General features: G+C 44.0%; 1 protein-coding gene across 1 annotated transcript; it reads left to right on the forward strand.

The window, feature by feature from the left end:
* The first annotated feature begins 39,956 nt into the window (after nt 1-39,956).
* On the forward strand, nt 39,957-80,971 carry LOC125961208 (OTU domain-containing protein 5-like). Its single transcript, XM_049697696.1, has 3 exons — nt 39,957-40,361; nt 43,726-43,802; nt 80,815-80,971. The coding sequence occupies exons 1-3, from the start codon at nt 39,957-39,959 to the stop codon at nt 80,819-80,821; spliced, it is 489 nt and encodes a 162-aa protein (XP_049553653.1). The 3' UTR covers nt 80,822-80,971.
* Nucleotides 80,972-144,179: the final 63,208 nt, after the last annotated feature.

The following is a 144,179-nucleotide window of genomic DNA, read 5'->3' on the forward strand; positions in this document are numbered from 1 at the left end:
GATGGACATATACACACTACTATATATAAAATAGATAACTAACAAGGGCCTACTGTATAGCACAGGGAACTCTACTCAATACTCTGTAATGACCTATATGTGGAAAGAATCTAAAAAAGAGTGGGTATATTTATATGTATAACTGATGCACTTTGCTGTACACCTGAAACTAACATAACATTGTAAATCAAATATACTCCAATACAAAAATTTTAAAAACCCACACAAAAAAACAAAAAACCACAAAAAAAAACCCAAATTGAACTGAGAGTCCTGTATTTTTATTTACTAAACCTGACAACCCCCCCAGTGCCAGCAATTCATCACCCCCTGCCTCAGCCTCCTCAGGGCAGGACTTCATTTTAATACAAGAAGAAACAGCAAATACACATCAGGCAGATGCTGTGTCCAAGGCCTTTCACTCCTGTTGGCTTAGAGTTCTCTTTGTGTGAGGGATGATCAAAAATGGCTACAGAAGCATTTTTTTTAATTAATTTATTTATTTTTGTCCACTTGGGTCTTTGCTGCTGCGCACGGGCTTTCTCTAGTTGTGGTGAGCTGGGGCTACTCTTCGTTGCTGTGTGCGGGCTTCTCATTGCGGTGGCTTCTCTTGTTGCAGAGCACGGGGTCAGTAGTTGTGGCACACAGGCTTCAGTAGTTGTGGCTCGCGGGCTCTAGAGCACAGGCTCAGTAGTTGTGGCGCACAGGCTTAGTTGCTCCACGGCGTGTGGGATCTTCCCGGACCAGGGCTCAAACCCACATTCCCTGCATTGGCAGGTGGATTCTTAACCACTGTGCCACCAGGGAAGCCCTTCCAGAAGCATTTTAAAGCTTCTAAGTCTGACATGTATGGATGGAAGAGTGCAGATCCTAAACTTTTATGTTTGGAGGGATTCATGATTTGACTTTTAACGCAGAGAATCACTGTAGAGTAATTAAGAATATAGCTGAAAGAAGTGGTACATATATACAATGGAATATACTCAGCCATAAAAACTGAAATAATGCCATTTGCAGCAACATGAATGGACCTAGAGATTATCTGACTAAGTGAAGTAAGTCAGACGGAGAAATACAAATACCATAAGGTACCATTTATACGTGGAATCTAAAATATGACACAAATGAACTTATCTACGAAAGAGAAACAGACTCACAGACACAGAGAACAGACTTGTGGTTGCCAAGAGGGAGGGGATTGGGGGAGGGAAGGATTGGGAGTTTGGGGTTAGAAGACACAAACTATTATATATAAAATGGATAAACAACAAGGTCCTGCTGTATAAGACAGGGAACTATATTCAATATCCTGTGATAAACCATAATGGAAAGAATATGAATAAGATTTATATATATAAAGAATATAGCTGAATATGATATTTGATGTGATTATGTGTGTGTGTATGTCTATGTGTGTTGAATACGTGTATGAGCGTGTGTGTATGTTGTGTTGAATTTGGGTATATTTGTGTGCGTTTGTGCATGTGGACATGTGTGTATGTTAAGCACATCGCGCACGTGCATATGAGTGTGTACACGCTTTTGTGTAGAGTGTGTGCATGTTTCTATAGATGTGTGTGCATATGTGTGTGCATATTTGTGTGTGTGTATGTGTGAGACACTGTAACTTAGGGGTCATGAGTGAGGGTCAAAGCCAGCCTGCCCTGGGGGGAGATCTCACTCCTTCCCCAGTCACCTGTATGAACCACATCAGCCCCTTCAAATGCACATGCTTGGGTGGCCTCACGTGTTGAAGTGAATAACAGAATCTATATCATGAAGGGATTGAAACTATTTAATAAGCAAACATACCTAATACAGATAAAGTGGTTAGAATGATGTCTGTTATATAATAAACCCTCAGTAAATGTTGGTTATCATTATTTCTGTTGTTATCATCGGTAAGGTCGAATGCACAGGAAATTTTTCCCCCGGGAAATCAGTTACACTCTTTGTGCCTTTGATTCTTCATCTGTACATTGTGGATAATAATAGTTCCTACCTCACAGGGTTGTTGGGAGGGTTAAATGATTAATTCACATCACTTGCTTGGGGGGCAGGGGAAGTCCTTGGTTGAGAATGGGGAATCTGGAGCAGACGGCCTAAGGGTGAGTCCCAACTTCACCAACTATTGGCTGTGTGATCTTGGACAATCAACCTCTCTGAGCTGCAGCCTTCTCATCTTTGAGATGGGGGTAGTCCGAGAACCCATTTCCTGGGGTCACTGTGAGGGTGAAATGTAACCATGTAAAGTTCTAAGAATAGCACATAGTGCCATGTAATTGGTGAAGGGACTTGAAAGCGTTCCTTTCCACTCTCCCTCCCCTGGGTCACGGCCCCCCCTGCTCCACTGCTAAGCCATGTACGTAGCCATGAGTTTTTCTGAGCATAAACCAGCTCATCTGTCTCCAGGCAAGGACAGGAAACTGCTGTCCCCTTTAAAAGAGAGAAGATTTGCAGTGACGCGGTTATACGTTGAAGGAAGAGGTTTACTGTCATGAAAGATCACGATTAGGTGTTGCCTTGAAAATAATCCCTCATCATGGTTGATACACTCCATCCTGGTCCAGGCAGGACAGAACGTTATTCAATGAAAACACAGGTTCCAGAGACAGATGGTCTGGGTTCAAACCCTGCCTCCGTTGTTTACCAGCTGTGCTCTTTGTGTGTATTTCTTTACTTCCTGAATCCTGTTCTTTGCATTCAAAACGCAGATATTAAACTAACTGTATACACCTCAAACAACTTTAAAAAATGTTTTCATTTTTATGCAAATTAAAGGTTACTTTCCATTTACAGCTATTACAAAATTATTGACTATATTCCCCATGTGGTACAGTACATCCTTGAGCCTATTTTATACTAAATGGTTTATTTGCCCCCACCCCTATATTGCCCCTTCCCCCTCCCTGCAGCCTCATATACATATATTCAGAGTCCCCAAAGGAAAGTGGGGGCAGAAAAATAGTTTAAAAAACAATGGCCAGGACCTCCCTGGTGGTGCAGTGGTTAAGAATCTGCCTGCCAATGCAAGGGACACAGGTTCAAGCCCTGGTCCAGGAAGATCCCACATGCCACGGAGCAACTAAGCCCATGTGCCACAACTACTGAAGCCTGCGTTCTAGAGCCTGTGAGCCACAACTACTGAGTCCGTGCGCCACAACTACTGAACCCACATGCCGCAACTACTGAACCCGCATGCCACAACTACTGAAGCTTGCACGCCTAGAGCCCGTTCTCCGCAACAAAAGAAGCCACCACAATGAGAAGCCCTCGCACCGCAATGAAGAGTAGCCCCCGCTCGCCACAACTAGAGAAAGGCCGCGTGCAGCAACAAAGACCCAATGCAGCCAAAAATAAATAAATATAAATAAATAAATTTATTTAAAAAACCTATAACTCTACTTATACTTCAGCATATTCTAAAACACCATATAATTGATGTAATTAATTTAGTTACACATATATACAGCCAAATGATTAATAGAATAAATGAAATTCATACATACACATGCATATGTGTACACAAATACCGGGTACTTGTTTAAGTTAAAATGTCCTATAAGGGACTTCCCTGGCGGTCCAGTGGTTAGGACTCCATGCTTCCACTGCAGGGGACATGGGTTTGATCCCTGGTCAGGGAAACTAAGATCCCACATGCTGTGGCACAACTAAAAAAAGAAAAAAAAGTGAAAAAAAAAATTAAATGTCCTATTATTTTTTTCCTTTTGAATCAGTTTTTCTTTGAATAAATTTAACTCATTGCCTTTCACAAACTCAATTTATTTCAATTAACCATAAACCGTTACTATGAGTATTTTGTTTTTTAATGCTCAAGATTTTCACAACTGGGCCAGCATGAGCCTTTCATTACAGATCTCTTCCCTTTTAGAATTCCTTCCCATGTTTTAAAAATATTCTTGCTTTCTGACAACAACAGCAAGTTGCTGACCTCATTTTTGCCCCAGGGCTTAGAATCAGCCACTTTCCAATAAGTGCTGGATTCCTTTGGCTGAGTTAGTGTTGGAGACCAGAATCTAGGGTCTAGTGGGCACTGGTGCTCGGCAAATGGGCTGATGTCTTGGTATCTTGCCTATTCTTATGGTTCTTCCAACTACCATCTCTATGATGATGACTGCCAAATAGGTACCCCCAGGCTGAAATTTTCCTCTGAGATTCAGGCGTACATCACCAGTTATAGAGTAGACCTGGAATTTTAAAATAAGGCTTTCAACAAGTAGAGATGTTTTGCTTCATGTAGGCAAAATATTGGCCTGAAAGAACTCTTTTTAATTCAAATTGTAGTATTCCCAAAAAAGAAATGGAACAAGAAGGAAGATCTATGAAGATCAAAATTCAGCCTAGCTTTGAAGAATAACCTGTTTCATGGATGCTTAAACAGAGAGAAGAAGAAATAAAGAAAAACAGAAACAGTAAAGGGAGGAAGGAAAGAGGGAAGGAAGGAGGGGAGGGAGGAAGGGAGGGAGGGAGAAAAATAGGAAGATCAGAAGGAAAAGATGAAGAGAAGAGGGAGAAAAAACCCAGAAAATCCTAGCAAATGAGCTAGGATTTTTCCTTTGCACAGCAATGGAAACTATAAACAAGACGAAAAGACAACCCTCAGAATGGGAGAAAATAATTGCAAACGAATCAACAGACAAAGGATTAATCTCCAAAATATATAAACAGCTCATGCAGCTCAATATTAAAAAAACAAACAATCCAATCCAAAAATGGGCAGAAGACCTAAATAGACATTTCTCCAAAGAAGACATACAGATGGCCAAGAAGCACATGAAAGAATGCTCAACATCATTAATCATTAGAGAAATGCAAATCAAAACTACAATGAGGTATCACCTCACACCAGTCAGAATGGCCATCATCAAAAAATCTACAAACAATAAATGCTGGAGAGGGTGTGGAGAAAAGGGAACCCTCTTGCACTGTTGATGGGAATGTAAATTGATAAAGCCACTATAGAGAACAGTATGGAGGTTCCTTAGAAAACTAAAAATAGAATTAACATATGACCCAGCAATCCCACTACTGGGCATATACCCAGAGAAAACCATAACTCAAAAAGACACATGCAGACCAATGTTCATTGCAGCACTATTTACAATAGCCAGGACATAGAAGCAACCTAAATGCCCATTGACAGACGAATGGATAAAGAAGATGTGGTACATATATACAATGGAGTATTACTCAGCCGTAAAAAGGAATGAAACTGAGTCATTTGTAGAGATGTGGATGGACCTAGAGACTGTCATACAGAGTGAAGTAAGGCAGAAAGAGAAAAACAAATATCGTATATTAACGCATATACGTGGAATCTGGAAAAATGGTACAGATGATCCAGTTTGCAAGGCAGAAATAGAGACACAGATGTAGAGAACAAATGTATGGACACCAAGGGGGGAAAACGGGGTGGGAGGGAATTGTGGTGGTGTGATGAATTGGGAGATTGGGATTGACATATATGCACTAATATGTATAAAATAGATAACTAAAAGAACCTGCTGTATAAAAATAAATTAATTAAATTAAAAAAGAAAAAAATATTTGGGAGACAGACTCCACAAAAAAATAGTAAATAAAATAAAATAAAATAAAATTATGGGAGTCGAGTGGCAAAGGAAGCCACAGATCAAGATTCAGGTTTATGCTGGAAGTTTTCTTGGGCAAATTACTTCAACTCTTATAATTTTTAGTTTTTTCTTCTCTAAAATGATGATTCAAAACATATGCAAACTTAAAAACAAATATAAGTGAACCTAACCAAACACCTGGCTATTTAGCACGAAATTCACCTCTATCAAAATACCCAGATAATGAGTGAATCGATGACATACACCTGGGAAGTGGATGCTAAGGTCCTAGACTATGTGCGTTACCATTGGACGCTGCTCTGCCTGGTTCCATGCCTTCAACAGCTGTGAAGAAAGATTGGTGATGAGATGTCATTAAATGTGAATTGCACTTTTGTTAGTTCATACCGTTTATGATTCACTCACAATAGTATATTTAACCTGAGTGTACCTTAGCCCCTTAGATGTTACAAAAGGAAAATTATTTTTTATGTGTGCCAACAAGGCTAAATATTGTTAAATGGTTTTAAAAAAACAGTGTTGAACCACAGAATTAAATACTTTCCATCTGTCCTTCATGGCCACCTAAATTATAGTTTGGGTACTAATAGCTGATTGAAATTAGAATTAGAACAGTCCCTTGATTAGACCCTTTGATCTTTCCTCCATCTTCCCTCCACCCTTTTAAAGGGTATAATTTAACGACCAATAATGGGACAAGGTAATTTTTCCAGTGGCTAGTGAGTATAAGGAACTCACTGTCTTTAAAGTCTGTGCCACTGAGGTTTGAAATTGGCAAACGAGGGATTTCAGTAAATGAATGAGGGTGTGCAAGAAAATGGCTTCAAGTGTATTTCAGAAAGACTTGTATAAGAAGTTTTATAAGTCCACAGCCCAAATCTACAGGCAACCCACAGGGGACACTGTCCTCAATCAGGGTGGAAAGTGAGAGAAGATGCCCAATGGGAGCGTAAGTGCGGGGTCTGTGCCTTGGGCGAGACACCAGGCAGGGTGGACCGCAACAACGGAGAGCAACCTCACCTGCCAATGGGACCCATCAGCTGTAATCTCATCATGATTAAGTATTTTTTCCTTTCAGTCCTGTTTTGCTTACAATTCATGTTGTACCAATCCCCCCTTCCCCATGATGAAGCGGGAAACACACTTAGGCTTTGGTCTGTCTCCTTCATCCCCTACTTCCCCAATTCTCCAACTCCAAAACTAGAAAAAAAAAAAAACCCAACTTAACCCACCAACCTAACTTTTAAAGTCCTCTTCTAAAGGTTGCCATCCTGCAGCTTCCAGCATAGAGAGGGTACCCGGGTTAGCTACTTGCAGATTAAATAATGGGCGCATTTGGAATCTCAGTCTTTCCCAGGAGTAAGGCTGAAGTCTGCTTATCTCTACTTAGCGTCTCTTGTTTGCCTACCTCTTGAGTTTCTAGCACAATCTCTGTGGAGGGTTGACGTACTGAAGGGACCACAGTTTAATAGCTAGATAATCCAGTCACAATGACAGGCGGACTTTCGGAAAGGCAAAAATCTCCTAGCACTAGGATTTAGCTCTGTAAAGCTTTTCAAAGACCGGCTGGCTACACAAAGAAAGCAGCCTCTGCGCTGATAAGGGGGAGAGTTCCAGTCAGTGCCCCTGATAATTAAATAGCCTTGTCAGAAGGCTGAGATACACACTGATGCATTGGGGAATATTTCATTTTGAAAAGATATAAACACCTAAAGGAGAATAAAAAAAGGATTTTAAAGAATTGTCTTTGACTCTTTTGATGTCAATCAAACTTAAAATGTGTTGCTACCAAAAGACATCCAATTCTTTACTTTGAGGTTCTTTTAGGAAAATGCGGGGCTTGATGAAAGCTTAAAACGTGCTTGTGTACACTTGTTAACTTTTATATATGTGCATCGTTGAATTTTTATCATGTAAATCTGGCTTGGGTAAGGACGCAGCCTGCTTCTTTAGCAAATGTAAACAAGGGACATTTTAGGCAATTAGAATAGAAAGAACATTTGGCCAAGGTAGATCCAGGCTGATGGTGGAAATTGCTTTGCCGCTGGAACACACTTGGGCAGCCACATGGAAGGTTAAACGCGCCACCTTCTTCAAAACGAGTGATCCTTATGAAGTCTGCCATTACCTGATTAATTTATTGCAAGCAAGAGGGATCTTGTCAACAGCTCTTATTGCTGTACATACCGATTTATAAACAGAAAACAATAGTTCTACATTATTCTGGAGGGTTTGTTGGAAACTGAGTAGCTGTCATGGTAGATGATGTTTAATCTACGCCGGTTTTGCGTTGTGAAGCATTGCGGCTTTGTGAAACCCTGCAGCCGGGGGTCGAGAGGGACTTAGGAGCCTGTGTTCAAATCCTGGCCCTGCCACTTCTTAGCTGTGCACACCTGGATGACGTCATCAACCTCCATGGCCTCATTTTTCTGTTCTGTGACACAGGGATGATGTTAAAGCTACTGCCCATGTTAATAAGTTAATGAATGTGAAGAGCTTAGTCTGGTGTCCAGCACCTTGTGCTCTGTATGTGCGAACCGTCATCATCCCCTAAGGACCAGCCATGTAGACACCTAGTGCCTCTCTGGCTTCTGTTTTCCACTCGCCTCATACCTTCCAAAAGGCAATGAACAGAGGGCTGCCTCTGGTGAACAGCAAAGGGGAGAAAAAAGAGAAACTCCGAGGAGAAGATTGTTACAAAATGGTAACATTGCAGAATGTTATTTTAGCCACAAAATAATGTGAGAAAATGCCAAGGGAATTTTCATTCTCTGTGCTTATGCTCTGGTGCCTTAAATGAAATTTTATGTGAAAAATTACTTATGTGGCTTGATTTTTTCATATGTGAAAAGAGGCAAAGAAATCTGTGCATTGACTACTTGGAGTGTCCAGAGGCTATGGGCGACTGAAGATTCCTTTTCTCCCCCGCCTCCTTCTTTCCATCCTTTCTTCCTTCTTCTCCCTCTCTCTCTCTTCTCTTTCTCCTCTTCCTTCATTCCACTATTATTACTTGATATTCCCCAAGAGCCAGTAGTGCTGTTTTGACCGTACAAAAATAGATTCCTCCAAATGGCTTTGTCTCCCCTAAGAGATGATAGGTTGCTTTTTCCTCTCGGTACAAACCAGAAATTGAAACAGATGACCTGTCTTCAGCAGTGTCAGGCAAAGGGATCTGGCTCATGGAGAGTCCGTCTCTGGACACATTTGGAAAACAGTAAGAGAAGGAAGTGATATTGGTCCACAACTGGATGTGGAGATGAGGGTCCACCCTCTCCAGGGCTCTCTTCTAATGGCATCCTCACTGTACTATATGCCTTTCTATTGTTTTTGCACAATCTTCTCAAAATAACAACAGTTTGACTGTTCAGGGTATCAAAAAACAAAAGAGTAAATTTTAAGGTCTAATTGGCTTTATTAAATGATTCATGAATTGGGCAACATCTCACCTAGCAAACGGCATGGGGATAGCACAACATGGAAGGCTTTTATAGTAAGAAGGGTGGGACAAGGAAAGGAAGTCATCAGCGAGGAAAAAAATGAAAGTTCATTGGAGGAAAGTAGAAGTTCAGGTGACCACAGCTTCTCATTGGCTGAGCTGCGGCATTTCCCATTGGCTGGGAAGGAAGAAAGTCTTCCTCCTGTTGGGGTAGTGAGTAGTTGGACTTCCTGTTTAGGAGTGCCGGTGTCTCTTCCTGATGGTGTCAGTAACTCATGTCTTCCTGCTTGGGGTAATTGCTGACGGGTGCTGGAATTTGAGAGTTCTCTATACAGGCCTTCCAACCACAATTTTAGTTGACGTCTTCTTTTATGCATTTTCACAAGCAGTAAATAAATCATTTCAGTGGATTTAGGGAATTTATTATCATTACTCACAGTACTCTCAGGGTCATTCAGGGGTATATTCAGAGCAGCAAAAAATCTAAGTCGCCAATGTGCAGGGTCCCAGGTAAGGTCGAATAAGGTGACACTCTGCCTTCTGTCTCAGCTCTCTTACTGTATACAAGCATCCTTTTCATGATCTATGTGTTGCTACTGGTTTTTGTTTTTTGCATTTTTGTTGATGATTTCTGGTTTAAAATGGACCCTAAATAGTGCTTAGAGCTGAAGTACTGCCATGTGCCTTAAAGAGAATCATCAATAGATAAGGATGAGTTTTGGTGCTAGTTCTCACACCGAGAATTCAATGTTAATGAATTAACAATATATATTAAATAAGTTGTCTTTAAACATAAACACACATTTTAAAACGTTATGGGACTTCCCTGGTGGCGCAGTGGTTAGGAATCTGCCTATCAGTGCAGAGGACACGGGTTCGAGCCCTGTTCAGGGAAGATCCCACATGCCATGGAACAACTAAGCCCGTGTGCCACAACTACTGAGCCTGAGCTCTAGAGCCCGCGAGTCACAGCTACTGAGCCCACGTGCCTAGAGCCTGTGCTCCACAACAAGAGAAGCCTCCGCAACGAGAAGCCCGAGCACCGCAACAAACAGTAGCCCTTGCTCTCCGCAACTAGAGAAATGACAAGAGCCGCCCAGGAATCCGTATCTGTATTTCCTCTAGAATCACTAGCTCTGTATTCGCTAATTCAATGTTCACGATGACTGTATACAACACAACCACCACGGACAACAAGAATTGACTTCTATTTGGGGAAACAGTGAACTCGGTTATTCCTGCTTCTCCGTCTTTGCAGATTTTTTGATTCAAAGAAATAGAAAGTCAGTTCAGGGTTAACATGTGCCCCACCATCTATGGGGGCTCCATTCTTTTCAATTCATTGACTTTTCTTTCAGAGCTGGCTTAATTAAAACTGCAACAAGAAAGTTATGAAAGGGAACGGTGTTTCCAGGCTTGTGCATATGGTAACCGGCCGTGTTCTTAGCTGCTTGTGATATTTACTGTTCTTGGTCTGTTGGCGTCTTTATGATGCTGTGACTCAAATTTTATAGCTGTTTGACCAGGCTAATTTTCCATGTTGCATTTTGTCAGCCCATCCCAGACACCCAACTAGTTCACTCTGAATCACTTGTGCTGTGAACTGCATCACTCGCGTCGTCCAGAAAGCCTCTGGCACATCTGGCTTCTCTCCAGCAGCTTGGAAACAGAGGTCAGGGAGGAGAAAAATGCAACCTAAAAAGTTCCCCCCAACCTTTTCTCATATAATTACTAGGAGATGATAATTCCTAGTAATTCCCATGAAGATTTCTAACTGTTGTGACAGCTGTAAAGAGTACCTACAAGATGAATGGGATAAATGTTGAATTACGCAGCCGGTCTCCACCGTAATAGTTAACATGGCTGAGTTAATATTCTCCCCTCCTCTGATAAAGATCCTTTGTGAAATCTCATCGTGATGTGGCTCAGATCAAGGAGGATTTTGTTTTCAGTTCCAGAAACAGCAAAAGGACCGTGACATTTTGTTTCAAAACATGACACTTGATTTGAAGACCAGGGACCCCATCTTCTTCAGTGCCCCCAACCATAATGAACTCATATATATTTTTTAATCGAAGTATAGTTGATTTACAATGTGTTAATTTCTGCTGTACAGCAAAGTGATTCAATTATACGTGTATATACATTCTTTATCTATAAGTTTCCATTATGATTTATCACAGGATATTGAACACAGTTCCGTGTGCTCTACAGTAGGACCTTGTTATTTATACATTCTATATGTAGTAGTTTGCATCTGCTAACCCCCAACTCCCAATCCACCCCTCCCCTTCTCCCCTCCCCCTTGGCAACCACAAGTCTGTTCTTTATGTCTGTATGAACTCATGTGTTTTAAATCCACACTCTGATCTGACTTTGACTATGTGCAGATAAACCGGGTTGGGCTCCTTCCTTTGAGCAGCTCCAATTCCGTTCTCGTGGTCTGCACATCCTCCAGGTAGAGAACTGCATGCGGTGGACATTAGCTCTTTGTGTCTGAATATGAGAAAGCCAAACAAAAAATATTCTAAACCCAGGGGGGCGACCCCTGCAGTATGGTTGAGACTGGGTTTTTTCCCCATGACAAGGGGCTTTTGGTGCTTAAACTGGGAAAGTCCCAGAAAAACTAAGAGGAGTTGGATCCTTAATGCAATTAGGTATCTTGCAAATCAGTCGTGCTCTGCCTTCTTTTGGGTGTCTCCATAAGAGAACTTTAATTAATCAATTAGATAGATTATATCTATCTATTTGGCTGTGCCTGAAATTAGTTGCAGCATGTGGGATCTATTTCCCTGACCAGGGATGGAACCCGGACCCCCTGCATTGGGAGCACGGAGTCCTAACTACTGGACCACCAGGGAAGTCCCCATAACAGAAGTTTAAAAAGGAATTCCAGAACATAGCCAGAAGGCCACAGAGGAATACTGAAGTGTGGGCCCTTTTGTTTGTGAACTTACTCTGGACGATGCCTCAAGAAAGCCCTAGATATCACCCAGTGTTCATCTCCTTGGACACAGTGTCTGAGAGCAGGAAGGGACGTTAAGGGGTCACCCCCTCATCCAATACTGAAGTTCCTTCAATTTTGAGGCTTCACATAGACTTGAAAGAAATAAGAAATACAAAATGAGGTTAAAATTCGAATCTATGTTCTCATTTTGTTTTAGTTTTTTTAAAATTACTTTCATTTAGTGTATGTGCATTTAAAAGAGCCAAGGAGGAATTTAAGTCTCTGAGCTGGGGTCTGTCCTCACTGGTCCCAGGACTCTCCGGGCTCTAGCCACACTGTCGTAGAAGAGAAGCTCTGGTCTGGAGTTTCCGGCCAAGGACTTATTAATTCAAGGCTCAACACTTCTGAAGCCTGTTTCCATTAGTGGCCACATTTGAAAAGACCCAGATCGGCACACTCATTAATATTCTTACCAACGTACTTTGGTTCTAAATAATAGACGATCTTGAACATTTCCCAGGTAGTTTTATTTTGTATCATATATTTTATTCAAACTTCTTTGAATTATTTAGTTAGAATTTTAAAAGGCAGTAATCATGCCATTTACCTCTTCTGATTTTCCCACTCAGCAGGATCTTAAATTATTTCAATATTTTGCATCACCAACAGAAATAAATAGTCCTATATAAAATTTAGGTCACGTCAAGATTTTCTGACCCAATAAAAATGTCAGTTGTCTGAGAAATACTTCCAGCCAATTATAAATATGTCAAAATGTGTAAAAGCATGGCATTTGAGATTGAGTCGAGAGTAAGCATTTAAAAGGGGTTGTAGGGCTTCCCTGGTGGTGCAGTGGTTGAGAGTCTGCCTGCCGATGCAGGGGACACGGGTTCGTGCCCCGGTCCGGGAAGATCCCACATGCCGCGGAGTGGCTGGGCCCGTGAGCCATGGCCGCTGAGCCTGCCTGTCCAGAGCCTGTGCTCCGCAACGGGAGAGGCCACAACAGTGAGAGGCCTGCGTACCACAAAAAAAAAAAAAAAGTGGTTGTAAACGATTATATTTACAATTAAATATATGCTTAAATATACACACCCCTGTGTACTCTTGAGAGCTGGCATAACCAAAACCCAGTTTTGAGATGAGAGTCACAGTTGGCTAAGCAAGGTTTTGAAGGTGATCGGAAAATTTAAAACAATCATAATAATATTGATAATATGAGTTCAATTGGGTTGCAGGAGAAGATGGGGAAGGGTGAACATCTTTCTGTTCCCAGATCTTGAGATTATAGGATTTGTCAGCCCAGCCTGTGAAGCATTGGAATTTTTTAAAATATATTTTTAAAATTAATTAATTAATTTTATTTTTGGCTGCATTGAGTCTTTGCTGCTGTGCGTGGGCTTCCTCTAGCTGCAGTGAGCGGGGGCTACTCTGTTGCGGTGCGTGGGCTTCTCATTGGGTGGCTTCTCTTGTTGCAGAGCACTGGCTCTAGGTGCGTGGGCTTCAGTAGTTGTGCCACTCGAGCTCAGTAGTTGCAGCACGCAGGCTTAGTTGCTCCGCGGCATGTGGGATCTTTCCGGAGCAGGGCTCGAACCCCCTGTCCCCTGCATTGGCACGCAGATTCTTAACCACTGTGCCACCAGGGAAGCCCCAAGCATTGGGTTTTATATTTAATATTTATGGAGGTCAGAAGAACTACTATGTATAAAATAAGTAAGCTACAAGGATATATTATACAACACACAGAAGATAGCCAATATTTTACATTAACTACAAATGTAGTATAACTTTAAAAAATTGTGAATCAGTCTGTTGTACGTCTGAAACATATAATAATTGTACATCAACTATACCTCAATAAAAAACATAAAAAGGAGAATTGGAGCACCTAAAACGGGATGAATTGAGAAATTTTCACCGTCAGTAAATTTCAGCCTGTAGGATACCTTTTGTTTTACATGAGCTGTATTTCTATGACTTTCGTGGGTCAGTAGTTGAGACTTTAAGGGTCATAGTTTATGGACACAGATGTCCACTTGTGTCTGTTTATTGAACTTCTTACAACCACAACTGAAATAAAACAAAACCTTTTCTCCACTGCCCCCTGACAAATGGGTTTTAGCCCTATTGATGACCAGGTCACGTGTCATAAATTCTTATTGAATTGACCAGGGGTGGGGTCCAGACATGGGAGAATTTTTCAAGTTCCGTAGATAATTCTAACATATACTCAGGGCTGAGAACCATTTCCAAACGATGGAAGATGTATATTTATCCCCCTTTCAAGAACAAAGCTTACACTGTAGGTTTCTCTCCTAGAAATCTACATTTCCCTTGTGTCAGGGAATAGAGAAGAAGGTTTGGATTTCAAAAGTCTGAGTTCTCGCTGGTGGCTAGCTGAATCTTCCCTAGAAAAGAGGGTTCTAGGTGTTCCACCAGAGGGGGTGTAGCCTATTTAGAGGGTTACCAAGGCAAGTGATGCAATTTGTAGGAGGAAGAGCTGTAATTTAGGGGACCAGCTGTCCTGGTTTACGCAGGATTGATGGGTTCCTGGGAAGTGAGACTTGCTGACTTTCTGTGCTAAAATGAAAGAGTCCTGGGCAAACTGGGCTGGTTGGTCACTCGATCTTGTAACTCAAGGACAGCATCCTAAGGGGCAGCAAGTGGGGACCTTCCCAGGCAGGGCGGACGCAACTTCTCTGGCCCCAGCATGGCTTAAAGGGAGGGAGCTGATGTCTCTGAGCAGATGCTGTGAACCTAGGTTGGAGGCACCAAGGAGCAGCAGCCACGAAGGATGGAAGGCCAGAGGGTTTCCTTAATTTCTGCAAGCTCCAGGAATCTAGAAAGTTCCATGACAGATGGGGTAAAGAGTCCCCTGAAAATTACCAGGATTGATTTCTCGCCAAACCAGACGGATGGAGCAGAGCCAGAACTGGGTGGCGCTAAGAAAAATAATAAATGTGATACGTGTTGCACGTTAGCACACGATGCATTCAGTTTCTTAAACTCCTGCATTGGCGGAAATGAAGAAAGCAGAAAGACCACTTAAAGAAGCAATGGGAGGGAATACGCCCCAACCTTGCTGATTCCTTCTCCCTGTGTTACACAGTCCTGGGGAAAGCGCAAATGGCTTAGATGCTTGTTCCTGTGAACCAGCTAACAGCTTACTTATCAAGACTTGCTTCAAGCCTGCCCTCCGCTGCGCCCACCAATGCAAGACCATTGTGGCAAAGCAGCAGAGGGCTCTATGCGACTCCCTCTGGGAGCCATTATGTGCCTGAGCGTGATTCTTAGTGGGGCCCTAGCTGGAGTCCGCGATGAGCCTGCTTGCCACTGAAAAGCTTCCAAATGCCTCCACATAACCAGGCCTGGAACACAGGGCTTCTTCTGTTCTGGATTGAGCATCACAAGCGTTCTGGAGAGTTCCACGACTAGCCTGAATTCCCATCAAACCAAGAACTCAAATCCAACACTTCTGCTCCCAGATGAAGAGGAAACATTTTATCTCGAAGACGGAGGGACCAAACAAAACCCATTTGCCCACAACCTGTTTCTAACAACTAAATCTCTGATATCATTTGTGATAAGTGATGGTCAGACAGCTGTTCAGAAACCCAACATCACGGTGACAGGTGCCCAGATCTGGGAGCAGAAGCTAGGCACAAGAACCCTCCTGAGGGTCCCAGAGAAGTAGCAGGGACCCCTGGCCCCTGTAACAACAGAAATGTTACAAGCAAAGATTTTCACATCTGGCCGTGACGAGACGCCACTCAGCCACAATCTAAGCTGCAGTATTAACGCAGCAGGCCAGCGTGTTGGGTCCAGAGGGAACAAGCCTGTTGGATTATGACAACCGCCTTCTGCCAGGGATCCAGGGATTTTGCCCGGCCTGCCACCTGCTAAGCTGAGAGACAGCTGCTGGACCGGGAGGAAAAGTAGTGCGTGGTGAGGATGGATGCATAGCATAGGAGGTGATGCTGGGCCGGAATGCACACGGAGGGAGGGTCCGTGATTTGCGGAGCTGGAAAGGAGGAAGGACGTAAGGTGCAGATCCGATGAGCTCCAGAGCCCCTCTTGAGCATCTGAACTATGTGCACCGTTCCAGGGTGTGTCGGGATCACTGAGACAGAGAATTGATTTCCCCAGGCAAAACGCCAAGGGATGTCCCCGGAGACCCTGTGTCCCTGTCAAGCAGGACCACCTAAAGGACCCATGATGCACAGACTGCGGGACTCGGGAAGAGCAGGACACGATGCCGCTTATCATCATACACTGACGCTGTGCTGTGCTGTGCTGTGCTGTGGACACCCGATCTGGTCCAAAGTGGCCCTTCCCCTTAGCAGCACCAGAATGGCCTCGAGGCTCTGCGGTTGTTCTGTGTGAGCAAAAGGTAAAGCAAACTTTCCTCCAAAAGCACAGCCAGGACAGTGAAACCTGGCGGGTGAAGCCGTGCGATGGGCTGCCTCTTGTTTCTACGGCTCAGTATTGAGTCGGGCTGATGTTGCCTAGGCTTCCGGCCAAGGGACACAGGGCGGTGAGAGCGTGTGTGCACTGGGTCAGGTCCCACCAGCTTGCCGCCTCACAGGACCTGCCACAGCAGATCACCCATCCCTGGCTCTAACCCTCTGAAGACTCTGCCCTGCTCTCCTGTTTGTAAACTGCACCATCGAGATGACGTTCTCCTGACGGTGAGTCCAAAATACTTAGCTGTGCTTGACCAACACATTCTTCTGTGTGTCCTTCTGATGTTGATAAACAAGGAAATCCTTCTCTACTTAAAAGTCTTTAAATGCTAGAGATGACACAGATGCCAGCCCAGAAAGACTTTGAAAGGGCACAGACAACACTTATCCTAGGGAAGGAGGGGGAGGGTCGACTGGCATCTTTGATGTCTCGATATCCATAACCATGAATGTGGGAGTCTGTGACTCCAGGTGAAAGGGGTCCAACCAAATGATGAGAAATGATCATCATACAAGTTCTTTTCATTTGGCTGAAATTTGGGGAAAAAAAGAAGAATCCCATTGGGTTCCACTGTGTCATGCAGTTGGAAACCCTTGTTTCATTTTTGTTTCCAAAGAAGTTCCAGAAATTAACCTCCATTTTAAAATAAAAGGACAAGGACATTTGTTTGTTTATTTATTTATTTATTTATTTTTGGCTGCATTGGGTCTTCGTTGCTGTGCACGGCCTTTTCTCTAGTTGTGGCGAGCAGGGGCTACTCGTCGTTGCGCCGCACAGGCTTCTCATTGCGGTGGTTTCTCTTGTTGCGGAGCACAGGCTCTAGGCACGTGGGCTTCAGTAGTTGTGGCACTCTGGCTCAGTAGTTTTGGCTCGCGGGCTCTAGAGCGCAGGCTCAGTAGTTGTGGCACACAGGCTCAGTTGCCCTGCAGCATGCGGGATCTTCGCGGGCCACAGCTCGAACCTGTGTCCCCTGCATTGGCAGACGGATTCTTAACCACTGCGCCACCAGGGAAGCCCAAGGACAGGACATTTGTAAGAGCGAATTTCCAGGGAATGATATAAAAATGTAGAAATTATTTTTCTTCTTGTAGTCAGGATCCGAGTTATTTTCTATTTATATGCAAATGTAAGATTCCTGAGCCTTTTTTTTTTTTTTACAATGCTGACATAGTATTTATTTCCTACAAGTTTAGATGAGGAGTGTCTTGATATGATAGTGAAACCATTCTGATACGAGGTTAAGAAAATGCATTCCTGACTCCAAATGGGCATAGAGCTGACATTGCTTATTTACATATTCAGATGTGAGAAATTATTCTATTTTTTCCCAAGAGTATAATGATGTATTGATTTTTAAAATCAATGTTGAATTTTATAAAGAAGGATTTGCCTCTTAGTAGTAAAGCTGATGGGCAGACACACCAACTTTGTCTCTTAATTATCCGCAACCTTCTACCTGTATACAGTAATAACTTTTGGGTGAGACCTTTCTTAGTTATTTTGTATTTGCCTGGTAATCCCTGTGTCTGACTGCTTCCATTTTAACTGTATTTTAAGTCCTTACTGGGAGAGCAGCTTATATTCAAAATGATTGCTAGTTACAGGTTGTTAATTAGTGGCTGCCTAATGAGAAACTACAAAACAATTTGGTCCCTGCAGGGAGATGAGTGACCAGAGAACAACTGCTATTTAGGGACAGTGTGTTTTTCGTTCAACTTCCTTCCTGCAGACAAGAGTTCCAATGATGATAGCCTGTTTGGAACGTGGCAGAGTACAAGTAGGAGAGAAAACAAGGCAGAGGGGTGTCCTAGTCTTTCACATTCAGAAAAGGCCAGAAAAATCAAAGAGAGGTCTGAGACTTAAGACCAACCCCAATCCAGTGTGACCAGTCATGAGCATCTAGGAATTCTTCAGAACGACAGCCTCCATGGACACCCAGGGATGGTGTCTACAACCCAAGCCTCCATGGAAAGGTCACATTGAAAGGCAATTCTTTGACCCTATTGGTCTTCAGGGCTGTTGGCAACATTGCAAAAACATCTGCTTTGTTCTCCTTCGCTTTCTCCTTGCCATCCAGACTAGTCCTCAAGAGCCAGGATCCTTCTTACCAGATGATAAATGAGAAGAGAATTCATTAGAATTGAATGAACATTATCAGGACATGTGGGCTTAGTGACTTGCCTGCAAATGTCATGTCTGTGTGTGTGAGGCATTCATTCTAGCACTTGTTTTAATTTAGTCTGCTCAAGGCAAGGATTCACTCCTTACATACACAAGCAGGAGGAAATACCAGCTGAAAATGACAGCGCCTCTGAGATCAACATGGCACATGATCCCCCAGAGGTTGCTACCTTCTTTGAACTTGCCTACAGATGCTTCTGGAAAGGAGCAACCCATAACATGCTTTCTAGCATGCTGTTATGTTAATGGTTCACTTATGAAGATATTACAGGTCAATGGTCATCAACATAAGAACCACCTGGAAGGCTTGTGAAAGCAGAGACCCCAGGGTTTCTGTTGCGGTTGCTCTAGGACCTGAGAATTTGTACCTCAGGCAGGATGCCGCTTGTCCAGAGACTACTCTGAAAACCATTGCTATAGGTTAGGAAGGGCATTTCAGGAAACTGCACATTTCATTGGAAGATATGGGAAGTTCAAGTTAAAAAAATTGTTTTCCCTGTTGCTCTCACCGCGGTCCTGATATAAAAGGGCTCTTTGCAGCCCCAGTGAATATAGTCTGTTTGCATGGGATATAAGCACGGGGAGAGAAAGGGTAGCAAGCCTGCTGCTTCTCATAAGAACTTAAATTTAGAAACGGCAGTGGCACTGGAGGAGAAGAGACTGAAGCCAACAGAAGAGAAGAGACTAAGGGGCACTTAATTATGGAAATCATACTCACTCCTGTGATAAAGGGTTTGAAAAATCAACAGGCAGAATGTAGGAGCACATCAGCCCAGCCTTTGCGGTCACGTCGTCTCAGGATCCTGGCTCCATGACTCAGCTGGCCCTGTGAACTTGGTGCGGGTCCTTAAACAAAGTAAGCCCTAGTTCTTTCTCTATAAAATGAAAATAGCAGTACTGCCTGTGTTGCAGAGGTATTGTGGAAATCGAATGGACCACTTAGCTTAGCTTATAGTGAGAGCTCAATAAGTGTTAGGTACCGTCATCACCATCATCATCACCATCATCGTCGTCATCTTCAAGCTATCAGGAGGAAAATATAGGTGAGTAGAAAATTTATTTTTTGAATAAGATTTTACTTAGTGGTGAAATAAGCTATTTATGTATTTATTTGACAATTCTTTACTAATCAAATAATCATGCCAATGAGTGAATAAGTATAAAAAGAGATGTGTTTCCTGGGAAAAAAAAAAGAAATGAGGTTGTTTGTGCAGTTAAAACATGGGGAAAATTGGCCCACACAGAGGGCTGGATTTTCTAGAGACAAAGTACAAAGGAGATGAGATTCTAGGCGTGGCATTGAAGAGAAGCCCCAACATTCGATGGCAAAGTACAGGAGGGTGAACCTACAATTGACACTGATACTTCATGACCCCCAACTTAGTTCATGAAATCCAGGAGAGCAAAAAATAAGTCACCTCTGCATTATTCAAGGCTCCCTGTGTATGATCTTCAACCTCCCTTGTCCCACCACGCACTTCTAACTCACCTGGCTTAAAAAAAAAAATTGTTCACCAGAATATTCTGACCTCTGCACCTTATTTTGTTCCAAACCTTCCTCCTATGTTGAATATCCTTTACTATCCCTCAATCTGCTCACCTGTAAAATTCAGATAATAATACCGTCCCGTAAGATTGGTGAATAAAGTATTTAGACGTACCTGGTTTGCAGTAAACGTGGTATAAATGCTTGCCGCTATTATTATTATTATTATTACCTTCTCCATCATTTATTTCAAATGTCAACATGAAGCTGGCAGCCGCAGCCGTGGGGTCATTTCCTCCCTGGATATGACAGAGAGTATTGACCGGAAGGTCAACCTATCAGACTGAAGCTGAGAAAGTATATTGTTATATAGAATGAGCCTATAAAGGAGGTTTGGTTATTATTTTTGCAAAACTGTAGCTCTATAGAAGGTATTTTGACTTTCCTTTTAAACTGAGGAGCGTCACATAAGGGAATGCAGAAGAAAACTACGTATCATCCGGGAAGACATTGGAAGAATCTGCGGCAGAAAACAGAGGGGCTGGAATTCGTATATTACCTCAACTCTCAGAGCAGAGAGTCTGCAGTGAGACACATCCCGAAGCATCACACCGGGTTGCCCTGGCAACAGGCATCTCCTGTTCTCACAGTGAAGATGTTATAATGAGAAAAAGGTATATTCCGAAGAAGTGACCGTGATGGGAGGGGCACAGCAGCACGTGGTCTGTCAGCTCCTTTTTAGGGACAGTTGGAGAGGGAGTTTCAGAGAAGTTGTCAGAGGCAATGAAAATTAAAGGGTCTGATGAACAACGAAATTGCTTGCTGGCATCCCTGGGCTGCCACCTGCGCATCAGTTCTCTAGAACACCGAAGGTGATCCCACACTGCTCCCCGCGCCCTGTCTGCATCTGTATGAGCAGATGCCTTTGGCTCCAAGTAATGATGTAACATAACGGAAAACTTTTTCATTATTCCACTGATTGCTTAGTTGTTTAATTCTTTGGCTTCCTAATGGAGCCGGTGTAGAGTTTTATTGCCTGCACTTCTGTATTAGAAAATAAAGGGAGAGAAGCATTTGAGGACTACATTAGATTAAGTTAAAACAGATTGATTTCTCCATATATATTAGCTCCTGTTAATGAAAGATAGGAAGTCTACCCTCAACAGGGGATGGTTGGTCCACAGCTGAGCTGCAGGAGCTCAGAATATGCTTGTGTGGATTCGGCCGCTGGTCAGTACACTGTGATCTGAAGGCCCTGTCCAATCTTCCACCCATATCTGCATGACCCATGAACTAAGAATGATTTTTACCTTACGAAATGGCTGAAATTAAATCAAAAGAAGATAGTATTTTGTGACATTTGAAAGTAATGTGACATTGACATTTCCGGTTTTATAAATAAAGTTTTATTGGGACACAGCCAGGCACCATCATTTATGGATGGTCTATGGCTACTTTTGTGCTGTAACAGCGGGGCTGTACCACAGAAACCTAAGCTGTTTACTATATGGCTCTTTATAGAAAAAGTTTGCCAACTTCTAGATTAGGGAAAAGGTTTCTGAAATCTCACTTCCTTTCACTTTGAGCAATAATTTCCCCCTTCGTTTCATGTGTCGATTGATTCATTCAACAAAAAGTGAAGGGTCCCTGATTTGTTCCTGCCACTGAGCTCAATTCTGTGGCTTCAGGAAGAGACAGTGTGAGCCCTGATGATGAGAGTTATGGTCGAGGACTGGGGGAATGTGCACACAGGCTTCGCTGTGTCCTCACTGTCGTTCAAATGCTCCTCTCAGCTGACACGCACAGCCAAGCAGCCGTGCCTCCTGTGTTAGCCGTAACTGTTCCCCCTCATGAACTTAGAACTTTTGGGACACTTGGAGAGTATAGAAAGGGAGGAAGACAGTCCCTTCCCACGTGGAACTTGTAGTCACCTGGACAGTCCAGTGTTGCAAAATTGAGATGAGGGAGCACAAGAGCATTGGCTTATCAGGGGTTTAATCAGGTCGTCATAAAGAGTATGAAGGTCTTTAAACTGGGCCTGAGCCATTCTGTGTTCACAACAATAAAGAATCATTAAGGGGTTGGGAAATGCTCGTGGTCTCCTGAAGGTGTTCTGATTTTTGTTACCTGTTCCTGGACTAGAGATCCTCATGTCTTTGCTTGGACCATTTCTGCTCATTACTGGCATCATTTACCCTGAGAGTTGCCCCCTGACCAACACAGTCTGCATTAAGACCCCCTCCTTTGGGCTCTCACAGTTCTTCGGCCATTTCTCTAAGAGACGGCCATCACTGTTGGAATCGACCCTTGGCTACACCTTTTCTGTGACTGATTCTGCGCTCTTTGAGGAAGGGGTTGAGTTCTCTTCATCTGCATTTCCAGGGCTTGGTACAGTAACCCTGGGACATAATAGGTGGTTAGATACTGTTGATGAATGAACATGGGAAGGGGTCACGCAACCAGAGGTTTTCAGGGACCAGGCGTGACGCATAGTTAGCAGTCTAGGTGAAAGAGACAAGAGGGAGTGGTGGCGAGTTGAGTGGGAGCCCCATTTAAAGGAGCAGCTGCTCTTCCACTCTACCTGTGTAAGCGAGTAGGACCCTATGGGGCTGTCCTAAGACAGACCCTCTCCCCTACATCCTCTGCTTTAGCTCCTCTCTGAAGTACCTAGATAACAGTATCTCATGCACATTTCCTGAGTTGCTTTCCAGATGCTAAAACCCCGATCAAGTGGAAGAAATTAACTACTTGATTGCCACAAGCACGTAGCCCCCAGACTTACCGGTGCCTGCGGATTGATAATATGAACCCCTGTAACACCACCCTGTTACCACGCCATCAACCAATCAGAGAATTGTACACGAGCTGATCACACACCCTGGGATGCCCCTCCCTCACCTGGCCTTTAAAAATGCTTTGCTGAGGGCTTCCCTGGTGGCTCAGTGGTTGAGAGTCCGCCTGCCGATGCAGGGCACACGGGTTCGTGCCCCGGTCCGGGAAGATCCCACGTGCCGCGGAGCGGGTGGGCCCGTGAGCCATGGCCGCTGAGCCTGCGCGTCTGGAGCCTGTGCTCCGCGCCGGGAGAGGCCACAACAGTGAGAGGCCCGCGTATCGCTACAAAAAAAGAGTCTTGGCTGCTGGATGCAGAACCCTGGGTCTTATCATCTCCAGGCTCCGTGTGGACAAACAGTCACCATCGTGTCCTCTAGAAAGTTCCAGGAGTGGGTGCAGTGTGGGGTCACACGCTGATCCCTGGAAGGGAAGTGAAACAGGAGCAGAGAAAGACAGCTTCTCCGGTCCAGCGGCTGAAGGTTAAGTGTGAACGACCTGAACGTGACATTTAAGTCCTCAACGTATCCACTAAGTGGATTTCAGGAAGTTAAAGTGTACAACGAGAGAGAAAATGATCATTGCGCTAACGACTCATAAGTAAGCCAAACATGACCTTGCACCTTTTCAGCTATTTTCATAGAAAATGCTCTTCGTTGTGGTCAGAGGGGAAGAAGTTCCAAAACGGAAAAAGGAAGAGGCGCGCGTGCACGCACGCGCACAAGAATTGCACTGGCTCCGAAGCCTTGGAGATTACGCTGTTTGCTCAAAGACAGAAGAGGGGTATCATGATATAAGGACATCTCTGCCATGAATACCGATCGTTCCGTGAGATTAATGTCGTTAAGTACAGTGGACTTGATTTGAACGTGCCCCCTGCCTTCTTTCTGGGCAAAGAGAATTATCAGGGAACTGGGCAGGGGAAGAATATTAGTGTTAATAAAACAGTTTTTTCCATTGCCCTCCGCTGGCTTCAAAAAAGGGAGTTGTCTAATGACAATTACTTCCCTCAACTGAACGGAGAAGGAATTTCCAAGGAATAAGAACCATTGGTCGTGGCTTCCTGCTTTCTTGTCAAAACACTCTTTTCAGCCCATTGGGCCGTATTTTCAGCAGAAAGGTGGGCTGGCGTGGCTGATATCTCTTCTCCACGCCTGCTCGGTACCATTCACCCATCCTCTACCCACGTTTCCCCCCACCCCAGGTTCCCCAACAGGAGAGGCAGGGACTGCAATGAGGAAGAGAATGTGTCCCACCCAAGGGGGACAGCTGTTATTCTGTGGGCATGAGGTCCCAGTGGTACCACAGCCCTGATTTTCCAAAGGAGAGGTCCTGAAATTGAAGCCAACACATAGGAGAACAGAGAAAGAGAGACTCCAATCCTTAACTGAGTCCTTTGACCAAGCAGTGCCTAAACCGATACTCAAAACGATTCATTTAGAGACCCAGGTCATAGCCCCATTCTTTTTCTTTTTGACTAAGGCGGTTTGAGTTGGGTTTCTGTTTCCAGCAACACAAAGGGGATGGAGGTCAACCATGACATCAGTGTTCCAAGAGGCCAAGTGTTAGGTAAGTTGAAGACTGAGACACCCCTGGACCCGTGTCAATCAAGGATGGGAAGTCTTCATGGAAGAGGTGGCATTTGGCCTGGATGGGGCTCAAGCGTAGAAGAGGGACATCCAAGGAGAGTGACCAGTAAGAGATCAAGCAGGGGAAAAGGCTGCTTAGCAGGATGTCCCTACATCTGTTTTGCCCCGGCAGTGCTGACACATGCCTGCTGTCCTAAGATGGTGTTCATAGCGCCCCCTCCCATGGCTTAGAGAACCTGAAAGTACCCAGGTTCCCGACGCCCTAATTCCCAACTGTCCCATATTTAGTGTTCAGCTTTCAGCGTCACTGTGCTGTGATCTTGAGCTCCGTCCAGGAAATCCAGAGAGAGAGAGAGAGAGAGAGAGAGATCCTTAAAGTGGGCCAGGGATGAGCTCATTCTGGAACTAGATGAGGGAAATTTGCCTTCCTGAAAATAGCAATGCTCGGAGGGCGGCTCCACAGCGAAGATGACTCACTTGTGAGTTGCATGCTTGCCATAAGTCTGTCTCTGAACTAATTATTGTCTGCCGATAAATGACAGGCATTAAAACAATAAAAGTAAACTCAGTTCAAGGACACACACCAAAAAGGAGCAATTAACATTCTGAAAGGGCCTTTAGTGCAGGAGGCTTAGGATACATCTTTTCTTGTCAACTCTTCATCACTTTTGGCATTTCAGAGCCAGGGTTATGAGTCTTGTGTTGGCTAATAGCTAAACAGTACTTACACAGTGTGTCCCAAAGACCAGGGTCAGAGCTTTAGAATAAGTGTCTGGGTTTGCAAAATATATGCTTTCTCAAGCTGCGTGTGTGTGTGTGTGTATGAGAGAGAGAGAGAGAGAGAGAGAACCACTATTTGACTTTGTGTGTGAACATACGTCATTCTGTGCATGTGCGGTTTCCCTCCTAAAGGAATATTGTACTCTACAGGGTAAATGTGTAAAAATTATTTTTAATCTAATGATGCATACTATTACATTGTACTCCAGTGTGTATTAAAAACATCCAGAAACTAGGTTCTAAGGATTGGGAAGTGCTTCCGAGAATTCAGAAATATTTGCAAGTACCCTACACTCCTGTGTAACTGAAACAAATGATTCTTTTCTTCCTTGGATTTCAATCCCCTGATTCTTGAAATAGCTTCCTGATTTTCCATGGTCGAGACCACCCCCATCACACAGGGGCTCCAGATGCCCTCCAGGGTAGGACTGCAACCCAGGAAAAGCCAATCCAAGCAGTCCATCAAATTGGCAACTGTGACTGGCTCAGTGTGGTCGTGTGACCCATCAGAGTCCCACTTGCTGTGGGACCACCTGCCAAGGGGTGAAGGTACATGGGAAGTAAAGCATCCCTGCACACCCAGAGGCATTGCAGGAGCCCTCTGCCGTATGGAATGTCAGCCTGCCTCCGACATTTGCCACAATCCAACCATCTTGGGCTTAGCCTGCCTTGGGCTCGTCCGATTTAGGCCAGAAGACAGTTCCTGTGGCCATAGGCCTTGTTCTCTCACGAAGGCTTAATTACTGCACCACCACTTCTAGCCTTGATTTTTCCTATGTAGCTTCAGTTTGCGGATTAGCAATTCCTTTCCAGGCACAGCTTGGAAGGCAGTGTCTTGAGCAGCCACATCATAGGATCAAGCAGTTCACTCCAGCCCTTTCCGGTCTAAGGTGGCGTCCACCAGGTGTTCCTGCGGGAGGGATGCTCATTAAATCTGGAAGAGGGGAGATGTGGAGTCTCTCTGGGGAAAGCCTCAGGTTGGGTTCTCTCTGAGATTGGAGACCAGCCCAGTGGCCTGAGGCCGCTGGCAGCCCTCCCAATGACCCTGAATGGGACGTCCTGATCCAGGGAGAGCCCGAGCCTATTTCCGCCTTAGGACAAGGCAAAAAGCTTCTCGCACCTCACTTCAGCCAGACCAGAGCCATCGACCCTTCCTTGGCCACCCTGCGGCAGGAAATGGCTTCTGCCCACGGGAAGGCCACAGCTCGGAGAGATTTCATGGGCTGACTGGAAAAATCAGACACAAATAAAATGAGTGCTCCAAAATCGACGTTTGCACCACTGTGGTGCCCTCCCATCTGGGCAGGCTTAGAGAGCCCAGGACAGTGGTAACTCAGAAAATGGGCAAGGAGAAAATGGTTAGAGCTAGAATGTGTCTAGATTACAGAACGTTCATTTGCAGGTACCACCTCAGTGGACATTCTATTTCCTAGACCTAAACCATGGGTCAACTCTTAATGAGCTCCGACATTAATTTAAGAGACTTCTATCATATTTTAAGTGCATAGAATAGAATTTTAAAAAATCAGAGTATATTCTTGGAACAAAGGTACATATTCTTTCAAATAAATTTTTCATTTAAATTGTGTGTGTGTGTGTGTGTGTGTGTGTGTGTGTGGTGAGTCCCAATATAAAATGCATTTCTCCTTGTGGATTATGATAAAGAAACTGAAAAGCACAAGCTGACCAGCTGTTCCTGACCTTGGTCATCCTTCAAGACCTAGATAGTGTCATCATTTCCAACAGGCTCCCTTTCTACTCCAGCTTGGATTGCCTCCTTCCATCTCTGAATGTTCTGAACCAGCCAATTTAAAGCCCAATTTTACACGTCCCCGTCTGGATCTTTATTATTCAGCATAAATCTTCCATCAATCATTCAGTCAGCAAGTGTTTCCTCTCCCACATGACTGTTCCTCCTTCGAGCAGGTCCTCTGATATAACATAGAGCCCTATAGCAGGTGCCCAAGCAGAAATAACCTCAGGCCAGCCTGGGAAGTCAGTGAGAGTAGCAGAATAGACCCCTTGTGGCACAGACACGATTTGCCTACGAGACGTGAAGGAAGAGTGGTCATTGCCGCAAAGAAGGCTCCCTTCCTTTCTGCCGGAAACACACGGGCCACTCCAGTTTTAAAATTTCTCACTCGGATAGGGACATTGACACATGAAATATTTCATGCTTCTCTCAGCTCTCCTGTAAGAAAATAACAGCTCAGCTGCAATGATACATGGCACTGATGCTCAGTTTCTACGACAGGGAACAACAGGGAGAGATGGGGACTGTAGTCAGGTGGAGAATGCATGACAATTGCTGCTCGGTGGGCGTGTAGGACCAGTGGTACCGCAGCATCAGTTTTCCCAAGGAAAACCCCCAACCATCTGTCTGTGGACCACCGGGATCTCATCCGTGCCTTAAGGGAACAGACTCCTGCTGGGGATATGCACGATGGATACTGATTGATGGGACAGGGCTGTGCTCAGCGACAGCCCTGGGGTGACGGCAACCTCTAGGTTTTTGCCTGGGTTGAAGTTTCACGTTAAAGGAACGCGCATGTGTGAAGGTGCACTAACGCATGTTTTGTATACGATCTGTTGCTTCTTAAAGGAAATCACACAAGCAAAGCAGACTTCTACTGCCCGGGGACTGTATGAACCCTCGTTAGCATGTTTATCTGGAACAGATAATTATCTGCATATCTATTCTCATCATGGACACTGCTTACCGTACACCGTCAGGTGCCGTTTCTCAGTCTCCTTCCTCCCCAGATAAGTGAGCTCCTTTTAAGGTTAAAAGAACAATTATTTCCCCCTCTTGCCCAGCTCTATTTTAAGCAAGTTCTGAAGGTACTTCAGCTCCCTTACAGGGTTACAGAGGCTTGAATCCCACCCAGCACCCTCCCTGCAGTGTTGGACGTTGGTAAATTCAGCCACTTATATCCAGCTACAAAGAGTGGCTTTGTAGTTGCCACAAGGTACTCAAAGACGGTCCATCTAACTCCCTTTAGGGGCGGGGGCATTTCCCAGAGGAAAGTGAAGCTTTGGGATGGAAAAGTGGCCATCCTACATGGTGTGTTGCACTGGGCTCTCCAATCCCTCCTCTGATGCCCAGTGTGTAGGGGTGTAACAGAGAAGAGCAAACTGGACTCTATGTTGGATCTATTCCTTTAGCTCTAACCCTTGTGTCCTGTTGCCTGTGCTGAGTCATGCTGGCTCTGCACCTTTTGTAAAAGAATGTTGCCTAGAGCCTGAAATATACAGGAGAGCTCTTTCCCAAGGCTCTGACCTTTAAAGGTGTAACACTTTTCCATTCATATAGATAAAAAATTGCGAAACAGAAAATGACAATAGTCTTGTGGAGGTTTATAGGAACATGGTGACCTGACCTACATGCACAGCTGAAAGAACAAAGGATCCCTGCACCAAGAAGTTTGCAAAAAACAGCCACACCCCTCCCCTCTCAGCACAAAAGAAACCTGAAATCTAACTCGCGTAAGATACTTCTTTGGGACGCTACTCCACTATCTTCCCAGTCTGCTAGCTTTCCAAATAAAGTCGCTATTCATTGCCCCTGCACCTCGTCTCTCCATTTATTGGCCTGTCGTGTGAGCAGTAGAGATCCGACTTGGTAACAGGGGCATCCTTCTTCCCAGAGGCTGCCTTTGTTTCCCACCCCCGGTGGCCTCTGTCATTACACCCCAAGCCCTGGAGTGTAACATAAGCCAGAGGTGAGACACTGTTTTCTGGGCAAAATTACAGAGAAAGAACTATCACTTTGGTGAGGGTCCTCTAAGCTCATTGGGGCCTCCCCTTGGAAAAGGAATCTGAGTGCCTAAGCTCCTCCTCGGATGCCAGCTAGCAGAAACACTTATGGGGGAGGCCGATTGGGGTCATAATTGTAAAGTATGGCCCGAGAGAAGGGAAGCTATGAGACCGTGATCAGATGCTGAAACCAGATGCGGCTGGTCTTCCGTATCAGAACAGGCCCCGGACATACGTTACCCAAGAAGCAATGATGCAGTTTGTCCCATTTTTCTTACTCTTACCTGTTCTTGGGGGTTATGGTATTAATCCAGGCTTGGGATTTGAAGAATGAAAATCACTTCAGGGCCAAAGCTGGTGGCCTGAGGATTAATATCCCATCTGTTTATGGCTCACTCGTCACTTAGTTTGGCGGCGTCTTCTTTTATTATTTCAATGGATATTATTTTTTAAATTATAAAATCACATACATTCATTGGGAAAAGATAAAACTAAAAAATATACGGGACAATAGACTACTTAAAGATAGCCGACTCATGTTTTAATGAACCACATCTCATCCTCTTTCTTCGCAAGTGGAGGCACACACACACACATACGCGCGCACACACACACACACATACGCGCACGCACACACATCAGCTAAAGCCAATCTGACCTTTGATATTTAGCTAATTAGCTAACCCTCCTTTTCCACATCTTTAGGAGAGTTCGTTATCTTCACTCTGAATTTCCATGCGTGCTAAGGGAATTAAATTTCATTTTGTTTATTCACTCCATAATGTCTTTTGGGTGCCAGGTTCCCTGTAGCATACACAGTAGGCAGATGAGCCCCTGCATCATGGGTCTTTCACCGCAGAGGATTTTCCGGTGATTTCCAACTCTGTGCCTAACTAGATTCTTGGTTTCTCTTCTAACTTCGACTCTTGTTTCCTGCTCCACTGAGGCTTTCACGGGATACAGCCACTTGGACTTCATTTCTGCCTCCCAGCCATAAATTCACCCTTTTTGCTTGGCCTATGCGATGCTTAATGTTAGGTGTCAACATGAATGCGCTAACGGATGCCCAGAGGGCTGGCAAAGCATTATTTCTGTGTGTCTGTCTGTGAGGGTATTTCTGGAAGAGATCAGCATCTGATTCAGGACACTAAGAAGATCACTGTCACCAATGTGGGTGGTTATCCCCCTCTGCTCTGAGGGCCCAAATAGAACAGAAGTCAAAGGAAGGGCAAGTTCTCTCCTCTGGAACTGGGACATCCACCTTCCCCTGCCCTCGGTCATTGGAACTCCGGGTTCTCAGGCCTTCGGACTTGGGTTGAATTACACCACCAGCTTTCCTGGTTCTCCGGCCTGCAGATGGTAGATGGTGGGACTTCTAGGCCTCTGGAACCAGGTGAGCTCACTCCTGTATAAATCTCCTCTTCTGTACATCTCTCTGTATATCCAATTGGTTCTGTGTCTCTGGAGAACCCTGTATAGTACAGTCTGCAAAAATGAATCTGGGCCCTTATTTTTTTTCCCCTTTACCAGCTGACACTGAAGCTTTGTCTGTAGAGGGCGGTGGAGAGGCATGTGTGTTGCTCCTAGGTTCCAGAATGAGAGGAAGGCACTGGAGGATAGGGGTGGGGGGAATGCTTGGAGCGAGGGCTGTCAGTCAGGATCACGAAAGACTTCTGAGAAGTTTTTAGATGGGGGACAATGCAGTAACGTAGGGGCATAGAGCAATCGCAATTGACCGTTACTGTTTCCTTCTGCAAAATGAAAATAAAAGTTCCCAAGTTGTCTAAATTCAGTGTAATTAGCTCTCTGGGGTGATGTGTTAGATGATTAAATACTTTAAAAACGTTGCCTCCTGGATCATCCAGAAATAGGCCAGTGTTACCGTTCATTATTCCACTGTCTACCTGGACAGCGCTCTCATTGGCCTGGGTCACAAAAAAAGGGAGGGGGTGGATTTTGTTGAGTCTTTTTATCCTGGTTGAATTGACCAGAGCTGGATCTGTGAGATCAGAGTCAGCAGTTTAATTATCCTAAGTTCTTGAGTAAAATCAATGCCTTTGGCAAACTAATTTATATCATTAAAGTCATCTGTTTGTTTTCCAAACATTGTCTACCAAATATAGCTGTCAGTAACAGCACTCACAGGTTCATGGTTAAAAATCAACAGTCCTGGGCTTCCCTGGTGGCACAGTGGTTGAGAGTCCACCTGCCGATTCAGGGGACACGGGTTCATGCCCCGGTCCGGGAAGATCCCACATGCCACAGAGTGGCTGGGCCCGTGAGCCATGGCCGCTGGGCCTGCGCGTCCAGAGCCTGTGCTCCGCAATGGGAGAGGTCACAACAGTGAGAGGCCCGCGTACCGGAAAAAAAAAAAAAAATCAACAGTCCTTTTAATCATTAAATACATAAACATATATCAATATTACAAGAACATCATTTGCCTTTTTTTAGAAACAAACTCAAATTTATGATGACATGATACAGAATAAGAATAAATCTGATTTAAATGTTAAGATAAAGGTGGAATGTAAATGTTGGCTAGCTTTTCCTTTTATTTATGTAAATATTCATGTCAATAGCTTCTGACTGTTTCTCTGAAAGTTGTTAGACAATTCTGTGGTTTTGTCTTTCCTTTTTTTTTTTTTTTTTTTTTGCGGTATGCGGGCCTCTCACTGTTGTGGCCTCTCCCGTTGCGGAGCACAGGCTCCGGACGCGCAGGCTCAGCGGCCATGGCTCACGGGCCCAGCCGCTCCGCGGCATGTGGGATCTTCCCGGACCGGGGCACGAACCCGAGTCCCCTGCATCGGCAGGCGGACTGTCAACCACTGCGCCACCAGGGAAGCCCCTTGTCTTTCCTTTTAATCATGGCTGAATTAAGAATTTTGCAGTTGACATATAATTGCAGTTGACATATAACAGTTTTTTCGGTTTATATTTTGTTGCTGATCAACCTCTCTAATCAAATATTTTCACCTCCCACTTCGTTCAAGTTGTGATACGTTTGCTAGCTTTTTCTCAAAAGCAACTCATCTAAAAATTACCGTATATCCAGGCAACCCATGTTACAGGTTGAAAGCGAGTATGTCCCTCCCACCTCTGATACGAGCTGGACAGTGGATTTCAAAGTGGCAGCCATGTTGCTAGTTCCCCGTGGCCAAGAACGCAAACCCAAAACGTCAGAGTAAAGACAGCAACCCCACATCTTAGGCTGGTTTGCTTCACATAAATAGTAAGACCTGGGATACCCAGACAGTTACAGGTAGCATTTGGGTTACTTCCTGTCTGTGTTTGGTTTATATTTATTTCTGCTGCAATGTATGTCTCAAACAGGAATAGAAACTCTTGCGAGTTCTTGATCAAGCTAGCTTTTCCCAGATTTCATGTAATGATCCCTTATTGCCTGTTCTATACTAATAGAAATATATATTTTTGGGGAGATAAATATTTTTTTCTGCATGGATGAGCATGGCCTTGGAATTTCATCCAGTCGGGTTTTATTCCCTGTCTGCGTTTTCTACTGAAATACTGATTTTGTCTACATTAATCTGACAACCTGGGTGAGAATTCATTCAAAATTTATATTTTTGTCGGTTTTGTTGCTTGATTTACCCTGACTACAAGCACAGTATAGGAATTCATACTAATGTCATTTATTTTACAGTGTACTTTGCTTTTTAGTTACCAGTATTCTATGAACTACCATACTGGCCTTTTGTTATCATAATGATACATACGAGGAATAGGTCCATTTCGCTGGCATAGCTGTGGTATTTCTTCTGCTGTATTCCAGTATTATTCGCTGATGTATTTCTTTTAACTATGTGATTTTATAATTTTTCAGCACCGGTTGGCTATTATTTCAACTCCAGAGCTGTTTCCTCATATATAATATACAGCATATTGTATTTACATGAGCAACGTTATATATTTTTCCTACAAAACAATTTTAAAATCATTTCCCAACCGTGTATGATGTAAAGTACTTGGATTTTCCACCATAAATATCTGTCTTAAAGAAATGAGTGTGTTTTATACTCGGTTATGTCTTATGGACTAGAAAATAAACTATTTCTGCAAGGCATACTGAATGAATAACAGGACAGTAGCATTTACCAAGCACAGAATTTTTGTAAAACATAGGGCAGCTAGTTAAATTTGAATTTCATAGAAAAGACAACTTTGGGTTTTTTTAGTATAAGTATATCCCAAATATTACATAGGATATACTTACACTAAAATTATTTATTGTTTATCTGAAATTCAAAGTGAACTGAGTGTCCTCTATTTTCTTTGTTAAATCTGGTATCTCTATCCTCAGACAACCCTGTCTGGCCCCAACTTGCATTTTTTTTTTCTCTTTCCTCCCCTTCTATATCCCTTTTCCTCACCAAAGAAGAGATTTCTTTGGAGAATGTGGGAAACTTGAAATAGCTTCCAAAATAAAGACTTGGAAGCTTAAGATTTTAAATGAGGGTATTCATAGCATTGCCCCTTATGTCTGAAAATGTAGCAAAATAAAGACTATCTTCACTTTATAGAGCATAGGATTATGGACTTCTAAATTAGAATAACAGAATGTTCATGCTGGAAGCGATCTTGGGAGTCGCCTCACTCGCCAACCTTGTTTCACAGATGGAGGGCAGGTGCCCAAGGTCCCCTCTAGCAGCAGGCTATCTCCAGTTAGGGGGATATTTCCAACAGAGGGGTTTTTGCCAAAATATGATTCATGTAAAGAGTGTGAAATAATTTTGAGGTGACACACTGACAACGGAGAAAGTTACACAGGCTGAGGCCATACCGTGTGTGGAGCTGGGGAAGGAAGAAGCAGAGCTGGAAGCAGGAAAGGTGGGCTGAAGAAGACCTCATATTTCCTTAGCAGCTCCTAGACCCTTGTGAGAGGTTCCCCACCCTCTCCACCCGTTCCTCCACTTTTCTTGGGACCACCACCAATAAAAAAAGAGCTCCCTGTTTTGCACAGCAAAGGAAACCATAAGCAAAACGAAAAGACAACCTAGAGAGAAAATCTTTGCGAACAATGCTACCGACAAGGGACTAATTTCCAAAACGTACAAACAGCTCAGACAGCTTTAATATTAGAAAAACAAACAACCCAAACAAAAAATGGGTGGAAGACCTAAATAGACATCTCTCCAAAGAAGACAGACGGATGGCCAACAGACACATGAAAAGATGCTCAATATCGTTAATTATTAGAGAAATGCAAACCCAAACTAAAATGAGGTATCACCTCACACTGGTCAGAATGGCCACCATTAAAAAGTCACAAATAATAAATGCTGGAGAGGGTGCAAAGAAAAAGGGAACCTTCCTACACTGTTGGTGGGAATGTAAACTGGTACAGCCACTATGGAGAACAGTATGGAGGTTCCTCAAAAAACTAAAAATAGTTACTTTATCATCCAGCAATCCCACTCCTTGGCATATACTCGGAGAAAAACATAATTCAAAGAGATACATGTGCCCCAATGTTCATTGCAGCACTATTCACAATAGCCAAGACATGGAAACAACCTAAATGTCCATCGACAGATGTATGGATAAAGAAGATGTGGTACATATGCACAATGGAATATTACTCAGCCATAAAAAAGAATAAAATAATGCCATTTGCAGCAACATGAATGGACCTTGAGATTATCATACTAAGTAAGTCAGACAGAGAAAGTGAAATATCGTATGATTTCATTTATATGTGGAATCTTTAAAAAATGATATAAATGCATTTATTTACAAAATATAGACTCTCAGACATAGAAAACAAACTTATGGTTACCAAAGGGGATATCGGGGGTGAGGGATAAATTAGGAGTTTGGGATTAACAGATACACACGACTATATATAAAATACATAAATGACAAGGACCTACTGTAGAACACAGGGAACTATATTCAGTATCTTGTAATAACCTACAATGGAAAAGAACCTGAAAAAGAACGTATCTATGTGAATCACTTTGAATCTGAATTACTTTGCTTTACACCTGAAACTAACATGACATTGCAAATTAACTACACTTAAAAAATGGTAATGGGGCTTCCCTGGTGGCCCAGTGGTTGAGAATCTGCCTGCTAATGCAGGGGACACAGGTTCGAGCCCTGGTCTGAGAGGATCTCACATGCCGCGGAGCAACTAGGCCCGTGAGCCACAACTACTGAGCCTGCACGTCTGGAGCCTGTTGTGCTCCGCAACAAGAGAGGCCGCGATAGTGAGAGGCCCGCACACCGCGATGAAGAGTGGCCACTGCTTGCCACAACTAGAGAAAGCCCTCGCACAGAAACGAAGACCCAACACAGCCAAAAATTAAAAAATCAATTAATTTTTTAAAAATGGTAACAAATAAATAAAGGTCCAGAGCAAAGGAAAAAAAAGTTTGCTAGAATTTACCTGTTGCAGGGGAGGGAACAAAGGAGGCCCCTGGGGACAGGTCTCTCTTTAATATCCATGTTCCTTTCAAAGAGAAGCCAAAAGGCATTTCACGTCACAGACACCTCCTTCAGCCACTGGGATGTAATTCTGATAACTCTTATTCCTCTTTTTAAAATTAACAGAAAACATCACCTGTGTCTTTGAATCTCCAATGCAAACCTAACATGTCAGCTTTACGTTGCTCATGCTTGCACAAGCCAGCTTTTAAATCCTGTTCCGCTCCAAATGAAGAGTCAGCGACGGGCTAGACGTTTATAGCTCATGATCTGTAAGCGGATATAATGCTGCGGACCAGGAGTGCTAACACTGAAAGAAAGAAAGGGAATCTTTGATTGGACTGTGAATAAGCATCACAGTATTTATTAATTCTCCAAACGCCAGCTTTCACACTCAAAGTGCTGTCAGAGTTGGGCCCAGCTGGGGAGTGATTCATCTGAGTACACATCTCCACCCCCCAGACAAAACTTGAATCTCTAGTTCAAGGATAGTTACAATTGGACATGGCGCCAAGTAGCTTGCAAGAGCGCAGAATGGAGTACAGGAAGCACACATTCAGAGCCCTGAGGGCTTTCTGAATTGGTGGAATGATTTTTTTTTTTTTAATAAATTAAAACTAGGGAGAATGTTGGTGACCCAGCGTCTGATGCCTGCATTTGTGAAAGCATTTGGAGTTTTCAAACTAATTAGTTTTCAAACTAATTTCTCAGTACGTCTCCTGCTGACGTTTTTATTACAAACATCTCTTCATATTGATCTCAATGGAGGACTCTATTCCCCAGGGACATATGGACCCAATTATCTGTGTTTTTGTTACAAATGTCTCCTCTTTTTTAAAAGCGCTGGATAGAAAAAAAAAAGCTTTTGTTTTTCTCCCTAACCAGGACTTTTAGTCTGTGGAAATGAAACTCAAAACCCCAGGATGTTCTGTGAAGAAGCAGTACACACCGTAAAGAAGCAGACATGTTATTGGTTTGTCCTTCTAGAGCAGATCTGAACAGAAATTTCAATCCATTAAAAAATCTGACTCCTGTCACTCCTGCCCAGTTCCAGGAACAGTCACTGAGCAGTGAAGAGAACATCTTTCAAATGTTAATCTCAGATGTCCTCTTAAATCATTAACTTTGTGACCACCTAGAGGGGTGGGATAGGGAGGGTGGGAGGGAGACGCAAGAGGGAGGGGATATGAGGATATATGTATACATATAGCTGATGCACTTTGTTATACAGCAGAAACTAAGACACCATTGTAAAGCAATTATACTCCAATAAAGGTGTTTTTTTTTTTAAGAGTACAAAGTAAAAGAGAAAAAAAAAAAGTTGATGCAAATGCTTGGCTTGTGTCAATGTATTCAAATTTACAGTTAAGATACACTGTAAAGACAGTTCCAAGGGAAGAAATGGGATTTGTGTGTATTTTTTAAAGGCAGACAATGGCCATTTCAAAATCCAGTTGTTGTTTTTAAATAAAACCAAATATATCAAATAGTCTGACATGGGGAGGGAACCAAAGGCTGATCTTTTTGGAATCATTTGATTTTTAAAATTTAATTATTATTTTACATTATAGCTGATTTACAAAGTTGTGTTAGTTTCAGATGTACAGCTAAGTGATTCAGTTATACATGTACATACATCCTTTTTTTTTTTTTTTTATTTCGGTACGCGGGCCTCTCACCGCACAGGCTCCGGACGCGCAGGCTTAACGGCCATGGCTCAAGGGCCCAGCAGCTCCGCGGCACGTGGGATCTTCCCGGACCAGGGCACGAACCCGCGTCCCCTGCATCGGCAGGCGGACTCTCAACCACTGCGCCACCAGGGAAGCCCCCATTATTATTAGTTTTTAAATTTATTTTTGGCTGCGTTGGGTCTTCATTGCTGCGCGCGGGCTTTCTCTAGTCGCGGCGAGCGGGTGGGTGCTACTCTTTGCTGCGGTGCGAGGGCTTCTCATTGCGGTGGCTTCTTTTGCTGCAGAGCACAGGCTCTAGGCGTCCGGGCTCAGTAGTTGTGGCACGTGGGCTGAGTAGTTGTGGCTCGCGGGCTCTAGAGCGCAGGCTCAGTAGTTGTGGCGCACAGGCTTAGTTGCTCCGCGGCATGTGGGATCTTCCCGGACCAGGGCTGGAATCCGTGTCCCCTGAGTTGGCAGGCGGATTCTTAACCACTGCGCCACCAGGGAAGTCCCCATATATCCATTCTTTTTCACTCTTCTCCCATATAGGTTATTACAGTTATTGAGTAGAGTTCCTTGTGCTATACAGTAGGTCATCTGATGTTTACTTTTGGAGTTTGTTTGGTGCCAGGGAGTCAGTGGTGAGATGGAGGGAAATCTGGGTGGAGATGGAGGGAAATCTGGGTGTAGGGATGTCACCGGGCCCCTGGAGCACTTGGACTGACGTCATGAGGATGCAACCCATCTGACTTCCTCCAGGCCCTGCCTCATGGCCACAGCCTGGCACACCTTCCGGAACAGCCATGAGGTGTGGTCCCTGTTCCCTGACCCGGGCACCCCTGTTGGCCGGAGATGAAGGATGCTGCAGGGCTGAGGACCGCTCGGCATCCAGGTGCACAACGGGCGTGCAAAGGGTTCACGCTCACAGGGTGAAACTATGACCGATGGAAGGTGGTGGGGGATGAAATCGACTTCCTTCCTCCTTCACGGTGGACCGCCTCAGCCCCCCTCCTTCCCGCCCCCTCTCAGGAGCCGGCGCCACGGGTGGAACAATGATTCCTGCTGGACGCCAGGCAGCGGCCAGCTTGGCAAAGCCCCTCCTCCCTCCCACCTCCCCCGCTTCCCCTGGGTCCTGCCCAGCCCCACCCCCGGTTTGCACAGCCTAATAACGTCAGCCTGCTGAGACATCACGGTGGTCTCACCCCGGATGTAGGCACTGGTGGGCCTGCCACCCAGGGTCTGGTTAGACGTCTGCTGGGGAGGACATCCCTTCCTAAATAAACCCCCAAGCTCCACAGGCAGGCTTGCTGTCTTTGCGCCCTGCTCCCCTCCACCTGCCTGGAAAACAGACAAGATACCTGCAGGTACAATAGCCATCTCTCCATGGTGACATGACAAGCCAACCTGCTAATGATGGGGGCAGAAAATGGAACGGTCCTGGGTTCTTATGCACTGAGCCATTGTCTGAATCCTGGGCTCCCTACCTCCACACTCCTTGTTATGTGAGTCAAACAAACGCTTACTTGTTTACGCTAACTCTAATAATCGGTTCTGCTAACTCTGCCCCAACCTACCTCGCACCCTAGCCCTGTGTATCTTTCTGATTTCCATGAATGTTCTAATCCACCCCAAAGGCACACGTGCTTCCTTAATCAGAGATGGAGAAGGCGGTGAGAGGCAATTTCTCCCGGGCTTCTGCGTTCTCAGCGTCCAAGGGCACGTCCCGGGGGGAGATGAAAATGAGGATCCCTTTCCCAACCATGTCAGGGGTCGCAGCTCCGTCGCCCAGCTCCTTCTAGCTCACATTAATGACTCATCTTCTCGTCCCCTCCTCTACCCCGTTACAGCACATCTGAATTCAGAGCTCCAATCCCCACAGCAAACCTGGACGGACCTAGAGATTATCATGGTAGGTGAAGCAAGTCAGACAGAGAAAGACAAATACCATATGATATCACCTACATGTGGAATCTAAAATATCACACAAACGAACCTATCTACGAAACAGAAACAGGCTCACAGAGGTAGAGAACAGATTTGTGCATGCCAAGGGGGAGGGGAGGGTGGGGGAGGGATGGATTGGGAGTTTGGGGTCAGCAGATGCAAACTAGTATATATAGAATGGAGAAACAACAAGGTCCTACTGTACAGCACGGGGAACTATATGCAATATCCTGTGATAAACCATGCAAGAAAGAGCCGTCCCTACTGCTACGTGTGGCCACGGGCAGCTACGTCCACTGAGTCTTCTCCACATGAAGTGGAGAACTGGGGAATTAGCGTACTTCGTTGAAAAATTAATTTTCTGCTCGCATCTAGAACTATAAGAATCAGTATTTTAGAGTTAACCTTTTTGGTTGGAAGCGTTTTCTTAGCTGCGCTCTGCTCCTGGCCGGCAAGTAGAATTAATTTTTCCCCAATCTCAACCGTCCAGTCCCCTTCCTGAGGCAACCAGTATCTCCCAGTGCTGTGTGGCCACATAGAATTGTGTGCTTTTACACACACACACACGCACACACAGAGTTTTTACCCCATTCTAACTCCAGACATCCGAACATCTCAGAGTGTCGACCACCCTCCCCCTCCCGCAGTGACTTGGTGAGCCGTATCAGAACTCACCAGGGCTACGCAGCGGGGAGGTAAGGCAAGAAGGTGCACAAAGTAGGGTTTAGCGGCAGAGAAGCGAATTTCTGAAGGTCCTATGGAAACCGCCCCTCTCCCCTTCGCTCTTTCTCTCCCGAAGCTTCTGGCGGCCTAGAAGGATGCTCTCCCGCGGATGGGCGCACTTTCTCACACCACCTCCGGCGCGGCGGGGCCGGACCGGGCGGAGCGCTTGTGGGCGGGGCCTTGGAAGGGGCGGGGCCAGGGCGGGGCGGGGCCGGGAGTCCCGAGGGTCCGGAGCCTGGGAGGCCAGAGACTGGAGAAAAGTTGTGGGATCCGAGCCCCAGCCGCCACCAGAGCCGGAGCCGCCGGGGCGAGGACCACCCAGCGGGGATCCGGCACGACCTTCGGAGACGCAGCCGGACCCGCCCAGTTCGGCTGCCCGGGTAGCGCCGGGGTCGGGGGCAGCCGCGGGGGCCGCGGGCGGGAGGCGTGAACCCGGGGGCTGCATGATGCGCTCCAAACACAGGGCCCCGGGGCTGTGCGGGGCACCCTGCCGGGCAGAGGTAAGGCAGGGGCTGGGGCGTCTGTCGCGCCGGCCCTTGGGCGGGGGTCGCTTGAACTTGGGGTTTGTTGGGGAAATCTGGAGAGGGCGCTGCCGCCACCGGCAGCGCCTCTGCGGGGCCACTTCCCTGGATGGGCAGACCCTGGGGCAGCCTCGTGGGGGGCTGGGGCAAACGTGTCCGTTCCAGGATCTTCAGAACCCCGACCTGAAGCCATCTGAAGCACCTGGAGTCGGAGAGGAGGGGGCGTGGCTGAGGGCATGCGTTTACTGCAACCCACTCGGGCTTTCGTGGGGTCTACACCTGGGATCCAGGAAGCGGGGTCCGATTATGTGAACCCCTTTTCCGCCAAGCATAGGATTACCTCCAACCCCCCATCTGCATCTTGTCAAACTGGGACTGGCGGAGAGCCTGGCTTTTCGCACCCCTTCTGCCCAACCCCAGGTCCCAGAGCTGCTCGTGGATCACGGAGGAAGGCGCGCTCACAACGCAGCTACAGCAAACCCGGGCTTGGCAGAATTCGGGGACTCCCCCTGACACCCCAGATTCGGTCCGATGTGATTTGGGGGGTGCAGGTAGTGGTTGTCGGGCCCAGAGACGCTGGTGGGTGCGAGTCTCTGGAACAGAACCGGGCTTCCCAGGAGTCCCCTACCTGCAGCCTTTCACCCCAGGGGAACGCGCGGCCTCTTGGAGTGGAGGGAATGTCATGGACACGTCGGACACAGCCCAGAGCCTGGAGCATTCACTAGAAGACCAGCTGGTGATACGACTACTGTTATTTTCACTGTGCACACTTGGGGCGGGGATCACCGCGCCGACTCGGCGGGTGGGGCAGGAGAGTGGTCTCCAAGCTCCTGGCGCAGGTGGCATCAAGCGCGCTTTTTCGCCCAGCACTGGCTTTGGTGGCCCTGGGGACCTGCGAGGGGCCAGGCCTCAGCCCCGCAGGGATGCAGGCGGCGCACGGCTTCTGCCAGGATCCTGGGGTGCGGATGCAGGAGGACAGAAAGCGAAAATGTGTTTGTCTTGCCGCCTGCACAGTAGCGAAGGGTCTGCAGGGCCGCATGGGTTAAAGGCACTGGCAGCGGGGCCAGGGCATCTCTGCGTCTTGCTTCCCTGCCCAGGTTCCACTCCAGCCCCTGCATGAGCTGACGTTCAAAAACTAAATCCAACTCAATGGGAATCTTTTTTTCTCTCCTTCCTGAGACTCTTTAAGCTGGGCTTGATGCACTTTGATAGATACTGAGACACACCACCAATTGATGTTAAAAAGTTGCATTTGCTCTTCAGAAATCCACCTTCCTTGAAATTCTCCTTCTATCAGTCTAGTCTTGAGACAGCTTTCAGTCTCCGTGTGTGTGTGCACAAGTTGTGTGCGTGTGTATGTATACCTGCTGTTTTTTTGGGTTTTGTTGTTGTTTTGTTTTTGCGGTACGCGGGCCTCTCACTGTTGTGGCCTCTCCCGTTGTGGAGCACAGGTTCCGGACGCGCAGGCTCAGCGGCCATGGCTCACGGGCCCAGCCGCTTCGCAGCATGTGGGATCTTCCCGGACTGGGGCACGAACCCGCGTCCCCTGCGTCGGCAGGCGGACTCTCAACCACTGCGCCACCAGGGAAGCCCCTGCTGTTGTTTTTTTAAATGTGCCTAAACTCAAGTTCATCTAGAGATGGGCCAAAGAAACAATAGTCTGACACAACACTCCAGAAAAAGCTGCCTAAACAAACTGGAGTGTGTGGTGTCCCTGTAATTTATGCTCAACTAAGCAGGCCCTTCCAGGAAAAAAACTAAGGTGCCAACATCAGGTGAAACATAAATCTTCTAAGATCTGCTGTTTGAAAGAGTCACTCCACAACTGAGCCAACACTCAGCGTATAAAACAGTGTATAAAATCTTAAGAAAGTTCTGTCTTCATCACTATTCTAAACCCCCTCCCACTTCCAGTGCAGATAAATATTCTGATTCAAGGAGACTGTACAGAAAAAAAGAAACACTTTGATTCTATTCCAAGCCAACCAGTAGTCCAGATCAGAGGAAATAGCTGTGTAACCGGAGCAACTATGTCAAGTGCGTGTATCACATGGGATCAGGGATAAGAAAACTGCACATTGAATGGAAGGATTGCTAAATTCTCTCAGCTCATGGGACTACATGTGATTTATTTAGAATCAAACATCGATCATCCAGAAAGGCATATATTAAAAAGCAAAATTGTCCTCCATCTCTCCCTATTTCTAGCCTTGCTCCTAAGGGGAGCCATTTAAAACTCTTTATCAGTTTTTGTTTTTTATTTCTTTTGGCCATTGCCTCCTAGTAGAGCTGTTTATCAATGTGGCCAACTCTAATGCTCCTCTATCTGTAATCATTTTCCTCCCTTCTTCACTTAAAGAATCCAGATTGTGTTTGCAACCCAGTATGCCCAGCTCAGGATAAAAAAAATACTACATTTCCCAGACACCCTTGCAGAAATGAATGGTCACATGACATGAATATGCCCAATGAGATGCAAGTGTCGGTTCTGGGGCGGGGCTTCTGGGGGAAGCCCAGCGTCCCGGATCTAAGAGCGTGGCACAGAAGACGCGCTGGGCCTGGGGAGGCCGCCTCTCAACCCCAGGGCTTGTGAGAAGGCTACACGGTCCGGGTGGGTTTCTCTCCCTTCTGGTGCGGGCTTGCGTAGACAGCTCGGGCAGCCCCTGGGTTCTTGGTCTCCCAGCTTCTTGCATTAGCATCAGGTTTCCTCCTCAGAGAGAGTTTCCTGTCCCTGTGGGTTGCATGGGGATCCCTGAATTAATTTCTATGGTCACGTCGGGCTGACTTTGCCCAAACCCTTGTACTACTTGGACTTCAATGGATCCCAGCTCTGAGGCCAGGAGGCTGAGAGTCTCCTGGTGGGCAGAGACCTGGATTCCGTGGCAGATTTACCCAAGGATGGAGGAAGGGGCATGAAAGTTAAAAAGAAGTGATGTTTGGGCCCAGGGTCCTGGCTGCTCACCAAAAATGAACTCTGAGTGAGAGAAGAGGATATAAAAGACCGTTCGTATACATTTTAGCCACATGCAAGTGATCACTCATGCAAATTCCACTTTACACACGTATGTAGTGTGCAGGCTGTTTCCAAGGATGCTACCACGTTACTCATGTACCATGGAGAGTAATTTCCTGCAAATTACAGAACAAATTCCTTTCACAGATATATGACATCACTAACGAAGTGCAGCTCAGATTTCTCTACTTCATTTGTAAACTGCTTTTTGATCTAACTCAGCATCTTTCTTTTTCTTTCCTTCGTCTTCCTACTTAGCCATAGAAGACCAAGGAGGCCATTGACATCATACAAAGATTGTTCTCACTGTGAACTCTCTTCCTGTGACAGGTCACATCCTCAGAGCAAATATCACCTTCCTGGAAGAAACCAGTGTTTTCTGAGGAACTCAAGTTCACAGTGCAGAGGTAAGTCATAATTTATATTCAAAGCTAATTGGTTGCCAGTATTACATGCAAGCTATCCTTATGGGCTAGTATTTTTCTTTTGGAGAATACTTTCTTTTTGGGGGATTAATGCCGGATTTAAGCTTTTGAAGGCAAACATGTTAGTTTCATTTTAATAGGAACTCAGAAGTTCATGTGAGGTGTGTCATTTGCCTGAGCTGATCCAAAGTGCAGATTATTTTCTACATTGAAGAAATAGATTAGGAAGACCAAGCATCATGGGAAAATTGCTATGCTTTTCAGAGGTGTCAGACTGTGTCATGGCATTGGAACTTCTGTTCAAATGAGGATACCAGCTCCTGTCCAGAAGGTTCAGTTTTCTCACAGGGGTTGCTTTAAGATGTCTGTGGACCCATCAGAAGGGAGTCTTGAAGGCTCATTTCCAAGTGCAGCTAGGTGAGTACTGTACCATCAGTAATATCAGGATGGGCGGTGCTGTCCAGCTAGGGAAGGAGACGCTGGATGAAATCATGTTCCGCTTGCAGAGAGGTTGGCACCCTGGGCCTTTATGGGGCCCGGAACATTCTCAGCTCAGCGGGCTGTAGTTGGAGACAGAGTTGTCATCAGGGCATTGCCAAACAAGAAGACGTGGTGGTCAGTGCCCTCATGACTATCACTGATTTGTTCATTGTGAGATACTTGCCCTGGGGTCGGCCAGTGGTTGAAGGCATGAAGCAGGTGAGATTTTGCCCAGTGCTCGGGAGATGTATGTTCAAGAAGAGAAAAAATAGTTTCTAATGTCAGAAAGCCTTTGGCGTGAGACTGAAGGACAAATCATGTACATGCACAGAAATACAGTCTGAATCTAAAGGGAGGGAGTGGGCCAGCAGGGATACCAGTATAAAGACAGGACAGTGACGGGGCCACTTAGACCTTGTATTCTCATTGAAGGGGAGGAGGCTGTCACCTTCTTTTGCAGAAATGAGAATACTAGCTGAAAGGTCGAATGCATGCAGCAAGAGGGTGTAAGAAGAAGATATAAGTATTTTGACATCACATTCTGGGTTAAAAAAACGCTGAGACTAACACCTATTTTTTTTACTTGTTGAGATAGAGTGTTAGCACATTAAAACCTGGGAAAGTCTCAATTATTAGGGTGACATGACAGTGGCAGACTAACAGAAGGCTGTCCACAAGAAAATTACTCAGCAGAGGTATATCATGTCTTAATTAAAAAGCAAACAGTCATTTTTCAATGTATGGTGCTGGGGTCATTGGACATCAATGGCAAAATAAATGAACCTTGACCTAAATGTCACACTTTTTACAAAAATTAACTCAGAGTGGATCACAGATTTAAATGTAAAATGTAAACTAATACAACTTTTATCAGGAAACCTAGAACCTCTTTAGGACCTAAGACTTGGTGAGCAATTCTTAAACTTGACACTGAGAGCTTGATGCATAAAAGAGAAAAAAAAGATAAATGGGACCTCATCAAAATTAAAGATATTTAATCTGCAAAAGACTCTGTTAAGATGGTGAAAAGAAATTATAGACTGAAAGTATTTGCAAACAACATATCTGACGGAAAAAAATCAAAGTTCAATAATATTTAAAAAAAGGTGTATTTTGGCAAGATTGGGCAAACAACAAGAAAAGACATTTCATTGAACAAAAATATGAATGGCAAGTAAGCATATGAAAAAGATGTTTTACATTACTAGCAATTGGGGAAATACAAAGTAAGACCAAGATGAGATGAGAAATAACTACACACCTGTTAAGATAGCTAAAATTTATACGTGTATGTATATAATCATTTATTGTATATATATTTATGCATGCGTACACACACACACACACACACACACACTGCCAGATGTTTGAATTTGGAGAAATGGATTTCTCACGCGTGCTGCTGGGAATGTAAAATGGTACAGCCAATGTGGAAAACGGTTGCGCAGTTTCTTCGAAATTCAAACATGAAATTCAGACATTGACCATGCAAGCCAGCAATGGCACTCCTGGGCATTTACTTCTTTTATTACTTACTTACCTGTGCATGAATGTTCATAGCAGCTTTATTTATAATAACCTTAAACTGGAAACAATCCACAGGTCCTTTAACGGGTGAATAGTTAATACGTAGAACATCCGTACCATGGGACACTACTCGGCAATAAAAGGAGTTTAAGAAAAATTGTTTTGTTTGGCCGAGCGTCGGGGCATGCGGGGATCTTAGTTCTCCCACCAGGGTCCGAACCCCGGCCGTCTGCAGTGGAAGTGCAGAGTCCTAACCACTGGATGGCCAGGGAAGTCCCGGGAGGTACTGTTGATACAGCAGCTTGAATTGATCTCAAGGGCTTTAGGTTGAGTGAAAAAAAACCACCCCAAAAGGGCCAAAAAGGCCATGCATACTGTTTCCCCATATATAACAGTTTTTGAAATGACAGGTTTATAGAGCTGGAGAGGAAATTGTTGGTCACCAAGAATTTGGGGTGGTGGTGAATTGCTGGATTCCAGAAGGTCATGAGTGTTGCCCTTGAAGCTGTCTCTGGGCCTCCCCCAGAGACAGTGTCTGTTGGCACTGCCAGGTCAGGAGATCTTTGCCCAGAAGTTTCTCTCTGCCCGGTGCACACCATGGACTCTGGCTGTCTTTCCAAACTCTGCACTTAGTTCTCTCCTGGGCTCCTAGTCAGTGTAGTGACAAGGGTCGGGTGGGAAAGCAATCTCAGGAAACCAAATAGAGCTTCATTTCTCATTCAGCACATGGACGTCGGTTGTAACACCCACTGAGTGACTGACCACTGCACTGAATTTTGAGATTAAACGGAGGGAGGATGGCTTGTCCGAGCACGAGGCATTTATCGGTACACGTCCCTGTGGCTTCATGACATGTTCCTACATTCTGATACAGCATTTTGTGGTCAGCTGGCTCTGGGACAAAATGAGGATCTGCCAGCAGATGTTCATGACTTTCAATATAAGCTTTCAGACAAAATTTGCCTTCCGTTTGGCTTGAGGTGTGGTGGGTCAGAAGTCTAAACCTCCTAGAATTCCCAGAAGGATTTGCCACATGAATTGCGAGAGAGGACAGAGCCTTAAATTTTTTGTAAATCGATCTTTAGGAGATGTCATAAACCTGTCTGTAATTAAAGCTTACTTAAGAGTTGCATTTCCTTTAATTGCCTTTTCTGTATTTGAAACACAAGGAGGATTTAAAGATCTACTTAGAAGGTTCAGTCTGAATGTTTTAGTCTCAAGTCTGTCTGGCTGTGTGTCTGCTCCCTTCAAATGGAGAATATTCTTGTGCTACAGCAGGGGTTTTAAGGAAGGTTGCCTAGCCCTATACTTCCATCTCAAGGTCTCAGTGCTAGGCGTGCTGGTTGCTACTGAGGTGTCATTGTTCCTAAGCCAACTTAGTAAAGAGAGCTACGAAATGTACATATGCATCCTAGCCCTTGTATCCACATACACACACATCCATCTATCTATCTGTCTATCATCCATCCATCTATCCATCCATCCATCCATTCACCCATCATCCATCCATCCATCCATTCACCTATCATCCATCCATTCATCTATCCATCCATCCATTCATCCATTATCCATCCACCCATCCGTCATCCATCCATTCATCTGTCCCTCATCTCTCCCCCGCCAAAAGATGATTCATATTGATAACACTGATTCCAATAAATCACCAGGGTTCACGCTAACCTTCCCCCTTTCCTTATTTTTAACTTCTTTTTCTGACGGTGAGAAACCTGGTTTTCATGTTCTCATACATTTACGTATTTCTTCAATCCTAGTGTGTGTGGTTTCAGAATTGCTAGTTGTTTATAGCCTTACACTATCCAATCAATACAGTGTTTAAAGTTACTTAGACTAGATCTTTTCTTTCTTGCTTCCTTTAGGGTGGCAGGTTGCTCATTTGTACTATAGTTTGGCTCATTATTACCATTTATATTCCATTTTGGGTTGTCCTACATCCTGAGTTTTAAAAAATCATGTGTTTACTTTTAGAATATCTGAAACGCTGCTCTGGTTCTGAGTCAGAGCTATACAAATTGTCTGCTCAGAGAGGTGCGCCTTCCCCCTTCATCCCTACTCCCCCGTTCCCATACCCCCCTTCTTTCCACACCAATCTCTTTAGTTTCTGGTTTTCCTTCCTATAATGATTTTGCACCAATAAGTAGATACCCGTGCATTTTCTTAGATCTTCTTTCTGACATGAACGAGAGTGTATTATGGACGCACTTTTGTACACTTAACAGTATAGCGTGGAAATTCCTCCAGTTCGGGTCCTCATTCTTTCTTCATCCCCCTTTTAAATAGATTTTGTGTTTTAAAGCAGTTTTAGGGACTTCCTTAGTGGTCCAGTGGTTAGGACTCCGCACTTTCACTGCTGAGGGTGCGGGTTCAATCCCTGGTCGGGGAACTAAGATACCACATGATGCAAGGTGCAGCCAACAAAACAAAAACAACAACAAAAAACCCCAGCAGTTCTAGGTTCACAGCAAAATTGAGCAGAAAGTACAGAGAGTTCCCGTATACCCCCCGCACATGTCTCAACTTCCCCTGCCGTTAACATCCCACACCCCATTCTTTTTTATACCTGTGTAATGCTTCATTTATAGACGCGCCACCAGCTATTCAGACCCTCCCCTATGTGGAGATATTTTTTATTGTTTCCAATATTTTGCAGCTACAAACAGTGCTACAAGGAGTAAACTTGTATGCATGGATTTTTAGGTATTTGGAGGAATATCTTCAGGGTGGCTTCCTAGAAACGGGATTTCTAGGTCAAAACATGTAAGTGCGTATGACGTTTTCTTAAGTTTCGCCAAGTTTCCCTCCAGAGGGGCGGTGCCAGTCTGGACTCTCGCCATCCATATACAAGAACGCTTCCACTCAGCCTCGCCAGCAGAATATGTTGGGGTGCTTTTTAATTTTTGCCAGTCTGTTAGGTGAGAAATGGTATCTCAGTGTTGTTTCAGATTGCATCTAATTATAAAGTCAGTCTGAACGCTTTTTTTCTTATGTTTGGGAGCCATTTTTGTACCTCGTGAATTTTCTGCTCACATGTTAGTTACATTGCTGTTTGAGTTTGAGAAGTGTGGATTTCAGGGGGAATTCAATTTCTTGTTCAAAAACATGTAATTGGTTTCAGGTTAAGTACTGGTACCTGAATCTGACAGTGCCCTGAGAAACTTTCAGCAGTGGCTGTGACATGTGGTTTGGAGGGTGTGCGCTGCTGGGGGCTGGGCAGCATTGCATTGGGATCGGACTGGTCTTGGTATCAAGAGGGTTTGAAAGAGATCTTGGGGAAGTTCATTCCTGATTTCTAATGGCAGTCCTTCTTCCCATCACAGAGAGACCCTTCAGATCTGAGAAACCTCATAGGACAGTGGGGCAGAGAGGTTCAGAGTGAGGACTAAATTCCAGCTGCCTGGGTGTGAATGCCAGTCACCCCCCAACTACCTGTGCAACCTTGGGCTTGCCATGTGTCCTCTTGGTGGTCAGTGCACGTTTGTTGGGGGAACAGTTGAATTTAGACGTAGTGTAAGACTCTGATCCGAAAATGAAGTATGTGGGATTGTCAACGCCAGAAGGATGGGTGACACAGCAAATAAAAGTGTAATGGGTATGAAAGCTTAGGACCTTTAGGGACATTTGTCTAATTCTGGGAAAGGTTTCCTCCTCCTGCCTGGCATTAGAGATGATTTATCATTTCAAGTATATATGCTTTGTCTTGTGTTTCCATAATGCCAACCATCTACCATTTTGGTGACTTTACTTTTTGTCATATCAGTGATGGGCCTGATCTATTTTCTTTTTTTTAATTAGAGTGTATTTGGTTTACAATGTTGTGTTAATTTCTGCTGTACAAAAAGTGACTCAGTTATACATATATATACATTCTTTTATATATTCTTTTCCATTATGTTTTATCCCAGGACATTGAATATAGTTCCCTGTGCTCTACAGTAGGACCTTGTTGTCCGTCCATTATGATCGGTCATCTTCATGAATTTAACTATGATATGCACCCCATGTAGAATCATTTACTCACAACTTAAGTCAACTCACTTTAAAAAACATATAAATTCATCTAAAAAGGAAGCTTGACATCCACCACCGTAAATAGAAAACTGACTTGTGATAAAGAAAAGGTTATCATAAATATAAATACCACATATGCAAAGCAACAATATTGAATTCCATCTAGGTACCATTGCTTACAGAAGGGCCTGGGCTGGAGGCCTGCTGTCTCTATTTCAAAGGAGAAGAGTCAGTGTTACAGAAAGGTTAGCACTGAACTGAGACTTCTCCTTGACGTCTCAATACAGAGGATTGCAGGAGAACTTGAAGGAGACAGCTGTCTTACTCGGTCACTCGATGTTATTTAAGATCTGGTCTGTGCATCAAACCATATCTAGAACCAGGAGCAATGTCAGGCCTTGGAAAAACTGGCCCACAATTTCTTCATCATCAGAAATTAGAAAAACTGAGGCTCAGATGTACCCAAGTCAGCCCCTTGGTGGTCAGCCTCAATGGTCCAAGATCCCTGACTCAGACTCAAGAAATCTAGTCGACTCCTTCAGGGTTTGTAGTTTGTAGTTCCTAGAGATGGCTAGAATGTAGTTTTCATTTTACAGGTATTTTCTGACCATCTCTTATGTGCAAATTCTGGTTAATTTCCCCCCTACCTCTCTTAGTTTGTTCATCCATTCGTTCGTTCGTTCATTCATTCCTTCCTTCCCTTCTTCCCTCCCTCCCTCCCTTCCTCTCTCTCTTTCTCTCTCTCTCTCTTTTTTTTTTCTGATAAATAATCCTGACCCTCATGGAACTCACAGACTCTCTAGAGGTAGAGAGAAGGCAAATGTGTAAATTAACAAATATTCTTCCCTAGGCAAAAATGTAGCTATTGAATAAATGAATCCAGAAATAGATATGATAGCGGAATTCAACATTCCATTTAGGAATTCTAGAATGAGATGAAGCAATACTGATGAGCTTCTGCAGAAGGCATCAGGATTTTCTTGCTGAACCAAAGAAGACTGTCCATCAACATGAGTCAGCAGAGTACCTACTATGGAGGCCTGTGTGGCAGCTTCAAGGGAGACGGAAACCTCTGAGCTGGGGGTTCTCTGACCATACAAGCTGCTGTTCAAGCCCCCGAGGAAGTGTTGTGGACAGGAAGTGACCTGAGAAAGAGAAGAGAGAGGACAGTGAAGTCCAGGTGGAAAACCAGAGGAGCCTTCCTGGAGGAGGAGGCTTGGGAGGATGAGTGGGGCTTGGCTTGATGAATGCAAGCTGGTGAAGGTCCACTGCTCTTCGTGGGGCATTAGTAAAATGGGATTGGAAGTTCCACTCCCTGGAATGTCAACTCTGCCTGTTTCAGCATCTCGAAAGTTCCTAAAAACTTTTTGTCCACCCGTCTAAATTCCTCACAACAGTTTTCAGAAGTACTCATGAGAATGCTCCCCACTTCCCAGATGAGAAAAAGGAAGGTCAGGAAAGTGAAGTGGCTTTCGCCGCACGAGCTTAAAACGTGCAAAGTAATTTCATGCATTTCTGTGAGTACATATGTATGTGGTAAAAGTAGAAAATAAAAAATATGCATGGAAATAATACATATAAACATCAGGTTGTCTCTGGGGAGGGCAGGGGGTGGGTGGGATGAGGTGGGTGTCCCCAGGGAACCTTAGGGCCTCTCTGAGACTTACTTCCTAAGCTAGGTGGTGGGACAGAATGGTTGGTATTTGCAATATTTAGCTGCCTGATGTATTTAACCATTTTCAAGCGATGGCCATATAGTGATCACACTGGCACATTTTCTGTGGACTTTGAGATGAGGAACTTGAAGGGGTTGGAGACATATAGATGAATTTACATGGGCTCTGGCTCAGTTTTGCATGTAATGCGCATCAACTATTTGATCCACTGGGCTGCATCCTGCATCGGGGACCCCCACCCGTCAGCTGAGGCTTTCTTAGAGGCAAAGTACAATGAGTCTGTTCTTGGCCCTTGTTTCTGATGGAATTAGACTGAGAAAGTTGTATACAGCTGTGTTCACTATTCCCAAATCAAAGAACCAGAATTCAAACTAATTACTCAGCTCCGAACATAAGATCCAGGAAGAACAACAGTACTGGGGCTGGGAATGGGAGTGTCACTCATTCGTTCAATCAATATTTCCTGAGCAAACATAAGATCCAGGAAGAACAACAGTACTGAGGCTGGGAATGGGAGTGTCATTCATCCATTCAGTCCATATTTCCTGAGTGCTGACAGCGTGGCAGGAATTCTACCAGGCATTGGGGCTGCAGCAGGAAACAATAGCAATGTGATCCTTGCCCTGGTGGAAACGTACACTCTATCAGGGGAAACACCTCCTCCCTCCAAAGTAAGCAAACCTATAGAGATAATCAGTACAGACATTAGTTAAACCATTGCCAAAATACATACGTATATTTGCCAAATCTGATTTGCTTGCAATAAAACAACACATATCTATTTTTCATTTATTAAATATTTGTTGAGCACCTACTCCTGTGCTAGCCACTGTCCTAAACACTGAGGTTGCGGCAAAGATCCTGAGGCTGCCTCTGATTGGCCTGATTTGAGGCAGAAGCTCATCTCTGAACCAATGACTGTAAACCCAAAAGATGGGATACTCTGATTGGCTAAGTCTGGTCACATGTCCACTAAGCCTGGTCACATGTCCACCCCTAGAAAATGTGGGCTTAAGTCAAACCACACAGGCTGAATCAAGTCAGGGTGGTTTCTCAGAAAGAAAGTAGGAGACTTTTCCGTGAACGGCGGAGGATACTAGATGTTAGGGATGAGATGCCGCTGAAATGATCTCCAAGCTCTTTCTCTGAGGTTCACCACAGCCTTTCCTTTTGCCCTGTTATTTCAGAAACACATTCTGAACCAGAACTCCTTGCTCAACTTGCGCTTGCCGTCTTGGGCTCCTGGCTGGGTGGTTTCCAGGAATAGCATGCCAGGAGCCTGGGCTCACAGGAGACGTAAAGGGCTCCCTTCTCTGGGGTGCTTTCTTTTAATGTTATGGTTAATCATACACATGCGTGTGCCTGGGACGTCTCCGAGGCAGGACGCCCCATCTGCTGCAGTGCACTCAGATGACAGAGAAGCCAATGCACTATTTTTAATGTTCCTGGCGTGCCAATCAGGTTGCAGCTCATTGATGAAGACATCTGATAACAACCCCTGCTGCTCTCTTTACAAAGGCACACTTACCGATTCACGAATCTCCCGAAACGTTGACCAGCCCTGTCATCTAGGCAAAACAGTATTTTCTCTCTAAATCTGCAGTCGTCCTTTGCTCCTGCCATAACAAGTGACCACAGACTTAGTGCCTGAAAACCACACACATTTACTGCCTCACAGTTCTGTAGGTCAGAAGTCCAATGTGGGTCTCATCCAGGTGTCGGCAGCGCCGCATTCCTTCTGGAGGCTCCCGGGGAGAATACGTTTTTTTGCTCATTCAGGTTGTTTCTTATGGTTGTGGGCTGAGGTCCCTGTTTCTTGGCTGGCCGTCCACTGTCCTCAGCTTCCAGAGGATGCCCTCATTCCTCGCCTCAGAGCCCCCTTGGTCCATCTTCAAAGCCAGTCGTGGTGGGTTGGTCCCTCCCATGCTTCCAGTATCTTCTGCCTCTTCTTCTGCTACGGCACCTCTGTGTCTGACTCTTTGGCCTTCCTCTTCCGCGTTTAATGGTTCACGTGATTATATTGGGGCTGCAGGGATAATCCAGGCTAACCTCCCTTTTGTAAGGTCCCTAACCTCAATTCCATCTGCAAAGATCCTTTTGCCACAGGATGTAACATACTCACGGGGTTCAGGGATTTGATCGGGCATCTTTGGGGGGACATTGCCTACCGCTAAAGCCTCAGAATGCTGAAGGATCACGGATGGACAGGGTCGGGGTGGAAGGTTGAAGTCACGGAGTCCCCCCACTGATGTGAGCTTCTGTCCTCCTGATCTCTCCCGTACGTACTGGGAGCCTGCTGCTAACGGAGCAGGTGTATTTCTGTGCCCTCTCCCCTGGGTCACAGAAAGAGCCCAGCCTGGCCCGGCGAGGCCGGCACCCTAACTCCTCTGTGAGGGCCTTCGCACTTGGGTGTGAACAAAGGGGCGGTGCAGCCTGCTGGTTAGGACTGTCTGGGTAGGAATCCCAGCACGATACTCTCCAGCTCTGCGACTCAGAACAAGCCACCTAACTCCTCTGCCTTGGTTTCTTCTGCAGTGTGGGGAGACTCCAGGGCTTTCTCTGTTTTCAGGCTCAGTTCCGGGCCACATGGATATAGTGCGAACCAAGGCTGATCAAGTCCTTCTCTCAAGGTGTTTCTACTGTAGCGGGAAAGTCAGCATCTAAACACAGTCGTACAGAAATCCACAGGCTGATTTCAAATGGTAGAAAGGAGTTTGAAGACTAAGCCCGAGTACTGTGAACGGAGTGATGAGCAGGGCTTAGGTGGGGAGGAGAGCTTATCAGAAAACGTCATCTAGGAAGGGAAGCTCTGCTAAGGGATGAAGCAGAGAACTGAACGGTGGGAAGGTGCCAGCCACGGAGGGCTCCAGGGAGAGGATTACAGATGAAGCCACGAAGTGTCAAGGCCCTGAGGCAGGAGCATTTCCCAAGAGATCCCTGTGAGGAGGGAGATGAGAGAGGCTCAGAGCACAGAAAAGGGGCAAATGCCCCGCCCCTTGCCCCCTGCCCCGCCCCCGCTCTTGGGAGGAAGTGGAGAGAGACCAAATATCGAATTTGGATTTTGTTTTTTGTTTCACAGTTGCTGAAAGAAAAAAAGCTGCCTCTGCGTAAAGGCAGAAGTGAGGCTCTGAATTCCAGAGTCCTGGAGGTGAAGACAGGGTTGTTTCCTGAGGGCCTCAGAAGGCTTTCTCAGTTTTCCATGTGCATTTCCAGGAAACCCTTCTTATTGCTCACTTGAGAGTTTTTTACTTAAAAAAATAGCAACAGCAAAAGCCCGTGGTCTGCTGAATCGACCTATTACATTTTTGCATTTGGTTCCTGTGTAGATAGCTGTTTCTGTTTGTTTCTCCCACTTTTTATAGTTTCATGGCTGCTTAACAATGATTTGTGCAGTAAACAATCTAAAAAAATTCAAAGGGACAGCGCTACTCAGGGGTATAAGGCGTATATTGTGATTTTTATCCTAAGTAGAGGGGTGTTGTTTGGTGAGAATTGGATTTCTTCTATAAGTGGAATATACCTTTATCTCTATTAACTTCATTTAAAAAAACCCTCTACTTCTGTTGTGTTTTAGGTTGACTGTCGTTCAGTGTCATTTAGACAGGACTTCAAAGACCACTTAATGAGCGAAAAGAAGAAGATAATGTATTCCATATTGTTATAATTTATAATCCCTAATTATGAAATTAGATATTTTAATTATGGTAATTGGCACAGTTTTTGAGCCATGTAGCCGAAATCCACAAAGCTCTTTGCAAATAATTATTCACACTACCTTCTTTGTTCCCTTTATATTTTATTCAAAACACTAGAACTTACTATCTAAATTTGTGTCATCCTTTGATTATGTGCTCCTTGCTGACAGTTGCTGACTGGTTGTTTCTACATCCCCAGCCCAAGACTCGCAGCTTGTTAGAGCTCATTAAATATTTGCTGAATTGAATTAAATTTGAAATACTGTATTAAAAATCTTGCATGAAACTCCAGGGTCCTCAGTGGTGATTTTGTTCTCACCATAGCAATGCGCTTGCACTTCAGACTTAATAAATATATTGGAGCTTTCCCTCTAAATGGAAATCAGAACTTTTATACCATACTTGTACTTCGCTGGGTTTGGCTAAAGATTCTTTCCACCTGCCCTTGGGGTCGGGACATCGGGATCAATGTTATAGGAGCTGTTTCTCTGGAGGAAAGAGAAATTCTACTGAGCCAGCAAAGTGATCATTTTGAATTGCTTGGGATCCGACTTCATTTTTTTTGTGCATATTGGAAGTTTTGCATATTGGAAATCTGGCTTGGGTGTCAAATAGAGAGGCCGATTTTTTTCTCTGCCCATTTGAGAAAGATTTGGCTGTGAACAGATGAGTGGTGATGGAACATGAGGAGAATTCAAACCCAGGGCTCAGAAACTCGAATACTTCTCCAAACATTGTTATCCGCCCTCACTTGCTCCCATAAGCCCCCCTCCTTGCTCCTGCGCTCCAGCCACGTGGGCCTTCTGTGGGCTCCCTGGGTCACCAAGCTGGTTCCCATCTCAAGACGTTCTGTTCTTCTGCTCTTCATCTAGAATGCATGGCTGGTTTCTCATCATCATTGAGTGTAATGAGCCTTCCTATGCCATCCCAGAGAGACTCATCCAGTCACTCTCTCCCATTACCCAGCTTTACTTTTTCCATAGCATTCATCACTCCCTGAAATAATCCTATTTATTTCTTTAGCATCCCTGGCGCTCTCACCATGACGTCAGCTTTGTGCAGGCAGGGACGGTGCCTGAAGTACTGAAATTTTCCCCAAGGCTAAGATCACTGCTTGACATGTAAATATTTGGTAAATATTTGTGGGATAAGTAATCCATGATCAACTCATGTGCTGTGGTACCTTGTGATAGAAAGCAAGAAAATACGGTTTCATAAATCCTATCAGATTCAAGTTTCTCCAAGTCAGAGCCCCTGGCCGTGTCCTGTCCGTCTGACCCATATTTTTCGTAATTATTCCTCACCAGTTTGACGATTTCTGGAGGGCAGATGTTACTTGTGGGATGGATCGACTTGTTGGTGCCTCTGCTGGGTGGAGGCTCCCGGTCTGATCTTTGGATTTCCTAATTAGGGATCTTCCTTTAGGATGGGTGTGGAAGAAATTGTTAGCAAGAAAAGAAAGGTATTCTCATGAGCCTCTCACTTCCTGAAATTCATCTCCCTGGAATAACTTCTTCCTTAAAATCTGAAATACCAGGATCTCTCCCTCTGTTAGGGAAGGTCAAGAGAATGAACGCGTGAGCCATAGACACACCCAGTTCAGCCAGACCATCAGGAGGGCACTTGAGGGGCGGAGACTTGTCTGTGATTATCTTACTTGACTGCATAGCCTGTATTCTGCTTCCACTTACCAGTGGTTAGATCTTGGACGTAACACAATTTCTTTGAGCCTCGGTGTCTGCACCTTCCTATACCAAGATTTGGTGGAGCCAGTTTAGGGACACTAAAAATAGGCCATTTGCTTCTTTTGGCAAAGTTGCCAGAGGGTTGGACGAAAGATACAAGGCAGAGGGTGTGACATGAAACTGAGTCAAGCAGAGCCTCTTAGGAAAGACTTTCCCACATCACGAATGTGAGACCGCTGATAACTGGCCTTATACTCAGAGGATGGTACTCATCGATGGAATGATGTCCATCTAAAGCAGTGGTTCTCCAAACTAGTGGGTTCCAGTGGGGAGAGGGAAGTGGGGAGGGGCAGTATAGGGGTATGGGATGAAGATGTACAAACTATTGTGTATAAAATAAGCTACAAGGATGTATTGTACAGCACAGGGAATATAGCCGATATTTTATAATAACTCTAAATGGAGTATAACCTTTAAAAGTTGTGAATCACTATATTGTACAACTGTAACCTATTTAATATCGTACATCAACTCTATGTCAATAAAAATAAATAGATAAAGCAGTGGTTCTCAGTGTGGGCTCCAGGGACCCCTGGAGTCCCTAAGACTCTTTCATCACGACCAGCAGCAGCAGCAAGGTGTTATTTGCTTTTTCACGTTTGTTCTTTCCTGTGTGTACTGTGAATTTTCCAGAAGCTGCATGATATGTGATATTGCAACAGTTTGAATGCAGACACTGATATGAGAACTCAGCCATCCTCTATTAAGCCAGGCACGAGAGATGTGCAAACGTGCAAAGCTATGCCACTCTTCTCACATTTTTTTGTTTTGAAAAGTAGTCATTTTTTTGTTGTTGTTGTTGGGGGTAGGAGTTTATTAATTAATTAATTTATTTTTGCTGTGTTGGGTCTTCGTTTCTGTGCGAGGGCTTTCCCTAGTTGTGGCAAGCGGGGGCCACTCTTCATCGCGGTGCGCGGGCCTCTCACTATCGCGGCCTCTCTTGTTGCGGAGCACAGGCTCCAGACGCGCAGGTTCAGTAGTTGTGGCTCACGGGCCCAGTTGCTCTGCGGCATGTGGGATCCTCCCAGACCAGGGCTCGAACCCGTGTCCCCTGCATTAGCAGGCAGACTCTCAACCACTGCGCCACCGGGGAAGCCCAAAAAGTGGTCATTTTTAATTAAATTGTTATTTATATTAACACTTAACGGTTTATTGCTATTTTTCATCGGGTTAATAAATTTTAAAAAATTTCTCCAGGGACCTCCCTGGTGGCGCAGTGTTTGAGAACTGCCTGCCAGTGCAGGGGACACGGGTTCAAGCCCTGGTCCGGGAAGATCCCACATGCCGCAGAGCAAGGCCTGCGCTCTAGAGCCCGCGAGCCACAACTACTGAACCCGCATGCTACAACTACTGAAGCCCGTATGCCTAGAGCCCGTGCTCCACAACAAGAGAAGCCACCGCAATGAGAAGCCCATGCACCACGCTGCAACTAGAGAAAGCCCGCGTGCAGCAATGAGGACCCGACGCAGCCAAAAATAAATAACAAATGTCCTTGTCCTGTTATTTAAACATGGAGGTTAATTTCTGGAACTTCTTTTGAAACAAAAATGAAACAAGGGTTTCCAACTGCATGACACAGTGGAACCCAATGGGATTCTTCTTTTTTTCCCCAAATTTCAGCCAAATGAAAAGAACTTGTATGATGATCATTTCTCATCATTTGGTTGGACCCCTTTCACCTGGAGTCACAGACTCCCACATTCATGGTTATGGATATCGAGACATCAAAGATGCCAGTCGACCCTCCCCCTCCTTCCTTTAGGATAAGTGTTGTCTGTGCCCTTTCAAAGTCTCTCTGGGCTGGCATCTGTGTCATCTCTAGCATTTAAAGACTTTTAAGTAGAGAAGGATTTCCTTGTTTATCAACATCAGAAGGACACACAGAAGAATGTGTTGGTCAAGCACAGCTAAGTATTTTGGACTCACCGTCAGGAGAACGTCATCTCGATGGTGCAGTTTACAAATGGGAGAGCAGGGCAGAGTCTTCAGAGGGTTAGAGCCAGGGATGGGTGATCTGCTGTGGCAGGTCCTGTGAGGCGGCAAGCTGGTGGGACCTGACCCAGTGCACACACGCTCTCACCCCCCTGCTGTCGCTTGGCCGGAAGCTTAGGCAACATCAGCCCGACTCAATACTGAGCCGTAGAAACAAGAGCCAGCCCATCGCACGGCTTCACCCGCCAGGTTTCACTGTCCCTGGCTGTGCTTTTGGAGAAAAGTTTGCTTTACCTTTTGCTCACACAGAACAGTCGCAGAGCCGTGAGGCCATTCTGGTGCTGCTGAGGGGAAGGGCCACTTTGGACCAGATCGGGTGTCCACAGCACAGCACAGCACAGCGTCAGTGTATGATGATAAGCGGCATCGTGTCCTGCTCTTCCCGAGTCCCGCAGTCTGTGCATCATGGGTCCTTTAGGTGGTCCTGCTTGACAGGGACACAGGGTCTCCGGGGACATCCCTTGGCGTTTTGCCTGGGGCAATCAATTCTCTGTCTCAGTGATCCCAACACACCCTGGAATGGTGCACATAGTTCAGATGCTCAAGCGGGGCTCTGGAGCTCATCGGATCTACACCTTACGTCCTTCCTCCTTTCCAGCTCCGCAAATCACGGACCCTCCCTCCGTGTGCATTCCGGCCCAGCATCACCTCCTATGCTATGCATCCATCCTCACCATGCACTACTTTTCCTCCCGGTCCAGCAGCTGTCTCTCAGCTTAGCAGGTGGCAGGCCGGGCAAAATCCCTGGATCCCTGGCAGAAGGCGGTTGTCATAATCCAACAGGCTTGTTCCCTCTGGACCCAACACGCTGGCCTGCTGCGTTAATACTGCAGCTTAGGTTGTGGCTGAGTGGCGTCTCGTCACGGCCAGATGTGAAAATCTTTGCTTGTAACATTTCTGTTGTTACAGGGGCCAGGGGTCCCTGCTACTTCTCTGGGACCCTCAGGAGGGTTCTTGAGCCTAGCTTCTGCTCCCAGATCTGGGCACCTGTCATTGCGATGTTGGGTTTCTGAACAGCTGTCTGACCTTCACTTATCACAAATGATATCAGAGATTTAGTTGTTAGAAACAGGTTGTGGGCAAATGGGTTTTGTTTGGTCCCTCCATCTTCGAGATAAAATGTTTCCTCTTCATCTGGGGGCAGAAGTGTTGGATTTGAGTTCTTGGTTTGATGGGAATTCAGGCTAGTCGTGGAACTCTCCAGAACGCTTGTGATGCTCAATCCAGAACAGAAGAAACCCTGTGTTCCAGGCCTGGTTATGTGGAGGCATTTGGAAGCTTTTCAGTGGAAAGCAGGCTCATCGCGGACTCCAGCTTGGGCCCCACTAAGAATCACGCTTAGCCCTCGCTCACCGCACCTAGAGGAGCCCGCGTGTAGCAACGAAGACCCAACGCAGCCAAAAATAAATAAATGTATTTATTTTATTTACTTATGTAATAAACCGTTAAGTGTTAATATAAATAACAATTTAATTAAAAATGACCACTTAATTAAAAATGACCACTTTAATTAAAAATGACCACATTTTTATGTAAATAAATGTATTTATTTTATTTACTTATTTTTTTAATAAATGTATTTACTTTAAAATACATTTATTAAAAAAATAAGTAAATAAAATTTCTCCAAAAAATCTGAACTGACTTTTGAAACTTGAATTCCACTGAAGGCAGCTGGTCTTAAAGGTGCTGGTGACTTGGCCAGTCATTTATCAATTCTATGAGTCCTAGTCTAGGTTGCCAGGGTTCACCCTGAAACTCGGAGAGAGGAGGGAAGATTATCTCCCTAAGGAAGTTTCTGGGCTGTTCATCCAAGGCTCCCTAATGCAGCTTCTACTGCAGAGTTCCAGGCCCCCTCCCCCATCTGTTTTTTTTTTTTTTTTTCTGGCCTAGACTTGCTGCTGGCCGGTATTTTGAAGTTTGAATGCGTCACCCTGTACCTTTTTGTGCTCCTGGCCAGTGATCATTAGGTACCGGAATGAAGGGAAGAAAGGAGAACATTTGTGGCTTGATGGAAATTGATACTGGGTGGATATTTCCAATGCTTCTTACAGCATAAATTCAATAACTGAATTCTGGCGGTTTCCTGTTGTGGAAAAAAAAAAAAGCCATGAGGAGTTAGATACTATTTTGCAGCAGGGCTGGAGTGCACAGCTGGAATCCAGAGGATCGGGTACGGCATTTCCATCACTGGGAACGTTCATAAAGCCCCTGATAGGATTTGCTGATCCACAGACCAAGGCGTAGCAGCAGTTGTACGCCACGTGTATGTCAATTTCGCATATAATGGACATTGTGTCAGAAACTTTATTGCAATTAGAACCCAATGCACTATAATATTTGAGCTGAGACCCGAAAAGAGACAGCCTGTGTGTATATGTGCATGCGAAAAACCCAGCTCATCCTGGATTTCTGTAAGAAACTCAATCTCCGATCTCAAATCTCTGATCACAGTGATTGAGCTCAGTTAAAAATACAGCAGCCACTCACAAGCTGGGAGGCGGGGAATGAACTTTGAGTGGAGACGAAACATCTAAGCCGCGTCTTATTAATAGCTCTTAGAATGCAGCGCCAATGTATAGTATATCAGCGATGCCTCCAATGACTGTAAAAAGTGCTGTTATGCGAGTGAAGGACAGATATTTCTGGAGTTAATTATAGCCAGTCATAGAATAGGGACACATTGTTCTTTGCTTTTTTTATTCTAAAGAAAATGGACTGCCATGAGGAAATCCAAAGATCAGGATTCAAGTATGTGGGTGTCATTTAGTTATATAATTAATTAGTTCCAAAATTATGTATGTATTTATATATATTTTGTTACATAATTAATGTCAGGAGAGGAAGGGGCAGCTAGTGGCTGCCACCTCTTTTTAAGAAGTATAGATCGCACTCCACACTCCATCATTAATAGGGTTTTCTTGCTGTAGCTGAACTATTTCATAGTGATGGTCGGTGGAGAGAGAGAATGTGATAGGCTGACTTTTAGCCAGACTGGCCTCGAAATTAAAGCACCTTCTCTGTAGCCGTGTGTTTTAATCTCTTCTTCCTCCTTCAAGTGGCCACACTGGGAAGTTGCCTTAGAATCAGTTTTGGTGCTACTGGAGACAAGAGATACCTGATCTTCTTTTTAATTTCAGGTGATAAAATCTCAGAGTGTTGAGATAACCTGAACCCAGCGCACACGGCTAATGTCTGCTCGAAATGCTTTCGCTGCCAAGTAAAAGAAAACTCCAGTGGCTTAACCTACTTGAGAGCGTGCTTGATTTTGCTGACTTAGCAGGATGTCTGGATCTTGCTGGTGTCAGTTCAGTGGTTCAGATATATTAGGCCTGCAGTCTCTATGGTGGGCTCTGACCTTCCCTCTTGGTCGCAGGATGGCTTCTGGAATTCCGAGCATCACAGCCATATTTAAGGCAGGAAGTAGTATGGAAAGAGCCAACCCCTGATACTCGTCTTACTTATCAGGGAAGTAAAGCAGTCCCAGTAGCCCCAGCAGGTACCTCGGTCTGTCTCACAGTGTGGTCAGCACAGCCCGCCTCCCCCTTGGTGCCCTGGATGGTACGGCCCCTGCAGCCTCTCAGACCCTCCCACCTCATGGGGGCCCTTCCCCATCCCCAGGGGCAGAACCGGCCCCCAGATTCCATCCACGCCTGCCAGACACATCCGTCTCATCTCCGTCACTTTTCTGAAGCAGAAAGTGATTTGGTTCTCAGACTCTGATTAAACAGAAAATGAACACACATGGCAAAGTGCTGGAGCTCCTACGTCAGGGTGTTGGTAAATAAAAGGACGTTTTCAAAGACAAAACCGTCTTTGGTCACCCTGCCCGTATCTCCAGAGGAAAGGGGAGACATAGATTGTCTTCCCCTAGGGACCAGCTCTTGCCTCACCATCTATTTAGAACCAAAGGACCGTTTGGATACATTTTCCGACGAGCACACTGAAGTGCAGGAGTAAAGACGTCTCTGTAAAAGTCAGCAAATAAGGCCAGTGGGAGATCCTGGGAAACAGAAACGAGCTGCATTTAGAGAACTATCTTCCGCCATCCCTCACCTGTGTGGCCGCAGTCCAGACACAGAGAACAGCTGAAACCCTCAAGGCAGCAGAAAGTGCCCGCGAGACCCGATAGCAGAACGATGCATCATTGCACCTCTGTAGTGTGATGCCCCTCGACGTGACCAGCACAGCTGAGTCCTGCAGCTTCTGAATGGCTCCATGGCAGGCCTGTGAGGCTTTTATTCTTTGGCCTTTTATACACAGATGACTTAATTTGATTTAAGGTGGCAAGAGTTACTTGGGTTCACGTTTGTCATAGGGAAGATTCTGGTAACGATATTGTAAAAATTTATCGTTCTTTTTTTTTTTAACATCTTTATTGGTGTATAATTGCTTTACAATGTTGTGTTAGTTGCTGCTGTATAACAAAGTGAATCAGCTATACGTATACATATATCCCCATATCCCCTCCCTCTTGCTTCTCCCTCCCACCCTCCCTATCCCACCCCTCTAGGTGGTCACAAAGCACCGAGCTGATCTCCCTGTGCTATGTGGCTGCTTCCCACTAGGTATCTAGTTTATACTTGGTAGTGTATATATGTCCATGCCACTCTGTCGTTCTTGTTATTTTTACCGTGTTTTGGAGTACAGAGTTGAGGACTGAAACGGAAAAATTAGACACGGCTAGAGAGCCGACAGCAAAGGCGCACACCTTGATGTGCAAAGCTGGGGTGGCGCCCCTGTGGGGTCATTGGCCCCTTGGGCTTACGCTTGTCACCCTGCATCTTGAACACCTGGGTACGTCCTGGCTTTTTAGTGAGACTGAAAATATCTCACGATTTCAGAATAGCGACCCAGGTGAGCTTTGCATTTCTGGTGGGCATCCTTTCTTCTCTGTCTTGAAGGTCATTCTTGGAGTTGGTGGGGCTCACCTGGAAGCAGAAGAAGGTCATGATGGTAGCTGCGCATCGTCCAATAGGCAAGACAAGTTGTGGTCCCTGTTGCAAAAGGCATCTGCCCGATCCTCTTGTGCTTCCCATTCACTGAGCGCCTCTCCTAGGGGCTGCTCAAGCGGTCAGGCCAGTGGGCCACTCCGGGCTAGGCCCTCCCAAGCGGTCAGGCCAATGAGCCACTCCGGGCTAGGCCCTCCCCTGCTTTCAAATCACTGTCAACTCACAGGCCATTCGGTTTGGGGTTTGGTGCTTATCGCCATATATTTTGTTACAATTTGTTATCTGTTTCTCTTCTCTAGGCCGTAAATACCTTTTTAAAAAATTATTATTATTTATTTTATTTCTTGGCTGCATTGGGTCTTTATTGCTGTGTGCAGGCTTTCTCTAGTTGCGCGAGTGGGGGGCCCCTCTTCGTTGCGGTGCGCGGGTTTCTCATTGCGGTGGCTTCTCTTGTTGCAGAGCACGGGCTCTAGGTGCGTGGGCTTCAGTAGTTGTGGCTCGCAGGCTCAGTAGCTGTGGCTCACGGGCTTAGTTGCTCCGTGGCACATGGGATCTTCCCGGACCAGGGCTCGAACCCGCGTCCCCTGCATTGGCAGGCGGATTCTTAACCACTGCGCCACCAGGGAAGTCCCTAGACTATAATCACTTTTAAATTCACAGTGTTGGAAACAAAGTGATGCTTAATAAACTATTTTGTGTGAATGACTCACTGACTGACTGAATGAATGAGTGAATGAATGAGGAATTGCATGATGGATAGAACTCGCCTTTTCCAGTGGGTATAGACAGGGACGCTACATTCTTGGAAAACTGAAGCAAATGTTATCCAGCAATGTCTTCTGCCTTCTTTTCAAGTTTTATTTCAACGGAAAAAGTGACCCAGTAATCCAATGCCTCCTACTTCAAGATGTACATCCGGGTCAGCATCCATTACAGCTACTGAAAGAGACTGGCCGTCTGCCACCTCATTTAAACTATGGTACTTTGGGAAATCTCTGTTTGCTGCTGAACAGTTTCAAACCTCGAGTGAAAAATACATGGGAAAGAGCCCTTACTTCAGCAGTTTGCTTTCAACTGCATGAGACAGACACCTGCTTAACAGTGGCTGAAACAAGAGGGGATCGTTACCTCTCATAATAAGTCCAGCGGTAGGTAGTTCCACGGTTGGTTGATTCTGCAGCCAAATCATGCCACCCAGAGGCTTTCTCTGTCTTTCCACTCAACCACATCAGTAGGCTGGCTCCCTCATGATCTCAAGATGGCTGCAGAGCCTCCAGACATCACAAACACACACAGCTCTTTCAGCAAGAGAGGACCTTGTCTTCAAGCATCTCATATTTAACCATGGAGGAAAATACTTCCCACAATATGAAAATTACCTTTGAAAAGAAATCCATAATTTGGTTATTTCCTAATTGTTTGCCTGGGCAATAATGTTGGAATCGACATCTCTGCACTCCTGCACAGAATAAATACTTGTAAATTTTTTAAAATATGTATTTTATTTGACTATATGACTGATTGAGTTGTAATATTTTTTAAAAAAAGAGTAATGTAAAATCATTTCGGTTTGTGAGGATCAATTCTTATTCTCTTTAGCTGGGATAAAAGGTTATGTGAGGGGAAAAAGAAACCTTTAAGCAAAGTAACATAGATATGAGACCTTTAGCATTTCAATATCCTTTCTTCTCCTTCTTCCTGTTACCTATTTGAGCCCACCTGGGCCATAAGAAGCGCTTTTTTTCCTTTCAAATGATATTTTATGCCTGGCTAATATCCCTGTAAAATCCATTTAACATGTGAAAAAAGAATTGCCTCTTTTTGTTGGTTGTCATTGGATGATGCTATCAAATGAGATGTGACGCGTGTGCTCAACAGAATGAATGTACTGGGCTGCAAACCGGGTAGATGTGAATATATTCCCAAGAGAGCACAGCACAAAAAGCTGCAATCTCTGCATTCTGTCTCAATCTTGGGCGCAGTGTAGTTACAACAATATAAGGTGCAAAGTGCCTGAAAGAAGTTTTCAAGTGTTGTGAAGAGTGCTCATGGATGAGAATTTCCTACACTTTCTGCTCTTGCTTTTTAGCCTGTAAAGCTGAAATTTATCTAAAAAAATAAAATCTGCTAATTAAAAAAGAGTGTTAAAAGGAAAGACTTGGTGGATTCTGTTTAAAGAAAAAGAAAAAACTCTTCATTTGAAATATTTTTGTGGACTCATTGTGAAGAGATGTGAGCGATGAAAGTATAAACCATGTAGTAAAGAGCAGTGTTGCCAAAGTGGAAGAGATTAGAGACAGCAAGCAAGGCTCAGAGTGTTCTGACAGGTAACATGGGACCAAAGGAGATGCAGGCCACCCAGGGGACGTGTCCTGCGGAGACCCTGTGCCACCAGCTAGCACGCACAGGGCATTGTTCGCTGAACGACTGTTGTCTGTGTCATTGGGAAGCAATTCTCAAAGGAAGTAAACTGCATCTTCTTATGTGACCAGAAACCATCCTACAGAGCCTGACTTGACCTTAACAATGGGAATAGAGACTGACTGAAAAGCTCAGTGGTCCAGCCCAGGAAGAAAAGTTTGTGCTTCTTTATGGTCTAGAAGAATAGAAGAACCCTTTAAAGATTCCCACCCACTTTGTTCTATCATAATCCCAACTCAAGATACGATTAAGACCAAAGGCATATTCTCCCTGCTCTCCTGTTTGGAAATCCAAAACCAATCTTTCAGGGGGTTCTGTTTGCATAGGTAGGGGTATTAGTCCAGCAAAATATTTGAAGCAGTTGAGGGGAGGCTAGGATCACATTGCTGAGTAACTTGAGACCCACTGCTTTTTGTGCAATGAAAGCATTGATAGTGGCTGGGGATGGAGGCTTTGGGGATGGAGCTTCTGGGGAGAGCGGGCCTGGAAGGGAGGGCTACTTTGAGGAGATCAATCAGTCCCTTACGAGGGTGGGCGTAAGTTTCAGAAGCAGTTAGATGCAGATACCACTGGGTTAAACACCAAGGATGCGACTCCGGAGGCCATGTGGAACGTTTGGATGGATTCCAGGCAGTAAGAGCCCTGTGCTGAGAACGGGCTTGATGTAACGTCCCCTGTGACACATCCCACGAGGTAGGAATCCAAGTCGAGAGCACTCGTGCCGACAAACTCAAGGATTTCTGATGGAGGTCAAGAGAGTTAATCCAGAGACATCAGTCTCTGGCGGCATCAAAGGCGCTCAGTACATACTGCTTTTACTCTCTTCTGTGTCTTCTCGTCACCCTTTCTTCTCTCCCCACCCACCCGACCTAGAGATGTTTGCGTCTGTGACACGGTCCCAGGTCTCTGGGATATTCAAAGTGATCTCACCAGGGAAGGACCATGCTCCTCCTGCCATCTGGGACATCTCCTCTGGAGGGCTTTCTCACCCCTGGAGTTCAGATGTGTCCAGTTCTGTCGTGTTGCGCTCTGCTACTGTCACGCAGATTAAGTATACAGGGCATTCGTAGTATACACACATTTAACATGCACACGTTTAATCTGAAACACTTGCGGAAAAGAGAGAAACTACAATAATAAGGTAAATACAGTGCAGCCAGTTCTCACCACCATTCCGCTTGAGAGGCGTCTGCTGTAGAATTGGTGTAGGGTGAGGAAGTGACTCTGTCCTTCCCCTGTTTAACCTCAGTTTGTCCAGCAAGTGCACGACCGCTGCTTCTCCCCACGTGTGTGATTCTGGTGTTTATGGGTCTACAAACAAGCTAGTTACTTAAAACCTAGTTCTCAAAAAAAAAAAAAAAGTGTGGTCCTTTCCTAGTAAAAGCTACAAATTAGGTGCATTACGTCCAGTTTAAGGGATATTCAAAGGAAGTGGAAATAATAGGCCCCCCCCTTTTTTTTTTTACCTTATGGACATGTAAGGGTTAAACTCTCACATAAGATTCAAATCCATTCTCCTACCTTTCCAAGACTTTCTAAGAATTTGACCTATTTTTAAAAATTGAGAAGGCAATACTCTTTAACAGAAGCTAATAGGTGTGGGAGCTTTAGGTTTGCAATGGGGGTCGTTAGTCTAACAGGAAACTTTAACAGGGTTTGCTACAGATAGGAGACAAGCCAGGGTCAAGTCTCAGACAGGTGCAACACTTAAAGAGCCAGGGAAGCTAAGCAAAACCATCTACTGTGAAGAAACAAAGCAAAACTGGAAGCAAATAGAAAAAGAAAAAAAAGATAGTTACTTTCCGCCATGCTGTGGGTTCATAGGTGTGCCTTGGAAACAAAGGTTTCTACTAAGTAGAAATTGTGTTTTTAACTTTAAAAAAAAGTTATGAATTACTTGAACCATACTTCAATATACACTCTAGCTTTGTTACAGATTAACATTCTGCCATACTGGCTTCAGAAACCTTTTTTTTAAAAGGCAGAAAACGGGACTTCCCTGGAGGTCCAGTGGTTAGGACTCTGCGCTTCTACTGCAGGGGGTGTGGGTTCAATCCCTGGTGGGGGAACTAAGATCCAGCATGCCACAGAAAACATGAGAGTTACAGTTGACTGTTAACTCCCTTCCTGTAAGGAACCAAGCCTTATATTGCGGTGCGAAGGGCCATTCTGGACACAGGCTGGGGGCGGGGGGTGGGGTGGACTCATTTGATTTTGCTTCCCCTTCTTGTACCAAGACCTGGGAAGAGGTAATAAGTCCATTCCCACTGTTGCTGGCAACCCAAGTCAGTTCACAAAGGCCACCTCATCAGGAGAGTAAACCCTGCTATCTCTTTATTCAGGCTGTATTAATGTTATTTCCCGTGCTACCTTGACATCAGGCAGGACAGACAAGACAATGCAGATTCGCAAACATGTGCTTTAGGAGGCTTCTTACATAAGAAAAGCCCAAGAGGGCCCCTGTTTGCTGGTCCTCTGTTGCTCACTTCTTCACAGCGAAATTCATTTGCTATAAGGCCTGCTGGCACCCAAATCAGATTTCTGTACATGCAGTTGTTTTAAATATAACCCAACTAAACATATTTTAAAACATTTTTTTAAAGTATAGTTGATCTACAGTGTTGTGTCAATCTCTGCTGTACAGCAAAGTGACTCAGTTATATACATGTAGACACTCTTTTTCATATTCTTTTCCATGATGGTTTATCACAGGATATTGAATAGAGTTCCCTGTGCTCTACAGTAGGACCTTGTTGTTTATCCATTCTATATATACCAGTTTGCGTCTGCTCATCCCGACTTCCACTCCATCCCTCCCGCAGCCCCCTCCCCCTTGGCAACCATCAGTCTGTTCTCTATGTCCGTGATTATGTTTCTGTTTCATAGGTAAGTTCATTTGTGTCATATTTCAGATTCCACTATAAGTGATATCATATGATATTTGTCTTTCTCTTTCTGACTGACTTCATTAGTATGATAATCTCTAGTTGCATCCGTGTTGCTGCAAATGGCATTATTTCATTCCTTTTTATGGCTGTGTAGTATTCCATTGTATATATGTACCACATCTTCTTTATCCATTCAACTGTCGATGGACATTTAGGTTGTTTCCACGTCCTGGCTATTGTGAATAGTGCTGCTGTGAACATAGGGGTGCATGTGTCTTTCTGAATTAGAGCCCAAGGAGTGGGATGGCTGGATCCTATGGTAGCTCTATTTTAATTTTCTGAGGAACCTCCGTACTGTTCTCCACAGTGGCTGCACCAACTTACCTTCCCACCAACAGTGTGGGAGGGTTCCCTTTTCTCCACACCCTCTCCAGCATTTGTTACCAAATAAACAGATTTTAAGCCACCTAGTGCCTGCCTGTTTTGCATAACTCACAAAACTGCAGTCAGCATCTGCTAGCCATAGATAAGACCCTAAGCCATTGCTGCCCTTAGGAGCTCTCTGACTCAGAGATTCCCCGCCAGGCGCTGAGAGACATTGCCTAGAAATGTGAGGTCCTTTCCAATTGCCCTCTACCCCAGCCTTCCTCTCCTGGCTGGTGGGCCCTGCACTTCAGCAGGAAAGTCCCACACTGAGAGGGACTTCCCCTACCTGCCATCCTGTCCTCGTGCCCAAATAAACGCACTGTGTGTTGCTGCCATCTCGTGGTTATATATTTCACTTGATGGGCCCCCAAATCCCTACAACACACTACAGAGATGGATGGATACTGAGCTACAGACCACAAGGCTTGTTGCTGTCCCTCTTCTAGGAACAATTCAGGTCGATCTTCTGATAAATTCATCTTTTGTCTGTTATACACCCTCCTCCCAAACGCCTCTGTTATCCTGTGCTTATGTGAGACTGACTAGCCATCCTGGGGCTCCAGGCCTAATTACTTACTTCAAACATGACCATGTAACGTAGTGTCGTTAGAAGGAGGAGGGCACATAAGAGCTTGGGTACCGGCCATTGGAGACCCTGCAGTTCAGGTAGACTGGATCCTCCTTCCACACTTCGTTAAGCCACCCGAGCTAATCCTGGCTCGCTCACTCCGGAGGTCGTAGGAGTGCAAACTCTGTAGCTTTCTTCTTGTCCTCACGTTCTTCCAGTGTCTCACTGGCCAAGAGTCGACCTGGAAGATTGACTGAAAACATGTGTTTTCTCACTGAATCAAACACACGGTCCCTCCTCCAGTACAATCCGCCTCAGTCTTGGACAGAACCGTGTCTCCATTTCCACTTCTTTCACCTTGTAGCCACGAGTCAGCAGGGGAGCAGCAGTTGCAAGGTGATTCCAGAGCTTCTTTGGGGGCCAGTGCTGTTAGTGTTTTCATTGGCACAGGATTTGAAGGAAACCCGTTCCATTGGGGTCAAGCTACTTGGTGTCACTTGCAAGTTATTCACCAAGAAAGGTCCGGACCATGATTTTAATAAAATTCAATCTAGATCTCTCTCAGAAGAACTTGACATTACCAGTTGTTTAAAAGGCTGCGCTAATGCAACTGGTGAACGGTGTTAATGTGAAACCAGCTGAATTCCTTCTGACCACAGGGTCTTCTAGGCTGGGAAGAGATGGGGTGAAGCTCGGGCAGCTGCAAAAGTGATGGAGGGTCTGACTCAAGTCTTCTTGGTTTCACGATGTCAGACGTCTTCTTGGTGAAGTAATGTACAGCGTTAACTTTTGGATTTGGGGGAAGAGCAGAAGTTAGAGGTGGCATAGAGGATGATATTGTCATTTTTCCAAGTTGATGTTGTGACTTTTTTTTTTTATGTCTTTATTGGAGTATAATTGCTTTACAATGGTGTGTTAGTTTCTGCTTTATAACAAAGTGAATCAATTATACATATACATTTTTTTTTTACATCCTTGTTGGAGTATAATTGCTTTACAATGGTGTGTTAGTTTCTGCTTTATAACAAAGTGAATCAGTTATACATATACATTTTTTTTACATCCTTATTGGAGTATAATTGCTTTACAATGGCGTGTTAGTTTCTGCTTTATAGCAAAGTGAACCAGTTATACATATACGTTTTTTTTTACATCCTTATTGGAGTATAATTGCTTTACAATGGCGTGTTAGTTTCTGCTTTATAACAAAGTGAATCAGTTATACATATACATTTTTTTTTACATCCTTATTGGAGTATAATTGCTTTACAATGGCGTGTTAGTTTCTGCTTTATAACAAAGTGAATCAGTTATACATATACATTTTTTTACATCCTCATTGATGTATAATTTCTTTACAATGGCGTGGATGTTGTGATGTTTTGTAAATGCCCTTAAACAGACAACAAACCTCTCAGCATCTTGTGTCGTCCTTATATTCCTACTTTCGAACACAGGCTGTCACACATGAGGTTCTCAGTGACCACTGCAGAATTAACAACGGTCTGTTTTTCAGAATTAAACGCCGTCTGAGTAAATATCAGCCATCCTTCATGTTTTATGGCCTGCAGCACACTGGGTAATTTTGCTGTGGCTCTAATATCTTCTTGTATAAAGCAGTCAATTGACCTGAGAATGGCTCAGAATATATTGCTCATTAAATTGAGTTCCAGACAAGACTGCAAGGGTATTAGCCTGACGCTCCAAAGTAGCAGGAAGCCTCAAGGGCATAGTGTAATCATTCATTTGCTAAATAACACACACACACAACGGCTTAGTTACAGCATTTTGCAGGGAAAAAGAATTGTGGTGATTTCCACATTAGAGTATCTCATTAATGAGATTTGCTAACTGTTATTGGCAATATTCTGAAATGCCCTTTTGTTTTAAATTGTTTCTTAAATGGCTAATGTCATTTGCGGGAGAGGAGATTTCCCCAAACCTCTCATGGACGTGAAATGTTAGTGATTCAGAGACTCCTCAATGTTAATTTCTTCCGGGTTGGCAGGACTCTACGGTATGAAAAAAAAGGCATTTTTAACATCTCTCTGTGTCTCCACATCATCACCGTTGAAGTTATTACAAGCAGCAAGGATCCAGGTGAAAGAAGGAATGCAAATGTGACGATTCTTTCACCAAGAGTTCGCAAACCCAAGCACACTGAAGGTCATGGGTCATGCCTTTGTATCCCAGCTCTGCCACTAGTGATCTGTGCCAGCGGTCCCCAACTTTTTTGGCACCAGGGACCGGTTTCATGGAAGACCGTTTTTCCACGGATGGGGGTGGAGGTGGGGGATGGTCACCTCCTGCTGTGCGGCCCGGTTCCTAACCGGTATTGGTCCGTGGCCTGGGGGTTGGGGACCCCTGATCTATGCGACCCCCATCAAGATACTTCACATTTCTGGGCCCCAGTTTACTTTTCTATAGCATAACTAGGTTCGTTCACTGATTCAACAGATATTCCTAGATTGTTCCAAATTCTTCTAGGCACTAAGAATACAGCAGCAAATGGGACTAGACCAGGCTTCTGACTTCCAAGAGCTTATTTTCTAGTAGAAAAGAAAGATAATAAGCTTCTCATTGAATGTATACCTGACATAGTTCAAGCTAGGTATAATTTTATTAGGCCAATTAAATTGGGTAATTCCACTGAGAAGTACTTGGGCATTCCTACTACAGGAGGGTGGCCAGGGGAAGCCTCTTGAGGATACTGGCCTCCTAGCAGAAATTTGAATAATAAAAAGGAGTCAGATTTAGAAGTTTCCTAAGAAGAACATTCTAGGATGAGGGAATACCTAAGACAGAACCCAGGATAGGAGTTCTTTGATCTCTTAAAGTGACATCAAGCAATCATATTCAATGGTTCCGACACGGGGCATTTCAAAATAGTGTCTCATCTTTTTCCCTGGTTAGTCAGTGATATTCTAGGTCATCCTTTTACATGGGTTTTATTTTATTGTCCTTATTTGGGCTTATATTTTTCATTCTTAAGTAAATGTGTGTGCGTGTGCGCGCGCGGGTATTTTAAGCCCAGCTTCCTGGACTCCGTTTACATCATTCTTTGACAACACCCATCCCTCTTAGTTACTCACTGTGACCAGAACAAAAAAATTCTTCCAATCACACCTTCTTAGAGATCGCCATTTCTTGCTTTCCTCCTAGTAACTTGGAATTGCTAAGAAAATGGATGGAATTGAAAGGATATCATTTACCTATTATTTTTAGTCAGTTCTGAACATAAAAAGAGCAAAACTTAGATTCTGGTCTTTGTCATTTCAGACCCTGTTGCCAGCCGTGGAGTTCTTTCTCCTTGTTAATCCATGTTCCATGAAACTCTCTTGGCACCTTTAGGTTCCAGACCCTGTAGAGAGCGGTGGGTTTAGGTTTCCTCTCACTCCACAAGAAAGCCACCTCCATAAAAGCAGGGGCTGTTTTCTCCACCCCTTACCTCTGGAGTCTAGAACATTTCCAGGACCAGAGTTAGCACTCAAAAAGCATTCGTTGAATGAATGAGCCTCGTCATCAGATCAGATGACTTGTTTGTTTGTTTTGTTTTTTTTGCGGTACGCGGGCCTCCCACTGTTGCGGCCTCTCCCGTTGCGGAGCACAGGCTCTGGACGCGCAGGCTCAGCGGCCATGGCTCACGGGCCCAGCCGCTCCGCGGCATGTGGGATCTTCGCGGACCGGGGCACGAACCCGTGTCCCCTGCATCGGCAGGCGGACTCCCAACCACTGCACCACCAGGGAAGCCCCCGATGACGTTTTATTGTGACGTGGCTGGGTAAGGCCACATAGGAAGGCTGGAATTCAGAGCAATAATGACTTGAAATTATCTCACAGATAATTATCACATTCAGCTTTTTTTTTCTTTTTTTCCCTGCCTTTATTGAGATATAATTAGCATACTATGTAATTTTAAGGTATACAATGCAGTGATTTTTTTCTGTTTTTCTTTTTCTTTTATGGAAGTACAGGTGGTTTACAATGTTGTGTTAGTTTCAGGTGTACATCAGAGTGATTAAGTTATACATGATATATATATACCTATTCTTTTTTATTTAATTTTTATTAGAGTAAAATTGATTTAAAATGTTGCATGTTTTGTAGGTGTACAAAATCTTTTCTAGTTATACATATACATATATCTACTCATCTTCAGATACTTTTTTTTTCCCCCGGTGACTTTAACTTTTTATTTTCTATTGGAGAATAGCTGATTAACAGTGTTGTGATAGTGTCAGGTGCACAGCAAAGCGACTCTGCCATGCATATACATGTATCCATTCTCCCCCAGACTCCCCTCCCATCCAGGCTGCCACATAACATTGAGCAGAGCTCCCTGTGCCGTACAGTAGGTCCTTCTTGTTTATCTGTTTTATATATAGTAGTGTGTATCTGCTAATCCCAAACTCCTAATTTATCTCTCCCCCTCCCTTTCCCCTTTGGTAACCATAAGTTTGTTTTCTATGTCTGTGGGTCTATTTCTGTTTTGTAAAGTTCATTTGTATCATTTTTTTAGATTCCACACATAAGCGATATCCTATGTGATACACATCATATGTGATACAGTGCAGTGCTTTTATATGTGTATATATTGCAGAATAATTACCACAATAAAATTATTGAACACATCTATTGCCTGACATGATTACAGTGTTTTTTTGCGTGGTGAGAACTTTTAAAATCTACTCTCTTAGCAACTCTCAAATACGCAATACAATATTGTTAACTGTAGTCCGCATGCTGTACAGTACATCGCCGGCACGTATTCGTCTTATGATTAAAAGTTTGTACACTTTGGCCTCCTTCACCTACTTTCCCCTCTCTCCATCTCCCCACCTCTGGCAATCACCAGTCTGTTCCCTGTTTCTGTGAGTTTGTTTTTTTTTAGATTCTATATATAAGTGGAATTATTCAGCCAGGAGAACGAAGGAAACCCTGCCGTTTGCGACAACTTGGATGAACTCCTTATTTTTTGCTTTTGTTCCTCTCTCTGTCATTTGAAGTCAGGTGTGCAGATCTGAGGTAGCGAGTGTACAGTATTCCTTAGGTTATTTCATGAAAACTACTAACTAAACTTAATAAAGTCAAATTTTTGATAAATAGGCTTATGAACCACTTCCACAAAAACGGATGAGCTTAACGGGTGCAACTTAAAGAGGGGAGATTTAAGGGAACAGGATCTAATACATCTGCACTAATTTATTCCTGCCTTGTGAGTGACGAACGTAAATCAAGTAGCTTGATAATCCCTTGACAGACTAATAAATGAGAACCAGATTTTTTTAAATGGAAAATGGATATAATTAGAAAGCTATTAACTTTTTTTCCCACTCCAACATCATGGAATAAGTAAGCCATAGGGGACCTGTCCTTCAAAATAATTAAATTTCCAAATTAGCTTTTTGGTTTAAGAACGATTTGATTTAATCATTGTGTTAAGTTGAAATATATACATGTGACTATTTGCAAGTCTGTTTCCTGCTTTTTTTCCCGTCCCTGTAATTTTGGGAGCTTCAAAGCATGCATCCCGGGATTACTATGGGCTACGCCCGAGCCTCCTGCTCTGTAGGGTGTTGAGGGAGGTGGTATTACTCTCCCATTTACAGGCAGGGAAACTGATGCACTGAAGTTGCATTTACTAACAGCCCTGGCGTTTGAATTCATGTTCTTATCTTAACTCACTACACTGTCCTGTTAAATAAATACATAAGCAAGTAGGGAAGTAGAGAACAGATCTTGGACTAAACCTCAGGCAGAAAAACCCAGAATCCTTGAAAGGGGCTGAATGGAGTCACCCTTGACGTTCCAGACTAATTCCTCAGGTCACAACTGTAGGAGTCCAAGAACAAATTCCATTGAGACCAGCGGCTCAAGCACCTCTGACTGTCTTTGGTGCCTCCTTCTTGAAGCTCTTTTTCAGGAAGACTTTTCTATGTTTTCTCATCTCGCTCACCCCCAAAGGGGTGCTGGTGACTGTGTGACAGTGTGTGCCTCAGGGGACAGTGAGAGGGGATTGCATCAGTGTCATGAACAGGTAGACTCAGGTGCCCAAGGAATGTTTTTAAGATTCTGACTCCCTGTCCATCTCAGAGCTCTGCTTTCTTCTGTGTTACCTTCCTTTTAAGGCAGTTTCCTCATATGTTGAAAGACAGCCACCAGAATCTGTAGATTGTCTTCCACCAGCTTAGTATCCAGGAGAGAGAATATATAAAAAGTTCTAGTAAATAGCCCCGAGTGGATAGCACTTCACATTGATTGGTCAGGGTTAGGCCACGCCTCCTCCTGTACAGACGTGTGTGTGTGTGTGTGTGTGTGTGTGTGTGTGTGTGTGTGTGTGTGTGTGTAGGAAGCCTGCGGTACCATCATCGACCACCCCTGACAAGTGCAAAATGGTTTGTAATTGTTCATAGTTACATGAGAGGCTCTCTTTTTTTAACAAAGTACCTTACCCTCATTACATGTCAACAGGTATCTATTTATAGCCTAGTAAGTGTCAGTCACTAATGGATATTAGTTTACGACAGTATTAAAGCTTGTTAAAGCTTTCTCTCTTCGGTGTGTACCGTCTGCGGTCACCTAGAGCCTCTTGTGATACTTGGTTATGTTCATTTCCTTTTCTACTGTAGAAAATTACTATAAACTTAGTGGCTTAGAACAGCACACATATATCTTATGGTTTCGTAGGCTAGAACTCAATAAGGGTCTCATTGGCTTAAAAGCAAGGTGTTGGCAGGGCTGTGTTCCTTCTGGAGGCCCAGGGGGAACCCATCTCCTTCCCCTTTCCACCTTCTGCAAGCTACTCCCTTTCTTCACCTTCCTCTTTGTTTTGTTTTGTTTTTTTTTGCGGTACGCGGGCCTCTCACTGTCGTGGCCTCTCCCATTGCGGAGCACAGGCTCCGGACGCGCAGGCTCAGCGGCCATGGCTCACGGGCCCAGCCGCTCCGTGGCATGCGGGATCCTCCCAAACTGGGGCACGAACCCGCGTCCCCTGGCATCGGCAGGCGGACTCTCAACCACTGCGCCACCAGGGAAGCCCTTTCCTCTATCTTTGAAGCTGGCAATAGCGGGTATAGTCCTTGTCACACTGCCTGCCCTGGTTCCTCTTCTACCCCCTCTTCCACATTTAAGGACCTTATGATTACATTGGGACAATCCGGGACCATCTTCCCATCTCAGGGTCAGCTGATTAGTAACCTTAATTCCGTCTGCAGCCTTCATTCGTCTTTTCCATGTAACCTAGCCTATTCATAGTCCCAGGGATTACGATGGGGGTAGGGCTAATATAATAATAATAATAATGATAATGGCCCAAAAGGGCCATTATTTTGCCTACCAGAGTGGGACAGGAACCTGACATAAGAAGCCACAGGAAAACATGCAGTGACTTGTACAAGGCTTTATGAGTCCGGGGCAGAATCTGATAGGTGTTGCTCTCCCTATTTTATCTTCCCTTCAAAACGATGAGATTTCTCTTTGTTTGTTTCGTTTCACGTCATTTGCTCGTAGAAATATTCCAACTGCAACCGTTTAATGAAATGGCCATCTGGATGTTGAGTTTGTGCAAAAGGGAAAGGGACGTTCTCCTTTCTTTTATTTCCACTTGGGAATTGTGCGTTAGTGTGTTGGTATCAGGAACTCAGCAGCATTTACTGTGCCTCACAGCTGTGAACTTTCCTCCGTGTTTCCCATAAGAGCTTCTGTGGGGTCGGTGCAGCCAGATTTGCTCAGGGAGACATTTTCCAGCAGTAGTGAGTAGCCAAGACAGGGATGACTTCATAAGTCCCCAGCATTAAAATACAACTTATTTTATCTTTTGATCGTCATTTCTGGAAGGCATGCAGAAGTTAAAAGTCCCAGTTTGCTGGTTAGAGCTGGGAACACCCCATGGCTGAGTTACATTCCTGTGAAATGGATTGTATAAATGGGTCTAATAGCAAATTTCTTTTCTTCTCCTCTAATCTCTATATATGAGCTACCGCATGAAGGCTCTATGAACTGCACCTTAAAAGCATCTTTTCATAGAGAACAGACTTGTGGTTGCCAAGAGGGATGGGGTGGGAGTTTGGGATGAGCAGATGCAAACTAGTATATATAGGATGGATAAACAACAGATCCTACTGCAGAGCACAGAGAACTATATTCAATATTCCGTAATAAACCATAATGGAAAAGAGTATGAAAAAGAATATCTATATAGTATCAATATATTATACATATGTATATATGTATACAGTGTAACTGAATCACTTTTCTGTACATCAGAAACTAACACAACATTGTAAATCAACTATACTTCAATAAAAAGTAGATGTGGGGGCTTCCCTGGTGGCACTGTGGTAGGGGGTCCGCCTGCCGATGCAGGGGACACGGGTTTGAGCCCTACTCTGGGAAGATCCCACATGCCACAGAGCAACTAAGCCTGTGCGCCACAACTACTGAGCCTGCGCTCTAGAGCCCGCGAGCCACAACTACTGAAACCCACGTGCCTAGAGCCCGTGGTCCCGGGAGAAGCCACCACAATGAGAAGCCCGTGCACCGCAAGGAAGAGTAGCCCCTGCTCGCCGCAACTAGAGAAGGCCTGCGCGCAGCAACGAAGACCCAATGCAGCCAAAAAAATTAAAAAAAAAAAAAAGTTTGAAAAACATCGTCTTTTATTGTTGTTAAATTTGTAGAGCAAGAAATAGCAGAGAGAAATTGTAAATAAGAGATGCTTGTTAATGCCATTTTGAAAATGAATTATGATGGAGGAGGTCTCATTTGGGGGATTAGCTCCTTCTCCAGATTTACTAATTATTTGTAAGACAGAAACAAAATGATTTGTGTCCTTTGACAACTTTTAAGTTTGCGCTTTCCTCCGGGAGTCTTTTTTTTTGCTTTTGGAAGCCAGTCACCCCTTACGATGACAGTTTCTCCAAATGCTCCTTTTCATGGAGAATGAATTAAAGGAGAAAGACGTACTCTTGTCCAACAGACGTAAAATTGAATGGAAGGCCCTCTTTCTACCGCCGTCAGCTGTCAACCAGAATACTTTCTTTGCAGTCCTGGCTGGAAGGTAAAAGCTACGGTTTTGAGCTAGTAGACTCATGCCCGGCTGTGCCTTGTTAAATATTTTGATGGTTTCCCTATTTGGAGGTGAGGTTGAATGACATCAAAGTGCCTGAGGGTGACAGCAAGTTCTTTGTCAGTTTTCCTTTCCCCTCCCCTGCTTCTTTTGAAGGTGGGGAATATTTTGAAAGGGGACGTCCCTGAGAGGCAAAGGTAGCATCTTCCTTTGATACTGAGCGTAAACGCGGCTGCCAAGCCCCCAGAGCACGCACTAAGGATGGGGTTTCTTCTATGGAGGATTGAATGTGACTGTCCGAAGCAGGTCTTAGCCTTTCACATACCATGATTGCAAGAGCTGTGGTGAAATCTTCAGGCCAAGCCAAATGACATCATACGGTTCACCAGTGCAGGGGCCCCCAGTTACATCCACGTACAGTACGTTCTAGTAGTAAGTGTTCAGAGGACTTCTCTTTGATAGAAAGCATGAAGATGATTCTAGAGTTATAGTTGTCTCTGCATTTTCTACTCCGTAGCATAATTATAGTTCAGTCATTCCGTTCCCCGTACGCTCTGGGGTGTGGTGAGTTCTGCAGACAAGTCATCAGATGAACAGTATGTCTTACATTACATTTGAGTAGGCCTGCATTATACAACTCTGCACTCAAACCAGGTCACAACGGCATACACCATTGTGCCTTACTTTGGGTAGAAATTATCATAGCACTAACTGCTGGGTCTGTACCATGGAGAGAATGATACATTAGACTTCTGGGCTGCTTAACTGTTAGAGATCATTTGGCCTGGCTGAAAGAGTCCCTGGCCGGTCTCATAATTTTATGTGCAGCTGGTCGCATATGTTGAAATGATGTACCCACAAGGGGAAAATTCTACCCTGTGGGATTTTTAGAGCACATGCTATCTGGTCTACACTTTGCTCAGGGCATCATATATATAATTCAGTTGAATCCTCCGACCTCCTATTAAGGTTGGCATTAACCTTATTCCCACTTTAAAGATGTGGAAATTGAAACTTAGAAAGTGAAGTAACTTTTCTAAGGCCACCCAGGGATCGGGTAGGGTCTGGGAGGTAAGAGTCAAATCCAAGTCTGACTGCAAAGGTCACGCTTTTTCCTACATCTGTATGCTTCTACGTCTATATACCTATCTATATTTTATCTATCTCTCTATCTATCTAAATAAGTAAATAACTGGGTCTAGCTTACCCTCCTGCTACAAACAATGAGAAAAATAAACAGTATGAGTTATTAGGAAAATGTAAACTAAAACCACAGTAAGATATCACTACACATCCATTAGATCATCTAAAATTAACAGGCTGACCGTATCAAGCATTGGCCAATATGTAGAAGGGCAAGAACTCTCAGACACTGCTGGTGGGAATGGAAAATGGCACAAGCACTTGGTAAATAACTACGTTCAACATGACTGATTCACACTGCTGTATATTATATGTGAAAGTTGTTAAAAGAGTAGCTCCTGAGTTCTCATCGCAAGGCAAAATATATTTTTCTTTTCTTCTGTGTCCATAGGAAGTGACGGATGTTCGCTAAACTTACTGTGATAATCATCTCATGAGGTATGTAAGTCAAATCGTTATGCTGCGCACCTTAAACTTATACAGTATTGTATGTCAATTATATCTCAATAATACTGGGGAAAAAATGAAGTGGGTTGGTGGTTTCTCAAAACGCTAAACCTAATGGAATCCCATAAGGTCAAGGACATTAGACTACTTTACAAAAGATCTATGTAGAAAGTTCAAAACCAAAAAACTGTTTATCTTAACATACCCTCCATTACAAGACCAAAGAGGAAAACTGAAGACCAGAAATTCATGCAAGAATGTTTCTGCAAATAATGAGACAGTCAAGGATCAAGGCCTATTTGGGGGAACATAACATCATGAAAGAGTGCACGCATGTACCAATATGGTGTATTGATGGTTTTCCATTAAAAGCTCCCCTAGTAGGTCAGAGGACTGATGGACTCCTACACGTGAACCTATATGCGGGGTAGTTTCTGGCCCATTGGTCCCTACCTCTGTGCGTGAGGTTCACAGGTGAATCAGTCATGATGACCTGTACCAACTTGGCAAAACCTTCCAAACATAATTTGGGCATCATGTGACAGTAACTGAGGAGATGCACCAGAGTCTAAAACAAATCAAGCCACCGTCAAAAATCTCTCTCTCCTCTTCCTCTCAAGCCCAGACTGTCGTCTAAAGGTGGAAGACAAGTTTGAAGAGATGAATTCACCCTTATTCCGCCAGACATCAGATGCTTCTAATTAGCTGTCTAAAAGGCATGAAACAATATTTGGAGGACACTTCAAGACACGAAGAAAAATTTTAAAAGCAGCCATCGGAAGGGATGTCGTGAGACAGATGAAAGGGAGCTGCCATCACAAGGACTTAATGAGCCAAAAAGCAGTTGTGACAGATGTGCCAAAGGAAACCTTCCCATCCCCGGCTCCGGGGTCGGGGGAGGAGAGAGAAGAGCGAGGCGAAAGACCACAGACCTCAAATACAGGCAACCAAATGGCCACTTTCTTTAAAAAGATGATTACCCCTCTTTGGCCAATTTTCACCCTTTTCTTACACTTTTCTGGCACTCTGATGTATTTCTTGACTTCACAGCCCTTCTGAGAGCCGCCCTTAGAGTTTTCCTTTTAGCTGAACTGTTGGCCTGAGAGAAAACCTTCCCATTTTAGCAAATTACAATAGTTCTGCTTTAAATATCGTATTTATTTGACCCGTAATGGCGTCAGGGAGAGAGAGAGGCAGTCTGATGCCCCCTCTCAAGATTATGATTAGAGGCAGATGGACTGCAGTGGAAATGCCAGGTCATTATTAAAAGCAGAGCATTGGAGGGAGGTCAAGGAATCCTTTCCTCTCGGGTTCTGGAGCTGGGTAAACTTCTGGCCTTATTATTACAACTTTCGATTTCCTAAGTGAGCCCAGCATACCGTCAACAAATCCTGTGCTTTGCTTAGTCTAGCTATGATGGTGCTGTGTTCTTCTCAAGGTAACAGCCCCTTTCCAGATAAGAGTCGAAGCTCTCCCTAGAGCTCCAGTCAGCCTAGCGCACAGAGTCCATGCTATCCACTCTAAGAAAGATGCAAATTAAAATCCCAAATACCCAGTTAATTATGTTTGAATTTTACCAAATATGTCAACAGCTGATCAACATTGACTAAAACTGAAAGAACGTAAGTTTCCCAAAGCTAAATAAAATTTATTTCAGTAAGAACCATAATAAAGGCCCTAGAAACAAATGTATCTGTTTTACTGAGAAAGAAAAAGAAGGTGAATAAAGAATGATCTCCCCTAGAGAAATACTTCTGCTGAATTCTCTCTCATGAGGCCAGAGCGTCAGCTAAGTGAGACACAAAGCATCTGTCCAATAAATCCTAATAGTTCTACCACTTTGCTATTTGGTCAGCTCATTTTCTTTTTTCTGATAAACTTTGGACATGATTTAGGACATGATTGCTTTTGAGTTTGATCCTTCTGGTGACTCATTCTCACACCTCTACGTGAAAGTAAAATATATAGTATTCTTAAAAAGGGGGTATGAATTTGAGTTTGATTTCAAACACAGTGGGAGGAAATGTGTACAGGCCCTGAAGACACAGGTTATCGTTTGTGTGGGGTAGATGAGAGCTTGGTGCTAATAGAGCTGGCATAGAATCGGAATTGTTTCCTTAGTCTAATTGCAAGTGTCCAGGCATCTGGGCATATATCCAGACAAAACTCTAATTCAAAAAGATACACACATGCCTATGTTCACAGCAGCACTATTCACAATAGCCAAGATATGGAAACAACCTAAGTGTCCATCAGCATATGAATGGATAAAGAAGATGTGGTACATATAGACAATGGAATACTACTCAGCCATGTAAAACAATGAAATAATGCCATTTGCGGCAATATGGATACAACTAGAGATTATCATACTAAGTGAAGTCAGAAAGAGAAAGGCAAATATCATATGATATCACTTATATGTGGAATCTAAAATATGGCACAAATGAACTTATTTATGAAACAGAATCACGGACATAGAGAACAGACTGATGGTTGCCAAAGGGGAGGAGGTTGGGGGAGGGATGGAGTGGGAGTTTGGGGTCAGCAGATGTAAGCTTTTATACATAGAATGGATAAACAACAAGGTCCTACTGTAGAGCACAGGGAACTATGTTCAATATCCTGTGATAAACCATCATGGAAAAGAATATAAAAAAGAATGTGTATATATATTATATGTGTGTGTGTATAAGTGAATCACTTTGCTGTACAGCAGAAATTAGCATTGTAAATCAACTATACTTCACTAAAAAACTTTTTTAAAAAAAGTGACCAAGCATCCTCTTCCAAAACACCCTCAACACTCCACATCGAGTGAGTTCCCATCCACCCCCAAATGTAAAATGGTGTGGGGAGGAAGATTGGTTTTATGATGTTTCTCACGAATTATTTCACACCTTTTTGCCCAAGTCTCACCATGATGTATGAAATTAGAATAAAATTTTAGATTCCTTTCCACAGAGTTACATGTGTGAGAAAGTCAAGTTTTAAATAGTAGTGGTTCCTAGGAGACAGATGTTCCAACTTGTATTACCTTTCTGAATTAAGCAACTATTTTATTACTACTAAAAAAATCTTATCTTTCATTCTTTTACACTGCGCATCATAATTTTTTCTTATTTTTTTACCCCCTTTTATCATTTTCTTTCCCCAGATATTCACTAAAACATATTGTGATGTAATGACATGTGCAGAGTTGATGTGACATTACATTAGCACCTGATGCCAACTTAAAAGCCAGCATGAATTTTACAACAATGTTTATACCCACAGGTGTAGAGCGGCAACAGTAGCAGCATTAAGAGAAGCTTAACCAATGTTTCAAACGATACCATGATGCTCCAGCACATCCCTGACCAATAAAACTTTCTGCGATGGTGGTAACGTTCTATATCCGTGCTGTTGAACATGGTAGCCACTGGCCATGGAAGCTTATTACTTATCTTTTAGCAAGAAGGGACTTAACGCATAATCATCTGGCCCAGTTCCCCTGTTTCAGGCTGGTCTGGTATACCGATCCCCTTTTTATGGTCAAATCTTGTGACTATCATGAAGCTGCATTAAAGGCCTAGGTTCAAGTCCCCAGACCCTCCAGATGGTGTCTGGGAGCCATGGAGAGGGCACCCCAGTCCACGTGTAATCAGGGCTGGCGCTAGGATGCAGGTGTGTGGGGCGTGTTTAACACTCCGAGAGCCACAGCCTCTGTGATGCCGCCTGCTAAGAACATCGCCTGTTGCTGTGTTCTGTCCTAGTCTCTGAAGTTGACAATTCTGTGATGCTGAACAAGGATATTCTTACCCCTCCTTAAAGAGTGTGAGACAAGGCTAAGTGAAGTTTCGTAACTCATCCGAGGTCACATAGGTAGTTTCTGACTAAATCACATATAACCTGGGAAGTAACTGCGCAATCAGGACTCCCATGATTACACATGACAGAAAACCCAACTCTTAATGGCTTGAGTAATAAAGGTCATTACAGGCTCAGGGAACTAAAAAGCCCAGGCACCCAAATGAGTTGAAAACTTATGTCCTCACAAAAACCTGCACAAGGATGTTTATAGCAGCTCTGTTCAGAATTACCAGAACTTGGAAGCAATCAAGATGTCCCTCAGTAGGTGAATGGATAAATAAATGGTCCATGCAGACACTGGCATGGTATTCAGAGCTAAAAAGAAATGAGCTCTCAAGCCATGAAAAGACATGGAGGAACCTTGCTGCTAAGTGAAAGAAGCCGATCTGAAAAGGCTGCATAATGTGTGATTCCAACGTTATGACATTCTAGAAAAGGCAAAATTACAGAGACAGTTATAAGATCACTGCTTGCCAGGAGCCGGCAGGGAGGGATGGAGAGTCAGAACACAGAGGCTGTTTAGGACCGTGAAACTACTCTGTATGATACCGTAACGGTAGATGCATATCTTTATATATTTGCCAAAACTCATAGAACGTACCAGAAGAGTGAACTCTGTGGACTTTGGGTGACAATGATGAGTCAGTGTAGGTGCATCGACTGTAACAAATGCAGGATGTTGCTAATGGGGAGAGGCTGTGCACGTGTGTGGTCAGAGGTAGCTGGGAAATCTCTGTACTTTCTGCTCAATTTTGTTGTGAGTCTAAAACTTCTCTAAAACACAAAGTCTATTAAAAAACTAAAACCCAGGCATAATGGGTCGAGGGTCTCAAACGTTTACATCATGACCAACTTTTTAACCATCTCTGGGCCATACCTCCTCTGTGTCTCTGGCAGACTTTCTTCATGTACCAACACCTGGCAGCTCCAGACTCAGGTCCCTATAGCTCTAAATCCCGAAAGGACAGAGAGGTGTGCTTTACCGACAACTCCTAAAAGTTTCTTTTAACGTCCTGCACGTGGTGCTTTGTCCCCATAGGGTCTCATGGGCTCCTCTGCCTAGGTGGATGGGATGCTCTGATGCGCTTGGTTGAGGCCATGTGGCCCTCCCTATGTTAGGAAGTGGGATCAGTTCCATCCACACTACACGGAAGAGAGCAGGGCTGGGATTGGAACTATTCGGGAACCAGCTAGTGGACCCTGCAGTAACACATGTGGCCCACAATTTATAAATGGATATACATCTAGTGTAGAGCAGTTTCATTCCTGGCAACTGCCTCCAGCCTGGGGGAATTCGTCCCCAGATGCTCAGGGACTGTTTATTTCTTGTGATGAGTCTAAACAGAGACCCTTGAGAGCTGCATAGGAAGATCGCAGTGGTGAGTTTTTATATGAACCTGGGCAGATGCCTTGGAAGGAGGACCTGTCAGTTACACTGTTCATGTGGAGGTGGTGCTTATAATTAAAATTATGGTCTCATGACCATTTAACTAGGAAGCGACTAGTTTGCAATTTCTAAACTATTTGCAAAATGTGACCTTGGAAAGAAAGAAAAAGTTAGGCTTTAGCAGAATGTCTATCGCCTGGTTCCATTCTGCAATTTTTTGACTCAAGAACCAGTGTATTTTAATTATCCCTATGGTAGGGAGATGATAGCCCTTTCCCTATGGTGTAAGGAAGTGTCCTGGTCAGATGGCTGGGCAAATAATTAGGACAATAAATACAAATGTAATTTAAATGAGGCTATTAAGAGTTGAAGCTTGACATTTACCACTTAGCATTATTAGTTATATGTGTAACAATCCGTTGCACTAAAAACAAAATGACGATAGATCAGCTAGTGTAATTTAGAAGATCCCATTTACTCCATGTGTGGTTTGCAGCTCCCCTCTCTTGCTAGTTAAGTCTGTTAAGCATAATAGCCATTCTTGGCTGGTGGTGTTTAATCACGTTTTGAAGGCGATTATCAGCATGTATCGGCAATAAATGGCATGCGTTTCTGACAGAGAAATGACTGAGATTAGGCCATCTGTATGCAGTCATCTTTTTTACCCTGTGATTTACACACCAGCCTGGCTGGCTGGTCCTGGGTAGAGGAACTCAGAGGGCAGTATTCAGAGTTCACGTTCTAGCTGCTAAGACTTGATTCCCTGGAGGAGAAAGGGGAGCCCTAGAGGGCACTAATCACTGCAAAAGGGCAAGCCTCCTTCACTCTGAGGTTCAGTCCTGATACTCTGAGTCCTTTCTTGCTCAGGAGACGTTAGCATTGGCGTCCGACTGGATTAACTCCATAGGTGGCTTGATAGCAACATTAGCACATTTCCTGGGAAGACGAACACTCCCTTGGCTTTAAACTCCCCAAACTGTATTGCTAACATCTGGAGATTTTCACCTGCACCTCTCCCTGCCCTGACTATTTTGGGTTGAGATTTCTTGTATTCTGCGTGAACAAAGGCAAAAAAATATATTAAAGTTGGGCTTCCATCATTTAGATGTTCTGTGTCTTATTTTCATTTGTCCACTCACATGGGAACTACAATGACAAGAGTTTGGGATGGGAGCAAAGAGCTGGCCACCCACAGATACAAGAAATCTAAGTCATCTTGTCCTGCACTCGGGGCACGTCTTCAGTCATAACTCTGTGTCCCGGATCAAAATAACAGATGCACAGAGTGAACTAGGGAGGAAATCAAGGTCAGGATATTCTGGACTGCTTCAGGGAGATTTACTATTTTTCTCGCTTTTACTTTGAACAGGGAAGTCATAGATGAGTTTGGGCTTGAGAATTGTAAATATCCAAGGGGTCACCCCTCCCAAAGAAGAACAATGATGCTTTGAAATGTTAGAGCAGGAGTACAGCAACAATTTTCATCTATGCTGGAGTTAGTTGGATTCCTGGAACTCTGGAGAACGGCTCCATCAGAGGGAAGGCTGACGCGTCACATAGCACTGTCAGAATTACTGCATATGGAAGGAGGCCTGCTGTGGGTTGACACCCGACTTTTGACGGATGAGAGAAATCTACTGGTCGAATTCATCTGAAGGTATGCAGATCCTGTATTGTTTTTGGGGGTGCCAGGAAAGTAAGCCCCCAAAGTGGATGCAGTTCTAGCTCAGAGGTAACATGGTGCAGTAGAAAGAACATGAATTTTGAAGTCAGAATGGTTTTGAATCTTGGCTCAACTACTTATTGACTGGGATACCTTAGGCTTGCCACTTAACTTTTCCAATTCAATTTCATTTTGTGCCGTTTGATGGTAATAGTAGCTTCCTCAGAGGGTTCTTTTGAGACGTAAATGAAAGAGGCATCTTGCCCAGCTACTTGGGGGATACAGAGGGAGGTGATTTAAAACACTAAGTTTCAGGGCCCTCATTGGAGTGGTAAATAGAACCTCATGGGGGAAACCTGCACAATTCTTGGTTGTCTAGTTCTTTTCGTAGTTGAGCTGTATCTTGCTATTAATCTGTGCCAATGGTCAGTCACAAGGTGTTAGATCTCTGCATCCAAAGGAGGACCAAAGTTCAGCCTGCCCCCTGGAATATGCAGCCAGTGCTTGGATGGTGCAATTTTTTGGGCCAAGGGCCCAAGGGCAGCCCTTCCTCACCTCCTGCCTCCTTCTTGTCTCTTTCCATCCGAGTCTTTGTGTAAGGGTGTGTGTACAGATTGCTCGGACATGACATGCTGTTCCTACCCCAGGACCTTTTCTCCTGATGTTTCTGTGTCTCCAGCCCTGAGATTGCAGCTCCAGTCGAAGGCTCTCACAGAAGCTTCCCTTCACGACTATATCTAAATTATCCTTCTCTCCTTCACATCTTTGTCTTTGCATTATCTCTGTATCAGTTACACAGACTAGTTTATGCTGAGATGTCAAACAACCTTAAAATCTTTGAATAACACAGGCTTATTTCTCCCTTGTGCCACGGGGGCATCTCAGGTCAGCTGGACGACTCTGATGGCCGTCGTTGCCCAGGGAACTAGGCTGAAGCAGCAGCCGCCATGTTGAACGTCACCGGTCCTCGGAGGGTCTTGTATGGGCAATGAAACGCTCCTGCCGGCAACAGAGACACATCAGTTCTGCTCATAAAGTGATCAGAGAACCAGTCCCAGGGCCACCCAACCACAGGGGCCAGGAAGTGCAGTCCTGCCGTGTGCTGAGCAGGTTGTGTGAGCTGAAGGTATCTGAGAAGGGCACTCATGTCTATCCCATTCACTACGGTTACTTGTCTCCTCCCACTAGTATATAAGGAACTATACACACAGCCACCCTTGCCTTGTTCTCTGCTGTCTACTCAGTGCCTAGGACAGAGCCTGACATGCAGTAGCTGTTCAAGATGGGCTGTGTGTCCACTGGATGTGTGTCTGCCCGAGGCACATGCCTGTGTAGACGGGCCTTGGTGATTGTGTGTCTTCAGTGTCTTGCTTCATCCTAGGGATGTTGGCCTGGGCTTTCTAGGACTATCCTAACTTCAAATATGATGCTCCTTTAATAAGGTACCACCTAATAGACCACGTGTTCTGATTCTGTATTCAAGGAGCGTGGTTTCCAGACTCTAAACCCCCTCATTAAGGCGAGTCAGCCCCCCCCAGATCAGAGAGAAGACACGTTTCTGCTCTGGGACACAACCCTTTTCAAAAATATGGGCTCTCAGGGCTCTGACCTTGAATGTTCAGAGCTGGAGCAGAAATTGGCTCTTTGTTGAGATTTGGGGCCTGAGACCCAACGCCCCAGGAGGCTGCGCTTGTTTCCAGGGGACTCTTGACCCTCCCCTGCGGCAGCAAGTTGGGCAGAAAGTGGGGGCGTGCTCACAATGGCAAAGGTCGGTCTCCCGGAGGACCATCACACGGCCCCCGGCCCCTCACTAGTGCAGCATGGGCAGAGTCAGCCCAGCTCACCCATTAAAAGGGACATCACCTTGCATTCCGGGGCCTTCCTCCTCCAGAATCTGGCCTGGGACTGACTCCCATCCGGATTTTGTTATTACCTGGAATTCTTGTCATCTGAAAATGCACTACGGATGCTATCTCTCAATCCATCTTTATCATCTCTCTTATGTGTTCCGGAGCACTGAGTGAATTCATTTTCCCCTCTCCTGGGATCCAGAAAAACAGCTCCTCAAGTAATGAACACGGAGGCCGTTCCTTATACTGAGCCTCTTTCTGTTTTCATGTCCCATAACTGGAGCCATGAGCAAGTCTTAAGGGACAAAAGAGAAATGTATTACTTTTTATCCCTACTTGCCATCACCTCATACAGACATTTCACTCATAATTACTCAGAACAAATGCATTTTTCCGAATAAATTACTGCAGATGGAAGTGTGAGCACAGTCCCACGGATGATATTTCAGGGACATTTGAATGGCTGTAACCAGCAAAGAACAAGTAAGAAAAGTTATATCCCCATAGTCCTTTCTAACTGTGTGGTTAGATTGAATTACTTTAGAATAATTGTCCTAGGTCAGTGGTTTGCAGAGGGGGGCGTTTTGTCCCCAAGAGGACAGTGGACAATCTGTGCCTACATCATTGGTTGTCACACTGGGATGTTACTGGCCTCTAGTTGGTGGAAGCCAGGAAAACTGTTCAGCATCCTACAAGGCACAGGACAGTCCCCCTTACAAAAAATAATGATCTAGTCTATTGAATCAATAGTGCCCAGATTGAGAAACCCTGTCTGGTAAGAACGAGTTTGAAACTACAGTGTCATCCTTTGTGTGTGAAGATCTTGATGCTGAGATGCCAGGGCAGGTGAAGAGTGAGAACAAATTGGTACTGATGTCAGATGCAGCTGCTATTTCGTCCCCTGGTGACCAGCATAGCCTGCAGGTGGCTGGCGTTTTGGTCACCCCCCAAGGTCTCTGTGGAGAAGCTAGCTAACCAGCATGCAAAGGAGTTGGTACTCCGGCCACAGCTGTTCTTATCTGGAGAAGCCAGCCTGCCCTCTAGGTGATGAAGGTACCAGAGCTAGCGAGGCTCTTCCTAATGCCGGGGCAGAGCAACCTTGCTCAACATAGCAGAGGATCGCGTCATGTGGAAGCAGACATTTTTGGAAAAGTTGAGGGTGCTCTGCTTCCTTAACTGTATGTGTTACCATGACTGAGATGGGGCCGAGTTCTCAATAAAAGGGAAATCCATGAGACAGTGACGGGAGAGTTACGATCAGGTTCTGAGTCCTCGGGGAAGGCTGTGGCCTCTGGCTCCTCTAAGCCTTGATGTCCTCATGTTAATGATGCTGTTCACCAAGCATCCCTGCTCTTTTAACTTCTGGGCAGATGGTAGGGTTGAGTTGCTGGCTCCCTTGTGGTCAAAGGTGGCATGTGGCTGCTCTGGCTAGTGAGGCTGTAGTGGAAATGATGGGCATCACTTCCAGGCCGGGACTTTCCTTGGTCTGTGTGGAGAACTGCCAGGGCACCTTCTGCCTTTGGGCCAGTCCAAGTGTTACAGATGTGCACAGTCAACACCATTGTTTTAGATGCACTGATTATCTCTGTCAGATTCGTAAAGAAACTGATAATAACACTGTTGACATGAAGGGGGGGTGTAGAGGAGCTAGGGTACAGGAACGGGAGGCAAACTTTTCACTGTGTAATTTCTGAGCTTCTCACCATGTGAGAATGTGTTATTTATTTGAAACATCATTAAATGAAACAAATCAATATGCAAATCCCCGAGATCCTGGCTCAGACAAATCCCGTAACATCCACCTCTGGGATAATGAGGAGAACCACTGAAGTCACACCCACCCATTACGGATATTGTGAGGATCTCTCACATTCTTTCATAAGCCAATAAGCATGGGTTTCATTTTTTATGTTAGGAGACTTAAAAAGGAGCAATTGCTTACAGAGGAAATTTAAATTATTATTCACGATAAGAGCTTTCATTCTGGACCTTAACGTGGAGAATGGAGAGAAGAACAGCTCCTAAAGCCTGCATTTAGAGAATCAGCGCAAGATGCTTTCTGTACCTGCATTTTCTAGAAGGGGTTGGGGATATCATCAAAGACAAAGAGAGACAGAAAAAACTGTATAATTGGGTCAGTTGTCTAAGATGTCCCCAGACGTGTCATGGTGATTTCTACACAGTCGCGTGAGCTGGAAGTGAGGACGAGCTATTAGTATGAGAAACAGTTGTAGATCTGGCAGAGAAAACCGAAACCCCTGACGTTTGCTCGTTATTGGGATTTATTGTTTTGGATTCTGGAGAAGTGTTAGCTCAGCAAAAATAGGGTCACTCAAACCAATCCGCAAGGTAGGTGCTTCTTTAATGGAAAAAAATAAAACGGAGAAGAAAAAGAAAAAGAACCCCCTATAATTTTCCTATGGTTGTAAAATATTATGAGATGAATTAGGAGTCAGATAGGAGTTTTCTTGGAGAATTTCTGATAAAAATATGTTGTTTAGACTCAAACAACACCAGTGCAATCCACCAAACCACAGAGAGTTGGGATGATGATAGCTTTCTATTTTTAAATTCAGTATTTCCAGTTTACAGAACACTAAAGAATAGAGCATAACAAACCCCATGAACCTGTCATTCGGTTTGTCAAATCCTAATACTTTTGTCAAATGTCCTGTAGTTTAAAAGAAAGAAAACACGACAGATAAAATTGAAGCCTTAACATACCAATTCTGGCTGCATTTTCTTATCTCCCTCCCAGGAGGTAGCTATTCTTCCAAACTTGGTCATTCTGAGGAATGTGTGTGTGTGTATATATATATATAGAATGCTGTATTTATAAATAGAAAGCTATCATCCCAACTCTCTATGGTTTGGGGGTAATAGTATTGATATTATACTATTATACTGTGACGATCCATTTGCAATTGGCTTTCTCTTTAAAATTCTTATGTTTTATGTGTGTGCATGTGTACAAACACATTATATATATATGTGTACGCACAGATACATATACGTGTATCTGTATGTGTACACACATATGTACAGCCACATACATACAGTCAGGAGTAGGAGTTCTGATTTGCAGGACAAGCGCGGCTTCAACTTCACTACATATCCCTAAATTGTACCCCCAAAGGGTGATGCCGATTTACCCTCCCATCAGCAATGTGTGAGCGTTCCTCTTCTCTACATCGTCTCCAAAAATGCCTGACATTTTCATCCTGGCACATGTTCACAGCTGAATCCTCTTTCGTGCGCATTTTTCTAGGTTTTGGCAGACGTGTTACACACATTAAGTTCCTGGGAGAGGGGCTGGCAGGGCTGGCAGGGCTGAGTACGTCAGAGCTCTTCAGCATCAGGCTTTTGGAGAGATTATTCCTGTTCCAGGGAGAAGACTATCCTGATAAAATTTCTGGCACAGAGGATCAAACCATTTTTGCTAGTAATGGCGTCCTCTCTTGTGATGCGTCCTGAACGCTCGACTTACAGAACACGGGCGCCCATTTGCTGGGTCAGTCCTCATGGTGTGGAAGCTGATTGAAGAGAGGCAAGAGGACACAACTGGGAGGGAAGGAGCCTATGAAACTTTGAGAGAAGGAATGAAGCAGACCTTGAGTCCTCTGTTTTATAGAGGGACAGGGTAAGTTGGGAGGGGCTGTTCTAAACAAAAAGTCCATTGGAGGAAACTGGGAGATTGATGTATAGTGGCTTTTCATTGGCTGAGTTGTGATGGTCTCTCATTGGCTGAGCTGTTGCTAGGCATAGAGAAAATTTTTCTTCCTTCTGCTGCAGGTGGTAACGTAGTGTCATTTCCTGATGGAGATGCAGAATTTGTCTCTTCCTCTTGGGATCTGTATTGACATTTAGTGGTATGTGCATGAGAGCTCCCCTTTCTGGTCTTCCGACTCCATCTCAGTGAGGTTTCCCTTTATTAATTTGCACAGTAGGAAATATGATGGTTTTCTCGGAATTGCAGAAGTGTGAATGCATTTCTTCTTTTTGACTTTTCTGTGCTCTCTAACTGTTATACAACTAACACTAATTATGCAACATAATTAAAAACTTATGCTTTAAAGTGGCTATATCTCTTTACCAACTAGAGTTTGGTGAGCTTTTAGGTACCTCTTAGTTTATACTTGCACTATGAAAATTGAGAGAGTCATGATCTTTTCTTAATGATTTTTTAAACCGTAATGAAGTAACATTGAAGTGAACTAACAAGCACAATGTGTGCAGTTTGCTGTTCTGACATGTAAACACCCAAAGCTACATCATCGCAATGAAGATAAGAAATATCTCTATTGCCCCCAGAAGTTCCTCATACCTATTTTTACTCATCCAGCCTCATCCCCAGGCAGCTACTGATAGATTGGTATCAGTAGCTAGATACCAAGCTAGATTGGTTTGCTTCTCCCAGAATTTTATACCAGTGGGCATTATGAAATCTAATTTGCATGGCTTCTTTCACTCAGTATAATGATTTTGAGACTCACTGATGTTTTCTCCTTTTTCTTGCCAATTATACTCCATTAGATGGACATACCAAAGTGTGTTTTTCCATTCATCTGTCAATAGACATTTGAGTTGTCTCTAGTTTTTGGTTTCAAAAATAAAGCTGCTATGAACATTCGTAAACAAGTCTTTGTGGGCATGTGCATTTTTTTTTATGTGCATTTTTTTGCTCTTAGGTAAACAAGAGGAACATGTCAGTCATATGCTATATATTTACTTAACATTAAAAAACGCTAAACTGTTTTCCAAAGTTGTTGGCCATTTAATAGTTCCACCAGCAGTATGTCAGAGTTCCACCTGTATGGCATCTTTGCCAACAGTTGGCAAGGTCAGTTTGTTTGTTTTAAAATTTAGTCATGAGAATAGGTTTGCTGTGTTATCTCGTTTTGATACTAATGTGCATTTGTCTATTGTCTAATGATTTTGAACATCTGTGCTTACTGACAACTCATGTTTCTTTTTTATAAAGTGTCTTTTCACATTCTTTATCCACGTTCTTATTGGGTTGTTTCTTTTGTTGATTTTGTTGTTGATTTTTTTTTGCGGTGTGTGGGCCTCTCACTGTCGTGGCCTCTCCCGTTGCGGAGCACAGGCTCCGGACGCGCAGGCTCAGCAGCCATGGCTTACGGGCTCAGCCGCTCCGCGGCATGTGGGATCTTCCCGGACCGGGGCACGTAACCCATGTCCCCTGCATCAGCAGGCGGACTCTCAATCACCGCACTACCAGGGAAGCCCTTAAGAGCTCTTTATAGATTGTCTTCATCTGATACAAGTGTTGTGAATATTTTCTCTAAGTTGGTTGCTTGCTTTTTTGCTTTCTTAATGGTATTTTAAAAGATCAAAACTTTAACATTTTTATGAAGTCTAATACATTTTTTTGTGACTCATACATTTAGTGTTTTATCTAAGAAATATTTCCATAGCCAAATTTGCCCCCAAAATGCCATATATTTTCTTCTAGAAATTTTATACCTTTACAAGATTGTATTTAGTTATATGATACATTTATGTTTTATCTGTGGTATGAAATAAGGTTTTTTTTTTTCTAATATGAATAGCTAGTTTATCCATCACCATTTGTTGAGAAAACTTTCTTCTCTCTATTGAATTCTCTTGGCACCTTTGTCAAAAATCAGGACCATTCATAGATGGATCTATTTCTGAGTACTATCCTGTGATGTTGATGATTATATGTATTTTTTTAATGTATCTGCCCTGAGTGTTGTAACTTTAGAGTAAGTCTTGAAATCAAGTAAGTCCTCCAAATTTTCTCTGGTTTGGGTTGTTTTGTTTTGTGGCTGTTTGAATTTCCATGAAAATTGTAGAATCAGTTGGTGAATTTCTACCAACAGCCTGCTGGAATTTGTATTTGGATTACATTGAATTTATAGATCAGTATGGGGAGAATTAACATCTTAATCATACTGAAGTTTTTCCACTTCAATGAACATGGTATACATTTCTATATATGTAGGTCTTTTTTTTTTTTTAGCATTTTTTTAAAATTTATTTTTACCTGCATTGGGTCTTCATTGCTGGGCCCAGGCTTCCTCTCTAGTTGCGGCAAGCGGGGGCTACTCTTCATTGAGGTTCACGGACTTCTCATTGCAGTAGCTTCTCTTGTTGCGGAGCATGAGCTCTAGGTGCGAGGGCTTCAGTAGTTGTGGCACATGGCCCCTAGAGCATGCGGGTTTCAGTAGTTGCGGTGCGTGGGCTCAGTAGTTGTGGCTCATGAGCTCTAGAGCTCAGGCTCAGTAGTTGTGGCTTAGTTGCTCCGTGGCATGTGGGATCTTCCCGGACCAGGGATCGAACCCATGTCCCCTGCAATGGCAGGCAGATTCTTAACCACTGTGCCACCAGGGAAATCCCTATGTAGGTCTTCTTTAATTTCTCTCAGCAGTGTTTTGTAGCATCCAAGTCCCAAATGTATCTGTTAGACTTATTCCTAGGTATTTTATATTTTGGGTTTTCTATGACTTTTAAAAAATTTCATTTTCCAATTGGCTGCTGCAAGTAAATCCAACTGATTATTTTTTAATCTTGTATGCATAACCTTGCAAAAATCTTTTTAAAAATTAGTAACCATTTTGTAGATTCCCTGGGATTTTCTATCACCTGTAAATAAGGACAATTTCATGTCTTTTTTTTTTTAATTAATAAATTTATTTATTTATTTATTTTTGGGTGTGTTGGGTCTTTGTTTCTGTGCGAGGGCTTTCTCTAGTTGTGGCGAACAGGGGCCACTCTTCATCGTGGTGCGCGGGTCTCTCACTGTCGTGGCCTCTCTTATTGCGGAGCACAGGCTCCAGACACGCAGGCTCAGTAGTTGTGGCTCACGGGCCTAGTTGCTCCGTGGCATGTGGGATCTTCCCAGACCAGGGCTCGAACCCGTGTCCCCTGCATTGGCAGGCAGATTCTCAACCACTGTGCCACCAGGGAAGCCCAACAATTTCATGTCTTGCTGACCGCCAGACCGATTTTCCTTATGTTATGACATTTTATTTTATGTTATTTTGTATTTTAAAATTGTTATGTTATTCTATTCTACTCTGTTTTAGAATTAATAGAATAATTCTTTTTTTTTTTTTTTTTTTTTTGCAGTGGCTAAAATCTTCAGAACAATGTTGAATAAAAGTACTGTAGTGAGAGCAAGTATCCTTGCCTTGGTTCTGATCTCGGGGGGCTGGGGGGGAACAACTCAGTCTTTCATCGTTGAGTCTGATGTTTATTAAGATGTAACATAACTGTCCATTTCCATTCCTTTGGGTGGGGTATCCTATCCTATTCCTATTTTCTTAGAGCTTTTATTACGGATAGTACTAGGAGTAGGGCCATTTCTAAGAAATCTGCTTAGAAAAGCTGGTGTGGAATTCCAGGCCGACTTGTCAACCTTCCCAGTTTCCCATGAACCATCTCTGGCTCTGGAACATTTCCACCCTGGCTGATAAACCAAATCGTTCTAAGTGATGATTATAAGGTCCTGCTCTGTCTCCAAGGGGGAGAGGAGAGCTTGCAGATGGAAGCAGTAAATTAGCACACTAATCTGCCTTTTTGGCAGAGGGAACCTAATGGGACAGAACACAGTCTAATCTCCTAGGATGGAAGGGGCCTCCACACTGTGATTTTATGTCCACATCAGAGTTTGCCTGTGACTCTCCCTTACGAGCCTAGTCAGTATTTACATTGCAGATGTAGTCATGCAAAACAGTCAGATTTTTTTTGAGTAGTGGGTTGGGACAGGGTATGAGAAGGCTGTCCTTGGTGCTGAATTTCAAGCTGGCTCTCACCTTTCTATTCCTTTGACCTGACAAGTTTTGAGGAGATGGTCCCAGAGCTCTGGCCTCTCCGGGTGTGGCCGCATCAGCTGTCATCTCTAGGAGGGTGCGCTGACCGACCCTGCTCGGCGTAGTGATGAGTCTATGGTAGGAGGAAACTGCGATTAACTTAGAAGAGAGAGGCTCTCCATGGAGGACTCACCATTCTGAATCCCCACACTGTAAAGGGCAGTGAAACTCAACTAAAGAGGAACACTGATCTATAGATTTCTAAGGCACTACTGGGTCTCCTGTACCATCAGCTCCCGAGGGCGCGACCGTGGTCAAGTGTCCCTAAAATTCTCATGGTGCTCAGCACAGGGCTTCACACACCGTCAGTGCAAGAATCTTACAATGAAATTTCCTGAGAATCAGGCGTGTAAGGTGGATGAGTGAATGGGGTGGGGTGTAAGCAAAATTTTAAGGAATAACAGAGACAGATGACCTAGAGAACACTTTTCCATTTAAATAAAAGAGGCACCAGGACTGATTCCAGCTGATGGTTTACATGTGGGGATGGGAGTGCAGGATGGCCAGACCCTCCAATTTCTTTTTTAAGACAAGCAAAAACCAACTGGCCATTTATAAAACGTCCAACAAGCAAACAAACAAAAAGTACATTTGCAACCTTTGGAGGTGGTTATTTGTCAATCCTAGCCCTCTTAGAGAGCACAGGCTATGCATTTTTCTTTGTTTTTTTCATCTCTGAAGCCTCCAGAGCTGCTACAACGATGCTAAGTGTAGGACCGCGAGGACTGGGTTTGGGGGTCCCCAGGGAGTGGTTGGCAGGGTCCTTGCAGCATCTGTAAACGTGTCTCAGGGTCCTGCCATATTGTTTTAAAATCCTGTACAGATGGGACCTGGTCTGGCTGAGACTTGAGGGTCCGTTACCCTCACTGACCAAGACATTGAAACAGGGCACCTGAGCCACCGCACAGCTGAAAGGAGGGTGTGAAATAGTCTCTGGGCCCAAGGAAACACGTGCTGGCCCCAGGGCGTCACTGCAGGCGACGCTGGTGGGTGGTTGCCCACAGCGTCCTCCCAACGTTGAGGATGGTTGTAGGAAGTTCATGAGAGGAACCCAATATGCTGAGATTGAAGCCAAATCCAGCCTCTGCACCCCAGCACCGAATTAAATCTCAGAGACAGGGTTTTGGGTAAAGTAGACAAGAATAGCTTCATTGCTTTTCCAGGCAAAGGGGGCCACAGCGGGCTAACGCCCTCAAGACTGTGGGTCCCAACCTGGAGGAGGCAGGGAGCAGTTTTATAGCAATGGTTCAAAGAGGAGGGCGTGGTCAACTCGTGGACCTTCTTCTGATTGGTTGGTGGGGACGTAATCGGGAGTCGGCATCACCAACCTTCTGTGCATAAGTGAAAAGAAACATCTAAAAGGATAGACATTAAACTGACAACACTGCTTACCCAGAAGTGACAGTGACTGAAGGAGAAAGGTCAGGAGAGACTGACTTCATCTGTAATGCTTGCGTTTTATAGCACAAATGTAGTCATGCAATACTTTTGTAAAGAAAAATATTTAAAGATTAATACATTATAAAGAAAAAACCAAATATTTTTGTTTAATAGAGATTTTTAAGAGTTTAGATTAATATTCCTTCAAACATTTCTCCCACAACAGTACCATTAATTATAAGCCCTTTCTCATGGCCTAGAACAGATGAATCTAAATACTTATTATTTGCCAGTGAACATAGTGAAGTATTATCGTGACTACATTAATTATAAAACAAATTGAAATTATTACAAAGGAGAAAACATTTATATATGCTCTGTTGTGGGCCAGGAGCTGAGCTGGGTGCATTACAAACCGGTCTGGGGTCTACGTGCTTGTGGGCAGCCAACAGTTAACTTCTCCCACCTGATGGGGGTTTCAGTATCTGCAACATGGCTCAAAGATATTGTTCTGTGTATCCCTTGAGGGGGAGCCAGGACCTGCCCCAAGGCTGCACTCTTGTCTCCTGACTGCTCCTCCCTTGTCTCTGCATCCCATCTCTTCCTTTACTAACAACTGCTTGAACCTGCCCGTTGGAACTCAGGGAAGGTCATGGAGGCTGAATGAAGCCTATTTCCTGTAATCAAGAAACGGGGGACACAGAAAGGCTTTTGTGCCCAGGAGCCCCACAGGGTCCTGCTCAGTATCAAGATGGGTTCACAGATTGTAGAGACTGGACCTCCCTGATACTGGACCTCATGGATTCTTCTGATTGTAAAGCCCTCTGTGAATGTGGCTTTATCAGAATGATAAACCCCTGTATCGAAGTTCTCAACTGGGGTGATTCTGCCACCAGATCAGGCTTAGCGATGTCTGCAGACGTCTTTGGCATTCTCCCCGAGGGTGAGGAGATTGCTATTGGCACTCATTGGGTAGAGGCCACGCCAGCACCCGACCCTGCAGAGGACAGCCCTTCATGACAGGGAATCGCGTCTGGCCCCAGAGGTCAGCGGCACACAGGTGAAGAGAGCCTTCCCCAATCATCCCAGGACCATGTTATGTTGTGGTCACTCTGGTTAATTTGCATACAGGGACCTGTAAGTGTTTATTCAGGTTTGTAAGTAGAACTCGGTGAAGACAGTGAATTCAGCCCTTTGGTGAGGGGGCTATAGAAACTCTCTGGATCATTCTGTATCTGCACCGGCTGGAATCAGTCTGTGGACCTCCAGCTTGCACGAGCTGCTTTCTGCATTGTTCCTTCCACAAAGGGCTGAGCTAATTTCTCTTTAGTGTCAAGAGGTTTCCATTGAGCTCCAACATGGATCCTGTTCTCTAGGAGTGTGAACATCGATGGCCTCGTTTGGGTCTCAGTAGCGGTTCCAGTTTCCATCCGGCCAACACTGTACTGACTCTTCCTTCAGCCACTCCAGCTGAGCCTGGACCACTTTTCTAGCGTAGAGGTTCAGTGCACAGACAACTGGCTACCACTTACTAGGCTTCTCCCATTGGAGAGGCTGCGAAATGCCTGTATATTTGTTTTCACATCTGCAAAATGGGATCGGTATTAATATTCAGTTCACATGTTGGTTGCAAAGATGACATTAGTTAATTCAGTGCCTAGAACAGTGCTGGAAAATGCTAAGTATATGCTCTTTATTCATCATCGCCATTATCTTCTAAAGGCAAGTTCTTTATCAGGGGAATTGCTGGCGAATAATCAAAATAACAACACGATAAAATCTTACTATTTTGTGGAATTTCTCAACATCATTGGGCAGATCCTCAGGCATCTTCCAGCGTGAAGGACCCGAGGAGCGGGTGGCGGGGTGAAGTACTCTCTTACTTTAGCTCAGATAAGGACCGACTTTGTAGAGTCCTGTAAGGAAGGCCATGTCCCTCTGGACACAAGCTAGGTTTCGGGGGAGAAAGCGGATATTTCTTCCTTTTTCTACCAATTCTACCACCTTCTGAAAAGTATGGACTTGGGACATAATTTTAAGAAAATAATTCTTTGAAAAAAATAGCTCTGAAAAGCCAGCTAATTTTAATCCTCTAATGAAGTTTTCTAGACCTAAAGGAGGGTTGTAATATGTGCCTGGAGGGAAATTATAAAAAAGGAGACAGGGCAGTCTCTGCCTGTGGCCTGCTGAGCCACGAGCACATCCATGCAAATACCAATCAGGGAATCATTAGAAGCTGGGGCTGAGAGAAGGAGAATCTGTTAGCGTTCTTTCCTCTTTGGGACTGAACCCTGCTGTGGTGATGAACAATTGTCCTGCGAAGAATGAGTCTTGGAAAGGCTCCTTGTCTCTCCAGAGATGTTTCAGATGGCAGCCCTGAGCCCACTGCTTTAAGGAGAAGGCTTCAGTCTCTTTTTAATACTTGTCGACTAAAAAAAAAGAAAGCACAACCTAAAAGTTGAGACTCACGTCTTCTTTGGCAGACAACACTGAGGACTTAAGCCCGGGACACAGCGTCTCAGAGAGCTCTGAGGGACTGCTCTGAAGAGGCCAGGGGGAAGAGTCAGGATGTGCAGGAGTTTTTGCAGTAAAGACCAGGTCATCGGAACATCGGAAGATTACTGTTCATGGAAGAAAATCAGATATCTCACGTTAAGGACTTTAGCACTTTTCTTTGTGTGGGAAGATGCAAGAGTCTAGGCTCATGGACACCCTTCCTTTGATGTGCACCTCAGCTCTCTGGGGCCAGTATCCTGTGCTTTCTTATCCGGAGTCTCCTCGGGGTGCATGTCGAGGGGAGACTGCAGTGGCTGAGGGCTTGTTGGGGGGGCATCCTGTTTGTTTCTTTTTTTTTTTTGGGCTGTGCCTTGTGACTTGTGGGATTTCAGTTCCCCAACCAGGGATCGAACCCGGGCCATGCCAGTGAAAGCCTGGAATCCTAACCACGAGGCCACCAGGGAACTCCCCAGGGCATCCTGTTTCTATGCTGACTTCCCTCAGGGCTCACCACTGGGGGAGCTGTAATGTGATGGCTTGATGCCTGCAGCATGGTGTGTTTACCAATACGGCAGGCAGTATTTTTCATTCACATACTCTCTACAGGTGTCTCTGAAAACGGAGAAATAACATTTTCAGTTGGCAGGCAATTCCCGTTCATGACCACTGACCCTTATAAGCGAAGCCCAAAGAGAGTGTGTTTGTCTTTTTCAAGGAGCATGGAAAAGCCAGAACTCAAAATAAGTGATAAGTGATGAGGTTTGTTGAGTGAATACAAAAGCCAGTGATACCTCTGCCGCTTTCGATTCTTTCTATTAAGGAAGAAGGGATGAAGAACAGAGAGAAGGAGAGAGAAAGCCCTTGCATCCTCAGGTCCTAACGGCATCATCAGACAGGGTGAGTAGGATCTGCCCCAGCCAGCACCTTCCTGGGACGTTCCAGCAGGAAAGCAGGTGAGGATGGGAAATGGTACCTTGCAGTCATTCCGTGGGCTCTGAGCCAGCTCACTGTGTTTAATTAAACATGGATGTAGCACATGATGTATACAGATCCAAACAGAGATGTCTGCAGGGGAAACAACAGCTTTTACTTAATACTTAGCAGGCACATGGCCAGCACAGGCTGCTGAAAGCTCGGTCATTCCATTACAGGCTGTTTCTCTGTGCTAAAGGCAGAGGCAGGCAGGTTAGGAAGCAGATACTCCTGCCTGGGGCTGCTTAAGGCCCGATGGAGGCATCGGGCCCGGTTGTCCCTTCGGCTGTTGTCTGTCTCTGGGCAGGGCAGGTTGAAGAGCAGATAGGCTGGACGAGAAGCAGGAGAGAAGCCCTCCTTAAGTGGATGGTTTTGGGATTCGGGAAAACCTAGCTTCAAGTGCCTGCTTTGCCCCTTACAGGCTACAAGCACTGGGCGAGTCTCTCCATCTCCCTGAGCCTCAACATTCCCACCCGGTTCCGGGGGTGATACTGCCCGGCTCAGAGGGCACGTCAGAGCCCGTGGTGCTTAGTGAACAGGAAAAATTGTAGAAGGAGCCGCGTCGTTGCCAGGCTTTCACTAAGCGTGCGCGCCTGCCTCACCACAGGGGATGTGCGTTTCGGGTTCTGTGCTCTGGGGAGACCCTGTGTATCTAGTTTTATCATCCACCACTGCGATAGGAAGGGGTTAAAGCAGGGAGGTCTGATCGTAGGTGCATCCAGACTGCAGTTTTCAAACACACATGCTTATTCATACAGAACAGCTGCTGTGTCTGCGTGCAATTCTGTGAGAGCTTTAGTTTGATGAAAGGGGGACCCACCGTGGTCCCTGACAGGCAGAATTCAGGCTGGGAGAGCATGCGCCGTGGGACGAGCCAGGCAGGCATTTGCATCCTGGTTCTTCTACATCCCAGCTGTGGTGTCCTTGTGAAGTTACCCAAATCCTTCAAGCATCAGTTTCTTCATTGACAGAATTCATTAAGTACGTTATTCGGTGAATGCTTTCTGGGTCCTTATGACATCCAAGCACTGTCCTAGGCACAGTGGGTAGAGCAGTAAACAAAACAAATGTGGTCCTTGACCTCACAGAACTAATAGCTTAGTGCCGTAGTATCTTTTCTTTTCTTTAAACATATTTATTGGAATATAATTCTTTACAGTGGTGTGTTAGTTTCTGCTTTATAACAAAGTGAATCAGCTATACGTACACATATATCCCCATATCTCCTCCCTCTTGCATCTCCCTCCCACCCTCCCTTTTTGTTCTGCAGATCCTTTTGGTGTCTGATGGAAGTTGTAGACTCATCTCACATTAACACTTTTTTTTTTTTTTTTTGCGGTACTCGGGCCTCTCACTGTTGTGGCCTCTCCCGCTGCGGAGCACAGGCTCCGGACGCGCAGGCTCAGCGGCCACGGCTCACGGGCCCAGCCGCTCCGCGGCATGTGGGATCTTCCCGGACCGGGGCACGAACCCGTGTCCCCTGCATCGGCAGGCGGACTCTCAACCACTGCGCCACCAGGGAAGCCCCACGTTAATGCTTTTAAATGCATAAAATAAAGCACATAGCATTACAAAGGGAACGAATTATACTAGGATGTAGCATCAAAATCTGTGAAATAGTAAAACATGCACTTCTTTATCACTATGTTATAATAGTAACAAGCTCAAGTGGCAGGTCTAATAGCTACTATAATTTTGAAGTAGTGGTGAGCATAACTGACATTTTGAAACATCTGTTATAACTGTAATATGATATGAAAATAGCTTTAATTTCTCCTGGTGACAAAGTCACAGGCACTGCTAATACTACAATGTTTTGTTGCCTATATTTATAATAGAATATTTGAGGGGAATGTTACATTTACAGTAGAAGTCCACGGACATAAAATTATCATTTTTATTGCACCCAAGATTATGAAATCCATCCCTGGGCTCCCAAGTGTCTTCAGGTTAATAACCCTTAGGGTGTGAAGAGGTACACAATAGATAGATAAAAAATATATGCAATAGCAGGGTTTTAAAGTATTATAAATACAAATAAAGCAGGGAGGGGGGTACAGTGATGGGGGTGACGGTGGCACTTTACGAAAGTGGTCCTGGAAAGCTTCTCGGATAAGGTGGTACCTGAGCAGAGAGCTGAAGGAAGTGAAGGAGTGAGCAATGTTTTCATCTGGAAGGGAGCCTTTCCCGGGGGGGGGAGCAGGAAGTGCAAAGGCCCTGAGGTGCGGGTCATGTTTGGTGTGTTGCGAGAACGGCAAAGGTGTCGGTGTTCAGGGTGGGTTGAGCTAAGGGGAGAAGGGGGCGTGATCAGACCGTCCACATGGGCGCAGGCATACAGCGTGGGCCGACCAAATGGGGATGCTTGTACCCCCATCAAAGTGCTGTTGGGGAACCAAATGTGCTGAGTGACCGTGGACTTTGAGGTTTCCACGGTTGCTGACACCCCCGGGACAGGGTGCCGCGTGGCGTTCCAAGTGGGACCACGCAGACTACAGTGCTTTAAACTGTGTCAAGGACTCTGTAAGAGGAGTTAAGTGCCCTTTCAGTTCCCTCTTTCTCTCTAACAGATTTTAACTGTTAGAGCAGTTTTAGGGTTATGGCAACATTGAATGGAAAGTCCAGAGAGTCCCTGAATACACCCCTGACACACACACACACACACACACACACACACACACACACACACACACAGTCTCCCCGACCTTCGACATCTACAGCAGAGTGACGCTTTTGCTACCGTCTGTGAGCCTACATTATTTAGCCACCACTGTCAACTCTGCTCCCTGTCGTTTCTGGTTGTTAGCTCAAGGAGTCACAGCTGCTTACTTAAGTGTCTTGGATAAGCGACAGGACCCACTTTCCACTGAATAGCCCTGTTTTTCTTTCGTGAAATTCAAGTTTCTTTTATCGATGACAAGTGGTACTGACATTTTCCATTGATGCAAAGGGAGACTTTATTTAAGAATACGTTTATTTAAGTGCAAATAAAGAAAGAAGGCAACTGAGAGGAAAATACGATGTGAGTGATAGTAGCTACACAGTGATGGCAGAGCTGTGAACAGTACGTGGATGCCTGGGGTGAGGGAAGTGTTGCTGTGGGTGTACAGAGCCAATGAAGCTGGCTGAGCATAGGTGTGGCTGCTTCTCTGAGGTGGTGTCTGCTTAGAAAATCCAGCCTCTTCCCAAAACTGCTTCCCCAGATGCCACCTCAAGGATGGCCTGGCCCTAATCTAGGCGGTGGTTCAGCAGCTTTCTTTCGAGGCTTCCTGCTCTGATGAAGAAGCCCATGCAGGGGGCACTGCTGCTCTTAGCACCGGCATCCTCCCACGGGGTTCATCCCAGCCGGAGGTGAGCCATCCAGGCCTGGGGTGGGGGGTCGGGGGTCACAGAAGATAAACATTCACCTGCTCAGGTACAGTGGTAGACGCTGGGTGGGGGTGAGAGGTCTTGTCTTGGAAAGGAACACACTGCTTAACACAGGAATTCGGAGGGTGTGAGGACACCAGGCTGGGGACTGAGGGAGGCTGTGCCCTATTCACTCTGAGGGTGTTTTTCTCTTCCACCAGCACTTCTGTTAGGTCTGCACTCCTGTCTACCTTGCTGTGAGACCTTGGGTGAAATACTCCCTGTCTCTGGGCCTCAATTTCCTTTTCTGGGAAAAGAGAGATTGAATCAGATGGTTTGTTTCTTTTATTTATTGTTGTTTTTGTTCTCCCAGTTTTTCTAATCCCCCACATATGCAATGTATCCCACCCTGTGTGTATCCTTCTGTAATTTTCTTCATGTCTATAGAAATGTATTCAGAGAGATTAGTTCAAGATGGCGGAGAAGAAGGCCGTGCTCTCACTCCCTCTTGTGAGAGCACTGGAATCACAACTAACTGCTGAACAATCATCAACAGGAAGACACTGGAACTCACCAAAAAAGATAGCCCACATCCAAAGACAAAGGAAAAGCCACAATGAGACAGTAGGAGGGGCGCAATCACAATAAAATCAAATCCCATAACTGCTGGGTGGGTGACTCACAAACTGGAGAGGACTTATACCACAGAAGTCCACCCACTGGAGTGAAGGTTGTGAGTGCTACGTCAGGCTTCCCAACCTGGGGGTCCGGCAATGGGAGGAGGAATTCCTAGAGAATCAGACTTTGAAGGCTAGTGGGATTTGACTGCAGGACTTTGACAGGACTGGGGGAAACAGAGACTCCACTCTTGGAGGGCGCACACAAACTACTGTGGGCATCGGGACCCAGGGGAGGAGCAGTGACCCCACAGGGGACTGAACCAGACCTACCTGCTAGTGTTGGAGGGTCTCCTGCTGAGGCGGGGGATGGCTGTGGCTCACTGTGGGGACAAGGTCACTGGCAGCAGAAGTTCTGGGAAGTACTCCTTGGCATGAGCCCTCCCAGAGTCCACCATTAGCCCCACCAGAGGGCCCAGGTAGGTTCCAGTGTTGGGTTGCCTCAGGCCAAACAACCAACAGGGAGGGAACTCAGCCCCACCCATCAGCAGACAAGTGGATTAAAGTTTTACTGAGCTCTGCCCACCAGAGCAACACCCAGCCCTACCCACCACCAGTCCCTTCCATCAAGAAGCTTGCACAAGCCTCTTAGATAGCCTCATCCACCAGAGGGAAGATAGCAGAAGCAAGAAGAACTACAATCCTGCAGCCTGTGGAACAAAAACCACATTCACAGGAAGATAGACAAGATGAAAAGGCAGAGGACTTTGTACCAGCTGATGGAACAAGATAAAACAACTGAATGAAGTGGAGATAGGCAACCTTCCAGAAAAAGAATTCAGAATAATGATAGTGAAGATGATCCAGGGCCTCGGAAAAAGAATGGAGGCAAAGATCAAGAAGATGCAAGAAATGTTTAACAAAGACCTAGAAGAATTAAAGAACAAACAAACAGAGATGAACAATACAATAACTGAAATGAAAAATACACTAGAAGGAATCAATAGCAGAATAACTGAGGCAGAAGAATGGAAAGGGACCTGGAAGACAAAATGGTGGAATTCACTGCCATGTAACAGAATAAAGAAAAAAGAATGAAAAGAAGTAAAGACAGCCTAAGAGACCTCTGGGACAACATTAAATGCACCAACATTCACATTATAGGGGTCCCAGAAGGAAAAGAAAGAGAGAAAGGACACGAGAAAATATTTGTAGAGATAATAGTCGAAAACTTCCCTAACACGGGAAAGGAAATAGCCACCCAAGTCCAGGAAGCACAGAGTCCCAGTCAGGATAAACCCAAGGAGAAACATGCTGAGATGCATAGTAATCAAATTGACAAAAATTAAAGACAAAGAAAAATTATTAAAAGCAACAAGGGAAAAACAACAAATAACATACAAGGGAACTCCCATAAGGTTAACAGCTGATTTCTCAGCAGAAACTCTACAAGCCAGAAGGGAGTGGCACGATATATTTAAAGTGATGAAAGGGAAGAACCTACAATCAAGATTATTCTACCCGGCAAGGATCTCATTCAGATTCAGCTGAGAAATCAAAAGCTTTACAGACAAAGCAAAAATAAGAGAATTCAGCACCACCAAACCAGCTCTACAACAAATGCTAAAGGAACTTCTCTAAGTGGGCAACACAAGAGAAAAAAAGAACCTACAAAAACAAACCCATAACAATTAAGGAAATGGTCATAGGAACATACATATTGATAATTACCTTATACATGAATGGATTAAATGCTCCAACCAAAAGACACAGGCTCACTGAATGGATACAAAAACAAGACCCATATATATGCTGTCTACAAGAAACCCACTTCAGATCTAGGGACACATACAGACTGAAAGTGAGGGGATGGAAAAAGATATTCCATGCAAATGGGAATCAAAAGAAAGCTGCTATAGCAATAGTCGTATCAGATAAAATAGACTTTAAAATAAAGAATGTTACAAGAGACAAGGAAGGACACCACATAATGGTCAACGGATCAATCCAAGAAGAAAATATAACAATTATAAACATATATGCACCCAACATAGGAGCACCTCAATACATAAGGCAAATGCTAACAGCTATAAAAGAGGAAATTGACAGTAACACAATAATAGTGGGGGACTTTAACACCTCACTTACACCAATGGACAGATCATCCAGACAGAAAATGAATAAAGAAACACAAACTTCAAATGACACAATAGACCAGATAGATTTAATTGATATTTACAGGAATTTCCATCCAAAAGCAGCAGAATACACTTTCTTCTCAAGTGCACACGGAACATTCTCCAGGATAGATCACATCTTGGGTCACAAATCAAGCCTAAGTAAATTTAAGAAAATTGAAATCATATCAGGCATCATTTCTGACCAAAACGCTATGAGATTAGAAATCAATTACAGGGAAAAAAACGTAAAAAGCACACACTCATGGAGGCTAAACAATACATTGCTAAATAACCGAGAAATCACTGAAGAAATCAAAGAGGAAATCAAAAAATACCTAGAGACAAATGACAATGAAAACACGACGATCCAAAACCTATGGGATGCAGGAAAAGCAGTTCTAAGGGAAGTTTATAGCAATACAAGTCTACCTAAGAAACAAGAAAAATCTCAAATAAACAATCTAACCTTATACCTAAAGGAACTAGAGAAAGAAGAACAAACAAAACCCAAAGTTAGTAGAAGGAAAAAAATCATAAAGATCAGAGCAGAAATAAGTGAAACTGAAACAAAGAAAACAATAGCAAAGATCAATAAAACTAAAAGCTGGTTCTTTGAGAAGATAAACAAAATTGATAAACCATTAGCCAGACTCATCAAGAAAACGAGGGAGAGGACTCAAATCAATAAAATTAGAAATGAAAAAGGAGAAGTTACAACAGACACCACAGAAATACAAAGCATCCTAAGAGACTACTGCAGGCAACTCTATACCAATAAAAATGGAAGAAATGGACAAATTCTTAGAAAGATATAACCTTCCAAGGCTATACCTTCCAAGGTTATAACCTTGAAGAAATGGACAAATTCTTAGAAAGGTATAATTTTCCAAGACTGAACCAGGAAGAAAGAGAAAATATGAACAGACCAATTACAAGCAATGAAATTGAAACTGTGATTAAAAATCTTCCAACAGAGGCTTCCCTGGTGGCACAGTGGTTGAGAGTCTGCCTGCTGAGGCAGGGGACATGGGTTCATGCCCCGGTCCGGGAAGATCCCACATGCCACGGAGCGGCTGGGCCCGTGAGCCATGGCTGCTGAGCCTGCACGTCTGGAGCCTGTGCTCCGCAACGGGAGAGGCCACAACAGTGTGAGGCCCACGTACCTCAAAAAAAAGAAAAAACAAATCTTCCAACAAACAAAAGTCCAGGACCAGATGGCTTCACAGATGAATTCTATCAAACATTTAGAGAAGAGCTGACACCCATCTTTCTCAAACTCTTCCAAAAAATTGCAGAGGAAGGAACACTCCCAAACGCATTCTAGGAGGCCACCATCACCCTGACACTGAAACCAGACAAAGATACTACAAAAAAAGACCAATATCAGACCAATATCACTGATGAATATAGATGCAAAAATTCCCAACAAAATACTAGCAAACAGAATCCAGCAACACATTAAAAGGATCATATACCATGATCAAGTAGGGTTTATTTGAGGGATGCAAGGATTCTTCAATATATGCAAATTAATCAATGTGATACACCATATTAACAAATTGAAGAATAAAAACCATATGGTCATCTCAATAGATACAGAAAAGCTTTTGACAAAATTCAACACCCATTTATGATTAAAAAAATCTTGAGAAAGTGGGCATAGAGGGAATCTACATCAACATAATAAAGGCCAGATACGACAAACTCACAGCAATCATCATTCTCAATGGTGAAAAAGTGAAGGCATTTCCTTTAAGATCAGGAATAAGACAAGGATGTCCACTCTCACCACTGTTATTCAACATAGTTTTGGAAGTCCTAGCCACAGCAATCAGAGAAGAAAAAGAAATAAAAGGAATCCAAATTGGAAAAGAAGAAGTAAAACTGTCACTGTTTGCAGATGACATGATACTATACATAGAGAATCCTAAAGATTCTACCAGAAAACTACTAGAGCTAATCAATGAATTTGGCAAAGTTGCAGGATACAAAATTAATGCACAGAAATCTCTTGCATTTCTATACACTAACAACGAAAGATCAGAAGGAGAAGTTAAGGAAACAATCCCATTCACCATTGCAGCAAAAAGAATAAAATACCTAGGAGTTAACCTACCTAAGGAGGTAAAAGACCTGTACTCAGAAAACTATAAGACACTGATGAAAGAAATCAAAGATGACACAAACAGGTGGAGAGATATACCATGTTCTTGGATTGGAAGAATCAATATTGTGAAAATGACTGTACTACCCAAGTCTACAGATTCAATGCAAACCTTATCAAGTTACCAATGGCATTTTTTACAGAACTAGAACAAAAAATCTTAAAATTTGTATGGAGACCCAAAAGACCCCGAATAACTAAAGCAATCTCGAGGGAAAAAAAAAGAGCTGGAGGAATCAGACTCCCTGACTTCAGACTATACTACAAAGCTACAGTAATCAAGACAATATAGTACTGGCACAGAAACAGAAACATAGATCAATGGAACAAGATAGAAAGCCCAGAGATAAACCCACGCACCTATGGTCAACTAAACTATGACAAAGAAGGCAAGGACATACAATGGAGAAAAGACAGTCTCTTCAATAAGTGGTGCTGGGAAAACTGGACAGCTACATGTAAAAGCATGAAATTAGAACACTCCCTAACACCATACACAAAAATAAACTCAAAATGGATTAAAGACCTAAATGTAAGGCCAGACACTATCAAACTCTTAGAGGAAAACACAGAAAGAACACTCTTTGACATAACTCACAGCAAGATCTTTTTTGATCCACCTCCTAGAGTAATGGAAATAAAAATAAACAAATGGGACCTAATGAAACTTGAAAGCTTTTGTGCAGCAAAGGAATCTATAAACAAGATGAAAATACAACCCTCAGAATGGGAGAAAATAATTGCAAATGAATCAACAGACAAAGGATTAATCTCCAAAATATATAAACAGTTCATGCAGCTCAATATTAAAAAAACAAACGACCCAACCCAAAAATGGGCAGAAGACCTAAATAGACATTTCTCCAAAGAAGACATACAGATGGCCAAGAAGCACATGAAAAGCTGCTCAACATCACTCATTATTAGAGAAATGCAAATCAAAACTACAATGAGGTATCACCTCACACCAGTTAGACTGGGCATCATCAGAAAATCTACAAACAACAAATGCTGGAGACGGTGTGGAGGAAAGGGAACCGTCTTGCACTGTTGGTAGGAATGTAAATTGATACAGCCACTATGGAGAACAGTATGGAGCTTCCTTAAAAAACTAAAAATAGGAGGGCTTCCCTGGTGGTGCAGTGGTTGAGAGTCCGCCTGCCGATGCATGGGCCACGGGTTCGTGCCCTGGTCCAGGAAGATCCCACATGCCGCGGAGCAGCTGGGCCCGTGAGCCATGGCCGCTGAGCCTGCGCGTCTGGAGCCTGTGCTCCGCAAATGGGAGAGGCCACAACAGTGAGAGGCCTGCATACTGCAAAAAAAACCCCTAGAAATAGGCTTACCATATGACCCAGCAATCCCAATACTGGGCATATACCCAGAGAAAACCATAATTCAAAAAGACACATGCACCCTAAAGTTCATTGCGGCACTATTGCATTAGCCAGGACATAGAAGCAACCTAAATGCCCATTGACAGACGAATGGATAAAGAAGATGTGGTACATATATACAATGGAATATTACTCAACCATAAAAAGGAACGAAATTGAGTCATTTGTAGAGACGTGGATGGATCTAGAGACTGTCATGCCGAGTGAGGCAAGTCAGAAAGAGAAAAACAAATATTGTATATTAACTCATATATGTGCAACCTAGAAAAATGGTACAGATGAACTGGTTTGCAGGGCAGAAATAGAGACACAGATGTAAAGAATGAACATATGGACACCAAGGTGGGAAAGTGGCAGGGGGGTGGTGGTGGGATGAACTGGGAGATTGGAATTGACATATATACATGAATATGTATTAAATAGATAACTAATAGGAACCTGCAGTATGAAAAAATAAAGTTCAAAAAAAAGAGAAATATATGCAGACATCTGCATATATATGTGTATACACACACACACACATACACATTTACAGGGTTTCATTGTTTCTGATATTTATTTTTGTACCAAAATGGTGCAGAGAAGAAGCAGCTGGTCCCCTGAGGGGCAGATCAGACTTGGGCTCCGGGGGTGGTGAAGGAGTGGGGCACAGAGCAGTGACAGCTCAGGTCCCACAGGTGGCAGTGCGCCGTGGCATCCCAGTCCTGGGGAGGGGGGCACAGCAGCCTCTGGGGCTCTGTGGGCAGGTCCCAGCACAGCCCCATCTCCAGCCCCAGAGAGAAGATGCAGAGGCAGGGACTCACCTGCTCTGTCATCTGGGCTCAGCGTTGGTGAGGACTGGGGCCTTGGTGGGTCCTCGGTAGCAAAGGCCACAAATGTCCATGGTGCTGAGACTGGTAGGGTTCCCCTTCCCCCTTTTCCCTGTGGGTGAAATCCCTCCAAGGGGATCCCTCTTGGCATTGAGTGGCACTGGGCTGGGGTTGGGGTGACACAGGTAAAATGCTTCCTTGGCTTTTCTACACAGCCATTCTGGGTTTTGAATTCTGCAGCATTTCTACTGCTTCTTTGTTGTAACCCAGAGCTTTCCCAGAGCTATTTTTTGTTGGTTATGGTTATATACCATTTTTATTGTTTTTGTGAGGGAAATGAGCACAGGGACCTCCTGGCCTCCATCTTTCTGAGGTCATCCTTGTCCCCTATATTTTCTTCAAGGAGTTTCAGGTCTTATGTTTAGGTGTTTATTTCATTTTGAATTGATTTTTGTGTATAGTGGAAGATGGGGGTTGCATTTCCTTCTTTTGCATGTGGATATCATTTTCCCAACACCATTTGTTGTAGAGACTATCCTTTCCCTGTTGTGTGTTCTCAGCTCCCCTGTCAAAAATCAGTTGACTGACGCATGGGTTTATTTCTGAGCACTCTATCCTGTTCCATTGTTCCATGTGTCTGTCCTTATGTCAGCACCATGCTGATTTGATTACTATAGTTTTGTAATATATTTTGAAGTCAGGAAGTGTGAATTCTTCAGCTTTGTTCTTCTTTCTAAGGATAGGGTTTTTATTTGTTTGTTTTTTGAAGACAGATTCTGTGTGAATGTCAGCAGTTTGAACTCAAGGCGAGCATGCATTATACACCCTAATCACTAGGTTTGGTAATTTTGCTTCTATCCTTCAGTCATGCATCCACTGCCTCCCAATGTCTGACACAAGTCTTTAAATTGAAGTATCAGGACTTCCTTGGTGGTCCAGTGGGTAAGACTCCGCGCTCCCAAAGCAGGGGATCCCTGGTCGGGGAACTAGATCTCACATGCATGTCACAACTAAGAAGCCTGCATGCTGTAGTGAAGATCCTGCATGCCACAACTAAGACCTGGTGCAGCCTAAATAAATAAATAACTAATTTAAAAAATAAATAAATGAATTGAAGTATCAAGTGAGAGCATGGATTTTTTTGCCCTGTCCAGTAGCAGGATCAATTCGAGTAAAGTAACTAAAATTGCTGGCCTGAGGTCCCCCCTTCAAATGGAATTTATGAGTTCGTGTCCATGAGCTACACACCTGACAGAAATTACCAAACTGCTTTTGGTACCTTGCCCCCGTTTAATTACTATTTCTTCTCATTTCCATCTCTAGCAGAGGCTAGCACAGCTGGCACACACCCCAAAACAAAGGTATTTAAAGCCTTCAGTTCCTGTTGACTCCAGCATCCCAGCTGGTGGCCCCTTTTAGATAAGAGCGTGTGATTATTAGTATTGAAGAGGAAAGAATTACTTCTTGGACAGTGCTAAATTAATGGTCCATTCCTCTTATAAAAGTAGACAGGCATCCTATCCCAGCATAAATTCTTTGAAAGCAATAGTAAAACCTTCCAGATTACTAAGCGTTTGTAAATTGCTGAATACCATGATTCGCATTTAAGAAAAAGAGACACCTGCATTGGCCAATCTGTCCTTCTGCATTTTAAGACTCCTTTGTGAAATAAGAAAAGCAAGCAACCAAACAAAACAATGGTTTCCTTCTCTTTTGTTAAAGAATTAGAAAGAGTGGGCATTCCCCCCCCCCCCCCCCCGGCCCCGTACTATCCAGGACAGTATCCACTGATCACATGTGGTAATTTACATTCAAATCATTTAAAAATTTTGTTTCTCAGTCCTTCTAGCCACGTGTCAGGTGTTCAGTAGCCACAACTCTGCTTTGATAAACAGAGTCTAGAACATTTTCATCATTGCAGAAAGTCCTATTGGGCAGCACCGCTCTCAGACTTAAGAAATGATAGGGTTGGATTTGATGTGATGTGGGAAAATGAAAACAGCTTTGCAGCAAAAGCCAATTTCATTAATATGTATCTGTGTCCTGAAATATTATGTGTAAATGTATGAAAAGCACGTCAGAATTTCTTTGAATTATAATAATTTGGCAAAGCCTGTGATTTATATGTTAAGCTGGCTAACCTGATTAATAGTGCTTTACTTTTCTATCTGAAGGAAAAGGTAGTGAATAATTTATCACACAGAAAAGATGCTTGTCATCGTTGTCATCATAATTTTTATTTTTAGATGAAGCATTAGAAGAATTCTCTCATAGTATCTCTGATCTGTCCGGCTCCTCCTAATTTCACATGTTTCCTTTTGGTGAGTTCAATGAGGAAGAAATAGTTATATAATTTATAGTATAGAATTATATATAATTTATTGAGAGTATAATTTTCAAAGAATCCTGTTCCTTATTTTCTTTCTTCTTTTTACAGCTTTATTAAAAAGTGTAAGTGGCCTGGTTATTCTACATCATGTAAACTCCTTATCCTATTCAAATATTCGCCCATCCCCAAAAATCCAATTTTGTGTCTATTTATTGCAGAAGTATGTGCAGTCTTTTAAGATTTGAGCGTGACATTTGACCCACCCATTCTTTTATTACATGTACTTTGACTTTCTCTGTTGGACATAGTTTATCTGTTTTCCATTGAATTTGATAATTGCCTGAGTCCATGTTAGCGGAAAATGTACACACTTCATTTCCCAAAGCCTAACACTTACATTTATTTATCTATCTGTTTGTTTGTTTGTTTATTACCTTTTGAACCCCTTCACGCATTTCTCCCACCCCTGACCACCCCATCACTGGCAACCAGCGATCTGTTCTCTGTATCTATGAGCTTGAAGTTTTGGAGGTTTTTGGTTTCTACATATAAGTCAGATCATACGGTATTTGTCTATCTGTGTGACTTATTTCGCTTATTTCATAATGCCCTCAAGTTCCATCCATGTTGTCGCAAATGGCAAGATTTTATTATTTTTATAGCTGAGTAATATTCCATCGTGTGTGTGTGTGTGTGTGTGTGTACACATCTTCTTTATCCTTTCATCCATCCATGGACACTTAGGTTGTTTTCATATATTGGCTATTATAAATAATACTGGTATGTACATGAAGGTGCATATATCTTTATGAGTTAGTGTGTTTGTTTCCTTTGGGTATATTTCCAGAAGTGGAATTGCTGTATCCTCTGGTAATTCTATGTTAAATTTTCCGAGGAACCTGCATCCTGTTTTGCATAGTGGCTGCACCAATCTACGTTCCTACATTCCAGTGCACGCGGGTTCCCTTGTCTCCACACCCTGGCCAGCAGTTGATATTTGTTACAGTCTGATGATAGCCCTTCTGGTATCTCAGTGTGGTTTTTTTTCCTTTTTTTTTTTTGCGTTATGCGGGCCTCTCACCGTCGTGGCCTCTCCCGTTGCGGAGCACAGGCTCCAGACGCGCAGGCTCAGCGGCCATGGCTCACGGGCCCAGCTGCTCCGTGGCATGTGGGATCCTCCCGGACCGGGGCACGAACCCGCGTACCCTGCATCGGCAGGTGGACTCTCAACCACTGCGCCCCAGGGAAGCCCTCAGTGTGGTTTTGATTTGCATTTCCCTGATGATTAGTGATGTTGAGCACATCTTCGTGTACCTGTTGGCCGGCCATCTGTATGTCTTTGCCATTTTCTTATTTAAAAGAAAGAAATTAAATTGTTTTGGGGGAACGAGAGGGATCAGAGTTCTCTCTCAAATTTTTCCTAAAGGACATTGTTTTGTTTTGTCTTCTTTGCTCTGCTTTGCTTTTCTGCAGTAGTTTATTCCGCAAATGGTTTTTCATTATTCATGATCTAAGATGCATCTTAGATGTCGGGTTTTGGGTCACCTTGGCAGGTCCAGGTTTAAAGGAGGAGATAGCAGCGTTTGTCCTTCTGCCAAGTTACTCCCACTTAGCACCTCAATCTCAGACAGTTGAATCTGTGAGAAATGAGAGGTTGCTGTGATATTTTGTGTTTTGTTTTGAAGCTCCCTCTCACTTTGAAGCCCTTTACTACGCTCCGACTTACAAAATTAATTTATACCCATTCTTTACCTTGAAGGGGCTCCCAGTACAGCCAAGAGGCAGACAGAGATGGGGCCTGTGTGAGCGACAGAGGTCTCAGCCCAAGACTAGGCATTGGAACCCACATGGCACCGACCAATTTACAGCTTCTACTACTTATTTAAATAAAGTCTTTATTTCAAGGATTGATTTTTCACAGTTTTATGCTTTCCCTTTGGAGTGTTTCTCTCTGTAGAGCCAACTAATCAAGTTTAAATTTTAATTAAACAGCTGTCATGTGCTTGTTAGTCCTATGACAACCTGATGTTTTATGAAATTTTAATTTAGCCCAAACTGGGTAAGAAGATTTCTTCCGACAACAAAAGAATGCTATTAATAGGGTACAGTGGAGATGAAGCAGAGTTTGCTCAAGGGCTAAGAGATGCAGGTACAGGGAAGGAATGAAAAGTAAGCACTTGTGTAATTATTGTTAAGGGTTGGAGCCGGGGTGTGTGAAGCCCAGACTGAATTGTTGGAAGCACAGGTCAGAGAAACACGGGTGAACTAGATCCAAGTTTACACTAGAATGTTCTCTGCCTTCCTTTGTCTTTATTTCCTTCTACTTCAAGTCTCTGTCTTTCTCTCTGTCTCTGCCTCTGAGCATCTTTTAGCCTCTCTTTCTCTCTCTGTCAGTCTGTAGCTGTTTGTCTCTGGTTATCTACAGATCTAATGGTTTACTTGTTTGCTCCACCCCCTCGCCTTCTTCTGTCCAGGGTCTTGATCTGAGCATCCCAGGCTCCAAAGGGCTGGAGGCCAAGCTGGCCCCGATTAGGAGTGAGTGATGACAGGGACTCGCCCGGGATCGGGAGGGAGCTGCAGCTGGTGACACTGCTTCCCTCCCCCTGGAATAGACAGCTTGCACATTAGCAGAAAAACCCCTCTCGGGGGATAATGCATTCTCACACCACCGTCGCAGTTTTTGCCAACTGGACTGCACATAACATTGTGCCTTTGTATACTTATTATTTTTCTAATTAATTCACCTTTTATTTTTTTAATTGAAGTATAGTTGATGTACACTATTATATAAGTTTCGGCTGTACAACATAGTGCTGCACAATTTTTAAAGGTTATGCTCCATTTATGGTTATTATAACTATTGGCTCTATCCTGTGTGCTGTATAATATACCCTTGTAGCTCATTTATTTTATACATAGTAGTTTGTACCTCTCATTCCCCTTCCCCTAGATTGCCACTACCCCCTTCCCTCTCCCCACTGGTAACCACTAGTTTGTTCTCTATATCTGTGAGTTTTTTATTTATTTATTTTTTTTAACATCTTTATTGGGGTATGATTGCTTTGCAGTGGTGTGTTAGTGTGAGTCCCTTTTGTTATACGCACTAGTCTGCTGTAGTTTTAGATTCCACGTGTAAGTGGCAACACACAGTGTTTGTCTTTCTCTGTCTGACTTATTTCACTAGCGTAACGCCCTCCAGGTCTATCTGTGCTGTTGTACATGGTGAATTAATTCACCTCTTAGACTTTAAAAACACCCTATATTTAGCCACACTCCAAATCTATAATCCATGAAGACATGAGTTTTGTGTGTTGTATTTCTTAATACACACTAAAATGTTAAAAGCTAAAAAAAAAGAAACCAAAGACAAATTCATCTATGCATCACCTAAAATAACGTTAAGTATTACCAGCGTTAAAAATCCCATCGTTTGGGGACTTCCCTGGTGGCTCAGGGGTTAAGAATCCACCTGCCAATGCAGGGGACACGGGTTCGAGCCCTGGTCTGGGAAGATCCCACATGCTGTGGAGCAGCTAAGCCCGTGCACCACAACTACTGAGCCTGTGCTCTAGAGCCCACGAGCCACAACTGCTGAGCCCACGTGCCACAACTACTGAAGCCTGTGTGCCTAGAGCCCGTGCTCTGCAACAAGAGAAGCCACTGCGATGAGAAGCCCACGCACCGCAACAAAAAGTAGCCCCCCGCTCGCCGCAACTAGAGAAAGCCCGCGTGCAGCAGCTAAGACCCAACACAGCCAAAAGTAAATAAATTACATAAGTTTTTTAAAAAATTCCATAGTTTGGCAAACTCTTATAAAGCACTTTCTGCTTTTTGTTAGTTGGCTAGTTAAAATCTTAATTTTTCCTCTAATTCTATTTGGCTCTGTCTACAAATATGCCAGCATCCCGTCGCTGGCTCTGTCATGCTATTTGCAGGAGTCTGCCTGAACTCCAAACATTTCTGAGTGTTTTGAACACACTGGCTGGAGTTTTCCTTTTGCCCTTAAAAGATCTGGGGAAAATGTTGAGGTTTCAGTATCACCTGTCCTCCTTTAAGTTGTTAAAAGAGTCTCTTAAGTCCCAATCTATTAATTCATTTTAGGAAAATCAGAACAATTCTGAGCTCTGTTACCATACATGATCCACCTGCTCTTAATACAGCACTTGAGTTTAGATTTAGCTCAGGCATAGCCAAATCAATCTTTGAGATAGAAATAAAAGCCTGATTTCAGCTCCCTTTCTATAGTAGGTCTGGGGAGGAGATGTTTTCTTCCTGTTTCAGCCTACTCTTCAGGGTGAAGCATCTGAAGGAGGCTGCACCTTGAACCAGAGACAACTTCGATAGCCAACCTATACAAATGGGCCATTTCAAACAGAAAACTCGATTTCTGCTTTTCTCAAGAAGCTTGAGGTAGGCTTGCATTCCTGCTTGTTGACGTCCCCGGGGATTGAATAGCCACTGAGCCTGTTACACAGCACCCAGTTGACCTCAGTCCCCACCAGGCCCTCTAGTCTCTCCCGCATGAAGGCTGGGGGACACACGTCATTTCTCGTCCCACTTGTACTGCTTGTTTTCTAAGAATAGAGTTCACGGAAGAATGGAAACTCAGCGCACACTGGTCTCTATATAAAACGGGCACATAATGAATAGCCCTCCCTCCGCCACTGTGTCCTAGAATTCTGTTTCATTCCAGGTTATAAAAGTCACACTGGGAAACTGCAATGTGCTCGTTCAGAGAGTGTCCAGGGGGCTGAGGGTCCTTGAAATCAGATTACAGAAGAAACAAGTGCTCAGCTGAGTGAGGGGAAAGCAAAAGGGCCCAGGGGTGAGTGATGGGGGAGGCGTGGGAGCTTTCTGTAAGCCCTGAAAGGGCCATTGTGTAGATGATGGAGGAGAATTATTCTTTCTTTCTGGGTCTCTAAAGTAGAAACTCAAAGGAAACCAACTTTAGCTCGTTATAAAGAAATAGACATTTCAGAAGCAGGGTTTTATGATGGCTAAATTTTTTAGACATTGGTTCGAATGTGACGTCATCACTTTCTAGCTATTTAACCTTTTGGCAAGTTATGTTACCTCCTGAGATCTTAATTTCTTATGTGTAACATGGAGATGTTAAAGGTCTAGTGGTTTGTACCTAATCCAGAGGTTAGTTCTAAATCAGAGTGCTTACGGCCTAAACTACCATTAATCATAATGAACCTTCAAAATTCCTTCAGTTAAACTTAAAATACGAGGACGTGAGCACTTTGAATCTCAAAACCAAAGAACTAATTTTCTTTTCTGTCCTTGCATTTCACTGTTGCTTATTCCTTAGGTCCTTATAGGTCAAAGTCTGGTTTAAAAGGGAGTGTAGGGGGCTTCCCTGGTGGCGCAGTGGTTGAGAGTCCGCCTGCCGATGCAGGAGACACGGGTTCGTGCCCCGGTCCGGGAAGATCCCACATGCCGCGGAGCGGCTGGGCCCGTGAGCCATGGCCGCTGAGCCTGCGCGTCCGGAGCCTGTGCTCCGCAACGGGAGATGCCGCAACAGTGAGAGGCCCGCGTACAGCAAAAAAATAAAATAAAATAAAAGGGGGTGTAGGAAGAATCACACATAGGTTTTCTATTTTTCTCACTTTCTGTTATTCTCAGCGTATATAATTGAATTGTCACATGTTACATGTGTGAGTCATACACACACATTTAATGCCATTGGGGGAGAATAAAGTAAGATTGTGTTTGTAAAAGGACCTCACAGTGTTTGACCTTCAGTATGTGGCTATTTGTATGTATATCGTACGTTGTAACATCAGCTTGATTGGAAGCGTCATGGACTCTTGGACTGTGTTACATTAAGGAGTGGACTCTCCATGGCTTAGCAGAGTGCCTGGAACACTGTAGGGATTCGGTGAAAACAGTTGGAAGAAAGAGAAGGAGGAAGGGAGGAAGGATCCAATGATGGAAGGAGTGGCTTGCGTGCTGTGTGTTTTCTGGAACAACTCCTGTGAATTCCTTTTCACTGGAGGTAAGCGAAGGAATATGGAAGCTGTCTAGTCCAATGGGTTTTCACTGGGTGCAGACTTAGATCTAAGTAGTTACCTCAGTTTTCTTTGGTTCTCATGGAATGCGTTTATTCCACAAATAGTCACTGAACATCTGTGTGCAGGGTAATGCTCGTAAAATTTAGAGAGCTACAAAAGTGGAATCCTCTGGCTCCTGCCCTTAGTAGCTTGCAGTGTAGATAATGGATATCAGTGGCTAAATTTTACTATTGGCCAAACACTGTTATAAGCACGTTATCAGTATCGACTTATGTATGCCTCAAACAAGACTTTAAGAGAGGTAATTACTATTTACATTCGGGTGGGCGAGTAGGGGTGCAAGCTATTGGGTGTAAGACAGGCTACAAGTATCTATTGTATGACACAGGGAATACGGTCAATATTCTGTCATAACTGTCATTGGAGTGTAACCTTTAAAAATTGTATAAAAAATAAATACATTTAAAACAATTTACAGATGAGGAATCAGAGGGTAAGAGGGTAAATGACTTCCCCAAGATCACCCAGCTGGTGGGTGGTGGAGACACAGGGTTCCCAGCTATGAACCAGCTCTGAGCCTGACCTCCTAGCCCCTGTGCTTTATCGCTTTGTCATCCTTTGAGGCTGCGAACAACATGGCGAGAGGGGTGTCTTAGGAGCTGTAGCAAAGTACTAGTCCTACTGCTTCTCCATCTGAAGGGTTGGCTGGTGGATAATAAGCTTTTCTGAATTTTATACACACTGCTGTTTTCAACCACTTCACCTGAAAAGCATGTTTTCTTCTCATTGCCAAGTTTCTTTGAAGGTCTTCACAGGAAGCGTGAAACATATATTTCTGGGGTGGTCATCGTTTCACGTTTCTCCTTCTGGCAAAATGATGGGTTTATGCTTTTATGGGCTGGTGATTACAATGTTTGTCCATAAATTGTGGCTTCCAGGACCCCAGAAGCCTGTCCCACATCATTAGCAGGTGCTTAGCTATTTCATTCTTGGAAAAGAAATGGAAATAAATCCATGCTGGCACAGAAATAGTGCCCACCAACTTATCTCTGCAATCATTGTGCCCAGGGTTCTGGTTTCAGCTGGACTAGACAATAGTGAGCTGCTAATGACCTAATAAAAAGACGTTAATATGTTTAAGTCTCCCCTGCCTCAGGGAAGCACTTTGTGAATCTGGCTTAAGGCAGTGTCTTCTGATGGATGGGCTGTCATATTGGAAAATTAAAATTGTCCTGCTCCTTGCTTAGAAATGTGTAACCAGCTGGCTCCTAAATAGAAAACAAAACAAAACAAAACAAAAAAACTCTGGCTTTGAAATAGCATCTGCATTGCCTGGATGAAGGCACAGCATCTAGAAAGAGCTCGCTGACCAAGGTTTCCGGAAGGGTTGGATTTACAGAGAGGGGAAGATGGCAGGTGCATGGTTTCTGAATGGGAGCCTCTAGAGGCGACACTTGGAACTGCAATAATGGAGTCCAAGGCATCATTGAAGGTTTAGGAGAACGTGGGCAGGTGTGGCGGACAGCAGGATCTGGTAGGTCTCACACACATCCCTACATTCATTGGACTTCTTTGGTTACAAATTATGAAAACTCAAGTCAAAATTTGTTAAACCAAATAAGGCAATTAGCTGGATCATGCACCTGAAAAGGGCCGTTATGGTATACTGCAAAGTTGGACTGAGGGCTTTCTTAGGACTTTGTTTCTTTCCATTTCTCAATACGGATTTCCTCTGTGTTGTGTTCAGACCCAGTCAGGCTCTTACTGTGGGGTGGCCCCCAACAGTTTCAGGGTTTCTATCTTTCTAATTTCAAATCTAGCAGATGGAAAGATTTTTATTTCCAGACATTTCACCGAGAATTCCACCCACCCCCCCCCATTTTTTTTTGGAGCAGTGAAAGGTTGATTGCAGGGCGAGCAAGGAGAATGGGTGGCTCGTCCTCAAAAATTCTGAACTCCCAAGAATCCCTTGTTGAACAGACTCGGTTCTTGTGTTCATCCCTGAACGAGTAGCACCCTGGACGTATTGTGAATATTTAAGTCGTGTATCCGAATGTGCAGCCAGGAGTGAGAGTTCAAACTCTTCATCCTCAGGGCAAAATTGAGAAAACAACAAATGAGAGATACGGACCGGACAGGCAAAGAGTGACCATTATTCATTAAGTTTCCCATGAAGACTCCCTATGAATATTACCTCCATTCTTTTAGGAAGAATGTAGTCAAGAGTGTTGATAGAAAGTCTGCCATGTGGCAGGCACCATGGCAAGTCTTCAGAGACATCTGCAAACTGTTGGAGAAGCACTTTAGCCACTAAATACTTACTGAGTGTCTAATTGTGCTCATTATATATTGCTGCCTCCCAAGTCACCCGCAATTTAGCAACTTAGAAAAATAAGTATGTGTTTAAACAAACCTTCTGTGGGTCAGGAATCTGGGAGTGGCTCCACTGCATGCCTCTGGCCCAGGATCTCCAGTGGGCTCGCAGTTAAGATGTGATGGGGGCTGCAGTCAACTCAGGTCTTGTCTGGGGCTGGAGGATCCCCTTCCGGAATGGGTCCCTCACGGAGCTGTCAGGTTCATGCTGGGTGTTATCAGAGCCTCTGTTCCTTACCCCATGGCCTCTTCGTGGAGCCACTTAACTGTTCTCATGACACGGCAGCTGGATTTCCCCAACGTGAGAGAAGGGAAGGTGGGATTCGCAGTGATTTTCATGTCCTAATTTCAGAGACACAGACTGTCCCTTCTCACATGTTGCATTCACGACAAGTGAGTCATTAACTCAGCCCACGCTCAATGCCAGGGGAATTAGTCTCCACCTGTTAGAGGGGAGGAGAGTTGAAGAATTTGTGAACATATTTTAAAAGAACCACAGTCTACCCTCTGGCCGTAGATTATTCCTATTCTTCCTCTGTGCAAAATACTCACCTCCCAAGATCTCCTGAAAAGCTCACCCTTTCAGAGCATCAACTCAAAATCCAAGACATTGGGATCAACACGAGGTCCAGGTACAGATGAGGTCCTCGATCCTAAGCGGTTCGGTGTGATCCATTAAGGAAGCATATTATCCCAGAAAACTATACCCCTAATTATGGGAAAAAGACAAAGATTTGGAGGTAATCTGATCTTTGCTCTGTCATCACCCTCTGAGGAGTATTATGTGATCCGCTGTACACAGTGAGCTGCAGAGACCACCTTTGTATATAACAATATCCATGATGGTTTGCACTGATTGGGCACTAAATGTATGCCAGTGTACCAGGCACTATTCTCACTGCTTCCTATGTTTTAACTCGCTTAATCCTCACCACAACACCGTGGGGGTAATACTATTATGAATCCCATTTTATAGATGGGAAAACTGATGCACAGAAAAGTGATGTCATTTATCACAGGTAACCCAATTGGCCAGGCGCAGAGTAGGGGTTTGAATTCCAGAGCGTGTGATCTTACCCGTCACGTGAAGAGAGCACTCCAATTTTCCACAAAACACAGCCCAAGGTGAAGAGAGATGTTGCTTATTTCAAGGACACTTCTATTTCTTTTATTTTCTTGCTTTTGGATTGTCTACAAAAGGACTTGTTTTCAGTAAAATGTGAGAGTTGAAAGTTATTGTCTGTCAGAGATGAACATGTGTTCTTCTTCCCCTAAACCATTGCAGATGAATGAATATATACTGGCTTATACTAGGAATTAAGGAACACACAAAGAAATACCACAAAGAAGAACCTGAAATTCTTTTCTAGTCAGAAAGTATTCGCACCAATAGAGGCAGAGATGAGAGAATTCTTTTGATTAAATCATATTGCTCCCCAAATCTGCAGGGACTTTAGAGAGTGAATGACTCTTTACTGATGTATCTCACTTGGATAACACGGGTGCTCGAAAGGAATTCCTGGCTTTAGGAGCTCGAGGAAACAGAAATCATGGCTGAGCTGAGAACCCCGTGAGATTATAAAGCAAGGGGAGGATTCAGATTTACACAACTCATCCATTAAACAAGGAGGAAATTCTCTCTTTCAGTTTTATTGGCAAGTGGGAGTAGCAGCAAATGATCATTTCTGTTCATATCCTTTATTCATTCTTTTCTAATCACATCTTCTACACTGCTGTTTAGATTTCATTTACCGATGAAGTCGCATTACCACGTATGGGCTAAGCTACACGGACAAGAAACTCACACAGATTCCAATGTGCTGCCTTATTCTTAACTTCTCTTCTTCCCAGTAGGATCAGGTTAACTTTCATAAGGATTCACCTCTCCCAGAAAAATAAAAAGGTCGGCTAGTAACGTGTCTTTATGTTATTGGTCTCTTCTAGAAGCAAGTTTTCCAAGCCCTGCATGATTTTTTTTTTCCTAATTAAAGCAGGGACCCCAAGTACTGCCCAACAAAGACAACTTTCTATGGTCTTTCCTGCCAAAAGCGATTCCTATTAACTAAGGGTTTCTATCTTACAATTTCCCAGGAACTATGTTACCAAACTCAGTGTAACAAATAAATCAAATACTACCCAACATCCTTTGAGTGCGTCATTCAATGAATATTTGGGCTACTATCTTCACTTTTTTTTGAGTACAGTTGTACAAAAACACACTAGTCATCCATTTTCCGAGTTTTCTCTGTATCTGAAAACCCACTTTGAGGGACTGTGCATTTCCCACACTCCTTATAGACAGCCCTGTGGGGTGGTAATAATAATGCTAAGAAAAACTGCAGATTTGCCAGTTATAGTTACCCTTCCTTTCTCCATAGCTACAGCTGGGGCAGAAGGAACTGTGGTCTAGCATATTGGGTCTGTACCAGAAATGTTTGGCAGTATAAACGAGATGGATAAAATAAGCAATTGTATTAGGGTTCTCCGGAGAAACAGAACCAATAGGATACATGTTCGGTAGCTATATAGAAAGAGATTTATTATGAGAGATTAACTTAGGCGATTATGGTGGCTAAGAAGCTCCATGATCTTGCGTCTGCAAGCTGGAGTCCCAGGAAAGCTGGTGGCGTAATTCCAGTCCAAACCCAAAGGCCTGAGGATTAGGGGAGCCAGTGGCGTAAGGTCCTGTCCAGTCTGAACACCCACAAACCGGGCGTGCTGATGTCTGAGGGCAAAGGGAGATAGATGTCCCAGCTCAAGCAGAGAGAGAAAATTCACCCTTCCTCTGCCTTTTGGTCCTATTCAGGCCCTCAACAGATTGGGTGATGCCCACCCCTGTTGGTGAGGGAGATCTTTATTCAGTTCACCGGTTCAAATGTTAATCTCATCCAGAAACACCCACACAAACACACCAAGAAAGAATGTTTACCAGCTCTCTGGGCACCCCTTAGCCCAGTCCAGTCAACGCATAAAGTGAACCATCGCAAAAGTATATTGAAAAGACCTATTACAGGGTCTGACATGTGGTAAACCATTAATATTTGTTCCCCCTCATCATTATCGTTCCACATTGTTTCCATATGGATGTGTTTATAAACGGATGGTGGAAAAGGCAAGAGATCAGGCTGTCAGGAGATGATGCTTCACCTCCTTTGCCACCTGGATGCTGTCCGCCATCAGCAAGACACTTAGCATTTCTGGCTTCCGTCTACTCTTCTGCCAAAAAGTAGTGGTAGTATCTGGTATCCTACGGCCCCTAACCATCTCCAGAACTTCGAGGAGGCTTCATCTCCCCACACAAAATGTGTGCTATCGTGTAATTGCAAGAAAAAGACCATTACAGTTGTACATCGTCATCATACCATTATCCTATGATCAGAGAGCAGGGGCCATGACCAGCACTTTTTTTATTGTCTGTAGTAAAGTACTAGGTCCATATAATATATTAAATCCAAATTTGTCAATTTCCTTATTAGCAATTATTTGTTGAAAAAGTCCCACTTTCTGCCTTTTCGTATCGCTCTTCCTCAACCTCCTTCATTCAGAACAGGAGAGAATGGAGGCCCAAATTTGTTGAATACCTTCCAGGTGCTTGACACTTCTAGCATGTCCTCTGGGTAGGCTGTTGCATGGGAAGGTCCTTATAATGAGTAATAGCATCTCTGTCTTACGGACAAGGAGCTGAAGGCTTAGAGGAGTTTAATGTCTCATGGAAATGGGTCTTCATTTTGGGTTTACCTTATCCCAGGATATGTGTTCTGTTGGGTGTGTGATGCTGGTTTTAATATGTTCTGAAAAAAACTTTTGAAAGAGTAAAAACTTATGAAAGAGTTGATGGAGCTCAAGGGATTTTCACTGGGGTTCGGGGGTGCTCTTTGAGGTGTGGAGATGATGGGAGGGACCCAGCAGGTTTAGCTGAACGACATCTTTACAATGAAGGCTAGATTGCGGTACCCACGTGTGCTGTGACTATTCACGGCTCTAGAATGAGAATCTGATTGCCTCAAAAAGACTGGGGAAGAACAAACGTATATATGGGACCACACCCAAGACAGGGTTATTCTCTTCATAGAGCAATTGCATTTTACTGTTTTGCTGAAATTAATTACACAGAAAACTAAACGGAGATGTTTCCTTGTTAAAGGAGACGTGCCTTTTATTTGAACTAATGGGAATCTATATGTGTTCTGCATTGTTCACTGGTTCACTAGAAAATCAGGTAATTGGTGATTCGCACCAATCTATAGAACTTTAGTGACCGATGCCTCTTAGACAGCACAGACCCTGCAGATTGTAGAAAAATAAACATCCACTCTAAATGAAGAATGTGATATTTAAAGTTAAATCAATAGGCCCACATTTCTAAGCTGAATAAAACGTTAATCCTTAATAGAGTTATTTCAGAAAGTCGATTCTAACGGTCCCTGTAGTTCAAAGATTTAACTCTAAAGATAGGGCTGTAATGACTACAAGAATAGGAACGAAATAAGGGGATGAAAGAAAGGCATTTGACATTTGCTCCAGTGTAAGCAATGTGCAAATGAAAACCAATTTACGTGAAGCAAAATATTCCCCCTTTGTAGTATAGATACCGTGAGGTGACACCATTTATTCCTGACAATGTTTATTCTCCCTGCCAGGGAAAGCAGAGTATTCAGACGCAGGGCATGACCTTCAGAATTAGAAGTAGAAGCGAATTAATACAGTGTCCTAGTAATAAGTGGAGGTCATTGTAACTCACCTCCCAGAACAAATGGGCAAGGAGGAGCTTATCCATTCTCAAAGTAAGTAGAAGATCAAATGGCCTTCACAATGAGATTTACAGGAAAATGATACAACCTAAGTGTCCATCAACAGATGAATGGATAAAGAAGATGTGGTACATATATAAAATGGAATATTCCTCAGCCATAGAAAGAAACGAAATTGAATTATTTGTTGTGAGGTGGATGGACCTAGAGTCTGTCATACAGAGTGAAGTAAGTCAGAAAGAGAAAAACAAATACCGTATGCTAACACATATATATGGAATCTAAAAAAAATGGTACCGATGAACCTAGCGGCAGGGCAGGAATAAAGACGCAGACATAGAGAATGGACTTGAGGACACGGGGAGGGGGGAAGGGGAAGATAGGGCAAAGTGAGAGTATTCACTCCCAAATGTAAAATAGATAGCTAGTGGGAAGCAGCCGCATAGCACAGGGAGATCAGCTGGGTGCTTTGCAAGGACTTAGAGAGTGGGATAGGGAGGATGGGAGGGAGGCTTAAGAGGGAGGAGATGTGGGGATATATGTGTGCAAATGGTTGATTCACTTTGTTGTACAACAGACACTAACACAGCATTGTGAAGCAGCTGTACTCCAATAAAGGTGTATGAAAACTAAATAAGCTACAATATGGTACCATATAGTATAGCACAAAGGATGTAACCAGTACTTTATAATAACCATAAATGGAGTATAATCTCTAAAAATTTTGACTCACCATGTTGTACACCTGAAACTAATATGTTGTAAATCAACTATACTTCAATTAAAAAATGAATGCTGTAAAAAAAAACAAAAGAAAATGAGCCATGTCCAGATACTTCCTGGGTTCTTCTTCTTTGTTGTTTTGTTGCTGTCGTTTTTGTGCCTGGTCTTCATTTCCCCAGAGGAACTTTTCCACAAGGAAGGGATTGAGGCCAAATACAGACCTAGCCGCATATTTGTACAACCTTGTAACCAAAAAAAAATTTGTTTCTTACCAGTTTCAGTTCAAAGCCTCCTAAAGGAGAGCTCTCACCTGCTTGGGTTACCAACCCAGCCCCTTGGCCAGTTGCCGTGGTGGGGGAAGGGTGAGCGTACTGAGGGGCTGGTGACTGGTTGGTCCTTCTTGGGTCATGTGTCCATTCCCGTATGCAGTGGTTTATGGCTGGAAGGAAGTGGAAGAATTGCCATGCAGTCACAAAAGATGAGATCCCTTCTGAGGTTTTTTGGTTCAGAGAAGCAAGATGAAGACGTTAAGCTGTTTCCAAATTTAGCCCTTGATTTGGGAAATCGGCACATACAGACATTACCCTAAATGACCTGGACTCCCTCTGGAAATTTAGACGGGGAAGAAAAGTAAACAGAGAACAGAGTTTACTGAACTTTATTTTGATGACTTGGGGAAAAGTGGAACTTGGTCTTGATGGTTATAGGAGAGTAAACTAGTAGTTAGTGGAAAAAAAAATTCCTCCTGCAGGAGGACCAGCTTTGATAGAATCATACCTCCCTGGCAGAGATGCATAGGTGATAGGGGATTGATCAGGAGGTAAGATTGGAAGGCCATATAGGGCTAAACTGTGATGGTCACTTCAGCCAAGGCAAGGACTTTGCTGCATTTTGTCACCACTGGAATATTTAATCAGAAGAGACTTTTGAGAAAATCCTTGAAAGCAGATGAAATTTTGGCAGGATGTGGATTGGAGAAGAGAAAGAATCCTTGAAAAGTTCCTTCTTCTATCTTAGGAAAGAAAACTCCACTGGACCACTTAAATGGGGAACTAAAAAAATATTTATGAGATAATTAGGTTGCAAGGTTAAAGAACCAGCAGAAAGAGAACCACATGGTCATTACAAGTTCACGTTTTCCTTCATGTACAGCATGGCCAACGAGGACCTGCAAGACCCACCTCTGAGAACAGCCCCTGGTCAGTCTCTCTCCATCCCACTGTCAAGAATCATGAAGAGTCTGAGATTCTGCTCTACTGACAGCATACCAGTTACTCTTCCACAGTCTCAGGAATGCCAGCAGAAGACACGAGACTCCAGGGTCAGAGACAAAAGACTCTACTACTCACAGCATACTTCATCTTTACCACAGTTTCCTTTGCCCCCCACAGATTTCCACAGGGGTGGTCCAGAGGGGCATCTGTTTATATGGAGAAGCAAAACTCATTCCTCTTGCAATGTTTCTCTCAGTCGCTCTAGACAAAGCTTAATGTTGTACCGGCTAGCAATGGAGAAATATTCAAAGGGCCCACGTCCACTTTTGCAATGCAGGTGATAAAGGGTGAATTTGGCAATGAAGGAAAATAAATTAATAACCAACACACTGCTCCAAAGACTCTCTGGTAGTCAAATGACATAGTTCAGTGTTCTCAAAAGTGAGGTGAAACGATTTTAGAGGATGCCGAGACCAACTTTTTAAAAATAATAGTTGGGTAATTGTTTCATTATATACAGTCACTGATGAGTGCTTTAGCCTTTGGTTAAAAATAAAGTCAACTTAGGGCTTCCCTGGTGGCGCAGTGGTTGAGAGTCCACCTGCCGATGCAGGGGACACGGGTTCGTGCCCTGGTCTGGGAGGATCCCACATGCCACGGAGCGGCTGGGCCCGTGAGCCATGGCCGCTGAGCCTGCACGTCCGGAGCCTGTGCTCCGCAACGGGAGAGGCCACAGCAGTGAGGGGCCCACGTACCGCAAAAAAAATAAAGTCAACTTAAAGGAAATTCTTATGAAGTATTGAGTGAGTAACATTCAAAGTGGTATAAGGGCATGGAAAATTCTTGAATACAGTATGGAATCACCACAGTGATTACATGAACTCATCTTAAAATGTGATTATTATTAAGATACGGGAGCGAGAAAAAGAAACAAAGCAGCAGAGATTTTAGTACCCAGCGGCACATTTGGGATTTTTGTGTGATGTGAGTTTCCTTCCTCTCCTTTTGGAACAACTAACTGTACTCTTGCTGGACAAAGGGAGTGGGACTCAGACTGGAGCGCAGAATCTCTGTGAACAAAATCCAGGCAAAGAACCAGAACCCATTTGCCTGAGAAGCTCTATCATGTGTGTTCTGCAGGTTCTTCTGGGCCCTGAAGACGCCCAGCCTCTCTGCCTGCTGTGGCATCTAACTGGGCAACTGGCCTCATTATGGCAGGCAGTACTGGTGATTTATTCTGACAAGGATACCTAGAAGCTATTAGGCATGGGTGTCCATGTATTAAAAATGACTACTGTGATTTCAAATTGTGCTTCTCTGTGATAAAGGGGAGAATCAATAACTAGTTCCATTTGTATAGGAATAAAAGGGGATCATGCAGGCTGCAATCTTGTTAAAGTAAAACTGCTCTGCACAGGGCACTAGCAGCTGGTATTTAGGGTATAAGAACTGTGTGTCACACCATCTGTTTGAGCTACCTTCATGACGCTCACTGAGGAAAGGCTGTATACCTGGGACTTCAGTTTAATCGTCCATGAAATAGATGTCCTCAAGTCAATGGCATCTTCACAGTGATTGTTGGGTCATCCGTGTGATGTGTCAAACGGTGTGCTTTCAAGAACAAATCACTTAAATCATTATTTCCTCAAGCATGGTGCATGTGCCCTGATGGTTTATAACATGGCTTTCAATGATAAAGGGACAAACTTTAAAAAAAATTGTTTAATACTCATATTTATTTGAATATGTATTGAAAATTAATGTAAGTTTAACATGAAAACAATGGCTAATGGATGGTATTGCTTGAATTATAGGTGTATAGTCAGGTGTGCACAGGGATGTAAAACTTTGGCAAGTTGCTTTCTGCCTCAGAAGGATGGAGAGATCTGATCCCACAAATCACAATAGAGCTTCTCACTTTCTAAATTTAAAGCACCACGCTATGCCGTGTTCTTTTCAGTGACACTTAAAAATTGTAAGTCACTTTTGGAATGCTGGTACAGCAGAACTTGTGAAAGTACCACATGAATAACTGAAGTCTGGGGAAGTTTGACCTAAGAGATGCCATTGAATCAGATTTGTGTGTCATCCAAGGTAACTGCTTCATTCATCTGCTCATTCATTCAACAAACACAGAATCTGGTTTTGTCTAGATGCTAGGTATACACAGGTAATGAAGACATAAATTATGCCCTTGAAAGGCTCACGATGTATTATGGGAAGCATAATACAATTTGAAAAAGTTTCCTGTAAACGTGGACACAAAATTTAGCGGGAGCATAGAGAAATTGAGATCAGATGTCTAGGACAGATATACAAAGTATATATATATATAGGGGTAGGGTGGGAGGAGGGACAGCTAGGGAGTTTGGGATTGACATGTCCACACGGCTATATGTAAAATGGATAACCAACAGGGGCCCTCTGTATAGCACAGGGAACTCTGCTCAATATTCTGTAACAATATAATTGGGAAAAGTATTTGGAAACGAATAGATACATGTATATGTATAACTGAATCACTTTGTTGTAAACCTGAAACTAACACAACATTGTTAATCAACTATACTCCAATATAAAATAATAAGTTAAAAAATGAGATATATATATATATATATATGCATATATAGAAAGGATATACAAATATCACCATATTTCAGCTGAATGTTGAATACCTGGCAAACAGCAGAAAGAACGGATTGCATGTTAGACAGTGGTACTCATTATCAAAAATTTGGAAGAATGTGGGAACATGGTGAGTGAGAAACCTCTTCTTATACACGTGTGTGGGGAAGGAGAGGTTGTGTAAGATACATATTGGAAGAAAGGGATCGGCAGTGTAGTATGCTATAAATGTAAGTAGGGTCTTCCAAAGCTTTGAAATATATGTTGGAATTTGGATTTTATTTGTGAGCCCAGATGGTAGAGATAAGACTTGCATGTCACCACTACCTAGCATGTGCTCATGGTAGACATAACTAATCGATCCCAGCACTGCTTCCTGCTAGAGCCCACTCCATCTCAAGACAGAACTCTCTCCAGCTGCCACTACTACTTGATTTGAAATGGCAAGTGAGATGAAACCTACTTCCTATTTCTGGCAGAGTCTGTGGAGCTGGAAAGAGCTTTTAATGTTGCAAAAGAGGCCAACCAAGATCTGTACCCTAAAGTTTTATATATTTAAAACAATCAAACAAACAGATGAAAAACAACATATCCACCTCAGAGCCTTTCCAGTGGAATCAGGATCACACAATCAGGGTAACCTTAGGCCAGAGGTTAAAATGCAGTGACTGTTGAGGCAAATACGGCTCAAGATTTGCATTGTTTGCTTTAAAACACATTTAATTACCTACTGATAATTTTAAAAAATAGATTATCAATCTCTTGTTTTTCTTGAAAAATTTGAAAATTCAGAAACACTGTGTCGGCATTCCCGCCTGGCAGCAATCCAGTTCATCCGACCAGTGGCTGTCCCTTTGGCAGTATGTTCACTCCTGTTTGCCACAGTTGATGGCATTCCCTGTTATTATCTTTTATGCTGTGGTTCTTGCTTATTTATCTTAATAGTATCTCGTGAAATATTCCTGGATACGGGCTCTGAGAAAATTATGGATAAACGGCAATTTGTAAGTGAATTCTGTTACAGATACATTAGATAAAATTGTGATGTTTGGGTTTTTGTTTTGGTTTGGTTTTGCCTTTTTTTTTTTCTTCTCATGCAAATTCAGGTTTTCCCATATCAGAACTTTTCAAATTAAGGAACTCTTACGTTTGGTTATGGGAGGTTAATTTCTCCAGCTCTGTTGAACAAGAACGTTTACAGGTAGAGGTTTTAACCAGTCTTTCTAATGATAAATGCCACTGAACGTGGTATCTTCTAACAAGGCTTTCATTTCCTTTGTATAAAATGAGCCTTAAGATTTCCAAAGCTTAATCTAAAAAATGGTACAAATGAACCTATTTACAAGACAGAAATAGAGTCACAGATGTAGAAAAAAAACTTAGAGTTACCAAGGGGGAAAGAGGGGAAGGAGGAATAAATCGGGAGATTGGGATTGACATATACACACTACTATATATAAAATAGGTAACTAATAAGGACCTACTGTATAGCACCGGGAACTCTACTCAATACTCTGTAATGACCTCTATGGGAAAAGGATCTAAAAAGAGTGGATATATGTATATGTATAACTGATTCACTTTGTTGTATTGAAGAAACTAACATAACATTGTAAATCAACTATACTCCAATAAAAATTAATTTAAAAAAAGATTTTCAAAGCTGGCTCTGATCCTATAGTTATGGGATGGAATGAAAATGCCTTGAGATACTGGTCAGAAGGTACAAACTTCCAGTTATAAGATGAATAAGTTCTGGTGATCTAGTTTACAGCATGTTAATAATACTGTCTTGGGCATTTGAAATTTGCTAAGATCATAAGTGTTCTCACCACACACACATTAGCTATGAGATGATGGATGTATCACATAGCTTGATTGTGGTAACCATTTCACAATGCATACATATATCAACTCATCACACTGCACACCGTACACATACACGCTTTTACTTGTCAATTATACCCCAATAAAGCTGGAAGACATGTCTTGAATCAGGAACTTGGGGGGGAAGTAAACAGACATGGAACATATAGGGGCAAATAAGAATGAGAAATCCTTCAAATGAAGTAATATAGGCAGTATTCCTAGGAAGGGGAAAGTTCTAGAAATAGATGATGAAACCTGAAAAGCAGGGGAAGGTGAGGGGCAGAACTCCTGTGATAACATTTTATTTCATCAACACAAAGCCTGTCTCACTGTTAGGTGAGGACAGAAGATGATGGTAAGATGGAACCCTGAGTCCTGGCATCTGAAGCAGGTGTCATCACCTCAGCTGCTCCCAGCCCAGGCTCCAGAGAGGGAGAGGGGTGCCCTAATGGGGTGTCCTCAGTCTCCCTGTTACCAAATGCAAGTTCATGTGACTGATGCACAGTGAGGCTAAACAAACCAAAACGTTGGCGTTTGGGGTAGAGAAAGGTTTATTGCAGGGCCCAGCAAGGAGAATGGGTGGTTCATGCCCCCAAAACTCCAAACTCCCCAAAGGGTTTCAGGAAAGTATTTTGAAAGGCCAGATGAGGGAGGGACTTTCCAGGATATGTGATCAGATCATGCAAAATTCTCTGATTGGTTGATGGTGAGGTAACAGGGCAGTGTCACAGGGGTTAACACCATCAATCCTTAGGCGCCAGTGGGTCTTGGGGGGGCTACGCGCTCATGGTCATCAAGTAGTTAATTTCTTCCATTTGGTGGTGGTTTTAGCATCTGAAAAATTCAGGAAATATGCATGAGATGCTATTATAAAGGTACTTCAGAAAGGAGCAAAAGCAGAGGATATGGGAGACGGGTCTGTCTGGGGAAGGTCCCCTAGGGTTCTGCTTGGGTACATCCGCACAGTACCTGAAGCAATAGCACCTGGGCTCCTCGTTGTGTCAGCAACATGTGCTGTTAACGTAACAAGAAAATAGTCAGCTCTTCTGCCTTGAATTCTTATTGAAACCCCTGTTAACATTTCCCCTTTACAATCCTGGACACAATAATGAGGTTTTAAATCCTTCAAACACACTCTAAAAGGCAGCTACGGGCTTTGTTAGCGTGACATTTTCAGCGCCATGTAATTTACATGGTTGGTCATTTGTCTTCTTTCTTTTTAAATAATGGTCATCAAAGGGAGGGATGGGAGAGTCGGGAGAGGTGTTCAGTGGGGACAGGAGAGGTTCATGAATGCCTCACTCCCAATCACAGCCTTTGGTGTTTAAACGACCCGACCAGGTTTTATTTGACAGTAAGTGGTTTCTAGGAAACCTGTGTAACTGCAAATCTAGGAAAACATCCACACCCACACTCCTATGCTGCATCATTGGCCTTGGTGTTTGACAGACACCATTTATTCTTTTTTTTTTTTTCTAGGAGGGAATTGAATTCTTTCTCAGATAGCCTCTGATAATATTCTTTCAAAAAATTTTTATTTTATTGAAATATAGTTGATCTACAATGTTGTGTTAATTTCTACTGTACAGCAAAGTGATTCCGTTTTTTATATAGATAGATAGATAAATAGATAGATAGATAGATAGATAGATGTATATATATACACATTCTTTTTCATATTATTTTCCATTATGGTTTATCACAGGATATTGATTCTAGTTCCCTGTGCTCTATGGTAGGACCTTGTGGTTTATCCGTCAAGATGGATATATGGATATATGGATAGGATTGTATACTATCCATGTAATAGTTTGTATCTGCTAATCCCATGTCTGTTCTCTATGTCTGTGAGTCTGTTTCTGTATCATAGATAAGCTCATTTGTGTCAGGTTTTAGATTCCACTTATAACTGATATCATATGGTATTTGTCTTTCTCTTTCTGACTTACTTCACTTAGTATAATCACCTCTAGGTCCATCCATGTTGCTGCAAATGGCATTATTTCATTCTTTTTTATGGCTGGGTAGTATTCTATTGGATATATATGTACCACGTCTTCTTTACTCTGATAAATAGCTTTAGGAGATGCTGAATCTTCAAGTAATTGATTAAAAAAAAATCCCACTCTATTCAGGTATGATTAACATACAAAATGCTGTACATATTTAATGTATACACCCAGATGAGTTTGCAGTTAAGTATCCATCCCTGAAACCGTGACCACAATCTATGCCATAAGCATGTCCATCGCCTCCAAGAGTCTCCTCCCACCCTCTTTATTATCATTGTATTCCTTTCTTTGTGATGAAAACACTCAAGGAATTCCAGAGTCTCCTGCTTTAATAACTGCTACTCCCCGGAGCTGTGCTATAATCAGTTTAAGAAGGCTTTTCCTGTCTTAATGCGAACTATTTTGTTTGGGAGAAATTTCTTCAATGGTGTCATTTATCTTTATACAATTGACCCTTGAACAACACAGGTTGGAAATGCCCGGTCCATTTATACTCGAACTTTTCAATAGTAAATATTACAGTACTACACGGCCTGAGGTTGATTTGAATCCTTGGAAGCAGAACCTCGAATACAGAGGAAGAGGACTGTGTATAAGGAGGGCTGACTACAAGTTACACATTGATTTTTGACTGTACAGAGGGGTCAGTGCCCTTAACCGCCAAGTTGTTCAAGGGTTAATAGTCATAGAAATGGGATCTTTTTAAGATCTCAAGAAACCCCAGCCAATCTGATGGCCATAGATTCGAGTACCTGAACTGTAATCCCACTAATTTACTGTCTGTCTTATTCTCCGATTCTTCCTCACATCTTTGTCATAAACGCCTATAGGAGAAGGGCTAGATGTTACTCTTCCTCAGTGCCTGGTCCCCTGTCCCAGGTCCAGGTGAACAAGTATTGAGCAAAGATCACAAAGTCTGATGCCTATAGGAGTTGGGGTGGGGATAGCACATTGGATGATAAGGGTCAATTTGCTTTGCTTTATTTTTGCATAAAAAAAGAGACCTATTATTCACTTTATAAAGCACTATGTCAACTCTACAGTTTTTCTTCTAAAACGCATCCCTGTGTGGTTACCTGTGATATCCCCACAGTTGAGGGAAGTGTGGACACAGAACTAACATGATGATAAACAACAGCTCAGTGGTGAAGCCCCATCAGGACCCCAGGGCCCTCATGTTAAAACAGACAGTTATCTGTTCCAGCCAGCTGGCGCCATGTGGGGCCGCTGATTTAGTTTCCAATTATTCTACTTTCTCAAGAGAGTCTAACATTTTGAATTTTTAAGTGAAACTTGCCAATTTAAAAATACTCTCTCAGGGCTTCCCTGGTGGCGCAGTGGTTGAGAGTCCGCCTGCCGACGCAGGGGATGCGGGTTCGTGCCCCGGTCCGGGAAGATCCCACATGCCGCGGAGCGGCTGGGCCCGTGAGCCATGGCCGCTGAGCCTGCGCGTCCGGAGCCTGTGCTCCGCAACGGGAGAGGCCACAGCAGTGAGAGGCCCGCGTACCGCAAAAAAACCCCCAAAAAATCTCTCAAATACTTTTGAACTGCTCAGTATAAACAAAACAAACTGTTGGGCAAGATACATCCGTGAACCCAGCACATTGACAACTCCTGGTGCAGACAAATGCCTGAAACTAGCAGCATGAAATATCTGTGCATGTGTGCTCATGGAAAGTCTGTGCACAGAATTTCATTTTGAACCGATTTCCAGCTACTTTTGTTAGCTTACAATGTATCTGTATTTATCTGACATATAGAAGTCATATATCAAAGACTACATATTGTAGATGTTAGAGGCATATACGTGCATATTTGTATATGTAATACATGTGATCATATATTGTTTTGACATAGAATTGAAGTCATATTTGGTTCTCAAGAATACATGCTGATTGTGCAGTTTAATTAGGTTTGGTGAGAACCTAAAATGAAAAGCATGACCTATTATTCAAAATAGATTTTATACCCTTGGTTGACATTTTTTCACTAGCTCTTATCACTGCCTCATTTATTTAACTTTTTTTTTTTTGCCTGTCTCAGATCGTTGGAGTGTCCTTAAGCCATAATTTTTTTCTGAAGGGATAGGAAGTCAAAAGCAAACGTGTGCAGCCAAAAGAAAGAACAGCTGTTTCCCCTGAGGTGAGGTGTGTCAGTGTGTGTTACAGGCAAAAAAACACTTCAGGGTCTGGGGAAAAAAAGATAAAACACAAATGACAGGATGATCTGTTTTCACAGCACTCGGAGATATTCAGCAACTTGGCCTCAGAAGCATATTACTAACACAGCTCAGAAAATATTTTTGTTACTTGAACTGAGGAGATTTTTTTCCTTGAAGAGAAACCTTTCACAATGGTATTCGATGAATACAGTCCACCTGCAGTAGAAGAGAATCATCTTAATTTGGTTTGATCCTGAACAGTCTAGGCAGGTATATTTTCTCTGTGCCCTGACACTGCAGTGTTTAAGAATGTGATCTATGGGGGAGAAAAATGTGATCTACAGCCTGAAAACGGGAAGGATTTAAGAAAATATGCTTCTTGATGTTCTTGAGACTCAATTTAAAATTTTTGACTCAAAATAAGAATATATGCATTGAGAAATATTATTTTATCCCATTTATCCCCACCCTATGCTCTCCCATCTGAAAGGAAATACATCTATTAATTCATATATAGTCTCTTTGTTTTATTATGCAAACAAAAGCAAATAGGGATGTACTTATCCTTATATCCCCAGCCCCTGGTTCTTATACAAGATGTAGCATCCTGTACACGTTTCTGTACTTTGTTTCGCTTCATAATATATCCTGGCAAAGAGGAAATGGGACAGGGGAGGGATAAATTAAGAGTTTGGGATTAACATATACACACTACTGTATATAAAATAGATGAAGAAGCACCTACTGTATAGCACAGGGAACTATATTCAATATCTACCTATCTATCCTGAAGATCTTTCCATGGCTATAGATAGTGACTGGTTCCCTTGTTACAGCGCCTGGTGTCGCAGCGTGGGATGCCCCAGACCTGGCTCTCGATTTGTTAATCCCCTTGTGTCAATCAAGCTTGTTCTGCTTTCACCGCTCCAAGCAGGGCGTGGCCTGATATTTATTTAGGAAGTCACCATTTCCAAACTCCCCTGAGTTCCAAGAGCTTTGTAAAGCTAGGCATCAATACCCACTTTCACAGGTGTCACTGAGACTGCACAGCTGCTAAGTGATATCGTCACGGGTCCCGCCCCGCCATCCTGCATCCTCTGTCCTCCGGTCTCTGCGCCCTGCGCCCCTCTTGCGGGGGCCGCGTCTTAGCCCTCACTCCACGCTCTTGGACCTTGATTTGTTACTTGCCTTTGAGATCTCCAACTCTCATGAACTCAATTTTAGTCTTTTGAGCCCAAAATGTCCATTGTAACGGAGTGGGCTTGAAGCCCCCCCACTAGTTCACGAGGCCCCCTGACATTCAAGTATTCTTCAAGGACAAGGGAGAGCAGTCAGTTGATGAACAACTAGAAGCCAGAGGACCAGGTGGTGGGTCGGGGGACGGGCGCCCTGGTGGGGTTTGGGGGGCTCCGCCGGACACCCCAGGCCGCCCCTCTTCCCGCCGCCAAAGCATGCGTTGTGATCCCCGGGTGACTCCCGTTTGCCTAAGGAGGGGCCGGGGCAGGTGGGCACAGCGGAAACGCTGCCCTTAGGGGTGCGAGGGTACATTATGGGGAACTTTCCAGAAGGAGCCTAGAGTCAGTCGAACCTCTTCAGCTAGAAGTCAAGGAGAAAGATGGAAGTGACAGAGTTGAAGGAACAGATGGAAATGGGGCTGCAGAGAGGATGCAGAAATGCCAACGGAATGCGTTCGTCTGGATTGAACCGGAAATGACCGTTTACTGGCAAGAGCCATGCAATTAAAGGGGCTGATTGAAATTAAACAATTAAACAAACGCTTGCCTGAATGGAGTCACCCCTTGCATATTGGTTTTCTTCTCCTTTCACTTTCTCTGGTCCCCTCCTTCCGAGAGCACAAAGATGGGTCCCTGGCCCCAGATAAAGAAGGATTGAGCTAACTCATAGTTTTGAGTATAAAGGATTACCCACCTCCCCACCCCAAGTCATAATCACAGCAGTGACCTTCTTCTGCACGTCTCTGCAGTTCATAAAAAGACGACACGTTGACTTCTTTGATGCTAAGGACAGGCACGAGATGGGCAAGGGATGGTCATTGTTATCTTTTCCTTTACAAGGCATAGAAATGGAATCGTGTCAGAGAGGTGCAGTATCTTGCCGTGGTCACACAGCTAGTTAGTGACAGAAGCAAGCGTCCGAACAGGTCTTCTGTCTTAGAATCTTATGTCCCACCAACTAGACCAGGGTTTCTGCGTTGCAACCACCTGAAAAGCCTTTTTTGTTTTAATGGAAATTCCATGACCTCATCCCTTAGAGAGTCTAATTTAGTTGGTATGAGCTGGGGCTCTGGAAATGAGAGATTTTTCAGAAAATTCTCCCTGGTAATGATAAGATTTGGAAATCACTGGATCCTCCACAATTTGTCCCAGAGCTGAGCTTCCCATGGAGAAAATGTTTCCCCACTCAACCCCAGGATGACGCTCTTACGGCAAACATTCTCCTTCCCAGCATTTAGAAAAGAAATGCGTAATATTTTTGTGATTTCCTACTGTGCCCTTTCTCGTGTGATTGTCATTCTTGTGCTCTGAGTCCCACAGTCTTTGTTTTTATTATCCTTTTTGTTTTATAACATTCACTGACTTACTCATTCAGAAATAAATATTTTAGCTGTTTCTAAGAGCAAACCACTGTGGGATGCCCCAATAGGAATAAACCAATGAATAAATCATGGTTTCTTCACTCAAAGCCTACATGCATCATGTCTATACCTTCTAGAAAAGAAATATACCATTAATAATGTCCTTGCCAGTGTCAGAAAATAGTGACTTATTTTCCAATACACCTTTAACTCTGGGAGTGAACTTGCTGAGGGCTCTGCCCATCCTTGCATTTGAGGAGGTGCTGAAGAGTTTATCCAAAGGAATTAGGGTGACCAGACTGGGAGAATGTGAGTCAGGAAAGGATGTGGAACCAGGGGGAAGTAGACTTGGCCACAGAGAGGACACCCAAGCCGAGTGAAACACTGCAGCTGTCTGTACATTCCCTGTCAATTGCAGTGGGTTAGCGGTAACAGATGGTTTTATCTGGGGAAAAAAAGAATGAGCTGGAAATAAAGATGCAGCAAAGAGATATAGAAAACCTAAACATCTTTTTTTTTTAATTTGTAGAAAGTTTTAAAAGGTTTAAAATAATTTTTAAGGTTAAAAATATTGGGGCTTCCCTGGTGGCGCAGTGGTTGAGAGTCCGCCTGCCGATGCAGGGGACACGGGTTCGTGCACCGGTCTGGGAAGATCCCGCATGCCGCGGAGCGGCTGGGCCCGTGAGCCATGGCCGCTGAGCCTGCGCGTCCGGAGCCTGTGCTCCGCAACGGGAGAGGCCACAACAGTGAGAGGCCCGCGTACCGCAAAAAAAAAAAAAAATTTAAAGCAAATGTGATCATGAAAGTGCCCAATGCAGGGATGATTGCCTCAATTGGGAATACACACGCATGCATGTGAGTGTGTGTTGGTTTTGTTGGGGGAGGGGACGGAACAGGTAAGAGAACGCTGTTGGGAGACACAGAAGTGTCCTCCAGACCACCAGCCAGTGGTGGATGCTACAAACCTCCAAGCATCCCCTTCATGGAGTAGCAGCCACTGGCTGGTGGACTCTACGGGGCTCTGTGCAGGGGAGGGAAGATGGACTCTGTGCTTGAGGTGGGAGATTGGGGTCTCAGGATGAAGATGCCTTTCTGCAGGCCCAGCATCCTATGAAATGTCATCCTTCTCTAGGATCCAAACCTCTCAGTGAGTGGAGAAGCGGGTCGAGCAGGACTTACCTAGAAAATAATTACTTCATTTTTGTCATGTGTATGGATGTTAAGAGAGAACGTTTTTGGTGTCGATTTCTGTTGTTTTGCCTTTTAAAGCAGCAGGGATAGAGTCCTGATGGGCGCACTCAGGACTCCTTCTTCCAACCTTGGCCTCTTGCTGGGTGACCACATCTCATCCACCCTGCACTTCTGCTGCATTTGCATACCCAGGACCCCAGCGGAGTTCTTAGGACGAGGCAGGGGATGCACTTGGGATAAAACCCAGGGTATGTGCCCTTCCTCTTCTCTGTGATTAGTAAGTGCTGCACATCTGGAGGGCCTATGGGATGGATGTGAGTCCAGAGTCACAGTCCCACTTTGCAGAAGGTGAATGTTGTGCCCCAAAGCAGGAAAGTGACCAGTTTAGACCTGGCTGCATTGGCAGTGGAAGGCGGGGCACAGTTATATACAGCAATATATATATATATATGTCCCTGGTTAACAAATGGGAGAGTCCACGTCCTGGGAGCCCTGGTCCCATAGAACAGCAGAGCCCAGAAAGGCTGCAGAGCCGGGCGATGGAGGAATAAGCTGTGGGTAGAACACAGGATTCAGGCCAGTGTCCCAGGCTGTCCCACTCAGATTATCGTACTCGTCCATCCCCTTCACCCAGAGAGCTGATCACCTTGGCTACAACCTACCTTTCACTGCAGGGCGTCACCTCAGGGTTGGAGCTCGAAGCTGGGGCGGGGGGTGACTCAGATGGGGTAGGGTGGTTTCAATTCTAATTTTGCCATAAAACAATTTAAAGCTACCGCAATTCGCTTTTATAGCAGCAGTTCCCCAACCAATGTGTCAGAGAGCCTATGAAAGAGAGATGCATTGTAAACACATTAGGAATAAAAGGAAAAAAAATTCCCCAAGCACCATCCAATGCAAGTGTTTTCTTTTACTTAGTTTTGGAAATCGTTATCTGCTCAAGAAATCAAATGTTTTGAGGCAGCGAAGTCCCCAGCATGGGGGCGTAATGAGAGAAGATGCCCGCCTCGGGAGCAATAGCTGATTTTCAAGTCAGGAAGAAAAACGGGGATGGAGCGCAGAGTCTGCTCTCCCATTGGGCAGCAACAGAGTGAATTAAATGAGAGACGCTCTGTGCTGAATAACGTCTTCGAGTTCCTTATGTGGACGGTGCTGTCTCTGAGAAGACGAGGTCTGCTGCCAATGTTTGCTCTGCGCATCCCTCAGCCCTGGCAGCTGCTCAGGTTATAAAAGGAAAGAGAGAAGGGTCGTGCTTTCTGACCAGGCCGTTCCTGAGGCTGTGAGTGATGGGCCACCTGCCTCTGTACTGCAGGATTCTGCTGCCTCTTGCAGGTGGTGTGTGACCGGAACAAGGAAGTAAGGGCAGTTATGATAAAGGCTAAGATTTTCCCAAGAGCTGACCGTGTGGGTCTTTCTACATCCTCTATTTGTGTTCACTTATTGAATGTGTCACGATAACCGCAGGCAGTTAATATTTTATTAG

The sequence above is a fragment of the Orcinus orca genome, chromosome 15 (genome assembly GCF_937001465.1).
Source record: "Orcinus orca chromosome 15, mOrcOrc1.1, whole genome shotgun sequence".
Classification (NCBI taxonomy): domain Eukaryota; kingdom Metazoa; phylum Chordata; class Mammalia; order Artiodactyla; family Delphinidae; genus Orcinus; species Orcinus orca.

What these genes read in the sequence shown, in the direction of transcription:
- LOC125961208 (XM_049697696.1), top strand. Translation starts at nt 39,957, where the DNA reads ATGCTCTCCCGCGGATGGGCGCACTTTCTCACACCACCTCCGGCGCGG. An exon ending in GGGCACCCTGCCGGGCAGAG is followed by an intron (nt 40,362 to 43,725) that starts GTAAGGCAGGGG and finishes TTCCTGTGACAG; the next exon opens with GTCACATCCTCAGAGCAAAT.